The 144,179-nt window shown below is 41.1% G+C and overlaps 1 long non-coding RNA gene across 3 annotated transcripts; it reads right to left on the reverse strand.

Annotated features, from left to right (window-relative positions):
• Positions 1 to 9,061: 9,061 nt before the first annotated feature.
• Positions 9,062 to 115,147, reverse strand: LOC148150610 (uncharacterized). 3 transcript variants are annotated; one of them, XR_015751851.1, is made up of 5 exons: positions 115,041 to 115,147; positions 35,961 to 36,015; positions 34,351 to 34,466; positions 12,244 to 12,367; positions 9,062 to 11,288 (listed from the first exon to the last, which is right to left on the reverse strand). It is a non-coding gene; the product is annotated as an uncharacterized LOC148150610 (long non-coding RNA). The 3 variants fall into 3 exon arrangements; XR_015751849.1 differs by lacking the exon at positions 115,041 to 115,147 and adding an exon at positions 73,333 to 73,364; XR_015751850.1 differs by lacking the exon at positions 115,041 to 115,147 and adding an exon at positions 73,009 to 73,076.
• Between the last annotated feature and the right edge of the window lie 29,032 nt (positions 115,148 to 144,179).

Genomic DNA, 144,179 nt, shown 5'->3' on the forward strand with positions numbered 1-144,179 from the left:
TGCAATGATTGCCATGAACAGAATATATTATTTACTGCTGATGTCAAAAACTACAAGAGCTAAAAGGCTTGAAACAGCATGGAACTCCAATTTTATGACCTTTTAACATCATATCAAAGAGTCTGTGCCATTAGTCCTACACAAATAATGACTGCAGACTGTGGACTATATTTGTGCAAGGCGTATGAGATCTGTTGCTGTTGCAAATCAACATTTCATCTATAAGGTCTACAGAGTGGCAAAATCTAACATATCGGATTCATTATTAATATTTAAAAAGAAATGGGCCGGTTTGCATCTGGTAGGTGTTGAAAATCTGAGAAAATGACTTCCTGAACCAAACCTACTCCCAACATGCCCAGGAACAGTGAGTAACCAATCTGCTCCAAGTAGTTCTGAAGAAGGGCCACATGAGACTCAAAACTTTAATTCTGCTTCTCCCTCTACAGATGTTGTCAGACCTGCTCAGTTTCTCCAGCATGTTCTGTGTCTGTTTCAGATTTCCAGCATCAGCAGTAGTTTGCCTTTATTTGACAGCTACAAGGCGGTTGGTTAGAAGTTTAAATATATTAAATGCTATGAGATCTTGAGTCTCATTTGCGTTCAACTTTGTAACATTAACAGTTATGAACAAGTGCCCAGTAATACACTTAAGTGAAATGCTTGCCTGGCTGAACAGATGACATTGTTTGAGAAATGTGAAAAAAAAATTCGGATACTGGAAATCTTCAGGAGGTTTTGGACATCTATAGAAAGAAAAGCAGAGTTATTTTTTTTTATTTCAAAAATATACTTTATTCATAAAAATATTTTGATGATCTGTACAATTGGTCATACTATACATACGTAAGTATTCCACTTCTTTGCATACAGAGATCGAGTAATCATTCGTATATACACGTCTGTACGTTTACTATCCATATATTTAGCTGAGACGTCAGCAGAGCCCACTTACTGTGTGTGCCCCCTGTTCTTCTTTAGGCAGGCAGACATTACACGGTGGTCTTTCCCCACCGCGCCTTGGCGGCAGCTGCCCCAAGCTTCAGCGCGTCCCTCAATACGTAGTCCTGGACCTTAGAATGTGCCAGTCTGCAACACTCAGTCGGGGTCAATTCCTTCAGCTGGAAGATCAACAGGTTTTGGACCGCCCAGAGAGCGTCTTTCACCGAGCTGATGATCCTCCAGGCACAGATGATGTTCGTCTCGGTGTGCGTCCCGGGGAACAGATCGTAGAGCACGGAGTCCCGTGTCACGGCGCTGCTCGGGACGAACCTCGACAAACACCACTGCATTCCTCTCCAGACTTCCTCTGCTTAGGCACATTCCAGAAGGAGGTGTGTGACAGTCTCGTTCCCCCCCGCAGCCGCTTCGAGGGCAGCATGCGGTGCGGCTGAGAGTCCGGGCATGCATAAAGGATCTCACAGGCAGAGCCCTTCTCACCACCAGCCAAGCCATGTCTTGGTGCTTGTTGGAAAGTTCTGGTGATGAGGCATTCTGCCAAATGGCTTTGACAGTCTGCCCAGGGAACCGCTTGACAGGATCAGCCCTCTCCTTTTCCCTAAGGATCTCAAGGACAGTACGTGCTGACCACTTCCTGATGGACTTGTGGTCAAAGATGTTTTTCTTCATAAATTTCTCCACGAAGTACAGGTGATACGTAACGGTCCAACTACTCAGAGCGTTCCACGGCAGCGAGGCCAGGCCCATCCTTCGCAACACCGGGGACAGGAAGAACCTCAGTACGTAGTGACACTTGGTGTTTGTGTACCGGGGATCCACGCACAGCTTGATGCAGCCACACATAAAGGTGGCCATCAGGGTGAGGGTGGCATTGGGTGTGTTTTTTCCCCCATTGCCCAGAGCTTAGTACATCGAGTCCCTTCAGACCCAGGCCATCTTTGATCTCCATACAAAATGGAAGATGGCCTGAATGACTGCAACGGCACAGGTTCTGGGACTAGGCCAGATCTGTGCCACATATAACAACACTGACAGTGCCTCACACCTGATGACCATGATGGAGAGCGACCATAGCTTCCATCTGCCAGTTTCTGCCTCACTTTCTTGATATGCTCCCCCCCAAGACTTGGCGCATGCCCCAGCCCCCCCGAACCAAATACCCAGCACCTTCACGTGGTCAGTCCTGACAGTGAAGGGGATGAAGGATTGGTCAGCCCAGTTCCCGAAGAGCATGGCCTCGCTCTTGCCTCGGTTTACCTTGGCCCTCGAGGCCCGTTCGAACTGGTCACATATGCACAAGGGTCTGTGCCCGGACAGGGGATCCGAGCTGAAAATGGTGACATCATCCATGTATAGGGAGGCCTTAACTGTAGGTCCCCACTCCCAGGAATAGTCACCCCTCTCAGGCTCGCATCCTTCCTTTGGACTCGGCAAATGGCTGTATGCGTACACAAACAAGGCAGGAGGGAGAGGGCAGCCCTGCCTGTCTCCAGATCTGTCTGGGAAGCTATCTGATTCCCACCCATTGAATGAGACTGCACTGGCAATGTTGGTGTAGAGCAGTCTGATCTAATCGCAGATTCCCTCCCCAAAGCCCATTTTGGAGAGAACATCTCTCATATACGTATGTGATATCCTGTCAAAGGCTTTCTCCTGGTCCAGGCTGATCAGGCAGATGGGAAAAAGTGAGGACTGCAGCTGCTGGAGATCAGAGCTGAAAATGTGTTGCTGGAAAAGAGCAGCAGGTCAGGCAACATCCAAGGAGCAGGAGAATCGATGTTTCGGGCATGAGCCCTTCTTCGGGCTCATGCCCGAAACGTCGATTCTCCTGCTCCTTGGATGCTGCCTGATCTGCTGCGCTTTTCCAGCAACACATTTTCAGCTCTAATGAGACAGATGTCCAACCCTCTGTCCTGCACGTAGGCGATCGTATCCCTGAGGAGTGCGAGACTCTCAGTGATCTTCCTGCCCGGTACAGCACAGGTTTGGTCAGGGTGAATCACCGACCCCAGAGCAGACCTGACCCGGTTGGCGATGATCTTTGCCAAGGTTTTGTAGTCTGCATTTAAGAATGAGATTGGTCTCCAATTTCTAATTTCCTCCCTCTCCCCCTTCTGCTTGTAGATGAGGGTGATAATGCCTTTCCTCATGGATTCACTCATGGTACCTGCCAGAAGCATACTGACATACACCTCCAGCATGTCCTGGCCAATCAAGTCCCACAGAGCAGAATAGAACTGTCGGTAAGCTGTCACTTCCAGGAGTTTTATTCCTTTTGAAGGACTCAAGTGTCTTGGTCAGCTCGTCCAGGGATAGAAGCTGGTCCAACCTCTCCTGTGTTCTGTTGTCTAAGACCTCCGTGATTGGGAGGCCGCGTTGTCGGTTGGCTTCGAGTCATACAGACTGGCATAGAAGGATTTGGTGATCCTCATGACTTCAGCCTGAGATGATGTTACCGAGCCATCTTCTTCCTTCAGGCTGCTGAGCACGGAGCTCTCTTTGTGCACCTTCTGGAAGAAGAAACGTGAGAACATTTCGTCCTGCTCCATGTAGCAGACCCTGCACTTGAAGATTATCTTGGAGGCTCTGAGGCAAAGAGCGAGGCTTGCCGGCCTTTCACCTCCTGAATGGGAGTTGACACGTTGGGCCAAATGACCTGTCTCCACACTGTAGGGAATCTAATCTAATCTAAATTTTCCCCTCTTACCCTAAGCCTATGCCCTCTCGATCTAGACTCCCCCACTCCAGGGAAAAGTCCTTGATATTTGCATGTCCTGATAAAATCTTTAATACATGCCATGTCATTAATCATCTTCCTACAATGCATCAATGTTTTTGGAGCTCAACTCCTATTATTCACTTCTGCAGCTATATCTTTCCATTCCATCTGAGTATCGATCTTGAGGGCCAGCCATCCAACTGTGAATAAAAGGTGAACTGCTTCTCTTCACATCCTGGCCACAATGTTCAGTGAATTGTCAGAAATGGTAGCTTCACGCTCCTTCCAACTGTTCTTTAGTCTCTTAAAATATAAATTTAATACATAAAATGTGGTGCCTCATTTTCAATCCACAATGCATCTTCCCCTTTAAAGTGTAAGTTGCCTTCAGTAGCGTTATTCACCTGCAGTTCAAAGGCCCCTGCAAATATTTGCAGCTGACTGCATCGTGGTAGTCTGACTGCCTGTAGGAATAATTAAAACCAGCAGGCAGTGCCAATTTATGATGTTGCCTGCAACATAATAAACAATTGTTGTATCTCAGAAAACCAGGAAGTGAAGTTATACCTCCTGATTCTACATCCTAAGATAATAGCAGCAGTTTCTGGCTGTTCCCGTTTATTTAAGCAAATCCACGATGAATACCCTTATTTAAATGTAACTGTGTACAATTAACATGAATTAATTCCATAACATGATCCCTCTGCCTATTTTTTTGTGGGTAACTCAATTTAGCAGTTGCAACCACTCTCACCAGGTGTATCGAATGGATGATTCAAATCAGCCTCCTCCTTCGGTTCTACCACCACAGAAGCCAGAATTCAGCCACATTAATTCAATGTATGTGACAAAGAAGCAGTCGAGTGCACTGAGGGTGGAACAATCTATGTGACCAAAGAATACCGCTACATTATTCCTTAGGATTTGTGCTGTGGAACTAACTACATCTTTAGCTGAACAATCTAGTACAGCTGCATCACTGGCATTTACCCACGAAGGTGGAAAACTCAGGGCTATGTCCTGTCCATGCAAGAAAGGAGAAATTAAATCTGACCAAAAATAAACCAATTAGTCTACTCTTGATCATCAGGAAAGTGACGGATAATGTCACTGACCTTGCTATGAAGCAACATTTATTCACCGATAAACTGTTTAGCAATGCTTTGCTTGGACTCTAGACCTCATTGCCACCTAGTCTAAACTTAAGGAGAAGAGCTGAATTTCAGAACTGAGATTAGAGTGACTGCATTTGATGTGACATGCTGGTATTGAGGTTGGGGTTGAGGAATTGTCTACAGAAGAAGTCATAACTATGACAAATGAAGATGGATGTATTGCTAAAGGTGGATCATCTCAATGTACAAGGAGTATCTCACAGTTGTGTCTGATATCTCGATAGGTTAGGGGAGTGGGAAAAGATCTTACAAAAGGAGTATGATGTGGGAAAACATGAAATTGTCAATGTCAACAAAGAATACAAATAATGCATATTACCTAAATGGCAAGAGATTGTAGAACTCTAAGATTTAGAAGGATCTGAATGCCTTAGTGCATGATTCACTAAATGTTGGAATGCAGATATGGCAAATAATTAGGAAAGTTAATAGAATGTTATAATTTTTAAAAGGGGAATTGAACACAAGTGTAGGGTTATATAGGGCATTGATGAGACTACATCTGGAGTATTGAGTGAAGTATTGGTCTCCCTCTTAAAAGAAGGCTATAAATGCAGTGAAAGCAGTTGAGACTTGAACCAGGGATGGGCATGGTATATGAGGAAAGGATAGACAAGCTAGGGTTGTATCTGCTGGGGTTTAGGAGGAGAAGGGATAATTTAATTGAAACATACAAGGTGCTGAGGGGTCTTGATTGGGTGGACATGGAAAGAATGAATTGAACCTTACCAGAAACCAGAAAAGTATCAATTTTGGTGAGGTTCATGTTGAAGTTCTATCTGCAAGGCCTAGTGAGTTTTCTCATCCTATCCTCGCAAGCTCACCTCATTACTACAGACCGTGCCCCTATTGTGCCTCACTTGTTATCACCTCCCTCTCACCACAGGTGAAGCACTTGCCACTGTTGGGAATTCTGGGATTTTTGGCATTGGTGCCATATTTAAAAAGTTGCGCTGAATGGCACATGCCATTTGCCCCAGACATGGTAGATAAGAGAAAATTGCTGCCCAGCTTTGTGGAAAAGGAATCCTGGTGGACGATGTGTTGCAGAGGACAGCCATGTTAGCCTAGTCTGAGGTTGCCACCCAGGTCTGATCAATTTCCACTGTGGTCCAGAGAAAACCCCAGCAAATAGGAAAAAGAACAACAACCTTCTTCACTCTTCTGGGGTAAGTGTGATCCAGCTTCTCTCTGCTACCTCACACTCACCCTATCTCTGCTATTGCACCCACCTCACACAAAGGTGCTTGCTCTGCAACTCTCACTATCACACAAAACATCTTCCCTCACTCATTCTTACCAGCACAGCCTCCCCACATGACTAAACCTGCATTGCCTCTTAACTCACTCATTCGAGACACCTTAACATTTTCCACCATCTGCACCAGCACAAACTGTGCGACCCACTTTTACCTCACTCAATATCTCTGTCACTCCAGAAGATGACCCATATTAGGCAGGACAGTTAAGACATACACCTTCTACCAAGAGAGGATCCTGGAGCTTTTTAGCAAGGACTGTAACCTTCCCCGTGGAGATGCCAAAGCCTCCATGTGCCAGCAACTAAATAAGAAGCATTGTCCATTGTATTGTAATTGCTGTGTTACTTTCCCACTGCTGTTATTGTGAGTTCATTCTTTACATGCCTCAGCCTCCATCACTTGTTTGTGGCACTTTCTCTTTTTTCCTCAACATAGTCACAGCAGCCAAGAGGCTGGATTCACAAGACACCTCCTCGTCTGCCACTGTGGAAAAAAAACACGGATCACTCTAGCAGCTCAGGTACTCATACCTCAGTGGGGACGTTAGCTAGATTGTAAGCGGGAGCAACTTCTGGGGACATCAAAGCCACATCTCTACAGTCAGCCAAGGAAAAAAAGCCTCAGGTCATTGAGCAAGCAGGTGCTCAGCTCCAGGCAGGAGAGGACCCCCTAGTCTTGGCAATTTAGAACTTCACTCGAATGTACAAGCAGATTTGGGAGCAATAGGCTGCCTTTTGGGGAGACTGGGAAAACTCAAACAAAGGTTGGAGGACTGTACATTGAGAACATACTGCCTCTGGCATGTAACCTTCCTCCATGCAATGGTTAGTGACACCATGAAAAGCCAGGTCCAGGTCTCAGAACTTGCTGGATAGACACACGGACCTCCACTCCATTACTCTAGCTATTGGATCTCAGCACCTAGAGCAAGGTGACATGGGGGTTGAGGGACCGTGACGTCACTCCAGGTGCCCGTTCCTCACAAGGACACAGGGCAATACCAATACGCATCAGATGAAATGGAAGCCACATACAAGACTCCCAGTATTCTCCAAGATGGCCAGGCCTTTCACTGCCTGCTTCCCTCAGCTTTGTGAGAGTAAAGCCAAGGAGGGTGAGCTTGCCATGTCCTGCCCTAGTAGCCAAAAAACTCTCAATCACCGAACTGGAACTCTAAGGCCAATGGGTTCAAACACAGGACACATTCAGTGACCCAGGGACTGCACCGAGACTTACAGGGAGGAAAAGAAAGACAACATTCTGCGGGCATGTAGAAGGCATGACTGACACAAACTGTAAATAGATTCTCACATTTGTTTATACATGTTCACTTTCTATCATCAGCTGTGTGAGCAGATGTTTCACTTGCCGTAACCAAAAGACTGAAAGTATGGAGCCTCGTTGTCTTTATCACTACACAAGATTTTATGTCCTAGGGTGTGAAGTGAGCAGTTTCAACACCACATGTGCAAGATCTGAGAACTTGAAAGGTGCTTACTACTTTTACATCTAGGGTAAATCTATTCAGGCTGCAATGCATTGCTTGTGCATCACAATGGGACTGATTCTTGATGCTGCATGATGTGATCAAGAGTGCATAGGGCTAAGAGGTGGGACTTCACAGAGTGGGTTAATGCCAAAGGTGTTTAGTGCATAGTGTTTGCATGTGTCTTTCACTTGTGCTGTATTTGTGTCTCTGTAATGCTGTTGCACTTTGAAGGGAGGGGGCCTGCATTGTTTGAAGATGAAGCCCCCTCACTCACAAGTGAATCACTTACCGTTCCCACTATGGATGTGGTGGCAGCCATCTTCATCTCCATTGTGCACTCGTTATTTACCGCACAATGGTAGAAACCAGTGGTCTGTCCTCACACAGTAAATCTAAAGCTCACCCTCTCAACCTTGGTGAGGTCCTAAAAATAAATGTTCTCTTCTTGGTAGCAATCCAGATTAACACCATTGGCTCTGAACAATCCCACATTCCCATCTAACCCATCCATTTAACTCTTCATTTCCCCACTTCACCCCCAGACACACCACGCCCCCCTACGACCCATCCTCCCATCCTGGCACTTTCCCCTGCCACCGCAGGAACTGTAAATCCTGTGCCCACACCTCCTCCCTCACCTCTATCCAAGGCCCTAAAGGAGCCTTCCACATCCATCAAAGTTTTACCTGCACATCCACCAATATCATTTATTGTATCCGTTGCTCCCGATGCGGTCTCCTCTACATTGGGGAGACTGGGCGCCTCCTAGCAGAGCGCTTTAGGGAACATCTCCGAGACATCCACACCAATCAACCAAACCGCCCCGTGGCCCAACATTTCAACTCCCGCTCCCACTCTGCCGAGGGCATGGAGGTCCTGGGCCTCCTTCACCGCCGCTCCCTCACCACCAGACGCCTGAAGGAAGAACGCCTCATCTTCCACCTCGGAACACTTCAACCCCAGGGCATCAATGTGGACTTCAACAGCTTCCTCATTTCCCCCTCCCCTACCTCATCCTAGTTTCAAACTTCCAGCTCTGCACTGTCCCCTTGACTTGTCCGGACTTGTCTGACCTGCCTAGCTCCTTTTCCACCTATCCACTCCACCCTCTCCTCCCTGACCTATCACCTTCATCTCCTCCCCCACTCACCCATTGTACTCTATGCTACTCTCTCCCCACCCCCACCCTCCCCTAGCTTATCTCTCCACACTTCAGGCTCTCTGCCTTTATTCCTGATGAAGGGCTTTTGCCCAAAACGTCGATTTCGCTGCTCCTTGGATGCTGCCTGAATTGCTGTGCTCTTCCAGCACCACTAATCCAGAATCTGGTTTCCAGCATCTGCAATTATTGTTTTTACCACATGTATACCAATGAACTACGCCAGACATAGTCATTCACTGGCATCCTGTTTGTCAGAGAAATTGAACCCAATGGATCAGAGACCACAAACGAGGATTGCGGTGAAATTGACAAGCAGTTTAATTAAACAAAGTGACATCGCGGAAGAGAAATTGACCAGGCTGACACAGAACTGATTCTCTGCACAGATGGCCAGAATGTTCTTCCCAGAACAGAAGGTGCAGGCATGCTTTAAGGGGTACAACACAAAGGTGATAATTCTAAAGCAGTTACAGTACAATGGTGAAAATTGCAAAGAGATTAAAACAAGAACAAACTGAATGGAAGTTAATCAAGCATCTGGCAGCAGCAATTCATTTGTAATTGACAGAGAAGATTCCAGCCATCTTTGTGAGTGGGTGAGAATGTCTACTACAGATTTCTACATTGTATTTCCCGTCCACGCAAATATGTGTTAATGTCCCTTCTCCTGGCATTCTGGTGTGTCCATTGTGTTCCTCCTGCCAGTGAAGTCTTCCTAGGTCCATCGGTCTGCCTCTTTGTTTATGTGGTATCAGCTTCAATGGGAAATGAGCCTGCCCTTAGGGTGTTGGGACCGCAGTACTATTCTGGGCTGGGAGCTGATTGTGAAAGCTGTTTTAGGAAATGTATTCTCTGGGGTGGGAGTAGCTTGGCCATGTCTGATTTCTATGTTAGCCTGTTTGGCCAAGACTGGAGCAGTCTGGGTAGATTCTGTATGTGTTGGCAGGCTTGATTTCTGTGTTTTGCAGGCCAGCATCTGTGTTTCTTATGCTGTGGGTGGGCAGGGTGGCAGACCATTTTCCCACACTGTTGAAGCCAGAAATTGCTGATTGTCAATGACCCCGGTCTAAGTTTACCCTTTTCCTTCAATGCTCTATTGCTTCAGCCCCTCCTCATCCAGTGAGATGGCCCCTCTACATCCCAGCATGCTGCTTTCAAACCCCACAATAAGTTCCCAGTTCCCCTCCTGTAAAATTGGTCTCTGAAACCTCCCCCTCCAAACATCTTGACTTTTAGTGGATGTATCCTTAGAACGTATGTAGCTGAGAGAGTGACTTAGCATGATGACACCAACAAAATGACTACCCTCTTGACTGATTATTGTTGGCAATTGTGTGTGCACTAAAAGGCAAGTATTAGGAGTGTTTAAGCTGAGATTGAGGAAGCAAAGAGCAAAAATGCAAGGCAAGAGAACGATGCTGCTGATTCAATGTCGGCACAAAGTGAGAGAGTGCTATGAGAATGGGTGAGCAGCCCTGAGGTGTAGCCTGGTCTAGTCCACAAGCTGGGTACCTGTCCCTGTACGCAAAGAGTGCTGGTAGCAGTCTTCCAATACCAGAGCAATGTATAGCATTAATGCACAAAAATGTACTATCGGTTGATTGGATATGTGCCACAAGGGTGTGCTGAGGCTGGTACTTGTCAAATGTCAATGTCTGTGGAGAGGTGTGTGTGCAGTCACAGTCCATGGAGTGTGCCCTGAGATATTGGTATCTGGTGTCCAAGATGGAGGTCGAGAGGAGCAGGCTGCAAGCTAGAGTTGCCAGGTAATCTTTCATCTCTGGAATTGCCACTACCTAGTTTCTATCCAGTCAGCATGAGAATGAGAAACTGCACATTAATGAGGTTAGCTTTGATAATAATTGGATATTTATTCATGACAATGCATTTAAATAGGCCTCTCACCACTCACTAGTGAGGATTTTGCTTCACAGTTCAACTCTTGGTTAAAAAATAAGACCTTTTGCACTTGACATCAAGAAACTCCTTGCTGGTCATCTCATATGTTTTTCCCAAATTTCTCCTCATTGCCCACATCATTCGGGGGGGTGGGAAGATTCCACCCAATGTTTCCTCTTGTGGGAGAATCTAGAACTGGGGTTTAATGTACAAAATAAGGAGTTGCCCAAAATGTTTTCTCACGGCAGTTTGTGAATCTTTGGGACTTTCTTCTTCAAAAGGTGATGGACATAAAATCTTTGAAAGCATTAATGTCAGCAACAGATGGATTCCTAATAAACAAGGGGTGAAAGCTTATTGCAGGTAGTTGGGAACATGGAGTATCAGATCAATCATTATGTTATTGAGTGGCAGAGCAAGATCGAGGGGCAGAATGGCCTAATCCTATATGTTCATGCTAATGTTCACTTCCTCCACCAATAATGCACATTAGAGTAGCATGTACCATCTACAAGCTGCATTTCAGCAACTCGCCAAGCTTCCTTCATCAGTTCCTTCCTGTTCCTTTATTGTGGTAGCTCAAAATCATTCAGGTCTCCAAAGAACAGCATTGAAGTAGGACCTACACAAGAGGGAATGCAACAGTTTAAGAAGGCAGCATGCAAATCCTCCTCAAGGGCAAGTAGGGACGGATAACAATTACTGGCCTGAACAACAATGCAATATTCAGTGATTGAGCAAGTAAAATAGTCCACACTAAAATATTTAGCAATTGATTGAGTCTGTGTTTTGTGTCAGCTAAGTAAATAAGACAGGAAGAGGTCAGTATGAGCTAGGAGCTTTTGCCTAAGGAAGGTGACGTATTGAATATCATTCAAATTGAAATATTTAAAAACACAAACCTGTCCTTTGTTTTTTTTCTATTAAAGGGCACACCACATATTACACCGTGATTTATTCTCAATGTCAGTAAATGGACAGAAAATCATACAATGTCCTGTTACAACTGTGGGCTATAATTGCTTAGAGCTGTAAATTTTTGTTAGTTTCTGTATGTTATTGTAAGTTTCTATCAGCAATATGCTGAACATCTGCACATCTTGCATCATTTCTAGATTTAAAACTTTCTCCTTACAAACTGATGATTGGTAGAATAAGTGACATCTACATAAGTGGGCAATATTTAGGCCAGAAATTCAATTGACATTGAGAGAAGGCAAAAAGCCCAGCAGAGTTATGTATCAGGAAGCTAGAAATCAGGGAAATTTCTCTGGCTCTTCTGCTCCCATGTACTATCAATCAGTTTATATTCACATCAGAGGGATAATAGACCACTTTTATATTCTGAATTCAACAAGGCCATATGGTAATAGCATCAACCACTGAATTGGTTTTATTTTCAGTCAGAATGATTCGGATAAACTAGGGATATATAAGTAATTCTGATACCTCATCCTCTAAAGCTCTACTTCATCTAGTCAATTGTTTCAAAGGGCCAGAATTGATGCCTGTAACAAAATTATTTCATATTGATTTTGGTTCGCTGCTGCTAATAGAAAATGAAGTCAACTTCTTACCAGCACTGGAGCATCAGCTCACTGCATCGGAGTGAAAGGGCACAGAGCTGTTTTTACCCAAGCCTTGTTCTCTGGTGAGAGGACAGATTGGAGGAAGGTTTTCATGACAATCACTTCCATTTGCCTGTTGCAACACACACAATGACTTGGATTTTTAAAACATCTTTAATGTTTCAAAATGTCTCAAGTTGGGTCACATAGTTTATGACTTTTTTCTTTTCAGACATTGTCATTTTCCCCTTTAAATCTGCTCCCATCACCCTACTCCTGAAGGAACTAACCCCTGAACTCCGCATCTTTATAAATTATTACCTCCATCTTTAACGTACCTTTCCCTTCCAAAGCCACTGAATGTGATGCCAACCCCGAAACAATTTCCATATTTCCAAAAACGCCTACATAATGATTCCTTCAGTCAGGTTTCTGCACCATCCTGGGTGTCATCATTGTTCTTGCCAATGTCACAAATGATATCCTTCGGAAAACTTTACTTTCTGATACTTCTTGATCTGTCTTTAAATATTGACACAGTTGATCGTATCATCCTCCTCAAATGTCTCTCCACCATCATCTTGTTGGTTTGTATTGTATTCTGTTGGTGCCTTTTATGTTTCTGTAATCCACTGTTTCACTATCTCTCTCGGTTTCTCCACAGCCTCTAAGCTGGGATGTTTATGCAACATGCAGCACTGATTGAGCAGAAATTTCCTCCAAATTCACAGTACTCAATGACTATCAGAAGGCTGCAGTCCCTGGCCACTATCTCAGGCTAATTCTGACATTGAGGCTTCCATTTACACCTTATTACTAAGAGAGTTACATTCTACTTTTATAATACCATCTGTCACTAACTCTGTCTCAGCTCAACTACTTGCAAAACCACCATCTATGCATTTGTCACCTTGTAGACTTAATGATTCCAATGGACTCCCAGTTGACCTCCTACATCCTACCTCAACACAATTGAGATCATCCAATGCATATGCTTGTTCACCTTCCTAACCCTCAGGTAGACCGATGATCCGAATGTTTTTTCTCTTGCCCGTGTTCTCAAGATCATCCACTTGGTGGTGCAAATTACAGACCTGCATCTCTCGGGCTTGGATCCTATTCTTGGATGAACTGGCATCAGCTTCCACCACTGTGACCCTGTGCTCCACCTCATCCGTCCTCTTCTCCAGGTCTCTCAGCTGCTGCTGATTCTTCTGGAGCATGAGAGAGATTTGAGCCAGCTTCTCTTCAATCTGTTTCCCCAGCATCTCACGAGATTTCGCGAACTTGTTCACCAGGGCCTGGAAAGTAATCAACTCCGAGGATCCTGCAGGCTGAGCTGCAGACCCAGCCTCGGAAGATCGTCTTCCCTTTTTCGGCATCTCTGGACAGCAGAAAACACAGGTAAGTTGATTTTTAGAAGTTTCTTGGGATTCCACAATCTTTCCGGAGTCCCAAGATATCGCGATGGTCTGGATTGAAGGTTTGTCCCGCTTGTGCTGTGATGTGGAGCTCCGCAGTGCGATCTTCTTAGATCGCCGCCATCTTGGATCCCAACCAGTACTTTTTAAAATTTATTTGTGGGATATGGGCATTGCGGGCTGGCCAGCATTTATTGCCCATCCCTAGTTTAGTATTTTAGATTAGATTACTTACAGTGTGGAAACAGGCCCTTCGGCCCAACAAGTCCACACCGACCCTCCGAAGAGCAACCGACCCAGACCCATTTCCCCTACATTTACCCCTTCACCTAACACTACGGGCAATTTAGCATGGCCAATTCACCTAACCTGCACGTTTTTGGACTCTGGGAGAAAACCAGAGCACCCGGAGAAACCCTTGCCCTTGAGAAAGTGGTGGTGAGCTGCCTTCTTGAACTTTTGCAATCCACGTGCTGGGGGTTGACCCACAATGCCATTTGGGAGAGAATTCCAGGATTTTGACCCAGCAACAGTGAAGGAATGGCAATATATTTCCAAGTCAGGATGGTGAGTGGCTTGGAGGAGAACATGAAGGTGGTTATTTTCCCATGTACCTGCTTCCCTTGTCCTCCTAGATGGAGTGGTCATCAATTTGGAAGGTGCTGTCTGAGGACATTTAGTGAATTTCTGCGGTGCATCTTGTAGATAATACAAATTGCTGCTACTGAGCATGAGAGGTGCAGGGAGTGGATGCTTGTGAATACAGTGTTATTCATGCAGGCTGCTTTGTCCTGGATAGTGTCAAGCTTTGAGGAGAAAGTGAGGTCTGCAAATGCTGGAGATCAGAGCTGGAAATGTGTTGCTGGAAAAGCGCAGCAGGTCAGGCAGCATCCAGGGAACAGGGCATAAGCCCTTCTTCAGGAAGGGCTTATGCCCGAAACGTCGATTCTCCTGTTCCCTGGATGCTGCCTGACCTGCTGCGCTTTTCCAGCAACACATTTCCAGCTAGTGTCAAGCTTCTTGAGTTTTGTGGGAGCTGCCATCCAGGCAAGTGGGGAGTATTCTGTCGCACTCCTGACTTGTGCATTGTAGATGGTAGACAGGCTTTGGGAAGTCAGGAGGTGAGTTACTGGCCATAGTATTCCTAGCCTCTGACCTGCTCCTGTATCCATTGTGTTTATGTGGTGAGTTAAAAATTCTCAATCCAGTTTTCAATTTTCTCTATTTCTCACTTCTCATTATCTCTGTAATCTCTTCCATGCACACAATGCTCCTTGATTTCTGTACTTATCTTATTCTTGTCACTGGAGCCTCTCTGATGTTATTAGCTCAAATATTAGAGATTTTATCTTCAGCTACCTTGGCTCACAGCCTGGAAAGCATCTCTCCACCTCTCAAGCTGCCTTTTCACTTCAAGACATTCCTTAAAACCTATCTCATTCAGCAAACTTTTGGCTATTAATTTAATATCTCCTTAAGTGTCTCAATGTCAAATTATAATTCATAATAACCTGTGAAGTACCTTCAGAAATTTCATGACATGGATGGCTCAATTTAAATTAAACTAAATTAATACAAAATATCTTATCAAACCAATGTTGAAACCAAAAGGATGTATCAAGGCAGATAACTAATAATTTATCAAAAATATAGGTTATATGGAGTATCCTAAAGGAAAAGAGAGGCTTAGACAATTCAGGTTAAGGCAGAGTTTTCCACAGAAAAGACCCAACAGTTGAAGGCAGAGTGCTGATGGTGGAATGGTTAAGATGTGAATGGGCAAGAAGCCAGATTTTGGAAGATCTCAGAGACTTGTACAACTGGCTGTGTTTAGACAGCGAGGGAAGAGCTTTTCATGAAAGTTCTTTCATCCAAGAATGAACATTTTTAATCAAGGTATTGGAGGCAAAGTGGATCAGGGAGCACAGAGATGACAAATGCAAGGAACTGGGTTCCAATTAGGATCAGAATATTTTGGATGAGCTCAAGTTTACAGTAAGTGGAAATTAAAAGGATGCCAAGAATAACATTGGAACAGTTGAATCCAATGTAAAAGCATGGATCAGTTTATCAGCAACAGTAAATTCAGAACAAATATAGCAGTCCAGTATTGTGTTATAACTTTAAGGAGGTGTTGCTACGATCTTTTTATATCGCTAAATATGAAACGATGTAATGTATCACATGATAAGTGGCCTGCAGTAGCTTTCCAAGTAAGTGTTACCAATATCTTTGCAAGATTGTATACATGTCTCATGAATAAAGAACCCACACTTGAGTTTACCAATCCCATTGTGTTCAGCTGTAAGAAAAGAAAGCACAGCAATCAGTAGCAGAATCGTATTCTATTTCAGATCATGAGATTACTTGAGCTAAGTGACTTCATGACCTGGCATATTCTTCACATACTCATGCTATCATTGTTATGCCAAAGGACTAATGGTGGTTCAATGAGCAATATAAAAGAAATACCAGACATCCATAGAATAAGGTGAAGCTACAACACAGGACAATTATTATCTACATCAAATTAAATACAAATTCCACCTGTTATTGAGGTGGAAGCTGTTTTTATTCCGGCAAATATATTACATAGGAAAAATTAATTACCTCAACTTATAGGCAGTATAATGGCTGATGGTGGTTGCAAATGCTTCAGGCTTGCCTTTCTTTCACGGCTCCCCCAACAACTAATGATGTTCATGGAACCTCCTTCTCTCAAACAGTGTTTAACTATCCACTGACATTCATGATTGGATGCAACAGCACTGTAGAATTTTAGTCTAATTCTTTGGCTGTGGTGTTTCTTAGCCTATGGCATGCTGCACCTAACATTTAGCATGGATACACAGGATATGGCCAGGCCATGGGATTGCAGATTGTGCTGGAGTGCAATTCTGTTACTGTTATTGGTCCACAGCACCTCAGGGATGCCCAGTCTTGAGTTGCTGGATCTGTTTGAAATCTGTCCTGGTAAAAGTGCACCTTATAGAATGGAGATCAGACTAAAAAAAAATCATCTGTCCTATTGCAAGGCTTACAATGCTATGCAACAGACCCTGTGCTGCACTGTACATTTCCCCAGCAATTGCCAACACATCTTCACACACAAACCACTTCCATTTCCTCACAATTATTTGTGTCATTCATCAATTTCTCGAGCCAATTGGCATCCTTGAGTGTAATAATTCTTGGCTATCACATGCTTCAAATGATTGAACTGAAAACGAAAATAGTTTTGTCCTTGCTTGAAACAGAATATTGCTGTAAAGATTACATTTATCACCCATTCCGAAATGGCCTTGAATTTACAAATAGGCCATTCAGCCCCTCAAACCTCCTCTTCTAATCAATAAGATCTTGGATCATCTATTTGTATTATGAATTCCACATTTTTATCTACCACATTCTTATCTATAACCTTTTACTTGTTTGCCTGACATGAATCTATCCATGAGGAGAAAGTGAGGTCTGCAGATGCTGGAGATCAGAGATGGAAATGTGTTGCTGAAGAAGGGCTAATGCCCGAAACGTCGATTCTCCTGTTCCCTAGATGCTGCCTGACCTGCTGCGCTTTTCCAGCAACACATTTCCATCTCATGAATCTATCCATCCCCATTTATAAATATTCAATGACCCTACTCCCTCTGCCTTCAGTGACGGAGTGTACTGAAGTTGCACAACCCTCCAAGAAAAAAAAATCTCCTCATCACTGTCCTAATAGGATGTCTTTTAATTTTTAAACAGTGCACTCTAGTTCTGGGCTCATCCACACGAGCAGATGTCCTTTGCATTCTACATTGTCAAGCCCAGCCACAATCTTATATACTACAATCAAGTGCTTCATACGCATCTGACTTCCTGTGGAAAACAAGTTCAGCCTGTCCAACAGTTCCTCAGAAGGCAACCTGCACATTTCAGCTGTCAATCTAGTAATAGTCCTCTGACCCATCTCCAATGCATTTAAATCCTTCTTTAAATAAGGAAGGCAAAACTGCACTTCTCTTTGAGAAGTGATGGAGGTGATGGGCAAGTGATATTATCGCGAGATGAATAATCCAGAAACTCAGCTCACTAATGTTGTGGGGACCCAGATTTGAATGGCAGATGGTGGAATTGGAATTGCATTAAGAAATCTGGATTTACGAATTCACTGATGAGCATAAAATCATTTTTGATTGTTGGGAAAAGCCCGTGCCTGGAATCACACATTGGGCAGACCTGGTAAGGACATAAGATGTCCATCCTGAAAACACCTTGGTGAACCAGGTGAGTACAGCTAAACGCTCCCCTTTAACCACAGTGCATGTTATTATGTCTAAGAATGCTCACAAAATTGTTTTGAAGTGATTTCCGTTTGACAAACCATGCTGGCTCTTTCCAGTTATCTTGAGTGTTTGCAAATGTAGAGCTATCAGCTCCTCAAAGATCAATTCTAATACATGTCCCATGACAGACATCAATCTAACTGGATTACAGTTTCCAGCTTCCTTCCATGCTTGAGTAGTGAACATATCTTAGCTATTTTCCAGTCTGATGAAACCTTTCCAGAATTTAGCACATTCTGGAATATTAACATCATTGCATCTACTGCCTCATGAGCCCATATCTTCATCAATTTGCTCTGTACTGCTTGCCTAGGTAGTGAGGGAAAGTTTCACTCTCTCTTCCTCATCCTGATTTACAGCCAGGCTGGAATGTTATTTGCATTCACTATAGTAAATACAGAAGCAATATAATTTTTGTTTCATTTAACATTTCCTTTTTGTTTGCCATTATCACATTTTTACTTGCTAGAAGACCAACATTTCTCTTTACTTACCCCTTTCTTTTTAAATGCCTGGAGAAACTCTAGCTTCTATGTAGCTTAAGTTCCTACTCTTAGATGAGATGATATGAAAGAGAGGGCTGAATCTTTTAGTTGGTTTTGGTTAAATGTCAGTTTATTGAGTTTTTATGGAGGGTTTCTCAGAAAGAAGTCTAGTGAGATCTCTTGACGTATAGAATCATAGAGATGTACAGCATGGAAACAGACCCTTTGATCCAACCTGTCCATGCCAACCAGATATCCCAACTCAATCTAGTCCCACCTGCCAGCACCCAGCCCATATCCCTCCAAACCCTTCCTATACATATACCCATCCAAATGCCTCTTAAATGTTGCAATTGTACCAGCCTCCACCACATCCTCTGGCCGCTCATTCCATACACATACCACCCTTTGCGTGAAAAAGTTGCCCCTTCGGTCTCTTTTATATCTTTCCCCTCTCACTCTAAACCTATGCCCTCTAGTTCTGGACTCCCCGACCCCATGGAAAAGACTTTGTTTATTTATCCTTTCTATGCCCCTCATAATTTTGTAAATCACTATAAGGTCACCCTTCAGCCTCCAACGCTCCAGGGAAAACAGCCTCAGCCTGTTCAGCCTCTCCCCATAGCTCAAATCCTCCAACATCCTTGTAAATCTTTTCTGAACCCTTTCAAGTTTCACAACATCTTTCCGATAGGAAGGAGACCAGAATTGCACGCAATAATCTAACAGTGGCCTAACCAATGTCCTGTACAGCCAGAACATGACCTCCCAACTTCTGTACTCAATACTCTGACCAATAAAGGAAAGCATACCAAGCGCCTTCTTCACAATCCTATCTACTTGTGACTCCACTTTCAAAGAGCTATGAACCTGCACTCCAAGGTCTCTTTGTTCAGCAACACTCCCTAGGACCTTACCATTAAGTGTATAAGTCCTGCTAACATTTGCTTTCCCATTTGCATTTATCTGAATTAAACTCCATCTGTCACTTCTCAGCCCATTGGCCCATCTGGACCAGATCCTGTTGTAATCTGAGGTAACCCTCTTCGCTGTCCACTACACCTCCAATTTTGGTGTCATCTGCAAATGTATTAACTGTACCTCTTATGCTCCCATCCAAATCATTTATGTAAATGACAAAATCCTTGTGGCATTCCACTGGTCACAGGCCTCCAGTCTGAAAAACAACCCTCCACCACCACCCTCTGTCTTCTACCTTTGAGCCAGTTCTGTATCCAAATGGCTAGTTCTCCCTGTATTCCATGAGATCTAACCTTGCTAATCAGTCTCCCATGGGGATCCTTGTCGAATGCCTTACTGAAGTCCATATAGATCACATCTACTGCTCTGCCCTCATCAATCCTCTTTGTTACTTCTTCAAAAACTCAATCAAGTTTGTGAGACATGATTTCCCACGCACAAAGCCATGTTGACTATCCAGAATCAGTCCTTGCCTTTCCAAGTACATGTACATCCTGTCCCTCAGGATTCCCTCCAACAACTTGCCCATCACCGAGGTCAGGCTCACCGGTCTATAGTTCCCTGGCTTGTGTTTACTGCCCTTCTTAAACAATGGCACCACGTTAGCCAACCTCCAGTCTTCCGGCACCTCACCTGTGACTATTGATGATACAAATATCTCAGCAAGAGGCCCAGCAATCACTTTTCTAGCTTCCCACAGAGTTCCCAGGTACACCTGATTAGGTCCTGGCGATTTATCAATTTTTAACCATTTCAAGACATCCAGCACTTCCTCCTCTGTAATCTGGACATTTTGCAAGATGTCACCATTCTATTTCCCTACAGTTTATATCTTCCATATCCTTTTGCATCAGTAAACACTGATGCAAAATATTTGTTTAGTATCTCCCCCATTTTCTGTGGCTCCACAGAAAGGCAACCTTGCTGATCTTTGAGGAGCCATATTCTCTCCCTAGTTACCCTTTTGTCCTTAATATATTTGTAAAATCCCTTTGGATTCTCCTTAATTCTATTTGCCAAAGCTATCTCATGTCCCCATTTTGTCCTCCTGATTTCCCTCTTAAGTATACTCCTACTTTCTTTATACTCTTCTAAGGATTCACTCAATCTATCCTGTCTATACCTGACATATGCTTCCTTCTTTTTCTTAACCAAACACTCAATTTCTTTAGTCATCTAGTATTCCTTATACCTACCAGCCTTTCCTTTCGCCCTGACAGGAATATACTTTCTCTGGATCCTTGTTATCTCATTTCTGAAGGCTTCCCATTTTCCAGCCATCTCTTTACCTGCGAACATCTGCCTCCAATCAGCTTTCGAAAGTTCTTGCCTAATACCATCAAAATTGGCCTTTCTCCAATTTAGAACTTCAACTTTTAGATCTATCTTACCAAAAGTGCCTCACTGGCTACCTACCTGGCTCTATGGCATCCATCTTGCTCGATTCTAGCCCAATCTTACCATGTACCATTCATAGAACAACTCGCCATCCAGTAGATAGCCCATGAAAGACCAGACATCCATGCAATTTTAAAAAACCCCTGTGCACGTGGACAAGAATTGGCAATCCTATATTGCTCCTCACCAACAACACAATGGCACAGCAGCCATATGGCTGCTCATGGCACAAAGGTTGGCAGTGCCTCCTGTACACAACCCAGTCTCTCACCCTATTGGCTGCTTAACTACCAGGCAACATAGTTTAATTATCTTCAGCTACATTACATCTAAACACCTTCTCGAAGTCACTGCTACTCTGTCCACAGTGCCGATTATAGACTCATTTCTTGTCATTGTACTGTAGGGGTACATCACATATAGGCAAGCAATACGAAAATTTTGAATATGAGCTGTGGCTTACAGGTAGCAAAAGTGTTCAAATCAAACTGCTCCTGTTCCTCAGCATTCAGCACATTGCCATCTTGCCTATCAGGTATGTCAGCAAGGCAAGACATGGAGGTTGTAAGCAGGCAGCTAGCCACTAAGAAAACAAGAAAGCAGCCCTGAGATACAGCCTGGTCCAGTCCAAGAGCTGGGTACCTGTCACTGCATGCAAATTGACCTTGCAGCAACAATTCACTACTAATTACCAGCCTCCCTACAATGCAGGTCTGTGCTTCCTAAGTGTCCTAAGTATCCACTGCTAAGTGGTTCAGCAAGGTGGCAATTATCATGTGGCAATTCTCGTATGTCAATGACCATGGATATAGGGTACAGCTGCTTGGTGCATGTTGCAAGATTAGAAACATGGAGGCTCTTCACAGTTAGCAGCAAGCTGAAGTCACCAGGTATCTGCTCTGACTTCTATATCAAGAATTCTCAGCATCTAGTTTGCTCACGACCGTTCATGGCATAGGAACCTGCATATTAATGAGGTGAGATGTGCAGTTAATAAAGTAATTAACAAGCAATATTCTTCCTCTGTCAGCAACACACCACTTCCTAGTGAAAATCTGGCCTCAATGCTCAGCACTTGCTTTAAGGATGCTGCGAATTGCTCCCAACAAGGTAAGCATGGCCAGCCTTATCTCACAAGTCCTGCATGTTTCTCCCATAGCCCACATTGTTCAGGTTTCTATAGCATTCTGCCCAGGAGTAAACAGTTCTAACTCCCAGAGTTAAAATCATGACTTCAATCAACCGTCATAACCTATGTTCTACCATTGTAGCCACTACAATTCCCATTAACAAATATTTTTAAATGCATTATCCAAAGATACATAATTCTACCAAATACTAATTACCTAGGGCATTTTACGTACCATTGTTCAGTAATATTTAAACGATTTTAGCAAAGTGTTCAAATAATCAATTATAATTACTGTCATTGAATATATATTTTATTTGATAATAAAATTACCATTTGGAATCCACTTTGTAGCAAAGTGGATATGACAAGTTTATTTTATTAATGACTCTTGGGAATCTCTAAATACAATCACTGTGACATTTGAGTATCTAAAACACATAATTGCAGTTGCAAAAAGGCATATCTACAACATGTGTATTTTTGAAAGGCTGATAATCTCCATAAAAACTCTTGTCAACAACCCAGCAAAATGTCAGTTATAACCTACAGCATACTGGTTAGCTCAGAAAAAGGTAAAAGTCAGTTACAACAGTTGCTGGTTATAATCACAATAAAATTCACTCAACAAATGAATGTGTCATTGAATAAATACTTAGATTCTCATTATAATATTCAAGCAATATTTTTTGTTGGTCCTTCGTCAGCCACTCGCCATCCACCCAATTTATGGAAATGTAAAGCACAGGCTCAGCAAAGGAAAATCAAACTATCTCTGAAGCTGTTTATTCTGCTTTTACCAAGTTGCATGATGAAATACCAATACTTAGTCATATGATAGAATTCAGCAAGCATAACTGATGTGTCAAGTTAGCTATCAGTTCACATTCTCTGCATACTCATCAGAAAGGAGCGAGATTTGTTGTTAAAAATGTGAGTCTAATATGGTTATGATGCTTGAGGGTAAAATGAAGAGGGTCATTCTGAAGGATGTCTGACAATAGGCTGCGTAGTTTGATTATTAAAAATTAGAGAAGATCCATTTTGCTTTAACTTGGTAGAAAGACAAGGCTTACAATTGAAGACAAGGCAAAGGTAGCTGTGATGCTGCTGGCCAGACTGACTCTAATGCAATGAGGGGTACAACGGAGAAACAGTCACATAGATGGGTTAACTCCAGGAAAGGTAAGAGAGGTAGGCAGGTAGTGCAGGAGTCTTCTGTGGCTATCCCATTTCAAACAAGTATGCTGTTTTGGAAAATGTAGGGGGTGATGGATTCTCAGGGGAATGCAGCACGAACACTCAAGTTTCTGGAATTGAGACAGGCTCTAATTTAATGAGGGGTACGTTGGGTTCTAAGAGATTGATTGTGTTAGGGGACTCTCCAGACCAAGGCACAGACAGATGTTTCTGTGGCCAGCAGCGAAAAATCAGAATGGTGTATTGCCTCCCTGGTGCCAGGATCAAAAGAATGTCTCAGAGAGGGTGCAGAATATTCTCAAGGGGGAGAGGTTACCAGCAGGATGTCATTGTACACATTGGAACCAACGACATAGGAAGGGAAAAAGATGACATTCTGAAGGGAGATTACAGAGAGTTGGCAGGAATTTAAAAAGGAAGTTCTCAAGAGTAGTAATATCTAAATCATTCCCGGTGCTACGAGCTAGTGAGGGCAGAAGTAGGAGAATAGAACAGATGAATGTATGTCTGAGGAGCTGGTGTATGGGAGAAGGATTCACATTTTTGGATCATTGGAATCTCTTTTGGGGTAGAAGTGACCTGTACAAGAAGGATGTATTGCACCTGAAATGGAAGGGGCTAATATACTGGCAGGGAAATTTGCTAGAACTGCTGAGGAGGATTTAAACTAGTAAGATAGGGGGTGGGACCCAGGGAGAGAGTGAGGAAAGAGATCAATCTGAGACTGGTACAGTTGAGAAAAGAAGCAAGTCAAACAATCAGGGCAGGCAGGGACAAAGCAGAGAACAAGGTAGGACTGATAAATTAAACTGCATTTATTTCGATGCAAGGGGCCTAACAGGGAAGGCAGATGAACTCAGGGCATGGTTAGGTACAGGGGACTGGGATATCATAGCAATTACAGAAACATGACTCAGGGATGGACAGGACTGGCAGCTTAATGTTACAGGATACAAATGCTACAAGAAGGACAGAAAGGGAGACAAGAGAGGAGCGAAGTGTCATTTTTGATAAGGGATAGCATTACAGCTGTATTGAGGGTGGATATTCCCGGAAATACATCCAGGGAAGTTATTTAGGTGGAACTGAGAAATAAGAAAGAGATGATCACTTTTATTGGGATTGTATGATAGAATACCTAATAGTCAATGGGAAGTTGAGAAACAATTTTGTTAGGAGATCTCAGTTATCTGTAAGAATAATAGGGTGGTTATGGAAGGGGATTTTAATTTTCCAAACATGGACTGGGACTGCCATGGTGTTAAGGGTTTATATGGAGAGGAATTGGTTAAGTGTGTACAAGAAAATTTTCTGATTCAGTATGTGAATGTACCTACTAGAGAAGATGCAAAACTTGACCTATTCTTGAGAAATAAGGCAGGGCAGGTGACTGAGGTGTCAGTGGGGGAGCACTTTGGGGCCAGCGACCATAATTGTATTAGTTTTAAAATAGTGATGGAAAAGGATAGATCAGATCTAAAAGTTGGAGTGCTAAATTGGAGAAAGGCCAATGTTGATGGTATGAGGCAAGAACTTTCAAAAGCTGACTGGGGGCAGATGTTCACAGGTAAAGGGACGGCTGGAAAATAGGAAGTCTTCAGAAATGAGATAACGAGAGTCCAGAGAAAGTATATTCCTGTCAGGGTGAAAGAAAAGGCTGGAAGGAAATGTTGGATGACTAAGGAAATTAAAGGCTTGGTTAGGAAAAAGAAGGAAGCATATGTCAGGTATAGACAGGATAGATCGAATGAATCCTTAGAAGAGTATAAAGGAAGTAGGAGTATACGTAAGAGGGCAATCAGGAGGGCAAAAAGGGGACATGAGATAGCTTTGGCAAATAGAGTTACGGAGAATCCAAAGGGTTTTTACAAATACATTAAGGACAAAAGGGTAACTAGGGAGAGAATAAGGCCTCTCAAAAGTCAGCAAGGTGGCCTTTGTGTGGAGTCACAGGAGATTGGGGAGATAGTAAATGAGTACTTTGCATCAATGGTTACTGTGGAAAAGGACATGGAAAATAGAGACTGTAGGGAAATAGATGGTGACATCTTGAAAAATGTTCATATTACAGAGGAAGAAGTGCTGGATGTCTTGAAACACATAAAAGTGGATAAATCCCCAGTACCTGATCAGGTGTATCTTAGAACTCTGATGGAAGCTAGAGAAGTGATTGCTGGGCCTCTTGTTGAGATATTTGTATCATTGTTTGTCACAGGTGAGGTGCCGGAAGACTGGAAGTTGGCTAATGGCTAATGTGGTGTCACTGTTTAAGAAGGATGGTAAGGACAAGCCAGGGAACTGTAAACCAGTGAGCCTGACATCAGTGGTGGTCAAGGTGTTGGAGGGGATCCTGAGAGACAGGATGTACATGTATTTGGAAAGGCAAGGATTGATTAGGGATAGTCAGCATGGCCTTATTGGTGGGAAATCATGTCTCACTAACTTGACGGAGTCTTTTGAAGAAGTAACAGAGAGGATTGATGAGGGCAGAGCATTAGAGTGACCGATATATGGAATTCAGTAAGGCGTTCAACAAGGTTCCCCATGGGAGACTGGTTAGCAAGGTTAGATCTCATTGAATACAGAGAGAATTAGCCATTTGGATACAGAACTGGCTCAAAGTTGGAAGACAGAGGGTGGTGGTGGAGGGTTGTTTTTCAGAATGGAGGCCTGTGACCAGTGGAGTGCCACAAGGATCAGTGCTGGGTCCACTACTTTTCGTCATTTATATAAATGATTAGATGTGAGCATAAGCAGTATAGTTAGTAAGTTTACAGATGACACCAAAATTGGAGGTGTAGTGGACAACGAAGAAGGTTACCTCAGATTACAAGGGTTTTTGATCAGATGGGCCAATGGGCTGAGAAGTGGCAGATGGAGTTTCATTTAGATAAATGCAAAGTGCTGCATTTTGGGAAAGCAAATTTTTAGCAGGATTTATAGACTTAATGGTAAGGTCATGGGAGTGTTACTGAACAAAGAGACCTTGAAGTGCAGGTTCATAGCTCCTTGAAAGTGGAGTCGCAGGTAGATAGGATAGTGAAGAAGGCACTTAGTATACATTCCTTTATTAGTCAGAGTATTGAGGACAGCAATTGGGAGGTCATGTTGCAGCTATACAAGACATTGGTTAGGCTACTGTTGGAATATTACATGCAATTCTGGTCTCCTTCATATCGGAAGGTTGTTGTGAAACTTGAAGGGCTTCAGAAAAGATTTACAAGGATTTTGCCAGGGTTGGAGGATTTGAGTTATCGGGAGAGGTTGATTAGGCTGGGGCTGCTTTCCCTGGAGCGTCGGAGGCTGAGGGGTGAACTTATAGAGGTTTATAAAATCATGAGAGGATAAATAGACAAAGTCTTTTCCCTGGTGTCGGGGAGTCCAGAACTAGAGGGTATAGGTTTAGGGTGAGAGGGGAAAGATATAAAAGAGTCTTCAGGGGCAACTTTTTCACGCAGAGGGTGCTACATGTATGGAATGAGCTGCCAGAGGAAGTGGTGGAGGCTGGTACAATTGCAATATTTAAAAGGCATCTGGATGGGCATATGAATAGGAAGGGATTGGAGGGATATCGGCCGGGTGCTGGCAGGTGGAACTAGATTGGGTGGGGTTATGTGAGAAGGATTCACATTTTTGGATCATTGGAATCTCTTTTGGGGTAGAAGTGACCTGTACAAGAAGGACGGATTGCACGTGATTGGAAGAGGACTAATATACTGGCAGGGAGATTTGCTAAGAGCTGCTTGCGGGGGGGGACCCGACCCAGGGAGATAGTGACGAAAGAGATCAATCTGAGACTGGTACAGTTGAGAACAGAAGCGAGTCAAACAGTCAGGGCAGGCAGGGACACGGTAGGACTATTAAATTAAACTGCATTTATTTCAATGCAAGGGGCCTAACAGGGAAGGCAGATGAACTCAGGGCATGGTTAGGAACATGGGACTGGGATATCATAGCAATTACAGAAACATGGTTCAGGGATGGGCAGGACTGGCAGCTTAATGTTCCAGGATACAAATGCTACAGGAAGGATAGAAAGGGAAGCAAGAGAGGAGGGGAAGTGGCATTTTTGATAAGCGATAGTATTACAGCTATGCTGAGGGAGGATATTCCTGGAAATACATCCTGGGAAGTTATTTGGGTGGAACTGAGAAATAAGATAGGGATGATCACCTTATTGGGATTGTATTATAGACCCCCAAATAGTCAGAGGGAAATTGAGAAAAAAAAACTTGTAAGGAGATCTCAGTTATCTGTAAGAATAATAGGGTGGTTATTGTAGGGGATTTTAACTTTCCAAGCATAGACTGGGACTGCCATAGTGTTAAAGGTTTAGATGGAGAGGAATTTGTTAAGTGCGTACAAGACAATTTTCTGATTCAGTGTGTGGATGTACCTACTAGAGAAGGTGCAAAACCTGACCTACTTTTGGGAAATAAGGCAGGACAGGTGACTGAGGTATCAGTGGGGGAGCACTTTGGGGCCAGCGACCATAATTCTATTAGATTTAAAATAGTGATGGGAAAGGATAGACCAGATCTAAAAGTTGAAGTTCTAAATTGGAGAAAGGCCAATTTTGATGGTCATGGATAGGGTAAATAGGCAAAGTCTTTTCCCTGGGGTCGGGGAGTCCAGAACTAGAGAGTATAGGTTTAGAGTGAGAGGAGAAAGATATAAAAGAGACCTAAGGGGCAACGTTTTCACACAGAGAGTGGTATGGGTTTGGAATGAGCTGCCAGAGGAAGTGGTGGAGGCTGGTACAATTGCGACATTTAAGAGGCATTTGGATGGGTATATGAATAGAAAGGGTTTGGAGAAATATGGGCCGGGTGCTGGCAGGTGGGACTAGATTGGGTTGAGATATCTGGTTGGCATGGACGGGTTGGACCGAAGGGTCTGCTTCCATGCTGTACATCTCTATGACTCTATCACTCTATATCTGGTCAGAATGGACAAGTTTGACCGAAGGGTCTGTTTCCGTGCTGTACATCTCTATGACTTTAATTGGGCTCTCAATTTGTGTACAATGCCGATATGATGCTCATTTCCACAGTGAACAACTTTGAGGTGGTAATAGTATAGAGAAAGCTATTGTGATATCGGATTATAGGCTTTCCAAAATATCACCGACTTTCACAGATACGTGGGTTCATCCATTACAGAGCAGGAGTGAGTGAGAGAGAGAGAGAGAGAAATGGCATCGACAGGCCAAAACTCTCTATGATTCACTGCAACAGAACGTGTGATTAGATTAGATTACCGACAATGTGGAAACAAGCCCTTTGGCCCAGCAAGTCCACACTGACCCTACAAAGAGCAACCCATTCAAACCCATTCCCCTCTGACTAATGCACCTTACACTACAGGCAATTTCGCATGACGAATTCACTTAACCTACACATCTTTGGACTGTAGGAGGAAACCCGCACAGACAGAGGGAGAATGTGCAAACGCCACACAGACAGTTGCCCAAGGTGGGAATTGAACCCAGGTCCCTGGTGCTGCAAGGCAGCAGTGCTAACCACTGAGCCACCATGCCGCTATTAAGCATGTGCTCAGTTGAAAGGACCAAATTCCTGAGAATTTAAAAAGATGCTTGAAGATTTGTTAGCTTGTGCCAGAGGGAGAATGTCTAGTTATGGTCTTCCCCATAATGGGCGGTTCTAAGAATTAGAAATTACGGACTAAAAAGGAAAGGAAAATCAGAAGTAGATCTTCATGAGCTAAGAATTATTTTGGACTGATTCTGAGAGAATTGAATGTCTATTTAAAGGACTGTGTAAGGTACACCTGAAAATGGGGTTTTCAGTTACGTTAATTCTGTCCTGTCGAGGTTACCTACAGAAATATTGTTTAGTCGATAAAGCTTTTAGTCAGTTTGCTACAGTAAATGCCTGAATATGTGAACTCCAGTGTCATCAATTCAGTTGCTAACTATCAGTTAACTGTAACAGATTTTTAATAGTTATTGGTTTGTAACGAGGTTTGTAACACTGTCTTCATTTTAGCCATTAATATCTCTGTTAAGGTTTCTGAAGCAATGGCTGATGTAATATCAGGTTCATTTTGTCACCAGAGGGTGAACCTTTGAGAAATCATTCAAATGGCTGATCCTTGCGATAGGTTGGCAGAACATTGCAGGGAATTAATATTCAATATGTGTCTAGCTTCAGACTAAATATGAATATTGAATATGATCAATTCCTGAGATATATTATTTTGTTTTATATCATATAATTTAATTTTCCATATTTTGACTTTGCAGAATTTATATTGTTTCTCATACTTTAGAATTGAATTGCTCTTAAAGCTTATCTGGTGAATGATTGAATCATACAAAACAGAAGGCACAGTCTGTGTAAGGATGGCCACAGGAGGTTTTAACATTGATTGCAGGAATCCTTGAATGGGCAAGAGAAAAATCAATAATTATTCTAACTTCTAATCCTATGTGTTTGTGAGAACATTCACCTAAAGGACAAGATCGTGATCGAATTGTCTGCTAACATTCACTGCCAAGACCTATGTATGACAAATAATCACCAGAGTAAACAGAGATTGAGGAGTACTTTTGGAAGAGAAGGCTGACAGAAATTCTTTTGAGGAGTAAAGGAGGGAAAGAAAAATATATGTGCTTACTTTAATCTAAAAATTGATAACGTGAAATGAATTCAGTTTGACGAGTAAACCATTTATAATGTAAACATGAAAGACACAATATACCTTCGACAGCACTGTGAATCACTTGGATGCAACAAAGTTTGAAAATTCACCAGAATTTCTTTATAGGCATACTCTGGACTGCCCTGTTTTCTGTCATTCACTGTACACAGTCAATCCTGTGTTCCTGGGCACAGTTCCAAAGAACCCCGCTGGACTCACTTAACTGTGAATTTCTATATTATCGTGCAACTCAGTGGGTTACTTTCTATCACTTCTGTGTTGAAGGATGCAGTTTCTGCTGTATGGTGAATATCAGTTCTGAACCATACATCAAAGAACTCAGCACCAATTGACTCTCTAGTGTATCATTCTCAATGTTTGAGGCCTTCTTCTTAGTAGTAAATATTACAAAGGATGCCTTGGATTGTGCCATTTGTTCCACAAGGATGTTCCCATGAGTATTTACCAGGAACAACATAATATGTACTTTAAACATTTGTTGGATAGTGCAGAAAAAACAGACTTTGTTATTTTATTGCCTCAAGGTTAATTATAATGCATCAATGAAGACACATATTTATGAAATTTTTTAGTTCAATAGTAAAGCACTTCAAATTTATGATGGTAACCCAATTAATATTAATGCAAATGCCCAAATAATTGACCATACTAAACTTTAAGTGCTAAAGATGTAATCCTTCACACTTGCATATCATCTTCCTTGCTGATATGAATCATTACCATCTAACACCCTATTTTACCTTCGGCAGTAAGTGGGTGGTAAAATCAGCAGCAATTAGAAAATCACTGCCAGTGTTTAAACATTGGACAGACAGAGTTCAATACTGAGAAGCAAAAGATATTAAAATGGCAAACATATGTACAAAGAGGTTGACATTGAATTAAGGGAGCTGGAGAAAAAAGGTGTGTGCAGAGGTCCAGGAACTAACGTAAGGGTGAAAATGAGGAGTTTTAAGTGTAAGACAGAGCACAGCAACTCCCAAAAAGGAACGATAGAGAAATAGCAGCACAAGACAGTCACAACAGTGGTTAGCAACAGGAGTATTCCCACACACACAAAAAAACATTACTTCAAAGCAACTCACTGCCAAACAAAGATTTAAAGATGTTAACAGGGTAGCAAAGGTAAGAGGACTCAGCAACAGTTATAAAGTCAAATAGTCATAGAACGTGGAAACAGACCTTTGGTCCATCTAGTCCACAATAGGATACACTGTACAAAGCATTTTATCCACTTAGCATTATTTTCCCTCACTTAGTATCATTTACATCCCAAAATTTTCCTTGCCTCATTATAACTACTTCATTCTAAACCACAGGAAAAAAATGTTGCTTTTACATTGCTTACACTACTAATATTAGCCATGGTTCAGTTGATAGGACAGTTTTCTCTGAGCCCCTTTAATCTCCAACAACCAAACCACCAGACTTGCTGTCAGGTAACTTCAGGACTGGTCACATGACAACTTTTATTTTAAATTGAACACAGAGTGAAAAATGCAGCAATCTCTTAACTTCATTTTAATAACACCTTCCATTGATAGAAATCTCCTCACCCTAATGATGGGCTTACTGGTCATAATGTAACAATTTATAACATCTGATTCATCTGAACAACTAACGCACAGTAAAAGTGACATTCTCCAAACCCCACCACCCACACATACACTGTTACATTTCCCGTTAAATGGTTTATTGTGATTTCATTGGAATGATTAAAATATATTATCCCAAATATATGTAACAGTTTAAATTTATAGTCCCTTACCGATGATTGTTAAAATTTTTGTTTATTTGAGATCAATCCAGTTCATTTCCAGCTTGTTTTAATTCTCTGTTGTCTACATGAGTTCTCAGGTATCCTTACTCTCAAAAATGTAAGCTTTTGATTTTTTGTTCATACCTTTTTACCAACTTGCAAACAAGGAGCTTGAGTAGCAAATTCTGTTCCTTGAACCTGCTCTGTCATTGAATAAGATCATTCACGATCTGGTTGTAATGTAAAATTCAAATTCCTGACTAGCCCTGATTACCTTTCAACTCTTCACTCACCAAGAATCAATCCAGTTTACTTTAAAAATATTCACAAACTCTGCTTCTATAGCTCTTTCAAGAAGAGAGGTCCAAACTCTCATGCCCTTCTGTGAAAATATTTTACCTTATCTCTGTTTTAAATGAACAAACCTGGATCTTTCGACATTTGCCCCTTGTTCTAGATTCTCCCATAAATGGAAACATCAACCCAATTAACACCTCCCAGGATCTTTTACGTTTCAATCAGGTCACTCATATTCTTCTGAACTCCGGAGCTCAGTTCTACACCTCACAGGGATAGCCCATCAGAAATCAAGACCCACTATTCCCAGAATCAACACAAACATTGAGGATTTTATGGAACTATGCATAATTCCTTGATTCATTCATCTTTTAGTTTGAGGTTGACAGAAAGCATGAACCAGCTCGTGACTGACCAATTCAAATGGAGTAGTATCTGGCTGAGCCTTTTCTTCCTCAGGGTTTAGACTTTGAGCTAACAACTTCCGCAAGTCTATCCCTGACTTTTCTTTTAAATTAACCTTTGTTAACTGTCATGAAGTCATCACAGACATGTTATCTCTTTCAAAGTTAACTCAGCAATAGATAAAGCCATGTTAAATTTACAAATTAGAAGCAAAAATAGAACATTCAGCCCACAGTCTAAATTACTACTTTCTAAACTCGTGACTGATGTGAGTGTGGTTTCCACTACACTTTTCTGTCGATCCTCCTAAAGTTTAACTCCCTTCTCAGTCAAGAATCTATCCAACTGAGCCTTGAAAGCATTTAATAGGCATGGCCACTGTCCAGTAGCCACTACTCTGTAAGAGACTAATAATGCTCTTTGATCTTGTATATTTCAATAATATCACCTCATTCTTCTAAACTCCAAAGGACACTGGAAAGTTAGGTGGGTTACATCTGAGGAGGAACAGAACCAATATCCTCATGGGTAGGATTGATCATGCTGTTGAGTTTGAATTTAAAATAGGTTGACAGTGAGATGGCATCCTTACAAGTAGGTCAGAATGAAAAAAAACTCAGATGGCATTAGAATCTAAAACAGTAGTAAATGAATCTGGAGTCAGAGGAAATAGAGACTAAATAAGGAAGAAGTTAGTTTTAGAAGTTTGAATTGAATATATTTGATGGAAGAAGCCTAATTAATAATATAGATGAGGGTACACATGAGAGAATGATTTCATAGTTATGACCAAGACTTGGCTGAAAGATTGGCAGGATTGGCTGCTTATAATAAAACATTTAGACGAGATAGTGAAGGAGATGAAAGAGGGGGAAGAGGTCACAATATTGATTCAAGGAAACAATTATGGTCCTAAGATAAGATGATACCGAGGAAGAATCATCAAATGAGGTCTTATGAGTTGAAGTAAAAAACACAAAAGGGGCGAATACACTTTTGTGTGTGTACTATGTGTCCTCAAAGAGTCAGGAAGTGATAGAGAATCAAATCTGCATCAAGTTTCAGAGAAATGTAATAATAATAAGACAGGAGCAGTAGGAAATTTTAACTATCCAAATATTAACTGGGATAGTTTTAGTGTGCAAGGTAAGCAAGGACCAAAATTCTCAAACTGCCTCCAGGCAAACTTTATGAGGCAGTAGGTAGGAAGTTCCACAAGTTTTGAACTTAATGTTCAGAAATGAACCTGAGCAGGTGGAAAGTGTAACAGTCAGGGATTATTTTGGAGTTAGATTTAGGATGGTTATGGAAGAATGGACCGAGAATAAAACTTCTAAACTGGGGAAAGGCTAATTTCAAAATGACAATTTGGCTCAAGTGGAGTCGGAGGAGCTCCTTGCAGATTAAACTGTGTCAGAGCAGTGGGAGTATTCAAGGAAGAAATAACAGAGTATTGGGCAAAGAAAAGAAAAAGGGTGGACCAAGACTGGAGAACCCTGAATGACAAGGGTATTATAGTAAGGATTAAGTAAAAAAGACAACTTTAATAGCACTTTCCACAGTCCAGGTGTTTAAAAGGTCGCTTGTCAGTATGAACATGTTGATGATTCATCAGTACCCCAGAGTATGAATACATTGACAGTGTATCAGCTCCCCTGAACGTTTAAAGCAGTTCCCACAGTCCAGGAATTTAAAAGGTCGCTTGTCAATGTGAACACGTTGTTGATTCATCAGTACCCCAGAGATTTTAAAACACTTCACACGGTTTGTGAATTGAACAGGTTTCCAGGATCGGCCTTGTATAAAAGTTTAAAATGACAAAAGTTAAAGAAGGTTGTGGCAGATACTGGGGGATGAACATGGCAGAGTTCCTACAGGAGTATAAAAATTGCAGGGGAGTATCTTAAAAAGGAAAATAGGAAAGCAAAAAGAATGCATGAGAAAGCATTGGTAGGAAGAATAAAGAAAACCAAAAGGGATTTTTAAAACATATGATAAGCAAGTAAATAACGAGGGAAAAAGTACTCACAATAGAAGTAGTCTGTGAGTAAACCCAGCTGACATGGGCATGGTCCTCAATGAATAGTTTGCGTTGGTGTTCACAATTTGAAAGGATGACATGGGTACAGCCATCAGATTAGAAGTCTGCGAAATATTAGAAGAAATCACCATAAGTTGTGGATGGTACAAAAATGGACAAATGTCCAGGCTTTGATAGATATTTTCTATTCAAAGATTATTTCTGAACTATTTCCTGTTCAAAGATGATATTACACACACTTGTGGAGCTAGTGGGACTTGAATAGAGGCCTCCTAGCCCAGAGGTACAGACACTATCATCATTTGTGTAAAGATTTGTAGCTTAGGTGCTAGTTGTCGTGGTTGTGGGTATGTTCACCGAGCTGGGAAGTTAGTTTGCAGACATTTCATCCCCTGTCTAGGAGACATCTTCAGTGCTTTGGAGCCTCCTGTGAAGCGCTTCTGTACGGTGTCTTCTGGAATTTATTTGGTTCCGTTCCTGCTGTTTCCAGTTGCCAGTTCCAGTGGTTCGTTGCAGTGGCCGGCATATTGGGAGCCGGTTTATGTGCTTGTGGATGGAGCCTGTGGATGAGTGCCATGCTTCTATGAATTCTCTGGCTGTCCTCTGTTTAGCTTGTCCTATGAATGTTGTGTTGTCCCAGTCAAATTTGTGGTCTTTGTCGTCTGTGTGTGTGGCTACGAGGGATAGCTGGTCGTGGCGTTTAGTGGCTAGTTGGTGTTTGTGGATGTGGATTGCTAATTGTTTGCCTTTTTGCCCTATATAGTGTTGTGTGCAGTCTATGTGTGGAATCCTGTAAATTAGGTTAGTCTTGTACATGCTGGGTACCGGGTCTTTAGTTTTGGTGAGTTGTTGACTGAACATGCCTGTCGGTTTATGGGCTGGCATGAATTCCAGTGGGCAGAGACGGCTGGTTGTCAGTTCTGAGATGTTTTTTATACAAGGTAGCACGGCCATTGAGTTAGATCATGGCATGGCCTTGTCACGTTGTTTGAATGTCATCCACCTGCGGATGATGTTGCGGGGACACCCGTTCTCGGTGAAGACTCAGTAGAGGTGTTCTTCTTCTTCCCTTCTGCACGCAACACAATATCGGGCAAACAGACAGACAACCAGCAATCCACATCCTCCAACACCGACTAGCCACTAAACGCCATGACCAGCTATCCCTAGTAGCCATACACACAGATGACAAAGACCACAAATTCGACTGGGACAACACAATGATCACAGGGCAAGGTAAACTGAGGACAGCCAGAGAATTTCCAGAAGCATGGCACTCATCCACAGACTCCATCAACAAGCACATAGACCTGGACCCAATATATCGGCCATTACAACGAACAACCAGAACCGGCAACTGGAAGCTGCAGGAACGGAACCAAATAAATTCCAGAAGACACCGTACAGCAGCGCTTCACAGGAGGCTCCAAAGCACTGAAGATGTCTCCAAGACAGGGGACAAAATGTCTGCAAACTAACTTCCCAGCTCGGCGAATACAGCCACGACCACCATTATACCGTAAGAGCCCGCATATACTGCACCTGGTATTCTCAGGCAGTCTCCTATCTGAGTACTAACCAGGCCAAAGTCTGCTTACCTTTTGAGATCAGAAGAGATTGGACATTTTCAGACTGGAATGGCTGTAGGTATTTCTAGAAAAGAACAAACAAAAATAAATAAGATGCATCTCAGGCTGTTGAAGTGGGCCGATATCAAGGACTCTGGCAGCAGCTTTCAAATCCTCTAAGGCCACTGATGAAGTGCCAGAGGACTGGAAAACTGCTAAAGTTGACCCAGGATTTAAAAAAGTAAGGAAAGGCTAGACCAAGAAATTAGAGATCAGTCAATCTACCTTCAGTGTTGGGGAAATTTTTAGAAAGTATTCTGAGGGTCCGAGGATATCTGCACTTGGGAAAAAATTGATTAATCATGAACAATCAGCACAGATTTGTTAAAGGATACAAACACGGAGAATACTGGAGAAATTCAGCAGGTCTGGCAGTATCTGTGGAGAGAAAACCTACTGGGTTCCTCCAGCATTCTCTGTGTTTGTTTCAGAATTCCTGGGTCTGCAGTACTTTGCTTTTACATGTTGAAGGTAAGTTGTGTTTAACACATTTGATCAATGTTTTTAAGGTATAAATCAGGAGTGTTGATGATGATAATGAATTTGATATTATCTCCAGGCTTTCGGTAAGGTCCAATGTGGCAGACTAGTCATGCAATCATAGAGTCATAAAGATGTACAGAATGGAAACAGACCCTTCGGTCCAATCTGTCTATGCTGACCAGATATCCTAACCCAAGCTAATCCCACCTGCCAGCACCCGGCCCATATCCCTCCAAACCCTTCCTATTCATATACCCATCCAAATGCCTCTTAAATGTTGGAATTGTACCAGCCTCCACCACTTCCTCTGGCAGCTCATACCATACACGTACCACCCTTTGCATGAAAACGTTGCCCCTGACTTCTCTTTTATATCTTTCCCCTCTCACCCTATGCCTATGCCTTCTAGTTCTGGACTCCCCGACACCAGGGAAAAGACTTTGTCTATTTACCCTATCCATGCCCCTCATAATGTTGTAAACCTCTATAAGGTCACCCCTCATCCTCCGACACTCAAGGGAAAACAGCTCCAGCCTGTTCAGCCTCTCCCCATAGCTCCAATCCTCCAACCATGGCAATACCTTTGTAAACTTTTTCTGAATCCTATCAAGTTTCACAACATCTTTCCGATAGGAAGGAGACCAGAATTGCACGCAATATGCCAACAGTGGCCTAACCAATGTCCTGTACAGCCGCAACATGACCTGCCAACTCCTGTACTCAATACTCTGACCAATAAAGGAAAGCATACCAAACACCTTCTTCATTATCCTATCTACCTGCGACTCCGCTTTCAAGGAGCTATGAACCTGCATTCCAAGATCTCTTTGTTCAGCAACACTCCCTAGGACCTTATCATTAAGTGTATAAGTCCTGCTAAAATTTGCTTTCCCAAAATGCAGCACCTCGCATTTATCTGAATTAAACTCCATCTGCCACTTCTCAGCTCATTGGCCCATCTGGACAAGATCCTGTTGTAATCTGAGATAACCCTCTTTGCTGTCCATTACAACTCCAACTTTGGTGTAATCTGAAAATTTACTAACTGTGCCTCTTATGCTTGCATCCAATGAATTTATATAAATGACAAAAAGTAGAGGACCCAGCACTGATCCTTGTGGCACTCCACTGGTCACAGGCCTCCATTCTGAAAAACAACCCTCCATCACCACGCTCTGCCTTCTACCTTTGAACCAGTTCTGTATCCAAATGGCTAGTTCTCCCTGTATTCCATGAGATCAAACCTTGCTAATCAGTCTCCCATGGGGAACCTTGTCGAACGCCTTACTGAAGTCCATATGGATCACATCTACCGCTCTGCCCTCATCAATCTTCTTTGTTACTTCTTCAAAAAACTCAATCAAGTTTGTGAGACATGATTTCCCATGCACAAAGCCATGTTGACTATCTCGAATCAGTCCTTGCCTTTCCAAATGTATGTACATCCTGTCCCTCAGAATTCCCACCAACAACTTGTCCACCACTGATGTCAGGCTCACTGGTCTATAGTTCCCTGGCTTGTCCTTACTACCCTTCTTATCAGTGGCACCACGTTAGCCAACCTCCAGTCTTCCGGCACCTCACCTGTGACTATCGATGATACAAATATCTCAGCAAAAGACCCAGCAATCACTTGTCTAGCTTCCATCAGAGTTCTAGCATACACCTGATCAGGTCCTGGGGATTTATCCACTTTTATGTGTTTCAAGACATCCAGCACTTCCTCCTCTGTAATATGGATATTTTGCAAGATGTCACCATCTATTTCCCTACAGTCTATATCTTCCATATCCTTTTCCACAGTAAGTATTGATGCAAATACTCATTTAGTATCTCCCCGGTTTCTGTGGCTCCACACAAAGGCCTCCTTGCTGATCTTTGAGAGGCCCTATTCTCTCCCTAGTTACCCTTTTGTCCTTAATTTATTTGTAAAAACCCTTTGGATTCTCCTTAATTCTATTTGCCATGCTATCTCATGTCCCCGTTTTGCCCTCCTGATTTCCCTCTTAAGTATACTTTTACTTTCTTTATACTCTTCTAAGGATTCACTCAATCTATCCTATCTATATCTGACATATGCTTCCTTCTTTTTCTTAACCAAACCCTCAATTTCTTTAGTCATCTAGCATTCCCTATACCTACCAGCCTTCCCTTTCACCCTAACAGGAATATACTTTCTCTGGATTCTCGTTATCTCATTTCTGAAGTCTTCCCAATTTTCAGCCGTCCCTTTACCTGTGAACATCAGCCCCCAGTCAGCTTCCAAAAGTTCTTGCCTAATACCATCAAAATTGGTCTTTCTCCAATTTAGAACTTCAACTTTTAGGTCTGGTCTATCCTTTCCCATCACTATTTTAAATCTCAAAGAATTATGGTCGCTGGCCCCAAAATGCTCCCGCACTGACACCTCAGTCACCTGCTCTGCCTTATTTCCCAAGAGTAGGTCAAGTTTTGCACCTTCTCTAGTAGGTACATCCACATACTGAATCAGAAAATTTTCTTGCACACACTTAACAAATTCCTCTCCATCTAAACCCTTAACACTATGGCAGTCCCAGTCTATGTTTGGAAAGTTAAAATCCCCTACCATAATCACCCTATTTTTCTTACAGATAGCTGAGATCTCCTTACAAGTTTGTTTCTCAATTTCCCTCTGACTATTAGGGGGTCTATAATACAATCCCAGTAAGGTTATCATTCCTTTCTTATTTCTCAGTTTCACCCAAATAACTTCCCTGGATGTATTTCCGGGAATATCCTCCCTAGGCAAGAAAATAAGGGCCCATGGAATCCAAAGCAAAGAGGCAAGTTGTTCCAAAACTGGATGAGAACCAAGGAGCAAAACCTTACAGTAGACGGATGTTTCTATAACTGGATGCCTGTTTCACGCACAATTCTACAGGGGTCAGTGCTGGGGCACTAGCTGTTTGTGGTGTATATTAATGATTTTGAATACACACAGAGGGTGTGACGAAGGAGTTCATGGGCAACATGAATATTGGTAAGGGAGGAAATAGTGAGGGGGGATAGCCATAAACTCCAGGAGGACACAATGGTCTGCTCAGCTGGAGAATGCAGTAGCCAAAGGAATTCAACTGGAATAGTTTAAGGTCATGAACTTGCAGGGATTAGCAAGGCGCAGGATTGCACAATGAGTATAGGATACTGGAAAGTACTGAAAGTCAGAGAGACCTTGGTGTGTTTACCCATAGATTTTTGACAGTAGCAGGTCAGGTAGAAAAAGTAGTTAAGAAGACATAAAAGATACTTGCTTTGATTAGGCAAAGCAAAGAACTGTATCAAACTGTATAAAATGCTGGTTGAGTCACAACTGGAGTACTGTGTGTAATTCTGGTGACCACAGTATAGGAACAGTATGATTTATTATGGACCAGACCACACCCCCTAAAAATATATTAAAAGACAGCCTAGGTATTAACTTTTTCGTATTTTAAAGGTTAAGTGTAAGGCACTGCATTCCAGATGCAAAACACACTTTATTTGTACACCACAGATGAAATACAGACAAAATTAAAAAAAATTGGCTTCACTGTAACTCTCTCATAATGCTAAACAAAATAATATATTTATTAACTTCTGCTAGTTAATTTTTCCAATAGTGCAACATTTCATACACCCATCCTTGGCAAAGGCAAATTATGTCACATGCAGGAAGAGAACCCCAGCCTTTAGTTGTAACACAGAGAGAAACAAGAGCTTCTACATTCAGCTTCAAGACCCCAGCGACTGCAGTAAGCTAATACGAAACATTCTGGTTCTATAGGAGTTGGGCCTCATCCATTCAGTTTGTTTCTGTTGTTCCAACTTAAAAAAAAACACCCATGCCTTCACAAGCTGCTTACTTTATTGGCTTTGAGAAAACTGTATTTCACCTCTGTCACAATCTTTCTTCATAAATAAAACCAGGACAAAATACACCTCTTAAAGCCATAGTATCGCCACTCCTCTCCCATTAAAAAAAAGAAGAATCAATATACAAAGTTGGTTTCAGTTTTAAAAACCTATACACTATGAGTACACTATAATGTATATACATTACATCGACTCTAATCATGCAAATATTCACTACTAAAGTCTATTTCAGTTGTTTCCTGCCTCCACCTTCCTTCATTAAAGTCACGACAAAACATCGGCAATTATGTTCTCTTGTCCTGCCACTTATATCATTATTCAAATTGAATGCCTGCACTAATAAATTCCGGATAAACAATCCTTAGCTTTTTCCAAAAACTTTAAGGGGTTATGATCAGTATTTACCATTGTCTCAGACACATTACTGGCAATATAAATGCTGAAATGTTGAGATGTTCCAATGCCAACACCAAACTCAACGTCTCCAACTCAATTATGGAATATTTCTGTTGATGGTTATTCAATTTTCTAGAAAAATACCTAATAGGTCGTTCTATCTTCTTGTCATCTTATTGTAAGCATACAACACTGACACCCATATCACTTGCTTCATTAGACATTTTGAATGTCTTTGCCTAATTAGGTGTGGCTAACGCTGGGGCAGTGGTTGACACAGCCTTCAGGCTGTCAAATGCTTCCGACATTCCTCCATTCACTGAAATCTTTTGCACTTCTTCAACAAGTCAGTCCGTTGAGTAACCACACTACAAAGATTTGGTACAAACCTCATAAAAACCATTCAGTTCCAGGGATCACAGTACTTCCCTCTTCATCGATGCTATGGGAAATGTCCCAATAACCTTTGTTATCACATCTCGTGGGGCCATCTGTCCATGTCCAATGAAGCTCAGGAAAATGACTTGAGCATTTGTGAACTCACTCTTTGCCAGGTTAATCACCAAGCTCATCTCCTGCAGTTGATCAAACAATTCCTAGATTTGCTCCAAATCTTCCTTCCATGTGTGACTAAAAATCACCAAATCGTTGGCATGAACCACACTATAGGGTAATCCTGAAATGACTTTATTGGTTAGTCTTTGAAATGTGGTTGGCACAATTTTTGTACCAAACGGCATGACTTTAAACTGGTATGGTAAAAACAATGATTGCAAATGCTGGAAACCAGATTCTGGATTAGAGTGGTGCTGGAAAAGCACAGCAGTTTAGGCAGCATCCGAGGAGCAGTAAAATCGACGTTTCGGGCAAAAGCACTTCATCAGGAATAGAGGCAGAGAGCCTTAAGGGTGGAGGGATAAATGAGGAGGGTGGGGGTGGAGAGAAAGTAGCATAGAGTACAATAGGTGAGTGGGGGTGGAGATGAAGGTGATAGGTCAGGAAGGAGGGTGGGGGAAGGTAGCAAAGAGTACAATAGGTGAATGGGGGTGGGATGAAGGTGATAGGTCAGAGAGGAGGTTGGAGTGGATAGGTGGAAAGGAAGATAGGCAGGTAGGACAGGTCATGGGGACAGTGCTGAGCTGGAAGTTTGGAACTGGGGTGAGGTGGGAGAAGAGGAAATGAGGAAACTATTGAATTCCACATTGATGCCCTGAAGTGTTCCGAGGCGGCAGATGAGGCGTTCTTCCTCCAGGCATCTGGTGGTGAAGGAGCGGCGATGAAGGAGGCCCACGACCTCCATGTCCTCAGCCGAGTGGAGGGGGAGCTGAAATGTTGGGCCATAGGGCAGTGTGGTTGATTGGTGTGGGTGTCCCAGAAATGTTCCCTAAAGCGCTCTGCTAGGAGGCGTCCAGTCTCCCCAGTGTAGAGGCCTTGGATGGAGGTGAGGGAGGAGGTGTAAGCGCAGGTTTTGCAATTCATGCGGGGGCAGGGGAAGGTGCCAGGGCGGGAGGGTGGGTTGTTGGGGGGCGTGGACCAGACCAGGTAGTCACGGAGGGAACGGTATTTGCGGAAGGCGGAAAGGGGTGGGGGAGGGAAATATATCCCTGGTGGTGGGGTTTGTTTGTAGGTGGCGGAAATGTCGGTGGATGATTTGGTTTATGCGAAGGCTGGTAGGGTGGAAGGTGAGCACCGGGGGGTTCTGTCTTTGTTACGGTTGGAGGGGTGGGGGTCTGAGGGCGGAGGTGCGGGATGTGGACGAGATGTGTTGGAGGGCATCTTTAACCATGTGGGGAGGGAAATTGCAGTCTCTAAAGAAGGAGGCCATCTGGTGTGTTCTGTGGTGGAACTGGTCCTCCTGGGAGCAGATACGGCGGAGGCGGAGGAATTGGGAATATGGGATGGCATTTTTGTAGTAGGTTGGGTGGGAAGAGGTGTTATCCAGGTAGCTGTGGGAGTCAGTGGGTTTGTAAAAAATGTCGGTGTCAAGTCGGTCGTCATTAATGGAGATGGAGAGGTCCAGGAAGGAGAGGGAGGTGTCAGAGATGGTCGGGGTGGAATGTGTTGGTGAAGTTAATGAATTGCTCAACCTCCTCGCGGGAGCACAAGGTGGCGCCATTGCAGTCATCAATGTAGCAGAGGAAGAGGTGGGGAGTGGTGCCGGTGTAATTACGGAAGATGGACTGTTCTACGTAGCCAACAAAGAGACAGGCATAGCTGGGGCCCATACGTGTGCCCATGGCTACCCCTTTGGCCTGGAGGAAGTGGGAAGATTTGAAGGAGAAATTGTTTTAGGTGAGGACCAGTTCAGCCAAACGAATGAGAGTGTCGGTGGAAGGGTATTGTTGGGGACGTCGGGATAGGAAGAAACGGAGGGCTTGAAGGCCCTGGTCATGGTGGATGGAGGTGTAGAGAGACTGGATATTCATGGTGAAGATGAGGCATTGGGAGCCAGGGAAACTGAAGTCTTGGAGGAGGTAGAGGGCATGGGTGGTGTCTTAAATGTATGTGGGGAATTCCTGGACTAGGGGGGATAGGACAGTGTCGAGGTAGGTAGAGATGAGTTCAGTGGGGCAGGAGGATGCTGAGACAATGGGTCGGGCAGGGTGGTCAGGCTTGTGGATCTTGGAAAGGAGGTAGAACCGGGCAAAGCGGTGTTCCCGGGCTATGAGGTTGGAAGCTGTGGGTGGGAGATCTTCTGAGGTGATGAGGTTCTGTATGGTCTGGGAGATGATGGTTTGGTGATGGGGGGTATGGGGTCATGGTCTAGGGGGCGGTAGGAGGACGTGTCCTCGAATTGGCATCTGGCTTCAGTGGTGTAGAGGTCAGTGCGCCAGACTACCACTGCGCCCCCTTTATCCGCTGTCTTGACGGTGAGGTCGGGATTGGAGCAGAGGGATTGGAGGGCTGCGCATTGTGAGGGTGAGAGGTTGGAGTGGGGGAGCGGGGTAGACAGGTTGAGGCGGTTAATGTCCTGGTGGCAGTTGGAAATGAAGAGGTCGAGGGCAGGTAATAGGCCAGCGCGGGGTGTCCAGGTGGATGCAGTGTGTTGGAGGTGGGTGAAGGGGTCCTCGGAAGATGGGTGGGAGTCCTGATTGTAAAAGTAAGCTCGGAGGCGGAGGCGGCGGAAGAAGTGTTCGACTTCACGGTATGTATTAAATTCATTGATGCGTGGACAGAGGGGGATGAAGGTGAGTCTTTTGCTGAGGATTGATCGTTCGTCCTCAGTGAGGGGGCGGTCTGGGGGGCATTGTGAAAACTCAGCAGGGCTGGGAGCTGGGATCTGGTGTGGTTGTGGAGCTGGGAGTGGGGGTGGAGCCTGTAATTGGAGTGGTTGTGGTGGTGGGGGGAATGGGGGCATTCAGTGTCACAATAGCCGAAATTCCTTTCATTCTTTTGGATAAGGTACTTAGTCGTCCAAATTTGAAATGTAGGTCACTCCTCCTAACTTCTCAATATAGGTTCCAAATGTGGAATAGGATATGAATCAGATTTTGTAGCAGCATTGACTTTGCAGTAGTCCACACATAATCGTTGGGTACCATTTAGTTTTGGCACAATTACTATGAATGAGCTCCATTTACTGCATTCACTTCAATTTTATTGCCTTTCAGAGTACGTTCAATCTCTGTTTGAACCTGTGCCAACATTAGCGGGTTAGGTCTTTAAGGATATGAGTGACATAGATAGACTGAATAGTATGGCGCTTTCTCCACTGGTACAAGGGTCAATAACCAAGAGTCATTGACTTAAGGTAACAGACAGAGGGCTCAGAGAATAGTTAAGGAGAATACTTTTCCCTCAGAGGATGATGGGATTCTGGAACTTGAATCTTTTTTTTATTCATTCATGGTGCAGCATCATTGAGGGCATTACTGGCTTGCCCTGCATTTATTTCCCTTCCCTAATATCCCAGAGGGCAATTAAGAGTCATCCACATTGCTGTGAATCTGAAGAAACATGTCTGCCAGACCAGGTAAGGACAGTAGTTTTCTTTCATAAAGGACATTAGTGAACCAAATAGATTTTTACAACAGCCAATAATGGCTCCTTGGTCATCTTTAGACCCTTAATTCCAGATTTTTACTGAATTCAAATTCCACTATCTGCCATGGCGGGATTTGAACCCATGTCCACACAGAACATTACCTGGGTCTCTGTGATAATACCACTCAACTAGAACAAGTGGTCAAGTCAGAAGTTCTCATTAAATCTAAGTAATATTTAGATGTTCATTTGCATTACCATGGTCTCCATGGCTATGGGCCAAAAACTGGAAAATGGACTCAGGGTAATCAAATATTTGTTGACTATTGCAGGCACAGCCAACCAAATGGTCTTAATTCTGTGCTGTGATCATCTATGAATTTATGATGATACAGGTCCAACCTTTTCTAAGAAGACAATATCTTTACTTGGGAATCATATGATGAAACTTCTCTGAACTGTTTCTACTGCAATTATATATTAAATAATGTTCTTAAATAAAAAGAAAAAAAACCATACCCTGAACTCTAGGTATGAGGGTGGGAATCAGAGCTACATATCTGAAAGGGCAGTAGTTGTAGATGGGGCAGTGACAAGATGCTGTGAATTTATCGGGAAGGTTTCTTACATGATGAAACAAAGGATTTGGTTAAAGTGTGTCTGTTTTAACGCAAGGAGTGTCAGAAATAAGAGTGATGAACTTAGAGCATGACTCAGTACTTGGGGCTGTGTTGTTGTGGCCATAACGGAGATGTGGGTTTCACAGGGGCAGGAATGATTGCTAGATGTTCCAGAAACGAAGATTGTTGAGCAAGGTTTGCCTACTGAGTCAGTATGGGTGGAAGTTAGGAACAGCAAGGGAGCAGCCACCTCACTGGGGGTTTTCTACAGACCCCCTAATACCAGTAGCGAGATTGAAGAACTGATAAGCGGCAGATTTTGAAAAAGTGCAGAAGTAGCAGGGTTGTTGTTATGGGTGACTTCAACTTTCCAATATTGACTGAAGCCTCCTTAGTGCAGATGGTTTGGATGGAGCCGTTTCTGTTAGGTGTGTTCTGGAGGGTTTCCTTACTCAGTATGTAGACAGGCCGACGAGGGGAGAGGCCATTTTGGATTTGGTGCTCGGCAATGAGGCAGGACAGGTGTCAGATCTCGTGCTGGGAGAACACTTTAGTGACAGTGACCACAACTGCCTCACATTTACCATAGCCTTGGAGAGGGAAAGGAGCAGTCACCAAGGGAAAATATTTAATTGGGGAAAAGAAAATTATGACGCTATCAGACAGGAGTTGGGAAGTACAGACTGGGAGCAGTTGTTCCTCAGAAAGGGCACAGCAGACATGTGGAGACTGTTTAAGGAGCAGTTGTGGCGAGTGATGCATGAATTTGTTTCTCTGAGACAAGTAAGAAGGGGTAAGATTAAGGAGCCTTGGATGACAAGAACAGAGGAGCTTCTTGTCAAAAGGAAGAAGGCAGCTTATGCAAGGTGGAGGAAGCAAGGATCTCGCACAGCTTTAGAGGATTACAGGCTTGCTAGAAAGGAGCTCAGAAATAGACTGAGGAGAACCAGGAGGGAGCAAGAGAAAGGCTTGGCAGGAAGGATTAGGGAGAACCCAAAGGCATTTTACTCATATATGAAGAATAAGAGAATGATCAGGGAGAAGTTAGGGCCGATCAGGGATAGCATAGGGAACTTGTGTGTGGAGTCTTGAACAGATCAAGATTGATGAAATTGATTGTTGGAAATTTTGGTGAACATTAAGATTGATAAGTCCCCAGGGCCAGACCAGATGTATCCTAGGTTGCTCCAGGAAGTGAGAAAGGAGGTTGCTAAGCCGCTGGCGAAGATCTTTGCTTCCTCACTCTCCACAGGAGTCATATCAGAGAATTGGAAGGGAGTGAATGTTGTTTCTCTTTCTCTTTTCAAAAAAGGTTATAGGGAAATTCCTGGCAATTACAGACCAGTCAGTTTTCTGTCTGTGGTCAGCAAGGTTTTGGAAAGGATTCTGAGGGATAGGATTTATGACTATTTGGAAAACCATAGCGTGATTAAAAGCAGTCAGCATGGCTTTGTGAGGGGCAGGTCGTGCCTAACTAATCTTCTTCAAGGAGCTGACAAGACAGGTCAATGAAGGTTGAGCAGCAGATGTGGTGTATTTGGACTTCAGCAAAGCATTTGAGAAGGTTTCCCATGGTAGGCTCATTCATAAAGTCAGGAAGTATGGGATACAGGGAGATTTGGCTGTCTGGATTCAGAATTGGTTGGCTGACAGAAAGCAGAGAGTGTTTGTAGATGGAAAGTATTCTGCTTGGAGGTTGGTGTTGAGTGGTGTCCTGCAGGGCTCTGTTCTTGGGCCTCTGCTCTTTGTAGTTTTTATAAATGATTTGGATGAGGAGATTGAGAGGTGGGAGTAAATTTGCAGATGACACAAAGGTTGGAGGTGCCATTGATAGTACTGAGAGCTATTGCAGGCTGCAGCGTGACATTGACGGGCTGCAGAGCTGGGCTGAGAAATAGCGAATGGAGTTCAACTCGGATAAATGTGAAGTGATGCATTTTGAAAGTTTGAACTTGAATGCTGAGTATAGGATTAAGGACGGGATTCTTGGCAGTTTGGAGGAACAGAGGGATCCCTCTGTACATAGTACATAGATCCCTCAAAGTTATCGCCCAAGTGGATAGGGTTGTTAAGAAAGCATATGGTGTTTTGGCTTTCATTAACGGGGTTCGAGTTTAAGAGCTGCGGGGTTTTACTACAGATCTACAAGTCCCTGGTGAGACCACACTTGGAATATTGTGTCCAGTTCTGGTCACCCTACTATAGGAAAGATATAGAGGCTTTGGAGTGGGTGCAACGAAGGTTTACAAGGATGCTGCCTGGACTGGAGGGCTTGTCTTATGAAGAGAGGTTGACTAAGCTTGGACTTTTCTCTCTGGAGAGAAGGAGGAAGAGAAGTGACCTTGTCGAGGTATACAAGGTAATGAGAGGCATGGATAGAGTCAATCGACAGAGACTTTCCCCAGGGCAGGATTGATTGGGACGAGGGGGGGGTCATAGTTTTAAGACATTAGGAGAGAAGGTATAGAGGAGATGTCAGAGGTAGATTCTTTACGAAGAGAGTTGTAAATGCATGGAATGCGTTGCCAGCGGTGGTGGTGGAAGCAGAGTCATTGGGGACATCGATGCACCTCCTGGACATGCACATGGACAGCAGTGAATTGAGGGGTGCGTAGCTAAGGCTATTTTACTTTACATTAGGATTAATCCTCAGCAAAACATCATAGGCCAAAGGGTCTGTTCTGTGCTGTACTTTTCTATGTTCTATGTTTCATCACCCGTAGCACGACCTCCCTACTAGTATATTTCATTCTTCTTAGACAAATTCCGAGAAAATGAACTCACATTTTTGGTGCTCTAAAAGGCAAAGGTGCCCAGAATGGCTTCCATATTCGGTTATAAGATTAGATTACATTACAGTGTGGAAACAGGCCCTTCGGCCCAACAAGTCCACACCGACCCGCCGAAACGCAACCCACCCATACCCCTACATTTACCCCTTACCTAACACTACGGGCAATTTAGTATGGCCAATTCACCTGACCTGCACATCTTTGGACTGTGGGAGGAAACCGGAGCACCCAGAGGAAACCCACGCAGACACGGGGAGAATGTGCAAACTCCACACAGTCAGTCGCCTGAGTCAGGAATTGAACCCGGGTCTCTGGCGCTGCGAGGCAGCAGTGCTAACCACTGGGCCACCGTGCCGCCCTAATCTCTTGGGATTTTCAATTCCTGCTCTTCTTTCAGCCTATCATAGGTTTCATTATTGTTGTGCTATAATACTGCTCTGCATGAAACTTGTGAAGCTGTTACATTTCCAACACTTTCAACGGTAATTTGCAACTTTATTGTGAGCCCAGTTGGTGCAAATAATCAAAATTAAAATAGCTGTATTGGTGTGCAAGGACTTCGGCAAACCAGCAGTAAATATGCAATAGGTCATCAACCAGCACTTTCTGATATGCACATGTGGAGCATTCAACTAGTTTATAAAATATTCAGTTATCTCAGTTTGGCAGGGCTTGAAGATAACATTGAGTTTGGTCATGAGCAATGTTAGGCATGCAAGGTGTGCCCAAAGTCAGAAATCAGGTCAATCTTCCTCTCACCCCTCCCAGGCAACACTGCTTCCCCATTATTTATTAACTATATTCAAATTCCACATAATTTGTATCAAAAAAGGTTCATTTTAAACATTAATAATATGCAAAGAGCACAGATTCGTGTTAAATCCAATTTAACTGATAAGCTGTGGTCAGTGTATACATTGTGTTTTTCCATGACCAGCCCACACACTTCAGATCTTATTCCCACCTTTATTGCCTGCTTAATGTTCCAAAAATGTTTGGAATAGCACAAATCTTTAATGCAATTTTTATAGCTGCTTTGAAGGATAATCAAATCTTTGGTTTCATATGAAATAATTTTAAGTGGCCAATAATTTTCTATGACTTTGTCAGCCTTCAATAGTTTCTGACCTAGGAGAAAGTGAGGACTGCAGATGCTGGAGATCAGAGTCAAAAAGTGTGGTGCTGAAAAAGCACAACTAGTCAGGCAGTATCCGAGGAGCAGGAGAGTCGACGTTTTGAGCAAAAGCTCTTCATTTCCAATTCTTCCTTTTTTGGCGAGGCCCCACATGCCAAGTTGATTAAGAGTTTAAGCTGCAGTCACCAACAAGAGGTAAGGTTTTGAAAACTGGAACCAAGAGTAGCAGGTTTGTTTCTCCCGGGTCCATAATCCAGGGAAATGAAGGGTCACTTTAAGGTACGCAAGAGCTGTTTAAATTGGCACTAGCTTTGGTCTGGGAATACCACTCGTATTAACTAACTCATCCTCTACCCCTTCCCTCTCATGGGATTTATCACTGCTAATGAGTCAGTTCAAAATTGTCTTCTCCAATCAGCAGAAGCTCATTGTGGAGTTATAATCAGGAAGACTGCTTATTCCAATTATTATGGCAAAGCATATGGACCGATTTCTCATAACATTTGGGACTCGGCCTTCAAGAAAAAAAGGATATACTCTCTGTGCCAATATGGCACCCAAAAACGACTGAAATAAATTTCAGTTGCTGTAGCAATGTGTCTTTCTGTGGTCATTGCCATGATAGTATAATTGAAGAAAATTGATAGAATACTGAAAGGGTCAATAAAAATAATCCTACATTTCAAATTAATGAAAAAATTTCAAGGAAAAGACATTAGGGGAGAAACTTATTAAGATAGTGGAGCAACAGCATTACACAGAATTACATTGATTCCTCAAGGGCAGGCAATACTGCAGGTTGTTACCTGCACAACCCATATACCATCCTTCGTTAACAGAATGTTACTGCAAGAAGCAGTGCTCTGTGAACACATTTTAAAGTAACACAAACAATTAATTAGCTAGAAATATTTTGGATCAAACTAGCCTGGAAGAACCAAAAGGTACAATTCTATGTTACGTAAGACACAAGCTAACTTCAACTTAAAGAATAGTGTCTTCATGCTTGGAGTGCCACCTAGTGCAGTAAACTTTGACTCCTGCAAAACATTGAAAGAAAACATTAATCAATTACTTACATAGTAATAAATAAACAGGATAGGTCTGTGTCAGAAATGAATTTGAGATATAATCAGTCCAGGTCCTGAAACTGAATCTGGATGATGTGCTGAGCTTGGTGTATTGAATTCCCATTGTTATTCCTGTGGAAGGTGTCACAACAGACAATCTTTGACTTAGAATATCTGAGAATTGATGCATTGCCAATTCACAGGAACAGATTGACTATGATTCACCACATGAGGCAGTATAATAGTCAGTCCTAACATCATTCCTCTGGATCAGAGTCATCTGTGAAGCATGGCAGGCTTCCAAAGGGATTCCCCTCAGCTAGCAGGAGAAGGACTGTCCAAATAGTGTTACCAGAGATGCTAGCACAGCACCAGAAGAGTTCATTAGATTTTAAAGAAATTAAGTGCCTCAAAAATGAAAAGCAACCTCTCACTGGTCTGTTCAGCCAAGATGGGGCCTTTAGCAGTATAAATGTAGCTGCAGAATGTGACATAAGGAGACCTCTTCCCTTCTCTTTGTTTAGTATAGTGCGTAGTTTGGGAGTGTGATGGAAAGAATTTATAAATGGGACATTGAAACAAAAAGGAAGGAATCATCATCAAGAAACTCAAATTTTGATCAAAAAATGCAAGCTAAGATTACTTTGTAATCTCCAATCTGAACTGTCCTCATTTTATCTAATGAGAACAGTATGTGAAGAATTTGAGTCAAACACCAGTAGTGACACCAATATCACAATCAGGGTTACAGTTTTCAGGACTCCATTATAATTTATTCACTCTGCTCTGATGACTGCCACAAGCCCATTGGAAATAGCAGCCTTTCTGTACTTCTTGGGCAGGCAGGCTTGACAGCTAATTAGCTTGCCCCTACTCGTTGTGACAAGTCAAATGTTATTGCTAATTAGTGCCTGCAAGGTCTAGCTCCATCAGTGATGGAGCAGGCACTTTGGAACTGGGAAATTGAGATTTCTACATGTAATTCTTTAGCAAATACTTCTATGTGCCCATTTTATGGCTCACATTGACACTTTAATGACCTTTATATTTTAACACCATAGGTTTCTATCCCTGTCCACTCAATAGAAAACTTTACCTCCCAAGAATACAGACATTCTGCATTGACCTTCATCTCAACTTATTGGCTCATCCTTTTAATTTAACTAAGTCCTGCATTCTTACATAGACTACTTCAAAATTTCAAAACACAACTTCAATGTTCCTGAAACATTTCAATGAAACTGCAAAAGTATAAATTAGGAGCAGAAGTACACTATTTGGCCCATCAAGACCGTTCAGCCATCAAATAAGATCATGCTGGATCTGTTTATATTTTTAACTGAACATTCACATCCATTAAATTTCTAACTGCATATTTTTTACCAATAAGAAAGACATGCAGTTATCTGACATTCTTTACATTCACTAGATATCTCAATTTGTTTTCCTGCTATGGAGGTATTTTTACGCTATTGTCATTGTTATAATGTAAGAAATATGGCAATCGGCATGCACACAGCAAATACCCTTGAACAGCAATGTGATAATGAAGAGAGAAACTGTTTTTGTGATGTGGACTGAGGGATAAATATACACCAGGACACTGGGAATAACTCCCCTCCTCCTTTTCAGAATAATGCACTGGAAGCTTTTATAACTACCCGAGCAGTTCCATAGCTCTTTGGTTTTACACTAGATCTGAAAATGATACTTCTGATATGATGGATATAGTCCTAGCCTCTTTTACGGAAGTCTTAGATAATTCTGGTCTGAAAGACGTATCTACCACTTCCCAAAAGAGAAAAAGCCTGTTGAGAAGTTTTACTACATCCGATATAGCCCCTTTAATAAGTTTCAGGCAGATTATGAATCCTGAATATTATTGGAGTACAGGTGTAATAAGTTGTCATTAAGGAACCTCACCAGCATATTGTTCACCCCTCCTCAATTAAAGAGGGTGTAGGGTTGGGTTCAAGAGTTAAGAGTGAGACAGCATGAGTTCAAACCCATATCATCAAAGAGGCATGCTGCTGAAACATTTCATGTTGAATTCGCCAGGAAAGTTGCAAGAACACCAAGATGCAAAACAAACAACCATTTATACTGTTTGAATGAAAGGGTGTATTGGAATCTAAGTAGTTGAGGTATTACCATGAAGAATGTACTAGCTTATTTCCAAGCTTTTGATCAATTGAAAATACAACAACCAGATATGTTTTCTGTGTTTTAAGGGGAGAGATTTACATGAATATATGTAGCTTCTAACAAGAGCAAGTGAGCAGCATATAGGGATTCTTCACTAAATGTTGTCCAGTTTGGAATTTGCAGTAAAATGCAGCCAATTAAATGTGAACCCTGATCACGGTTAATACAAATGGACAGACTGCCTCACTCAATTTTTTTTTTCCGGACTCCTGCTAATTCTAAATTATTGCCACATTTTAAATACATATGTTATAAACTATAGATCATACATTGGATTGAAATATTTTCAAACACTTTCTTTATCCTGTATTCATCTTCAACTTGCAATCCAAATAAAATATTTCTCTGAATTTTAATTTTACTTCTTCTGACCATTGCCTGTGTGCTTCATTCAATTCTTATTGTTTTAAATTCAGTTTCTCTAGGGAGTATCTGTCAATGATTTGATAATTTAAAATGTTATCAGACTCTACTAACCACTTTCATGTTGTGCTGTTGCCAAGTAACGAAGCATATCTGAGGTCTATGCACCCATGCAAAATAATCAGACAATTCTGTATGTTTACTTTCTTTATTTGTAACAAATTACATCAATACATTTATATCAGTTACCCAAAATCATGCCACACATGCTAATCAATAAGAGCTACTTCTAAACCTTTAGGTGATCTTTTGAAAACAATTAGGCCGTTGTCTGTCTCTGAAATTTATTGCTTGACTCCTATTATATGTCATTTTTGTAAACATTCGTGGGCAACATCGCTAGTGTCTCCAAGAGAGTTTACAGTTCTTAACCGCACTTTGGTCTTTCTCACTGAAGAGTGCATGGATATTATATTCCATTTAATTGCACTGCTATGTTTTTCCCATCATTACCTTTTGGTCTAAATGGTGCATCCCACTATTTACCATTCTGCCTCATTATGAGATCAGTAGAACTTTGCTGTTGAATAAATATTCTTATAATATTTTTTAAATGACCCAAACATTCCCTCCTTGTCTCAGTTATTAAAACATTTCTCACTTGTCCGTTTTATTGGCCTTTTAATCCTCCCAAATTACGATTCCAGACATTTTATCACTTCCAAATTGTCTCAAATTCAAGCAGCACTGCTGCTGGAATTGACAAATGTGGTCAAAGGGAGAAAGTGAGGACCACAGATGCTGGAGATCAGAGCCGAGAATGTGGTGCTGGAAAAGCGCAGCAGGTCAGGCAGCATCCAAGGAGCAGGAGACGAAGGCTAATGCTCAAAACGTCGATTCTCCTGCTCCTCGGATGCTGCCTGACCTGCTGTGCTTTTCCAGCACCACACTCTCGACAAATGTGGTCAAAGTTCAATTTTGTTTAGCGACAACCTCTACCCATAGGTATTTTATTTTTAAAAACAGGTCGGTCTGCTATGACACGAGTTTTGTTAACGTGACATTGCTGTAACATGATTGACAAATTAGGACACTCTTTCTAAATCACAAAATTTTTAAATGTGTGTTGGTTGTTATATGGCTACATCGCCAACACTTTAAGCACTGTTTCTAAAGCACAATTTGTCTATTAGGCAGGGTTGCATAAGAACACAGCCATTGTGTTATCAAACTACTTGTATTCAGGAACCAAATACTCATTTTCACCAATTTATTTTAATGAAAATTTAGTTGCACCCTGCCCTTCAACTTCAATTCTATTGCTGAAAGCAGCAACTCAAGAAAAATGTATCTTCTCAATTCCATCTTAGAAACAATGATGCCCAGCCTTTGTATGTTTATGTGGTCTTTTAAAATCAGAAACAAAGTGCTTGCAGCCACTTTCATGGTAGCTTCCAGTTGTTCTCTCCTTGAGCACTTAACCTTTGCTAACATATGTCCTAAACATGTTAAAAATAAGGCTTTGACGTCTGTAGATATGTTCTTAAATTCTTAACACTGCTGTTATACCATTAATATTCCTTTAGATCTGGAAACCACTGTTAATTTTTAAAATAAAAAGCAAATGATTTATGCACATCTGCTCAAGAGCAAAGAGGTACAATTTGTATAATCATATCTGTCAATTTATAAATAAATTTTAGCATTCTTTAATATATTGTATATATGCATATATACAATATATTAAATATACAAATACAATATACATTTAGCAATACAAAATGCTTGTGTGATGAACTGAAGTTGATGAAGTGGTGAACAGCTCTGCTTCTTTGTAAGTGGGCGGAGCAAAGTGGACTCAATTGTGTCAATTGACATTTATTTTTGAAAAAAGATCCAATTTTAAAAAGAAATAGGGCCAAATTTTATGCTCCCTCTCCCATCCAGTGAGTTTGCAGTGGTCTTTTTGAACAAGTTGGGGAAGTTGTGTTCTGCCTCCAGGGGTTGTGATTTCTTCATTGTTGAATACATTTAACGTCAGGGGTGGAATTTTAGTCTCCTGTGGAATCTTGGGATATAGGGAGCATGCAGGAAAGTGAATGTGAAGCCTGTGATCAGCCACAGTTATAATCAATGATGAAGCAGGCTTGAAATGTCACATGATCTAGTCCTGCAGCTATTTCTGGCATTTCTCTGAATGAGGAGACTTGTGGATAGCCTTCCTGACAGTATTTCAATTGAAGCTCTTCAGTGAGAAATTAATAACCAGGTGAGGGCATCAGCCACTTCCATTTGTACTTAATCAGCAGCAAACTGGCTCCTGTACAGGGAGACATATCAGCAAACACTGTTAGGGATGGGGGAGTGGTAAAGAGGCCAGGCATTGGAAAGGAAAGCCCTTTCCCCCACTCCCACTCCCTGCCACCCAATGTTCTCTTGAAGCTTCAAGCCCACACAGCTGCTGGGAGGTTCCACACACACCAACATATGGTGTGTATGGAACATATTAACTTCTGCTTCCAGAAGCTGCTGCAGTGCATGGACCTGAAAAAGTGTAGATACAACTGTACTATCTGCTGTAGTATCACTGCTCTGAGCAGGAAGGCCCTTTGCTTAGACAGAGTGATGGTGTGATCAAACCTCACTGATTCCCATGTCCACTAGGCTACAGTTCTACGTGGGATAGCCCACAGATAACCCTTCCCACCCCTCCACCAATTGAGGCCTTTAAGAACCATCAATGGGATTAACCCAGCCCCAACTGAACCTGTCCCCATATGGTGTGCTTAGTGGGTGATACTGTGCAGATTATTTATTGTCACAGCGAGTGGTGGTGGGGAGTGGGGGGTGGGTTTGGGTGGGGGTGATGAGGACACAATCAAAACTAATCAGGGCTCGTTGAAGGACTAGACATAAGCAGGGGATCTGGATGAGAGATTTCCCAATCTTTCTCCTGCCCATCCTGCCCACGTGTCCTGTGATGCCACCCTTACATTGCTTACCTGTGATCTGGTTCTCCACATTCCTGGGTCTCTGGGGCATATTCTTTGGGTTGCAGCCGTGGCAGTGGAGCTGCTGAGCGTAAGAACTGCAGTCCTCCTACTGACTGGCAGCTCTCACTCGGCAGCACTCTCACCCTCAGTCTCGATTCCCGAAAAGGCCTGCCAAAGGCCTTGCCCCTGATTGATGTGTGTGATTTTGTGGGCCTTGCCATGATGATGTAGCATAGATCTCCCACTAGCTCTCCAGCCAGTGGGTGAGGCCCCCAGTACCATAGCATGTTTGGATAAATGTTTCTGACTTTGACTGTTGAAAGAAATAGCTCCAATGTTTGGACTGTGGCCCCTCAACCTTGCGTCCTCAACCAGCAGAAATAGTTTATCTCTACCTATCCTACCTTGAATCAAAGCACCCCCTTAACCAACTAAATTTCAGGGAATACAAACTGAGTTTGTCTAATCTCTCCTAATTTAACCCTTGGGTTTCACATACATTCTGGTAAAACTTACTCCTACTCCAATCAAGGACAAAAATCGTACCTCAGGTGTCATACATGAATTGTTTATAGGACTTCAATGTAATTTTAATCGAGCTTTGTATTGCAGAAGTGTGACTTCACCTGCCCTGTACTGTATTCCTGGCCTCTGGATATCAAGGTCATTATTCCACAAGCCTTTTCGATTGTTTTCGGTATCTGTTTATTCCATGTTAACAATCTACCTACCGATAGCCCACATCCCTTTGTACTCTCACTGTTTCTGTGTTTTTACCATTTGGAATGTATCCTGTTCTATCCCTTTACTTCCAAAGTGAATGGCCTTACATTTACAAAATTGTAATGGCCACATTTAAGTCATTTGTTTAATCTATGGTGCAAAAATGTAAAACATTTGAATGTCTGAGGCCCCTTGATAAAATTCTGTTCTGGTGTCAAATACAGTCACAGATATATCTTGGCATTTCATCTGCTATAGTTATTTAAGGTTCTATTTGTCTGAAGAGATTGCCAAGAAAGGTATTTATATTGGTCCTTTGAATGTAAATGTATTTTTTTAAGTTTCACAAATTGTTGCAAAGTGTTATAACTCTTTCTTATTCATTGATTTTCTTAAAAGCTTTTGACAAGATATCTCACCGGGTGGGTGGGTGAGTCATTCGGCTGCGAAGAGGGACTGAACCACAGCAACAATTCCATTAATTATAGTTGTCCTCACTATTACATTACATATCCTCATCTGAATCAAGTATAAAAACACTAGGTGCTTCACCATCCTGGTCACACACATCATGGAGTTGCTGAGAACATAGCAATATTTCTTAACCCATCAATCCCCATTCATTAGTATTTAACTTTTTGTTTTCTCTTGGAATGAAGGCGTCACTATGGCCTCTCTTTAGTTGCCCTTGAGCAGGTGGTGGTGAGCTGCGTATTTGAAACGCTGCAGTCCATGTGCTGTAGGTGGATCCACAGTGCTCTTAGGGAGGAAATCCAGGATTTTGAACCAATAACACTGAAGGAAGGGGTCTATGTTTGCAAGTCATGATGGTGTGAGGCTTAGAGAGGAATTTGCAGGTGATGTATTCCTATATATCTGCTCCTTATCCTTCTAAATTGAAGTAGTGATGGTTTTGGAAGGTGCTGTCTAAGAATCTTTGATGAATTCCAAGCTTCTGACCTGCTCTTGGAGCCACTGTGTTTATATGGTGAGTACGATTGAGCTTCTAGTCAATGGTAACCCCCATGATTCAGTGATGGTTTCACATTTGAGTGTGAAGGGGCAGTGATTACATTGTCTTCTACTGGGATGATCATTGCCTGGCATTTGTGCATGGTGAATTTTATTAGCCACTTTACAGCCAAAGCATGGATATTGCCAGGTATTGCCAGGAACTGCTTCAATATCTGAGGAATCACAAGTGGTGCTGAATGTTTTCTAATCATCAGGAAACGATAGAGGGATGGTCATTGTTAAGTAACTGAAGATGGTTGGGCCAAGGACTCAACCCTGAAAAACTCCTGCAGAAATGTTCTGGAGCTGAGATGAATGCCCTCCAACAATCACAACCACCTTCCTGGGTATCAGGTATGACTTCAACCAATGGTGAGGTTTCCTCCATTGATTCCAGTCAGACACAATCAAATGTGGCCTTGGGTGATTTTATAGAGGTTTGTAAAGGAAAGAGAGGCATAGATAAGGTAAATAGCAAGGGTCTTTCGCCAGGGGTGAGGGAGTTCAAAACTAACAGGCATATTTTTGAGGTGAGAGGCAAAATATTTAAAAAGGAGTAACGAGAAGTAACATTTTTACACAGAGAGTGGTTTGTATGTGGAATGAATTGTCAGAGGAAGTGGTGGAGGCAGGTACAGTTACAACATTTAAAAGACATTTGGATAAGTACATGAATAAGAAAGTTAAAAATCACACAACACCAGATTATAGTCCAACAGGTTTATTTGGAAGCACGAGCTTTTGGAGTGCTCCACAACCACCTGATGAAGGAGCAGCGCTCCAAAAGCTAGTGCTTCCAAATAAATCTGTTGGACTATAATCTGGTGTTGTGTGATTTTTCACTTTGTATACCCAGTCCAATACCAGCACTTCTAAATCATGAATAAGAAAGGTTTAGAGGGACATGTGCCAAATGCAGTCAAATGAGAATAGTTTAGCTTGGGAATGTGGTCAGCGTGGACTAGCTGGAATGAATGGTCTGTTTCTATGTTTTATGATTCAATGATTCAAACATTACGAAATAAGGTGGTTGTGGAGGTTAAGATCATGCTCACAGAATTTATAGCCAAAGGAGTCCAGTGTCATGGAGATGTGATACAGTAAACAATCTTAGATTAAAACTTTCATCTTTTAAAATGGGATATGCTTGTTTCTGTTCTTTGACATATAAATCCCAGAACTCCTTTTAAATTGCATTCTCGAGATAGCTCAGGTTTTTAAACAATAGATGTGAAGTCTGTCTGTGTTCCAATGATTTGGAGTTGCCGGTGTAGCTTACAACCATGTACTACACAATCACCTGATGAAGGAGCAGCGCTCCTAAAGCTAGTGCTCCCAATTAAACCTGTTGGACTATAACCTGGTGTTGTGTGATTTTTAACTGTGTCCCAATGCTATATCAGACTGACAAACCCTCTGAACCCTCTGTAAAAGTTTTACATCTATGGATACAAACAGACACACACACACACTTAACCAAGCTTACACATACACATATATGCACACACTCTATCATGTGCACTCACACCCACATGCACACATTCACATGCACACTCAATCTGTCACTCCTACTTGCGCACACATATAAGTTTATACGGTGAATTTGTTTTTGCAGAATTACATTTTATTCTACTCAAAAACTGCATGAATTCATGTAAAACTCTGTAGAACAATACAGAAGGTTTGTCAGTCTGATATAGCATTGCGACACAGACAGACTTCACACCTATTGTTTAAAAACCTGAGCTATCTTGAGAGTGTAATTTAAAAGAAGTTTTGGGATTTACGTATCAAAGAAAAGAAACCAGTATATCCCATTATAAAAGATTAAAGTTTGAATCGAAGATTGTTTATTGTATCAAATCTCCAAGACAGTAGACTCCTTTGGCTATAAATTCTGTGAGCATGATCTTAACCTCCATAACCACGGCGCTCCAAAAGCTAGTGCTTCCAAATAAACCTGTTAGACTATAACCCAGTGTTGTGTGATTTTTAACTTTGTCCATCCCAGTCCAACACTAACACCTTCCAAGTCATAGTAAATAAGGTTAAGTCTTGTGGGATAGAAAAGTGAATTTTAAATCAAATGAGAAACTTGTTGCATTCTTGGAAACATGAGGTACTTAATGATAGTGGTTTGGCGTGGAGTCATAGAGATGTACAGCATGGAAACAGACCCTTCAGTCCAACCCGTTCATGCCGACCAGATATCCCAACCCAATCTAGTCCCACCTGCCAGCACCCGGCCCATATCCTTCCAAACCCTTCCTATTCATATACCCATCCAAATGCCTCTTAAATGTTGCAATTGTACCAGCCTCCACCACTTCCTCTGGCAGCTCATTCCATACATGTACCACCCTCTGCAAGGAAAAATTGCCCTTAGGTCTCTTTTATATTTTTCCCCTCTCACCCTAAACCTATGCCCTCTAGTTCGGGACTCACCCACCCCAGGGAAAAGACTTTGTCTATTTATCCTATGCATGCCCCTCATAATGTTGTAAACCTCTATAAGGTCACCCCTCAGCCTCCAACGCTCCAGGGAAAACAGCCCTAGCCTGTTCAGCCTCTCCCCATAGCTCAAATCCTCCAACCCTTACAAAATCCTTATAAATCTTTTCTGAACCCTTTCATGTTTCACAACATCTTTCCGATAGGAAGGAGACCAGAATTGCACGCAATATTCCAATAGTGGCCTAACCAATGTCCTGTCCAGCCGCAACATGACCTCCCGACTCCTGTACTCAATACTCTTACCAATAAAAGAAAGCATACCATAAGCCACCTTCACTATCCTACCTACCTGCAACTTCACTTTCAAGGAGCTATGAACCTGCACTCCAAGGTCTCTTTGTTCAGCAACACTCCCTAGGACCTTACCATTAAGTGTATAAGGAGAAAGTGAGGTCTGCAGATGGTGGAGATCAGAGCTGAAAATGTGTTGCTGGAAAAGCACAGCAGGTCAGGCAGCATCCAGGGAACAGGAGAATCGACGTTTCGGGCATAAGCCCTTCTTCAGGATTCCTGAAGAAGGGCTTATGCCCGAAACGTCGATTCTCCTGTTCCCTGGATGCTGCCTGACCTGCTGCGCTTTTCCAGCAACACATTTTCAGCATTAAGTGCATAAGTCATGCTAAGATTTGCTTTCCCAAAATGCAGCACCTCGTATTTATCTGAATTAAACTCCATCTGCCACTGCTCGGCCCATTGGCCCATCTGATCAAGATCCTGTTGTAATCTGAGGTAACCTTCTTCACTGTCCACTGCACCTCCAATTTTGGTGTCATCTGCAAACTTATTAACTATAGCTCTTATGCTCGCATCCAAATCATTTATATAAATGACAAAAAGTAGAGGACCCAGCACTGAACCTTGTGGCATCTACTGGTCACAGGACTCCATTCTGAAAAAACAACCCTCCACCACCACCCTCTGTCTTCTACCTTTGAGCCAGTTCTGTATCCAAATGGCTAGTTCTCCCTTTATTCCATGAGCTCTAACCTTGCTAATCAGTGTCCCATGGGGAACCTTGTCGAACACCTTACTGAAGTCCATATAGATCACATCTACTGCTCTGCCCTCATCAATCCGCTTTGTTACTTCTTCAAAAAACTCAATCAAGTTTGAGAGACATGATTTCCCACGCACAAAACTATATTGACTATCCCTAAGCAATCCTTACCTTTCCAAATACAGGTATATCCTGTCCCTCAGGATTCCCTCCAACAACTTGCCCACCATCGCTGTCAGGTTCACTGGTCTATAGTTCCCTGGCTTGTCCTTACCACCCTTCTTAAACAGTGGCACCACGTTAGCCAACCTCTAGTCTTCCGGCACCTCACCTGTGACTATCGATGATACAAATATCTCAGCAAGAGGCCCAGCAATCACTTCCCTTGCTTCCCACAAAGTTCTAGCATACACCTGATCAGGTCCTGGGGATTTATTCACCTTAATGCGTTTCAAGACATCCAGCACTTCCTCCTCTGTAATATGGGCATTTTGCAAGGTGTCACCATCTATTTCGCTACTTTCTATATCTTCCATATCCTTATCCACAGTAAATACTGATGCAAAATACTTGTTTAGTATCTCCCCCACTTTCTGCAGATTCACACAAAGGCCGCCTTGCTGATCTTTGAGGGGCCCTATTCTCTCCCTAGTTATCCTTTTGTCCTTAATGTATTTGTAAAACACCCTTTGGATTCTCCTTAACTCTATTTGTCAAAGTTATCTCATGTCCCCGTTTTGCCCTCCTGATTTCCCTCTTAAATATACTCCTACTTTCTTTATACTCTTCTAAGGATTCACTCGATCTATCCTGTCTATACCTGACCTATGCTTCCTTCTTTTTCTTAACCAAACCCTCAATTTCTTTAGTCATCCAGCATTCCCTATACCTACCAGCCTTTCCTTTCACCCTGACAGGAATATACTTTCTCTGGACTCTCGTTATCTCATTTCTAAAGGCTTCCTATTTTCCAGCCGTTCCTTTACCTGTGAACATCTGCCCCCAATCAGCTTTCAAAAGTTCTTGCCTAATTCCGTCAAAATTGGCCTTTCTCCAATTTAGAACTCCAACTTTTAGATCTGGTCTATCCTTCTCCATCATTATTTTAAATCTAATAGAATTACGGTCGCTGGCCCCAAAGTGTTCCCCACTGACACCTCAGTCACCTGCCCTGCCTTATTTCCCCAGAGTAGGTCAAGTTTTGCATCTTCTCCAGTAGGTATATCCACATACTGAATCAGAAAATTTTCTTGTACACCTTTAACAAATTCCTCTCCAACTAAACCTTTAACACTATAGCAATCCCAATCTATGTTTGGAAAGTTGAAATCCCCTCCCATAACCACCCTATTATTCTTACAGATAACTGAGATCTCGTTATAAGTTTGTTTCTCAATTTCCCTCTGACTATTTGGGGGTCTATAATACAATCCCAATAAGGTGATCATCCCTTTTTTATTTCTCAGTTCCACTCAAATAAAATTCCTGGATGTATTTCCAGGAATATCCTCCCTCAGCACAGCTGTAATGCTAACCCTTATCAAAAATGCCACTCCTCCTCCTCCTCTTCTCTTGCCTCCCTTTCTATCCTTCCTGTAGCATTTGTATCCTGCAACATTAAGGTGCCAGTCCTGCCCATCCTTGAGCCATGTTTTTGTAATTGCTATGATATCCCAGTCCCATGTACTTAACCATACCCTGAATTCATCTGCCTTCCCTGTTAGGCCCCTTGCATTGAAATAAATGCAGTATAATTTATTAGTCCTACCTTGTCCCTGCCTGCCCTGACTGTTTGACTCACTTCCGTTCTCAACTGTACCAGTCTCAGATTGATCTCTTTCCTCACTATCTCCCTGGGTCCCATCCCCCCACCTTACTAATTTAAATCCTTGTAAGCAGTTCTAGCAAATCTCCCTGCCAATATATTAGTCCCCTTCCAATTTAGATGCAAACCGTCCTTCTTGTACAGGTCACTTCTACCCCAAAAGAATTCTAATGATCCAGAAATGTAAATCCTCCTCCCATACACCAGCTCCTCAGTCATGCATTCATCTGCTCTATCCTCCTATTCCTGCCCTCATTAGCTCTAGCACCGGGAGTAATCCAGATATTACTACTCTCGAGGATCTCCTTTTTAAATTCCTGCCTAACTCTTTATATCCTCCCTTCAGAATCTCAACCTTTTCCCTACCTATGTCATTGGTTCCAATGTGGACAATGATCTCTTGCTGGCCCCTCTCCCCCTTGAGAACATTCTGCACCCTCTCTGAGAAATCCTTGATCCTAGCACCAGGGAAGCAACACACTGTTCTGATTTTTCCTGCTGGCCACAGAAATGTCTGCACCTTGGACTGGAGAATTCCCTAAAACAGATGATCTCTTGGAACCCGACATACGCCTCGTTGCCTCAGAGCCAGTCTCAATACCAGAAACTTGGCTGTTTGTGCTACGCTCCCCTGAGAATCCATCACCCCCAACATTTTCCAAAACAACATACTTATTTGAAATGGGTATAGCCACAGAAATCTCCTGCACTAGCTGCCTACCTCTCTTACCTTTCCTGGAGTTAACCCATCTATGTGACTGTATCTGAGACTTTCCCCCTTCTTATAATGGCCATTCATCACATACAGTTGCTGTTGCAAATTCTTCATTGCTTCTAACTGTCACTCTAACCGATCCATTCGATGTGATAAGATTCACAGACCCCTCAACAGCATTTATTGCAGATATAATCCGCAGTAACCATTAAACTCTCTTTAAACTCCTACATCTGACAAGAAGCGCATATCACTCTACTAAAGGCCATTTTTGCTCCTTCACAATCTACTGACCCAGAAAATAACACCATCTTATTCCTCTGCAAAACACTGCCCCAGGTTAAATTAATAGTTATGCCTTATATTTTACGTTTAATCAAGAGACATATCTCAAGAAACATATAATCAAGAAAGAACCCACTCTTCTCACAACTGCAGATGTTCTGTAGATCCCACTTAGAAACAATATACTTATCTACTTCTGTGCTGTGAACTTCGCCCAAACAGTTCTTCCAAGATCAGTTAAGAATTTCACTGTTTGTCAATTTTCCCAGATGCACTCTAATGTCCAGCGATACATGAATTCAAATAGCAAAGGCAGTAACTGTGCACGTTCACTGCTGTGTCAGTTTCTTTCTCTCTCTCTCCTGCACTGTTCTCAGCATGTGCTTCCTTTGTCTGCTCTTCTCCCTTTTAAAACTGCTGTTGTTTTGACTTTTTTTTCCCAAAGTTCCAAAACAATGCAACAGCATATAAAACAGTAATTACTGCTCCTGGAATTCGAAGAAATCACCTCCAACATCTAAAATGCCTTAATAAAGGAGCAGCTGTTACAGCCAGAAATTTTTCCCATCCTCCATCTTGGATTTCCCAGAATCCTGCTGAAATCCATTTTAGGGATATTGTTCTTCACTATGTTTAACAACCTGGCTGAAGGTGTCAGGGAACTGTCCACAAGTTGATGCACAATGATCCAAGAAATGCAAATATATAAGATTGTTTGGTGAAAAACAGTATTTTCTAGACACTTTTGGATATGTAGAGGAATAGTTTGTATCAAGGGAATGTATTAAGGTGTGAACCTAAATAATATTTTGATTGCTTCTTCAAAGAGTTGATCATTTGGTCTTTTCAGTCCTTCCCTTTAAGTTACCATTACAGGTCTACACCAGTCTATTCTGGTCAAATATCCTGCCACCCAAACGGTAATGTGCCCAGAAGGAATGATTAATATTGATATATCTGGTATTCCATCCACAAAAAATGGATCGGGCCTACCACTAACGTCATTACTCTTGCATCCTATGCCACCTTCCCCTGCCCATCGAATGAACACCAGTTATAGAAAATGAAATCCACATCTACAGGAGAGTCTGGGGAAAAAAAAAGCTGGTTTGGATGATTACATGAACCAAATAAATAATCTGATGATCATATTGCCAATTACCCAGTTACATGACCTCTATAATACTGGGAAATAGGAGAAACTGGATAATTGATTAACATTATCTTACTTTTAATAAAGGATTAATTACATGTCAGGACTAAAACATAAATTTGCTATTTTGATTCATTTTAAATTCAGAAAAAAAGTCAATGATAGAAATAAAAGAAAGATTTCCAGGAAATTAAACAACACACAGAGAAATTGGCAGTGCAATAAGTTTTCACTTGTCTTTGCTTATGGTCAAAATTTATGGTAACAAGGGAGCTTTGTTGTTAACTTTGCAGAAGCAGCAGTATGAGTTATTATGTATTAACCACGAATAGTTTTCTGGAAGCAAACAGATAAAATAAATCAACTACACTTGGAAAAAAAGTGTACTTCCATTAGTATTTCAACATTATTATTCTGGCAGAGGCAATCCACATCACCATCTTCTGATGCTCTGGATGGTTTTATGGTACCCAATGGATCCATATATGTACCTTTTCAATGCTTAATCAAATTGTCCTTGAGAGCCAACAGTGACTAATATAAAACATCTGTTATTGAGGTTTGTAATGATAATCAAAATTATTAATTTGAAGGCAAATGTTGCACAAATAACATGACAAGAATATTATTATTTCTCTATTAAAGGCAATTTATGAGATTGATTTGATATATGAAAAAAATATTAGTTATCTGTACTTCATAGAAATTGACTTTACTTTCTGAATTGATTGCACATATTGGAATGCTGCATCAAAAATGTGTAATATAGTACTTCTTTGTAATTTGTATTTAGTACACGACTGTAAACTTTGAAATAAAACTATAGTCAGATTGAGAAATGAAGAACATGTCTTGAGAAGCTTGATTTTATAAACTGCTGTACAGATGGTAGAACAGTGCAACTTGATGCTAGTCCTTGCTGACACTGCTGACACAAAAAATTGTTTAGAGATAGTAAGAAAACAGTATGCACTGACTCTGATTTTCCCGGTTTCCCTAAATGAATTTACATTTATTCTGTACAGCTTCTCCCCAAACAGATAAGATCAAGAACTCATCCTGTGCAAAATATCCAAGAATACTCAGATCGTATTACAGATTGATGTAGGCCACCGAAATCAGGTTGAGCCAGTTTCAAATTAGCAAAAAGAAATTAAGGCTTGCATTCACATAGTGTCTTTCAGAACCACATGATGCCCCAGAGCATTTTACAATCAAAGAGTGTTTTAATGTGCTCTGTTAAGTGTAGTCACTGTTACAATATAGGAGATAACAGCCTATTTGCAAATAGCAAACTTCCACTATAGCCAGCAATATGATAATGAAAATTTGTCTTTGCAATTTTAATTGAGATATAAATATTCGTTGCAAAGTCAGGAATAACTCTCCTGCTTTTCTTCAAAGGTTTGCCATGGGATTCTTTACCTGAGAAGGCAGATATGCCACAAGTTGACACTTCACCCAAACAGCTCATAAACTCAGACTGAAAGGCTTAAAAAAAGGCAGAAAAGGAGGCCATTTGGCCTGTCATGTTCACACCAGTCAACAAAGATCTACAGCACTAATCATATTTTCTAGTTGTTGGCCAATAGCCCTGAAAGCTGTTGGTAATGAAAGTGAATATCTAAATACTACTTAGATATTACAAGAGTTTCTGAATCAGCCACTCTTCCTGGCATTTAGTTCCAGACTTCCAATATCATCTGGGTGAAAAACTTTCTTCTCAACTTTTCTCTTAGCCTTCAACCTCTTATCTTAAATCTATTTCCTCAGTTATTAGCACTTCTATTAATGATAAAAGTGTCTTCCTATCAACCATATTTACGCCCCCAGGGACCCAAGACTGAGCCATGCAGAATTTCACTGAAAGTATACTTCCAGTTACAGAAACATTGCTTTACCACTTCTTGCTTCTCAGACAGTTTGGATCCAATGTGTTACTTTGTCCTGGATCCTATGGGCTCCTACTTTCTTGATAAATCTGTTATGAGGGGCCTTATCAAAAGCCTTGAGAAAGTCCATGTAGACTATAATACAATCCTGGTTACCTCCTGAAAAGATTCAATCATTTTTTTCTCTCTGAATGCAGATATATTCTGCCCCTCAGAATGCCTTCGAGAAACTTCCCCACTACCAAAGTTAGACTGACTGACCTCTCAGCCTTTTGTTTGTCGTGGGTCAATGTTAACCATTTTCCAGTCCTCTGGCACATTATTAGCAGCTTTAGGGTCCTTAATTCCTGTACTTTGCCTCCTTTATCAGCCATGGATACATCTCATCCAGACCTGCACATTTATCCATTTTTAAGGCTGATAAACCCACTAGCACCTCCCCACTCTCCATGTTAATTTCTTCTAATATTTCACAGTCCTCTATGCTGAAATCTATATTTGTGTCATCCTTAAACACTGTGAAGACCAGTTACAGACTATACCCATGTCTTCCAGGTCCATACACAGATTGTCTCTATGGTCCCTAATAGACTCTACTCTTTCCCTGATTATTATCTTGTTTTTTATATTTGGCTTACCTTTATTCCATCCAATGCTTTCTCATGAGCTCGCTCAGCTTTCCTAATTTTCTTCTTTATGTTTTCTCCTCATATGTTCTTCTCCTCTAAGGACTCTGCTGTATTGAACTCTTAATATCTGCCAAAATCATCTTTTTCCTCAATTTTAACATTAATGTCCCATGATAACCAGGTTCTCTTCTCTTGGTCCCACACTTTTTTCCTCATGGGAACACATTTGCCTTGTAGCGTTGCTATTTCCTACTTGAATGCTTTGGCATAGCTTTATCAGTAATTACCTGCTTGCAGTCCACTTGGATCAAATTGTATCTTATTTCAGTAAAACTAGCCTTTCCCCAGTTTGGAACATTTATTCCCAGCTCACGTTTATCCATTTTCATAACAATCTTAAATCTAGCTAATACAGGTCATTCTGCTTTAACGCACATTTCATCAGTACAAATTGGTTATAACATGATTGACAAATTATGGAAGTTGTTTGGATAACGCAAACTTTCTGCTAAACGGGTATAGTGATTTTCTATCATCAATCTTCTACAGCGCAATTTCCTGTAGCGGTTTTCCATAGCACGATTTTCTACAGAAGGGAACACAACTATCACACTATAACAGAACGGCCTGAATCTCCAAATACTCCTCTACACACACACACACACACCATCCACCTGTCTGAGCTCATTTCCAAATATGAAATCCAAAACTGCCCCTCCTTTCGTTGGCCTTTCTACACACTGGCTTAAAACTTTCTCCTGGATGGAATTTAAGAATTTTGCTGCCTCTCTACCTTTCACACGAAAACCATCCCATTTAATATTTGTGCTTAAAATTTTCTCTAATTACTGCTCTATTATTCTCATGCTTCTCCAAAATTTGATGACATATTTGATTCTCTATCTCTCCCTGACTGTGCAGCAACATTAGGTACATATCCAAAAGTGTGTTTGCCCTTTATTATGTTTTTTACTTCCAGCCATATGGCCTAATGTCATCATCCTGCCAAGATATCATCCCTCCTCAATGCTATATTTGATTACTTGATCTATACTCCAACCCCTGCTACACTGCTCTGCTTCTATTCCACTGTCGATGCCACACTCTCTCAGTGCTGGGCAAAAGCTTTTTATGCTCAAATTCTGACAAGGGTGTGGTGCTTAGAATTGTACTCAGTACTCCAGAAAACAGTGCTGTAAAATATTCATTGTTTCAGTTGTTTGTAACTTTATATACTGCACTTGATGTGAAAAGTCTGGCTCAGAAATAACAAAATAAAACAACATTTGCGTTGAATTACCACGTGTTGGAGTTATCATGCATCAGAGCGCACACACATATAAAACAAAAGACAGGGAACCCATCACCCTGAAGCAGAAGTAATGAGTTTTACTTCATGATTCTTCTCATTTCTGAGTGTAATTCAATCTGATTGAGATTAATTTTACTTTTGATGCTTGGTGTATATTTGTATGTATTATCTTCAAAGCAAACGATTGTTGCAGTAAAGGTATTTACAGAAAACAACTTTTTCGAAGACTGAGGCTTGTAAATTGTTACAATCCCAGCTGATTGTGATATTGAGCAAGTCAGATTCCAGAGTCAAACCTGGCTTGATAGGTCATAAGTTTTTGTTTTGCAGTTTGATTGGAATGATGCTCAGTCAATGAACCTATTCAGTTGAGATTACCAGTGTGCTTTTAAGAGTACATGTTTATTACAAGCAAAGAAAACAGTTATGTATATGACAATTTGAAAGTTAACAACTAAGTGAACTGTAGGCACAGATTCAAATGAAAAATTATAGTAAACATTACGAAGACATGGCTGCAGGATGTTCAGGAATGAGGAAAGTGTGTCCAGCAGGCTAAGATAAAAGGTAGGGAGGAGGGACTTGGGGGAGGGGTGTTGGAAATGCGATAGGTGGAAGGAGGTCAAGGTGAGGATGATAGGCCAGAGTGGGGTGGGGGCGGAGAGGTCAGGAAGAAGATTGCAGGTTAGGAAGGCGGTGCTAAGTTCGAGGGATTTGACTGAGACAAGGTGGGGGGAGGGGAAATGAGGAAACTGGAGAAATCTGAGTTCATCCCTCCAACCCTGGTTGGAGGGTTCCTAGGCAGAAGATGAGGCACTCTTCCTCCAGCGGTCGTGTTGCTATGGTCTGGCGATGGAGGAGTCCAAGGACCTGCATGTCCTTGGTGGAGTGGGAGGGGGAGTTGAAGTGTTGAGCCATGGGGCGGTTGGGTTGGTTGGTCCGGGTGTCCCAGAGGTGTTCTCTGAAACGTTCTGCAAGTAGGCGGCCTGTCTCCCTAATATAGAGGAGGCCACATCGGGTGCAGCGGATGCAATAAATGATGTGTGTGGAGGTGCAGGTGAATTTGTGGCGGATATGGAAGTATCCCTAGGGGCGGGACTCAAGGGCGGAGGAGCGGCAAGTGGAGGAGATGCGGTAGAGGGCATCGTCGACCACGTCTGGGGGGAAATTGCGGTCTTTGAAGAAGGAGGCCATCTGGGTTGTACAGTATTGGAACTGGTCCTCCTGGGAGCAGATGCGGCGGAGACGAAGGAATTGGGAATATGGGATGGCATTTTTACAGGGGGCAGGGTGGGAGGAGGTGTAGTCTAGGTAGCTGTGGGAGTCGGTCGGTTTATAGTAAATGTCTGTGTTGATTCGGTCGCCCGAGATAGAAATGGAAAGGTCTAGGAAGGGGAGGGAGGAGACTGAGACGGTCCAGGTGAATTTGAGGTCAGGGTGGAAGGTGTTGGTAAAGTGGATGAACTGTTCAACCTCCTCGTGGGAGCACGAGGCAGCACCGATACAGTCATCGATGTAGGGGAGGAAAAGGTGAGATGGTGCCAGTGTAGCTGCGGAAGATGGACTGTTCCACATATCCTACGAAGAGGCAGGCATAGCTGGGGCCCAAGCAGGTGCCCATGGCTACCCCTTTGGTTTGGAGGAAGTGGGAGGATTGGAAAGAGAAGTTGTTCAGGGTGAGGATCAGTTCAGTCAGTCGAAGGAGGGTGTCAGTGGAAGGGTACTGGTTGGTACGGCGGGAAAGGAAGAAGCGGAGGGCTTTGAGTCCTTCGTGATGGGGGATGGAGGTGTACAGGGACTGGATGTCCATGATGAAGATAAGGCATTGGGGACCGGGGAAGTGAAAATCACGGAGGAGGTGGAGGGCATGGATGGTATCCCGAACATAGGTGGGGAGTTCTTGGACTAAGGGGGACAGGACCGTGTCGAGGTATGCAGAGATGAGTTCGGTGGGGCAGGAGCAGGCTGAGACAATGGGTCGGCTGGGGCAGTCAGGTTTGTGGATTTTGGACAGGAGGTAGAAGCGGGCGGTGCGGGGTTGTGGGACTATGAGGTTGGAGGCGGTGGATGGGAGATCCCCTGAGGTGATGAGGTTATGGATGGTCTGGGAGATGATGGTTTAGTGGTGGGAGGTGGGGTCATGGTCAAGGGGGCAGTAGGAGGAGGTGTCCGCGAGCTGGCGTTTAGCCTCAGTGGTGTAAAGGTTGGTGCGCCAAACTACTACCGTGCCTCCCTTGTCTGCCAGTTTGATAGTGAGGTTGGGGTTGGAACGGAGGGAGTGGAGGGCTGCACGTTCCGAGGGTGAGAGGTTGGAGTGGGTGAGAGGGGTGGAGAAGTTGAGGCAGTTAATGTTGCGGCGACAGTTGGCTATGAAGAGATTGAGGACGGGTAAGAGGCCAGCACGGGGTGTCCAGGTGGATGGGACAGGAAAGAAAAAGGTAAACTATTTCACTGGTTGAAATTGTAAAACCAGGAGGCATAGTTTAAGCATTAGGGCCAGGTCATTCAGGAGATACATAAGGAAACACGTCTACACTCAGAGTGTAGTGGAATTTTGGAACTCTCGTCCTCAAATGATGGCTGATGCTAACTAAATTGTCAAGTTTAAACCTGCAATTGGGAATTTCTTTATTAAGCCAGAGTATCAAGGAATATGGGCCCAGGGCAGGCATATAGAGTTAGGCCACAGATCAGCCATGATCTTATTGAATTGAGGGGCTGGATGGTTTATTCCTGTTCCTATGTGTTATGTTCTTGAAAGATTTTGTTTTAAACTGCAAAAAAAAATTAGTCCTTTATCCCAGCAACCTCCTTCACAGACACTCATCAGTATTGCCTCAACTGATTCAACTTAATTAGTTACTCAGCTGCTGAGGTTTCAAGCATTTCCTTTTGTGACTTCCTGCAAATCCATGTGATCCTTTTCATTACTGTCTCTTCTTGAGATTCACAGACACCAGCCAATTCACTTATATTTCCTAACTTAGCTTTAAGAAAAGTTCAGTCTACTTGATCTACCAAACAGGTGAAGACTTCTTTCTAGCTCTAATAGTCTGGAAACTGCCACAAATTAAGTTACCCTTCTGCTGATTAAAAATCATTTTCATCTCCATTGAAACCTGTCTTTTTAAAAAATTCATTGAGGGGTGAGCTTCACTGGCTGGGCCAGCATTTATTGACTTAAAGGTAAGGCTGAGCCACCTTGTGAACTGCTCCAGCCTACTTGGTGTAGATGGACCCACAATGCCAATAGGGAGGGAATTACAGCATTTTAACTCAACAACAGTGAAGAAATAGTGACATATTTCAAGTCAGAATGGCAATTGGTTTGGAGAGGAACTTGCAGGTGATAATGTTCCATGTATCTGCTGTCCTTGTTCTTCCAGATAGCAGTGGCTGTGAGTTTAGAAGGATATTTTTGGTGAGTTTCTGCAGTACAACTTGTATTGCTGCTTCTGAAGTGAAGGGAGTGAATGCTTGTGAATGTTGTACCAATCAAGCAGACTGCTTTGTCCTGGATGGTGTTAAGTTTCCTGTGTATTATTGGAGATGCACACATCTAGGCAAGTGGGACGTATTCTATCACAAACTTAGCTTGCATCTTGTATTTGGTGGATGCATTATGGACAGGCAGGAGGTGAATTTCTTTCTACAGGATTCCTCACCAGCTCTTGTAGCCACAGTATTTATATGGCTTGTCTAAATTTCTGGTCATTAGTAATCCTGGGATGTTGATAGTGGGATATTCAACAATTTCAATACTATTGAACATGAAGAGGTGATGGTTAGATTCTCTCTTGTTACAGATGGTCATTGCCTGGTGCAATTGTGAGCTCTGACTGCCTGTTCTTCTGTCGGTCATAAAACTCAATTCAGTAACCACGCTTCAGCCAATTAGCTCCCAGGCGAGCGATTTAACTCTAAGTCCAAGGATTTCTTGTTTGAAAATGGTTATTTTGAACTCATTGTTCAAAAATGACTTTCTGGCCTCTTCCAAAACAAAATCAAGTCACTTTCACAGAACAAAAAACTGAAACCAACTTACCTCTACTTTAGATTGCAAATCCCCAAATGCTAATGATATAATGTAAACCTCTGTCATAGAAAAAAGATACAAAGAACACCAGGAATAGGTTACATAGCACGGAAGAAGAAACAAAAAAAAAACAGAAGCAGCCTAGCAGGAAAAGAAAGGAATTATGTAAGGGAAGCAAAAAGACAAGATTAGGAGAAAGAGGATTATCAAAAACACAGCAATACGTGAAACATGGATGGAAAGGAATGATAACAGAATTCTCATAAACTGGAATTCGAAAGGAGAGGATCTGTGGCAGAAAAGAGAGTAGCAGAAGCAGAATTAAAGCTGTACCTTTTAGATTTCTGCACCAAGCCGGAGATTTTACACGCTTGGCTTTTAATCCTTCAAAAACAGGATATAGCCTTGCAAATTTAAAAGTGCAAATTGCAATTTCTATGCTGAACTTTACAAAAACATCTCTGCCTGATGAACAGCAAGCTCATAGGTCATACCAATTAGTAATGGGGTAGATCCGGTGTTCTTCTAGAGTGCTCTTTAGTTCTTGCTTTGCAGCTTGAATTTGCACTGCACATCAAAATTAACTTGAGGCATTATAGGACAGTAAGTTAATGTAGTCACCTTTGTACACTTTTGCTATTTTGGCACAATTTACTCCTTCTTCAAGGTATTTTAAATCAATGTCAGGACACAAATCTTATGTTAATGCATATTCTAAAAATTCTTAATTGCCTGTTAAGCAATAGTTAATATTGAAGATGCAAACTTGCTATTAATATAGTTCATCTCCATTTCATGATCATTTCCTCAGATAAAATTCTAAATCCGGTGGTGAGATGAAGCAATAAAGTTTTGCATTTTGCTATGAAAATTGAAAACTGACTATTCTTCAGTCAGTGACAGAAAATGGCAATTTAAGATTTTGTAAAAATACAACTGGTTCACTGAAATCCCTATATGACACTCTTGGTCTACTACACATCATATGGTTGGCTCTTAATTTCTCAGGACAACTAAGGCTGAATAATAAGTACAGTCTTGCCAATATTGTTCACATCCAGATATCACATTTTTAACAACCCCTTCCTGAGAACCACTGTCCTGTCCCACCACTAAGCTATCAACAGTCAGAGAATCCAGTCCATGAGCCACGGGATATCTATTAATAAAGGCTGCAGCTTAAGTCTCATGCCAGTTGCATGGCACTCCCTGAAGTGAAAGCTTCCATTCATGACATGCACTTCACTGGTAATGTCTCAGCAGAAAGTGTGTGTTTTTTTAAAATCAACAGAAAGGATTATTGCTTATGCATTTAATATTCAGCTGTTCTGCAATGATGGCAATGTTTGTGCATGAGGCAGAAATGTAATACCTGCAGTGCCTACATGTTATAGAATACCACCATTAAAGAAGGCAATTACATGCTGGCTGAAGAGCAGCTACAGCAAGGAGCTCCTAAGGCAACAAGGAGCATCATAAATCCCCTGCAACACTTAGCAATATCATCCAAGGTCAACACATTATCCCATTTGCAAGTTGAAGGATAAAAAAGCGCAACATGTTTTTTTATCCTTCATGTTCAAATAATCCATGTTATTGTTTGTTTACTTTCACGAATGGAAGAATGCCAATATGTCCATTTTTGTTTTCTGTCAAGTTATTGAACTGGATCTGGAGTGGGTTGAGGTGGAAACTGATGTGGGAAGCCATTCTGTCAGCTCCCCATAGCTCACCACCACTCTTCGAATTTTCTGCCAGAGCAAAAATGAGTGGTTACCACATTTTCCCATGGGTACGCTTATTCAAATTACATGACAGAAAAGCAACAGACAGTTTAATTCCAGCTATGACGTAATGGTAGCATTTTAATCTCTCATTTAGAAGATGATAAGCACAAAATCTGGGCACAAGACTAACAAAATACTGTATTGTTGGAGGTGCTAGCTTTTGGGTGTGAAATTAAGGAACTCCATGCCTTAGGTGGATATATAAACACCAAGGCGTTTGCCAAAGATGAGCAAAGGAGCTGTCCCTAGTGACCTAACAAATATTTATCCCTCACAACAGGCAGATTGTATGATCACTACTAAATTGTTGTTTCTGGCAGCTAGCTCTGCACAAATCAGTTACTATGTTTCTTGCCTTCCAGCAGTGACTATGCTTTGAAACACTTCATTGCTGTCAAGTGCCTTCAGAAATCCTGTATTGGTGATAGGTGCTGCATGAATTGTCATGATCAGGCTGAAGTGGAACACTTGTTAATTCATGTCCCTTTTTTTAAAAAATGCTCGTGATCAGAAAATTCAAAGAACAGGGACAGTGTCCTTTTTTGGTTTAACCTCCTGACCATGTGGTCAAGCAATTTTACAGCAGCAGACCTCCAGAGATATAATTTGAAATGAATTGTTTATTTTTAAAAGCATTAAATGACCTATGAAACACTAAATGCCACTTGAACACTCACACAAAGATTGTATATGGGTCTAACTGAGTGCCACAAACACCACTGTGATTATTTCATAAGGACTGGAGTGAAGAGTAACAAAGGATTTTGAAAGAGTTAGAAAAAAAGACCAGGTCATCTTATAAGTCTCTGTAATACTGTATACTACATCCTTATACACCATATCTTACAATATGCAAGATCTGCATGGAAATGCAATAAACCATACTTTGTTTACAAGAGACATTCAAGTTAGATTGGAAGGTGCGCATCCTCATCTACATTTGATCACATGGGCCCTTTAAGAATTTATACTGAGAAGATACTGGCATGGTACAACATGGTGATCAGCCATTGGTGATCTGAATCAAATAAAATCTGAAGATGGATCTGTGTACTCATCATGAACAACACTGTGAAGATTATCAATGAAAATCTGATGAATCAGGAGAAGAAAACCTTGAGGCAACAGTCAATATGGAGGAGTACTTCAAAGGATGACAGAAAACAGTTTGTACCTAATAAGAGATGCACCTGATACAGAAGGCATCTGCAGTTCCAAAGCAAAGGTACAGGCTTTCACTGTAAATTAGGTCACTTTCAGAAAATGTGTTCAAACAGCCACCGAGCCACAGAAGATCAAAAGACTGAAATATAACCGTCATAAAGTGCTAAATGTGTAGAACAACCTCAGTAGAAGATAAACCCAATTTTTTTCTAAGGGAAATAGGTGAGTTAGATCTCACATTTTAGAAATCTAAGAAGCATATCAATAGCTTTGTTGCCACAGTAGCCATCCTTCCAAAGCATCTTGACTATTGAACAGGTCTGCACCTGAGAGTTCCTCAATAAAAATTAATTATAGCTGTTGGCTCGGCACCTTGTACCTACCTGCAGTATTAGTTATACACTAATGGACATTATCAAAATGAAAATCTTTCTGCAGGCCTGGCCTGCAGAATATGCAGGCCTGGCCTGCTAGTGACTTAATGGTGACGTAATTGCAGTCAATGATATCCTGAATCATTTGCAAGCCTGCCAATGCCGTAAAACTTCTAGCTCTTTGAGACTGGTTCATTTAATCCAACTTATTAACTGAACACAAAGATATGCTGTAGGTTGGCTGACTCCACATAGGTCACCATAAGCAACTTCAAAGAAGCATTTGCAAAAAATTTCAAGGCTACAGCCATCTTCAGAACCACTGGCATTGGCTGTTCCCTCACACAGTTCAAAGCTCCTTTCCCATCCAGCTGTTCACAAAGACATGTTCCTATGGATATGGAGAGCCTGAGTTTCCAACAGCAGTGTGCCTCAGACACTTGAAAGGGTAATTCAGATCCTGTAATTACATAATGCTTCCTGGACCATTTTTGAGGGTCCACTATCCTGCTCTCTGCTGCCCCATCACCTTCTGTATTTGAGGCAACATTCAGCGTTTCCTTTGGGGATGCACATTCAATGCTGGCCTAAAGTCAGGTGGCTCAGGCACCAAGCTTCAGTCCTTCTTCCTCTCCTTGTTCTCCTTCTCTTTATCCTTCTTTTCTCACCGGGATTTATATCTCAGAGGCTCCATTATCCTCAATCTCCTACAAACACACAGAATTATTTGCAGATGAAACAGCATTTAGACAAACGTGTCTGCAATTTCAGTCTTCAATCCTCACAAAAATGTACACAAATGAAAAACATCTACTCAGAACTATTTAAACCTATGAACAGGCAAAACTGCTGAGATTTATCATGGAGCCCAGATGCTGCATTTAAAAACAGAGCTGTCAACATAATGATTAAAAAATTGAGTTCCTCGCCAGGCAGTCTCCAGATTTCCTTGTTGCACATTAGATGTTTATTTGAGTCTTTTGGGCTGTTAATGAGTTTACGAGTTCATTAATTGGCACTTTGAATATTGTTGGCGAGTTTCTGTCTTATAGGGCTGCTCACCAATCATGTTTCAGCATCCTAGCATGTTGATATTGGGAAGACAATCCAACGTCATTGCACTGGCCATTTTGCCAGTGTGGGGAGCAAAGGTCCAGTGCTGGGTAATATTCTGCTCAGTGAAGCAGTTCCTTTATGTAAGTATAGAATCCACACAACGATGTCACCTGATGTCACCTGTAAATATCTTCAAATAAATATTTTGAACAGCTTTTCCACCAGTGTTCATTCTTTAAAATTACAGATACATAATTCTCAGCATGAATAAATATAGTCCTGTAGATTTGTAGACACCACATTAAAAGCAATTCCTGGAGGTGAGATCTTTACAATTTTTAATGTATTTTCTTAAGAGGATTTGGTTGAAATCTTATCTCAGCAACATGGCCTATGGCGAGATGTGGGCAAAAAGGAGTGACAAGTGTGATGAGGTCGATCTTGACTTTTTGATCAACTTGTTCCATCGCTAATGCTTTTCGTAAGTGATATGGTGAGATCCTTGCTAGGCAGCAACGAGATGTCAAATGATGGGGATTATTACTTTTAAATTCCTTGTTAATGCCACAACCCATCTCATTTATAATATCTGGCAATTATCATTGTAATGCTGCAACATTACATAGACTGGACTAAGCTGCATCTCCGTATTCTTCACTTGCTCTCATAGCAACCTCCTACTCTGAGCCTGTCTTGACACTCACAGGATCCATGCTTTGCCTTGCCTTGCATGTTTGCACTTTGTCCCCTCAGTGAGACATACAAGGCTTATATTATTGTTGTCCTGCCTTATGTTTAGAGCAGACACAAATAACTCAAGCTTTTCCTGGTTGTCAGCAGGCCTCAGTCACAACTTAGAGGGATAGCATTTGCTCAGAGGTTTCTGGCACAGTATTTTAAGGGCAACCTCTAATTCTAGAGCAGGCTCTGCTCTGGGGAGTCAGAGTAGGATTGAAGAGACAGAAAACAGGCAGAACACCACCCACCTTGACTCTTCCTGCCTTGTTAAAGGCTGGTTTCCTTATGGAATGAAAGAGAAGCCGGTATTACTGGAGATGGAAGTGGGTGGCACAGCTTTTACTGTTGATGCAGTTGAGGAGGTGTCCCAAGCAAGTGAGTAGGCAGCTCAGAGGGTATGCAGCATAAGTAGTGTTGGGATTTGGGGTGAGGGAAAATCTTGCAAGCAATATAGAGAAGAGTAGAACATGAAATTTGGTGTTAGACCGTCACAGGGGCAGAGATCGAGTGAGTGGGGATGTCAAAAAGAAGATGTTGACATATCTGCGAACAAAGTGAAGAAGGACATTGATGTCCTTTACATAATGTTGGGTATTGGCCAAAAGGTTGAGACTGTTTTACCCAGGTGATAACCATGGACTAGGCTGGGGTGTTCTGATGTTACAGCCTTTGCCACTGGTACTGGGGGAGGTGGATATCCCCTGATAGTACCATTCCATTCAGCAGGACCTCCAGGACGCTAGCTACAAAGTGGAGTGCCAATCTCCCCCATCGGTATGTTCGGGGCAAATGTCAGCAACTATGCAGAGCAACTTTGGATAGACTGTGCTTGTCCAACCAAGAAAATATAGGTCTCATCCCTGGAGTTCAACTGGCCTGGTATAATCTAGCCCGACATCAGAGATGGGGGTGCCAATGATCTGTTAGGGTGTTTTGCTTCCCATAGCCGGATGGAACAACCCAACCAGAGTTTATGACAAATGACAATGATATGGGCAAACAGATCCAAGTCAGCAGGGAACTACTTGGATACCCAGATGCCCAAAACTACCAAGATTACCAAGGCTCTGATTATGAGACACCGGACTCAAAATGTTAACTCTGCTATCTCTGACCTGCTGAATTGCCTGACCTACTGAATTTCTCCAGCAATTTCTGTTTCTGTTTCAGATCTCCTGCATCTGCAGTTCTTTATTTTATTTTATGATTACAGCAGAATTCTCATCACTTAGAACAATCTGCTTTTTGTACAGTATCATAAATGTACTATCTCACGCTACAATCCATTTATTTTTGATATACTAGTGTACGATGTCCTTTATCATTTACTACTTTTATTTCGGGTAATTAGAAGAGGTATGAATGATTCTTGACTCGTGACCTGAGATCCTATTTCATATTTCACTCCCACCCTATTCAAATCAGTGATCAAATCAGTGTTGCCTATGTGCCCACAAATGCCAATTGTATTACTACTCTGGAGTCTGTGAGTATTTGGATTGCTTCTTCTGTTAGTTGCCCAAAATCAGGAAAAATATCAAAATATTGGAGGCAAGTTGAATGCATCACTCTCTTCCTTTGTTCCTACAGAATTGTAAGCACAGTTCTTTACCATTCTGACCTTTCTAAATTACCTCTGTATGGTCATGCTCAGTGTGTTTTCAAGTACATCAAAGTCAAACTTCACCCTGTCTTGCGCTGCAGACTTTAAAACATTATCATTATTAAATGGAGCATTCCTCAGAGATGCTATAATTGTGCTCACTGCCTGCCTGCCCGATGTACCCATTGCAAATGTCGTTGACATTACAAGCTGCTCCACGGCATCACATAGGAGACAAATCAAGCTGCGTGACACTCCTGGGGATTTAGAATCTACCAGCCTTTCCATACTAGTTCACATCATTCTCATAATGAAGTGAGTGACATGTTCACTCTATTCTAATACAGGTTGCATTCAGTTAGAATCACTAAACTACTCAGCAAATTTGTGACAACGCTGTGCTTCCACATGTCGACAGCTATCATTTCTTCAACATCACTCTATTGCTCCTCAGCTGCGCTCAGTGGCTTATCCATGAAGTTCACACTTAGACCCATAAATACACGTGCATATATGTGTTTCAAATGCTGTGAGTAACATGGATCATGTGGGTACACGTGATAGCTCACATTTCTGGCTTCCTCCTCCTCGGTGTATAGTGCTTATGTGATAAATAAATTGATGGCACAGAACAGAGAAAATTCAGGAAGAATTTCAGGTGCTTAACTAAACGTACAGTTCCAGAATATGCCTTAATCTGGATTATCAAAGTTTAACAGAAATAGAGCCTTGAACCTCATTGTAACAATAGGTGTGGTATGTCAGCACTTGCCATACCTCTGGTGGTAACTCCCCTGATTGTAGCATCTAATTTTGGCTTAATCTTAGTGCTTCGACAAGTCCTGGGTGAACTGTTTGAGTCTCCACTTAATTTTGATGCACACAATGTTGTGGCGTGTACCTGCAAACACAGCCAGCAGGCAGGATGGCCTGACCAATGTCAGAATTGTCCTCAAGGTTATCACATGCAATTGTCATGCATATTCTCTCACTGCTTCTGCATGGGAAGATCAATGTTATGTTTGGTGCAGAATCTCACTCAGTCAGACCGTATTTCAGAATTTCCACGGTAACCAGATTTATCTACAGATTGCTAACTGGACATAAAACTTGTATTGAGTTTCAGCACCTCATCAATAGAGAGGCTTGATCTTCTTAAAAAGCCATTGAAAACACAATGGTTAAGAATAACAAAAAAGACTGAGTTAGCAGCAAGTTTTAAGTTATTATGTTAGTTCTGCTGATACTAGGCTCTTAATTCTCTTTCATTTTATTCCTAATGTGTAGCAACTATGGATATTCTTTTCCCAATGGGCAAGAAAATGAACCAAAGAAAGAATCACTTGGATTCATATTATTTACATTTGCGAATAACCCTATGAGTTCAGGATTCAGCATAACAAAACCTTGCTTGATTTTTCAAATGGGCCTATCTGATTTATACCCATACTTGTGTCCTGCAATAAAATTAGGACTCAGAGCTTTAGAACACAGAAGACAGCCATTTGGCCATCACATAATGGCAGGTGTCCGAAAGAGTTACTGTTTTCGTCCCAATCCCATGTCCTTTCTCCGTATGCTTTCAACTTGTACTATTAAAAGTTTTAATAATTCTGTTCTGATATTAATTAAACAGGACTTCCGTTATCATTAAATCCCAACTTTCCCCTTAGTTCTTCGTGATTATTGAGCTCCTCTACTAATCTATTGAGCAGTGGAAATAGATTTCCCTATTTACATCTCAAATCATGAGGCAATTTGGAACGTTTCCATTGGATTGTTTCTTAAATTTCTTTCTTGCTAAGAACACAGTCCCAGTTTCTGTAATCCCTTCTTATAACTAAAGCTTTCCATCCTTGATATCATTTAATGAAGCTAAATCCTCTGATCTCCAGAAGAAAGCCTCTCAATCTAAAGATTAAAGCATTTAGGACATTTCAAATGGGTTTTAATCTCCATGAAATGCTACAGTGTTGAAAAAACAAACAAATCAAATAGCCAAATAATGAAAAAACAAACAAATGTTTTAGGAGTAGCACCATATTTGTTTGCTCAGTTTCAACTCTGGTACCTCATTAACAAACCACTAGCTGACTAACCAAAATGATCACAGAATCAGCTAAAAATCATTTGATGCTGTTCCTGGACAGTATCAGGAATTTTGCCGAGCACAAATGTAGGAGACTGGAGGATTGAAGGAGCTCAGCAGACAAATTACATTTGGCTGGAGAATTATGGGAGTGGATAGGATGGATATGGAGAGCAAGCATTTCATGCAAATGGCCAAGAATTATTTTCTGATGGCATCACTGGCACTGTTACAGAATCATGGATCAAACAGAAACAGACCCTTCAGTTCACCTGCCACTCAGAATCTAAAAATGCCAGATTCAAATGGTGAGAAAGCAATCTCTGATGCCATCCACCTCATTGAGAAGTATCAGTGTGAATAGGAACCAGAAGACATACCACACATGTTTTCATTAAGGGCAAGCACCTGAACAAAATGTTTGTACCTCATACCTTATTCACCACATGTTGGCCTGACCATTTGGCAATGTACCCTGACAAATCTAATTGCATGAACCACCCTGAGGGCAGAAATTTTTGTTAGGTAGAAATGTTGTTGCCTTAAATGGGCCAGGAAGAAAGGTTGAATGGAAAAAAAGTTGCACATTGGAGAGATACAGAGATAACTGTTCTGTGTTAAAAGTAAGCTTCAATAATGTGATTGGTCACAAAACTTCAATTCTGTTTCTCTCTACAGAGATGCTGTTAGACATATTGAATGTTTTCAGGATTTACTTCAGATTTCCAAAATTTGTCATATTTTGTTCTTGGATTTTTGCTTAAACATAAGTTCAGTTAGTTAAACCCTTCTGTTGTCAGAGCCAATCCTGGTGCAGCCAGTTCCTTTGTTGCATCATTTGCCTTGTCTGTTTCTTCTGCTTCTTGCTGCTTCCTGCACTGCAGAAAGGTTACACAGAACAGAGGAATCTACAGGAACCTTCGAGACTATGACTGGGCAGTACTACAGTGCTTACCATGATTTATCCAAAATTGCCATGTCAGAACATTGATGTAGTTGTCCATGAAGGCCACAGAAGAATTACGCACCACATTGTACCACTCCTCAAGCTTTAGCTTAGAATCACATAATGGGCGGCACGGTGGCACAGTCGTGGGCGGCACGGTGGCACAGTGGTTAGCACTGCTGCCTCGCAGCGCCAGAGACCCGGGTTCAATTCCCGCCTCAGGCGACTGACTGTGTGGAGTTTGCACGTTCTCCTCGTGTCTGCGTGGGTTTCCTCCGGGTGCTCCGGTTTCCTCCCACAGTCCAAAGATGTGCAGGTTAGGTGAATTGGCCATACTAAATTGCCCGTAGTGTTAGGTAAGGGGTAAATGTAGGGGTATGGGTGGGTTTCGCTTTGGCGGGTCGGTGTGGACTTGTTGGGCCGAAGGGCCTGTTTCCACACTGTAATCTAATCTAATGGTGTCACAAGCCACAGTTTAAAGTATCAAGCAACAACTGTCACTGTGTTATGTGTTATCTAAAATCCAAATTTGTAATATCATTAGCAAATCTTTCAAAGAACAGAACACCTGTTATGGCAAAGGCAATATATTTTGCAAAGAGAACATGTTTGTCAATGGAAATGCCAAAAGGGCAAATTTTCTGAGAGGACAAATGATCCAGTTTATAGCAGTAAAACAGTCAGAGTGCCTTTCATTGAAGTATGAAAACTGAAAACCCACTGGAAAAGTGGTGTTGTTAAATGAGAATTCTGAATTTGTACTACTGTCCACAGGAAAAGAGAATTCAACCAGCTATAATTGACTCAGAGGAAACTCTCAAGCTAATAGCTGATATAGTAAGTGACTTCAGTTGCAGACTAACATTTAGACAACCTGTGAATATATTTTTTCTGAACTTGGTTAGGCTCAGATGTATGGAGGCATATGTACTGAGGGCATAATTTTTCAACAATGGTAGTTGAATATTTTTGCACATATTAAACCTTTTCACCTTAGCATTTTTTTGAAGATGCAGGTATGATGTTTTCCTTCATTAGAGTGAATAGAACTGGGGGAACCATTTAAAATAAGGGGCATGTCACTTAGGTGAGATGATATGGAGGATTAGTCTTTGAGTATGTTAACGGCAGAAATTGGTAGATTTCTGGTTATTGTTCATAGATTTATGGTTATGGGCGTAGGATAAACGCATTGAAGTGTTTGATGAACCATGATCATATTGAATAATGGGATAGGCTCAATAAGTTGAATGGTCTACATCTGTTCCTATATTCGTATGTTCTTGCTCCTAGTATGGGCAAAGGAACATTCTGACAGGATAATGAGCACATTGACTACAGCACCAAGGTGCAGAGCACCATTCAAGCCTCAGGAGAAAAGAAAAATATTGTAGTAATAGGGGATAGGACAGTTATAGGAATAGATACTGCTCTCTGCAGCAAAAATGAACAGTCCTTAAGGTAACGTTCTGGGCCTTAGAAGAACTTGGTGGGAAAAGGTGGAGGAATCCTGTCCACATAATTGCCAAGAACATAGATAGGAGTAGGAAAGAGGTTCTGATGAGGGGTAACAAGCAGTTTGTGGTAAAATTAGAAAGCAGAACCAGAGGTAAAAATCTTCGGATTACTACCATGTATAAATAGTGTAAGTGAGATTAGAAAAGTAAAATTGTGGTTCAGAAATTGATGTCAGACAAATGAGTCCCAATTCATGGGGCCCTAACGCCTGTAATGGGGAAAGAGCAGACTGTTCCACTGGGACAAAGTTCATTTGAATCATGGGACCAGTGCCCTGGCAAATTGTATAATCAGTGTTGTAGATAAGACTTTAAACTAATTACTTTAGAGGAGAGTGCAATTAAAGGGAAACGTTAAAAATTAAAAATAAACAAGGTGCAGGTTAGCGAAGTGGTGAGTGATAATCAAACTGTCATAGAAGTAGAAAATATACACAGAAGATTGTAGCAGAAATTGGAACCAGAATAAGTATTAATGGTAAAAAGTCAAAGCTGTTGAATGCACGTTGCATTTATAACAATGTAGATATGTTGACAACACAAATAGAATAAAGCTTGACAGCTTTTATGGAGACTTGGTTACAGGGTGACCCATGATTGTGAACTCAATATTCAAAGGCACCTGACATTTCAGAAGTATAAGCAATAAAGAAAAGGAGGTGGGACTTTGGTATGCCTGCCTTTACTGGTCTATGCATTGAGTACAAGAGTTGGAAGGTCATGTTGCAACTGTACAGGGCATTGGTTAGGCCACTTTTGGAATACTGCATTCAATTCTCCAGTCCTGTCAACATCCTTGTAAATCTTTCCTGAACTCTTTCAAGTTTCACAACATGCTTCCCATAGCAGGGAGACCAGAGGGTTTGAGCAATGAGGAGAGGGTGAATAGGCTGGGGCTTTTTTCCCTGGACCATCAGAGGCTGAAGGGTGATATTATAGAGGTTTATAAAATCATAATGGGCATGGATAGGGTGAATAGAGAAGGTCTTTTCTCTGAGGTGGGTGAATTCAAAACTAGAGGGCATTGGTTTAGGGTGAGAGTAGAAAGATTGAAATGGGACCGAAAGGGCATCATTTTCATGCAGAAGGTAGTGCATGTACGGAATGAGCTGCCAGAGAAAGTGGTGGAGACTGGTACAATTAAAACAGCATCTGGATGGACATATGAATAGGAAGGGTTCAGAGGGATTTGTCCAAATGAGACTAGATTTATTTAGGCTATCTGGTCAACATGGACAGACGGGTCTTTTTCTATGCTGCACAGCTCTCAGTCACCATAGCCTTATTAGACTAAAGGGTTATTCTCTCATGAGAGAAAGAGACAACTGGTAATAACTTAACCCAAAGAGAGATTAAGAAGGAGAACCCTTCATGGTAACATCAGCCAGTGTGGGGTTTGAACTTATGCTGTCAGCATCATATTGCTTTGCAAACCTGCCATCCAGGCCAACAGAGCTAAACCAAAGGCCAATAAAGGAAGGTATCGGTGCTGTGATGAACAGTGGTATAGGTGCTGTTGGTCATGATATGGAATTCGTTTGGGTGGAAATGAGGAGGAGCAAGGGAAGGAAATCATGCTTGAGAGTGATCTATGGGCTTCTGAAGAGTTGCCTCACTAAAGTACAAAGTTCAAATCAGGAAATAATTGAGGCATGTATGAAGAGCAGTAGAATTGTTGTGGGTGATTTTGATCTGTATACAGACTGGGCAAATCAGATGGCCAAGGGCAATGTAGGTGTTGGGAGAGATGTCAAAGAGGAGGTTCCAGTTTTGTCTTTAGACGTACCAGCGACCTATATTCAGAGCTCTTTTATCAAACACGTCAGAGAGGCCGGAGGCTGCTCCATCTCTGGCTTTCTTGTGCGGCCTATTTTCCCTCTTAATTATGGCTCAGTTCAGAGGATAGATCAGTGACACTCTGGCTTTCCCAGCTGAATGCAGTATTTTTCTACATTTCACGTTACAATAGTCACATGCTACATCAATGTTATTGTTCCAGCCCCCTACTCAATGCATCCAATCCTATAAAACTGCTGATCAATGATGGAAAGCCCTATAGAGACTCCAGGTTCCCCATGATCTCATGATGTTTACCAAACATTGCTATCGTCAGGCTTTAGGATCTTACAATGTACCCCATTAATTTACATTCCAATGTTAACAGTTACCCTTTCTCAGACATTCGCCAGACTTGCTTATTTCTAAGGAATGTTTGAATTTTGTTATTCATTGTATTCATTGCTATCCTTATCAAATTCTGTTACTCATATTGATTTGGAGATGCCGGTGTTGGACTGGGGTGTACAAAGTTAAAAATCACACAACACCAGGTTATACTCCAACAGGTTTAATTGGAAGCTCTAGCTTTCAGAGTGCTGCTCCTTCATCAGGTGGTTGAGGAATCAGCTGATGAAGGAGCAGCACTCCGAAAGCTAGTGCTTCCAAATAAACCTGTTGGACTTTAACCTGGTGTTGTGTGATTTTTAACTCATCTTATATTGCCTACTATCCTACTCACAAGTGATATAAAATATGTTAATTTGTATTAATTACTATAAAATTTATAATATCAGTTCTAATATATTGTTAGCTACATATAAAGTTACATGCTAACATCTAATGTTAGAATTCTTTAGCCAATGAATTGTGAGCAGCTTCTGCCCACCTGACATTGGAAAGTAAACACTACCCTCCATCTTGCAGCTGCTACTATAGCTCATTCTAGTCACATGCTATCTTCTAAGATGATGTTTACTAACCTGACTCTAAATATTTCTACACTAACTCATTTACTTAATAAGACACATCTAATCCATTAATAAGACTGAAACACAATCACTTTCACAGCTCAATGAATGTTTCTGAACCCCTAGGGTTTTACAATATGCAATCTCATTCTCCTTTTAGCTTATCATTTGTCTCTGTTATTGTGGGAGCATGCTTTTTTATATTTTTGCTAAACTATAAAGTTCAAGCTGCCTGTTCCCAGACATCTTTATCAGACTGTCTCTTACAAACTAGGAGAAAGTGAGGACTGCAGATCAGAGTTGAGAGTGTGGTGCTGGAAAAGCACGCAAGTCAGGCAGTATTCGAGAAGTAGGAGAATCACTGTTTTGGGCATAAGCCCTTCATCAGAATTCCTGATGAAGGGCTTATGACCAAAATGTCAATTCTCCTGCTTCTTGGATGCTGCCTGACCTGCTGTGCTTTTCCAGCACCATACTCTCGACTCTGTCTCTGACGACCATCTGCATCCATGGTTTGAATAGAATTCCCTCTATATTAATTTGTACAATTCTTGTTCTGCCTAGACCCTGTTACCTTGGATTTATCTTCTCAAAGCCATCATTGTCCTAACATATGACCTTGCCTTAATTCTGAATCCAGCAAGCTAATTCTGTTACTGCAGCTAAAGATATTCTCCACCATATTTATGCCAACTAAAACTCCTTGGGCAGTCATCTTGTGTGACCACTGGCCAAGGGCTGCCCCAGTAGTGACAATTAAACTTTTACATTGCATGAGAGATTCTTTGATGCATGGTACATTGTAGAACCTACCAAGCAACAGGTTATTTTGGATTAAGTAATGTATAATAAAAATGATGTGATCGTTAAGGATCCTCGAGGGATGATGATAAAAACATGTTTGTGTTTCAAATGCAGACTGAGGAAGAGCAACTCAGATCTCAAATCAGAGACCTCAATTTAAATAACGGTAATTACAGAGGTATGAAGAAAGACAAAAAAAAAAGAACTGCAGATACTGGAAACCTGAAACAAAAACAGAAATTGCTGGAGCTCAGCAGGTTTGGCAGCATCTGTGAAGAAAAAACAAAGTTAACATTTCGAGTCCAGTGATCCTTCTCCAGGTGCTGCCAGACCTGCTGAGCTCGAGCAACTCCCATCTTTGGAAAAGAGAGAGCTGTCTAAAACTGGCTGGGAAAATAGATCAAGGTGAAAATCATTGGATGAGCAGTGACAGACATTTAAGCAAGTATTTCCTAGCGCTCCGCAAAATTTTATCCTGGTCAAAAAGTAGGACTTTGAGAAGGATGAGCCATCCATGGTTAACAAAGGCAACTGTCCACTAAAGCATGCAAAACTGTGAAAACTAATGATAGGCCAGAGAATAAGGAATTTCTTTAGGAATCGGCAGCAGATGACTAAAAAGCTAACATGGATGGAGAAAATAGTCAAAGAAAGTAAATTGGCAAGAGATTTAAAAACAAACCACAGCTTCTACTGATGTATAAAAAAAAACATCTTAAAAGTTTATGTGGGACCAGTGGACAATGCCTATGGGCACAGGGAAATCACAAGTAAGTTAAACCAATATTTTGCATTGATTTTCACAGTGGAGGACATGACAAACACCCGAATGATAACAGATGAGCAAGGTGCTAATAGGAGGAAAGATAGAGTCATAGAGTCATACAGCATAGAAACAAATCCTTCAGTCCAACTCGCCTGCACCAACCAGACATCCCAATCTGACCTAGTCCCAATTTCAGCATTTGACCATATCCATCTAAACCCTTCCAATTCATGTACCCATCCAGATGCCTTTTGGGTGATATAATTGTACCCGCCTCTACCACTTTCTCTGGCAGTTCATTCCGCACATGCAACACCTTCTATATGAAATTGTTACCCCTTAGGTCATAGAGTCATAGAGATGTACAGCATGGAAACAGACCCTTTGGTCCAATCCGTCCATGCCAACCAGATCTCCCAACCCAATCTAGTCCCACCTGCCAGCACCCAGCCCATATCCCTCCAAACCCTTCCTATTCATATACCCATTCAAATGCCTCCTAAATGTTGCAATTGTGTCAGCCTCCCCCACATTCTCTGGCAGCTCATTCCATACCCGTACCACCCTCTGTGTGAAAAAGTTGTCCCTTAGGTCTCTTTTATATCTTTTCCCTTTCACCTTAAACACCCAATTTTGGACTTCCCCACCCTCAGAAAAAGACCTTGGCTATTCACCCTATCCATGCTCCTCATGATTTTATAAACCTCTGTAAGGTCATGTCTCAGCCTTCAATGGTCCAGGGTAAAAAAACCCAGCCTATTCAGCCTCTCTCTCTATAACTCAAACCCTCCGGTCTTGGTAACAACCTTGTAAATATTTTCAGCACCCTATCAGGTTTAACAACATTCTTCCTATAGAAGGGTGACCAGAATTGTATGTAGCATTCTAAAAGTGGCCTTACCAGTGTCCTGTGCAACTGCAATATGATGCCCCAACTTCTATATGTACTTTGAGAATCAATGAATTTAGGAGGATGTCTTTCCAGTACTTACAAAGCCATTGGCCATGATTCGATACAGTGCCATTAATGACTCCAAATTCTTGTTTGTGAACTGAAACTGGACTAGTCGAGAATTATGGAAAAAATGTCCGAGTCTCATCAATAATTGTTATGGATCATGTGACAGTGTCTAGCATAAGAGTCAAAATACAGAAGAACCTCCGTTGTCCGAACATCAATTGTCCCAATTTCAGATTATCTGAACAAGCTTTCAAGGTCCCGAAGTTTGAGATCAGAAACCAGACTCTGTCACTACCTGCAGAAACTCTCTTTCTAAGACAGACTGCCCACCAGTGAACTCAGCAACTTTTCTCCCGCTCCACCTCTGTCATTTGATTTCTTTCTCTCTCTCTTTCTTTCTTCCTTTCTTTTTATCTCTCTTTCTTTCTTCTACATTCAACAGGAATGGTAACAGGAATATAAGATCGTTTGTTGACATGTACTTATTTACACAACCAAAATACTTGATTTATAAATTACCCAATACCGCGGCTGCTAAGAAATTATGCTTGATCTGAAAACAATGTACTGTACTAAGATTTATTGCAAAGATAATCATATATTTTCCATTGCAGCAAATGTTATTTTGCAGTAACATTTTTACCAAGTGGTTTTCATTTTGTAATGTGTTAAAATGCAGATAAATTCTACAGTGTAAATACCTTCTAGCAAGAAAGGATGTTACAGACAGATTGTAGCTCCGCACATTTCAAATTAGTTCTGCAAGTGAAATATTTTCACTTTTTGTTTCTGCAGCATCCATTTTCTATCATCATTGACCAGTATTCCCAGATACAGTTGTTTGTGTTCAAAATGGGAAGCCGATTTCCAACAATGCAGGACAAATTCAATTTAACATCTTGATAATTCTTATAAAAAATGTAATTGAAATTCTTTCAGAAAGTTTACTGTAGCATACCTTATACTCGTAGTACCTCAAACTATGTCTTGGTAAAGGAATGGGACTGCACTTGCAAATATTCAGAGTTGTCTGGGAAGCTCGAATTCACTTTAATCTTTCTTTAAAATACTTCCATTTAATTCATGGAACAATTCAATCTATTTTAACCATTTTGAAAATTATCTGCCATCGCAAATGTCCTTGTTTTGATTTGATCAAGTTGACTGGTGTAACACACGGGTTAACGCTTCTGGCTGAGATTTTGTGTCACGGGGCTCCATTTACACTTGAGAATGCTTCCTTCGTTTACGAATAGATCGGTTGTCCGAACAATCAATTATCCAAACAAAATACTCCCTGCCTGCCTCGTTTGGATAATCGAGGTTGTTCTGTATTTGGCAAACTAATGGGACTAAAGGCACACAAGTTCCCAGGACCCTACAACCTGCATCCAGTGTTTTAAAGGAAATAGCTGTAAAGATAATGAAGGCACTCCTCAAAATATTCCAGAATTGACTGGATACTGGAAAGGGAATCAGAAGTTTGGAAAATTGGCAATGATCAAGAGATACAGAAAGTAGTAAACTATAGGACAGTTAGCTTAGAATCCATCATTGGGAAAATATCTGAAGTCCATTATTAAGGAAGAAATAGCATGACATTTAGAAAATGTTAATGCAATGAAATACAGTCAACATAATTTTCTGAAAAGGAAATGCTGTACATCGCTTTGATTCAATGATTCATGTTTGACAAATTTGGTAATTAGTGGAGCGCTATAAAAATCAGTCCTAGGGACTTAATTATTTACTAATTATATTAAAAATTTGGAGGAGGGAGCAGTGTGCAATGCATCCAAATTTGTTGATAAGACAAAAATAGGTGGTAGGGCAGGTTGTGATGAGGACATAAGAAATCTGCAAGGGTGAACAGATTGTTTGAGGGAATGGGCTAAATAAGGCAGCTTAATGTAAGAAAGTGTAAGATAGGAAGAATCATATGGCAGATTATTATTTAAATGAAGACAAACTCTAAAAAAAGTGCAGCACAGAAGGATTTGCCTGTTCTTGTGCATGAAGTACAAAATGTTAACACACAGGTGCAGCAAGGAACTAAGAAGGCAGATGGAAATTTCGACCTTAGTGTTAGGGGAGTGGAGTTTCAAAATAGGGTAGTCTTGTTACAACTGTACAGAGTAATGGGAAAGGGGTACTTGGAGTACTGTGTACTAAGTTTCTATATATATATTAGCATTGGAAGCAATTTAAAAGAGACTCTCGAGACTAATTCATAGAATCATAAAGTCATAGAGATGTACAGCATGGAAACAGACCCTTCGGTCCAACCCATCCATGCAGACCAGATATCCCAACCCAATCTAGTTCCACCTGCCCATATCCCTCCAAACCCTTCCTATTCATATACCCATCCAAATGCCTCTTAAATGTTGCAATTGTACCAGCCTCCACCACATCCTCTGGCAGCTCATTCCATACATGTACCACCCTCTGCGTGAAAAAATTGCCCCTTAAGTCTATTTTATATCTTTCCCCCAACCCTAAACCTATGGCCTCTAGTTCTGGACTCCCCGACACCAGGGAAAAGACTTTGTCTATTTACCCTATCCATGCCCCTCAAAATGTTGTAAACCTCTATAAGGTCACCCCTCAGCCTCCGATGCTCCAGGGAAAACAGCCCCAGCCTGTTCAGCCTTTCTCTGTAGCTCAGATCTTCCAACCCTGGCAACATCCTTGTAAACCTTTTCTGAACCCTTTCAAGTTTCACAACATCTTTCCAACAGGAAGGAGACCAGAATTGCACGCAATATTCCAACAGTGGCCTAACCAATGTCCTGTACAGCCAGAACATGACCTCCCAACTTCTGTACTCAACAATCTGACCAATAAAGGAAAGCATACCAAACGCCTTCTTCACTATCCTATCTACCTGCGAATCCACTTTCAAGGAGCTATGAACCTGCACTCCAAGGTCTCTTTGTTCAGCAACACTCCCTAGGACCTTACTATTAAGTGTACAAGTCCTGCTAAGATTTGCTTTCCTAAAATGCAGCACCTCTGAATTAAACTCCATCTGCCTATTCTCAGCCCATTGGCCCATCTGGTCCAGATCCTGTTGTAATCTGAGGTAACCCTCTTCGCTGTCCACTGCACCTCCAATTTTGGTGTCATCTGCAAACTTACTAACTGTGCCTCTTATGCTCGCATCCAAATCATTTAAATAAATGACAAAAAGTAGAGGACCCAGCACCGATCCTTGTGGCACTCCACTGGTCACAGGCCTTCAGTCTGAAAAACAATCCTCCGCCACCACCCTCTGCCTTCTACCTTTGAGCCAGTTCTGTATCCAAATGGCTAGTTCTCCCTTTATTCCATGAGATCTAACCTTGCTAATCAGTCTCCCATGGGGAACCTTGTCGAACGCCTTACTGAAGTCCATATAGATCACATCTACTGCTCTGCCCTCATCAATCTTCTTTGTTACTTCATCAAAAAACTCAATCAAGTTTGTGAGACATGATTTCCCATGCACAAAGCCATGTTGACTATCCCTAATCAGTCCTTTCCTTTCCAAATACATGTACATCCTGTCCCTCTGGATTCCCTCCAACAACTTGCCCACCACCGAGGTCAGGTTCACCGGTCTATAGTTCCCTGGCTTGTCTTTACCGCTATTCTTAAACAGTGGCACCACGTTAGCCAACCTCCAGTCTTCTGGCACCTCACCTGTGACTATCAATGATACAAGTATCTCAGCAAGAGGCCCAGCAATCACTTCTCTAGCTTCCCACAGAGTTCCCGGGTACACCTGATCAGGTCCTGGGGATTTATCCACTTTTAACCGTTTCAAGACATCCAGCACTTCCTCCTCTGTAATCTGGACATTTTGTAAGATGTCACTGTAAATTTCCCTACAGTCTATATCTTCCATATCCTTTTCCACAGTAAATACTGATGCAAAATATTCATTTAGTATCTCCCCCATTTTCTGTGGCTCCACACAAAGGCAACCTTGCTGATCTTTGAGGAGCCCTATTCTCTCCCTAGTTACCCTTTTGTCCTTAATATATTTGTAAAAACCCTTTGGAATCTCCTTAATTCTATTTGCCAAAGCTATCTCATGTCCCCGTTTTACCCTCCTGATTTCCCTCTTAAGTATACTCCTACTTTCTTTATACTCTTCTAAGGATTCACTCGATCTATTCTGTCTATACCTGATATATGCTTCCTTCTTTTTCGAAACCAAACCCTCAATTTCTTTAGTCATCCAGCATTCCCTATACCTACCAGCCTCCCCTTTCACCCTGACAGGAATATACTTTCTCTGGATTCTTGTTATCTCATTTCTGAAGGCTTCCCATTTTCCAGCCGTCCCTTTACATGCGAACATCTGCCTCCAATCTGCTTTCGAAAGTTCTTGCCTAATTCTGTCAAAATTGGCCTTTCTCCAATTTAGAACTTCAACTTTTAGATCTGGTCGATCCTTTTCCATCACTATTTTAAAATGAATAGAATTATGGTCACTGGCCCCAAAGTGCTCCCCCAACGATACCTCAGTCACCTGCCTTGCCTTATTTCCCAAGAGTTGGTCAAGTTTTGCACCTTCTCTAGTAGGTACATCCACATACTGAATCAGAAAAGTTTCTTGTACACACTTAACAAATTCCTCTCCATCTAAACCTTTAACACTATGGCAGTCCCAGTCGATGTTTGGAAAGTTAAAATCCCCTACCATAACTACCCTATTATTCTTACAGATAGCTGAAATCTCTTTACAAGTTTATTTCTCAATTTCCCTCTGACTACTCGGGGGTCTATAATACAATCCCAATAAGGTGATCATCCCTGTCTTATTTCTCAGTTCCACCCAAATAACTTCCCTGTATTTCTGGGAATATCCTCCCTCAGCATAGCTGTAATGCTAACCCTTATCAAAAATGCCACTCCACCTCTTCCTCTCTTGCCTCCCTTTCTATCCTTCCTGTAGCATTTGTATCCTGGAACATTCAGCTGCCAGCCCTGCCCATCCCTGAGCCATATTTCCATAATTGCTATGATATCCCAGTCCCATGTTCCTAACCATGCCCTGAGGTCATCTGCCTTCCCTGTTAGGCCCCTTGCATTGAAATAAATGCAGTTTGATTTATTAGTCCTACTGTGTCCCTGCCTGCCCTGACTGTTTGACTCATTTCTGTTCTCAGCTGTACTTCTCTCAGATCGATCTCTTTGCTTACTATCTCTCTGGGTCCCAGCTACTGCCACCCCCCCCCCCCCCCGCCACCTTACTAGTTTAAATCCTCCCAAGCAGTTCTAGCAAATTTCCCTGCCAGTATATTAGTCCCCTTCCAATTTAGGTGCAATCCGTCCTTCTTGTACAGGTCACTTCTACCCCAAAAGAGATTCCAATGATCCAAAAATGTGAATCCTTCTCCCATACACCAGCTCCTCAGCCATGCATTCATCTGCTCTATCCTCCTATTCTTGCCCTCACTAGCTCGTAGCACTGGGAGTAATCCAGATATTATTACCCTTGAGGACCTCCTTTTTAAATTTCTGCCTAACTCTCTGTAATCTCCCTTCAGAGTCTCAACCTTTTCCCCTCCAATGTCGTTGGTTCTAATGTGGACAATGACCTCCTGCTGGCCCCTCTCCCCCGTGAGAACATTCTGCACCCTCTCTGAGACATCCTTGATCCTGGCACCAGGGAAACAACACTCCATTCTGCTTTTTCTCTGCTGGCCACAAAAACGTCTGTCTGTACCTCTGACTACAGAATCCCCTAACACAATTGATCTCTTGGAAGCCGACGTACCCCTCATTGCATTAGAGCCAGTCTCAATACCAGAAACTTGGCTGTTCATGCTACGTTCCCCTGAGAATCCATCAGCCCCTACATTTTCCAAAACAGCATACCTGTTTGAAATGGGTACATCCACAAGAGACTCCTGCCCTAGGTGCCGACCTCTCTCACCCTTCCTGGAGTTAACCCATCTGTGTGACTATATCTGAGACTTTCCCCCCTTCCTATAACTGCCATCCATCACATACTGTTGCTGATGCAAATTCCTCATCGCTTCTATCTGTCTCTATAAACCGATCCACTTGATCTGATAAGATTCGCATCCAACAGCATTTATGGCAGATATAATCGCAGTACCCTTAAACTCTCTTTAAACCCCCACATCTGACAAGAAGTACATATTACTGCAAAGGCCATTTTTGCTCCTTCACAATCTACAGACCCAGAAAATAACATCGTCTTATTCCTCTACAAACACTGCCCCAGGTTAAATTAATAGCTATGGCTTATATTTTAAGTTTAATTGAGACTTATCTCCAAAAACAAGAAAGAATCCACTCTACTCAGTACTGCAGCCTTTATCTTGGACAGACTTAAAACAACAATTGACTTATCTGACTCTGTGCTCTGAACTTCGGCCAACAGTTCCTCCAATTCCTAGAATAAAATGGTTCACTTATCAAGAACAGCAAAATAGGTTTGGCCTTTAGTCATTGGAATTTAGAAGAATGAATGGTAGCCTTACTGAAACACAAAGGATTCTGAGGGTGTTAAAAGGGTAAATGGTGAGAAGATGTTTCCAATAGTGGGAGAATCTCAACCTAGGAGACGTTGTTATAGAATAAGGTGACATTCATTTAAAACTGTTGTGTAAGGAATTTTTTTCTTCCAGAAGGTACAGAATGTCTGAAATTCTTTACCCCCAGACATTTACAGAGGTTGAATTATCGAAAATTTCTAAAGAGGTTCAGAGGAGCGAGGAGAAATGGGTTTTTGAATTACTGGGGAGTTGATGGATACAAATGTGCTGGCACAAAAGAGAAATTGAGGCTTTGGCAGATCAGCCATGATCTTGTTAAATGACAGGGTGGTCATGAGAGGCCCAGTGATCCACTCCTGCTCCTATTTCTAATGTTCTTATGTTCTTGCATCTGCTGATTTTCACTCAACAATGTCCTGTAAACAGCTTTATGAAAATATTAGCTGAGGGAAAATTATTAGCCAGTATACTGAGGAACAGTTCTCTGTTTTTGTTCAAATTGACTCAATTGGATGTGATGATTTTGGCCTTCTAAAAGGGCCTGATGTTATGTCATACTTGAGAGGCAGCAGCTTTAACAGTGCTGCACTCCCACAATAATGGAATGTGAGCTTAGGTTCAGTGTTCAAATATCTGGATTGGATATTGAACCCAAGTGTCAATATAAAGGAGAAAAATAATTTGTTAAATATTTCCATTACAATCTGAATTAATAAATTGATATGATTGAACAACAGAAACAAATGTAATTCCATGTTGCATATAAATAAGTACTTCAAAGATACTTAACTCTGAGGATTGGTAAGACTGTCACAACATTGACAGTGATAAATGCACATGATTACAGAATTAAAATGTAGCAAACCATTTCTATTTAAAGATTTGAGAAATCCACTTTGCTCTTCTAGTGCCACCAGCACACACTGCCAACCTCATTAGCATGCTTGAACAAACATTAATATACATAATGTTTCAATGAGGCTATAGATTTAAATAATTAAACCAGTTAAGGATTGGGTATTGTAACTTTCTGTTGGCTGTAGGTTAAACTGCTGCATGTTGAAAAATTGCTGCACTCCTCCTTGGGGAATATGTGAAGACATAACCTATAAAAGGCTTTAACAGGCCTCGTCAGAAAATCACCTCTTAATTATAAATGTTCCCAATGGTTCAGGACGAAACATCTGACAATACAAGTCCAGTGATCTTTCTAGTGATGTCTTAGATGATGCACATTACTTACAATTTAAGTGCCTTGAAATAATACTTTGGAGAGGTTTCCATATAATATTTCCAAAGCAAGACTATACAACAGCCAGCTAAATAGCGTTAAACATCACTGATGTTACTGAAACATTATTGACAACAACATATTGAATGTAGTATTCACCTGTTATTTGTTGCATGATTTAGCATTATACTTTACATCAAGCACAAATAAAGCATAAATATTGCAGGTGGAATGTTTCTATTTTCAGGTAAGGTGTTATTGGCAATGAGATTTTTGGCACCTGCTACACCATGGCTTGCAGAGACATCGCGAACCCAATTTTACACTTTACATCTCATTAATTTTGCAACTGGACTCTTCAGTAGCCTACCCCATGGCATTGTGCAGCAGGAGAGTTGGAAGCATTCACCACTGCTGGGACCTTGTCGTATTCATGCTGCTGGTGCCAGGTTTAAAGCTCAGCTGCACACCAATTCAGATACTGCGAGCCAGAAGCTCTCCCTCACACTGGTGTTCCACCATTTTCACTGAGAACTTGGACCAGAAAGCAACTTCACACACCCCAGTTTGCGGACAGGGTTTTAGAGCTACAGCTGGATGGAGCAGTTCGAATAAGGGACATGTTTTATCCTTTTCCTTTTATCCTGCAGGCAACACCAAAGGAGACAACACAACTCTCAGCTGACACGGCCTATACCCAGGCAGCAGGCCAGTTCAGTACCATATCCTGGTTTAAAAAGAACACCCAGCAGTGCAGGATAAAGGTCAATGATATATTGCTTTCTGCAGGGGTTAATGACATCATCCATCTCTGCTACCTCATACTCATAGGACCACCTTCACTCTAACTCTGCCAATGCACATACATCTAACCAAAGCTCATGGATTATAACTCTCATTAGTACATGTATTGTGTCCATTAACCTCCTAAATGACTAACCCTCACTGCCCTCTACACTTACAATATTCACTGGGATCATCTTAATACCTCTCATGTACTTGTATTACTATTAACTGCACTTCCATTCACTTACACCATTCTCAACTCCTCCCTTTGTCTTATTGCAGGACAAACTGGCCCATCTCTTGGACAGATGTCTCCACAGCACCCCAATGATTCCCAGGTTGCTTGCATCTGACCTGCAAAACAGACCATGATTGAATCTCAGGATTGTGAGAACATTGATCCCTGGTCCCCAATAGGACAAAGTGTCTGATTGACCATGGCAACATGCCTGGACTGGAATCAACTGACTGTGACAGCACCTCACTGAATGATTGTAGTTCTCTATTACCTTACTAAGGATTGTTCCCCTTGACTTTCACACGTGATCTGGAAATGTGTTGCTGGAAAAGCGCAGCAGGTCAGGCAGCATCCAGGGAACAGGAGAATCGACGTTTCGGGCATAAGCCCTTCTTCAGGAATCATTCCTGAAGAAGGGCTTATGCCCGAAACGTCGATTCTCCTGTTCCCTGGATGCTGCCTGACCTGCTGCGCTTTTCCAGCAACACATTTCCAGCTCTGATCTCCAGCATCTGCAGACCTCACTTTCTCCTTTCACACGTGATCATTTGTTTGAAAAGATATAAAAGTTGTTTGCCTCATAAACTGCTGGCACATGCTGCAGGTGTGATGTTGACATTATATGATGCCACTCAGCAACATGTTCACCTCTTTGACTGTTCAGTACTCCCCACCATGACAGGCATCCTGCACCTCCCTTAAAACTAAGAAAGTAAAGCAAAGTATGCAGAGGCTGGCACCCTCCAAACAAGCACTAAGTGTGTGTGATCACTCAGAAAACAAGCTAAGAGCTATGAGATGCATCCTGTGTAGGTCCACGAGAGTCATGTGCGTGCCTGATTACAAAGCAACTTGGCAGAAGCAGGGAAGTCAAAGGTGTCCGAGAGTTCCCAAGTGTGAAAGGGCTAAGGTGGAGTGAGGGTCAGTCGAAGAGCAGCAATGATGAGCTATTTTGATTCCAATATTTATAATACTGAATGGTCTATATCTATGATTCTTTCATTTATCTATATTGCTTCAGTGTTTTCCATTTTCCAGGTCCTAACTGCTCTGTCTCACTATGGAAATTCAATGCCTTACACCTCCACCTCCAACAGCAAATTCCCAAAGCTATCTGATCCTCTGTGAAATTAATGTCAAACCAGTTTCCATGCACTACCATTCTCCTCAACCTGAACAATTTCTCTCTCTGAACAATTTCTCCTTTAACCTTTCCCCTTTCCCCAAAGAAAAGATGTTTCTGTGATTATTCCCATTAGTCTGGCCGTGTTTGCCTTATTTTGGGATACGTAGAATATTCATTGTTGCAGGCTTAGTAAGGCCACTTCCCCCAGCTCCTATTCCATTATATTGATAGATGTGTCAGTGCTGCATGTCAGGCAGCATCCAAGGAGCATGAGAGTCGATGTTTCGGGCAAAAGCCCTTCATCAGGAACGGCTGATTCCTAATAAAGGGCTTTCACCCAAAAAGTCAACTCTCCTGCTCCTCGGATGCTGCCTGACCTGCTGTGCTTTTCCAGCACCACACTCTCGACTCTAATCTCCAGCATTTGCATTTCTCATTTTCACTTAAATGTGTCAGTGCTCCCTGCTCATTTCAAGTTGCATTATCCTCTCACCTTCACTTGGCCCAACTTTGACTTTTCCTTTCCCTTCCTCAACTTCTCAAACTCAATTTCTGGTGATCAACAATGATTCACAACAAACCCACAGACATATGCGGCTATCTTCTCTACACTTCCTCACATCCAGTCTCCCTAAAGGACTCAATTCCATTCTCCCAGTTTCTCTATCTCCTTAGCATCATTCTGATTATGCAAATTTGCATGAGATGTCTTCCATTTTCCTCAACCGAATATTCCTCTCCACTTTCACTGACAGAACCCACAATTCTCTCCAATTTATTTCTCACACAACTGTTCTCCACTCTTCCTTTCCAGAACCACAACAGGGTGTCCTTTACCCTCTATCTTCAAATGATCATCCTCTTCCATTTTTGCCACCTGCACTTTGATGCTACAGCCAAACACATCTTCCCTTCCCATCATCTGTCTGAAAAGACTGATCACTTTGTTACACACTGGTCCACTCCTCAGTCATCTTAATGGATCTCTACCTTCTCTAAAAGGCAAGTAAGGAAAATTCTGCCAACCATGGCTCACTAAGGAGTCAAAAATAGTATCAAACTGAAATAAAAGATATATAAATGTGCAAAGATAGGTGGTAGATGAGACAATTGGAATGGAATATCAAAATTATCAAATAACTAATAAAAGATTATTAAAGAGGGAAAATTAGAGGATGAGAGAAAGTTAGCTGAAAATATAAAACAGATAGGAAAAGTTTCTTCAGATATGAATTAAACAGATATTTTGTAGTGGTGTTAACTAGAGAAGATGCAAGTAACATCCCAGAAAAAGCTGTAAGTTAGCAATTGAAAGGGAGCGAAGAACTTTGGGCCAGCACAATAGCCCAGTGGTTAATTCTGTTGCCTCACAGTGCCAGGACCTGGGTGCAATTCCAGCCTTGGTTGACTGTCTGTGTGGAGTTTGCACATTCTCCCTGTGTCTATGTGGGTTTCCTCCCATAGCCAAAAGATGTGCAGATTAGGTGGGTGGCCATGCTAAATTGCCCATAGTGACCAGGGATGTGCAGGATGGGTAAATTAGCCATAGGATATGCAAGGTTACAGAGATAGGGTAGAGGGCTGGGTCTAGGATAGGATTCTCTACAAAGGATAGGTGTGGACCCAATGTGCCAACTTCCACACTATAGGGATTCTAACAAATTTACAATTACCAGAAACAAAGTACTGTGTAAATGTTGGAACTGCGAGTTGATAAATCCCTAGGTCTTGATTTCATCCTAGGATCTTAAAAGAAGTAGCTAGTGAGATAGTTAATGCATTGGTTTTAATTTTCCAAACGTCATTAGATTTGGAGATGGTTCCTTTAGAATCAAAAATAGCTAACATAATTCCTTTATTCAAAATGGGAGGGAGGCAGAAAGCAGGAAGCTTCAAGCCAATTAGCTTTACATCTGTCAAGTGGGACAATGTTAGAAATGATTATTGAAGACATTATAACAGGGTCACTTAGATACATTCAAGTAATCAGGTACAGCTGTATGGTTTTATCAAAGGGAAAGCGTGTTTAACTAACTTATTGGAGATTTTTGAAGAAGTAACTTGTGCTATGAGTATTGCACTTAGATTTCCAGAAGACATTTGACCATGTCGCACATCAAAGGTGTTGTAGAAAATAAACGTTGTTGGCAGTGGCATATAGAGTCATGGGGTCATGGAGGTCAGCAGAACAGGAAAAGGCCTTCAGCCCACAATGTCTGTGCTGGTCAAAAACAACCACCTAACTAATAGAATCCTATTTTCCAACACTTGGCTTGTAGCCTGATATGTATTGGCACCACAGGTTTATATCTAAATAGCTGTTAAATGTTATGAGGGTTTACAGTCAGTAATTTCCATATTCATATCAGAGTATGGGTGAAAAAAGCTTTTCCTCACATCATCTCTTTACCAATTCCTCCTACACATTGATCCTACCACCAAGGGCAAAGGTCTCTTCCTCTCTATGCACATCTTCATTTTAGATTAGATTGCCTACAGTATAGAAACAGGCCCTTCAGCCGAACAAGTCCACACCGACCTTCCAAAGAGTAACCCACCCAGACCCATTCCACTACCCTATAATTATCCCTGACTAATACACCTAACACCATGGGCAATTTAGCACAGACAATTCACCTGACTTGCACATCTTTGGATTGTGGGAAGAAACCCATGCAGACACAGGGAGAATGTGCAAACTCCAAACTGACAATCGCCCAAGCTGGGAATTGAACTCAGGTCCCTGGTGGTATGATGCACCAGTGAGCCACCGTGCCACCCATTTTATACAGCTCAATCGTATCGTCCCTCAGTCTCCAATGCTCCAAGGAAAACCAATCTATTCGATCTCTCTTCAGGACTAAAACTCTCCAACTTTCTGGTAAATCTCGTCTGCATTCTCTCTACATCCCTCCTAAAATGTGGATTCCAAACTGCACACAATACTCTTGCTGTGGCTTAATCAACATTTTATACAGTTCCAGCATGACTTCCTTGCTCTTAAACTCTATATTTTGGCTAATAAAGACAAGCATACCAAATGCCTTCTTAACCACTTTATCTACTTGTCCTGTTACCTGAAGGTACTGGTGAATTATGCACATCAAAGTCTCTCTGATCCTCAGCGCTTCCCAGGTCTTATATTCAAGGGATAAATGGAATCCGCTTTGCCTTCATTGTCCTGCCCAAGTTCATCACCTCAGACTTATTCAGGTTGAATGTAATTATTCAGACTTATTCAGGTTGAATGTAATTTGCTACTGATCAACCTATCTGACCAGCCTTTCTATATCCTCATGTAATCTAAGATTATCCTCTTCACTATTTGCCAACACACTAATTTTCATATCATCAACAAATATATTTATTATTCCTTCTACATTCAAGTCTAAATTGTTTATATATACCAGAAACAGCAAGGAACCCAACTCTCTGCCCCTGTGGAACCACAGCAGACACAGATTTCAAGCCATTCTGCTAATTCTGGATCCAGTTAGTAAAATCTCCTTGGATCCTTTTGCCTCTTACCTTCTCTGTCAGAATCCCCTGCAGGACCTTATTGAAAGCCTTTCTGAAATCCAAGTACACTAAGTCAGATGCATTGTCCTCATCAAAACACTGGGCCACCACTTTGAAGCATTCAATTAAGTTGGTCACACATGACCTTCTCTTAACAAAACAGTTGACTATACTTGATTAATCCCTACCCCTCCAGGTACAGATTAAATTTGTCCTTCAGAATTGTTTCCAATAGATTCCCCATAACTGAGGCTCGACTGACTGGCCTACAGATTCCCTTACCGCTTTCTTGAATAATGATTCTATGTTGGCTGCCTTCTAGTCCTCTGGCATGAATAGAAAATTGGCTGGCTAACAAGAAACAGAGAGTAGGAATAAGTGGGTCTTTTTCAGACTGGCAGAATGTCATGAGTGGTTTGCCACAGAGGTTGGTGCTGGGGCCTCGACTCTTCACAATTTATGCAACTGACTTGGAAGATGGAATCAAAGGTACGGTAGCTAAATTTGTTGATGACACAAAGATAGGTGAGAAAGTGAGTTATGAAAAGGACATAAGGAGCCTACACAGGGATTTGGATAGATTAAGTTAGTGGGCAAACATCTGACAAATGGAATTAATGTGAGAAGGTGTGAAATTGTCAATTTTGGCTGGAATAATAAAAATGTAGCGTATTATCTAAATTGTCAGAAGTTGCCAAGCTCTGAATTACAGAAAGATGTGGGCATCAAGACAATAGAATTTTTTGTTTCATTATAAGTGGAATTTAATGCAAGAGGGAGGGTTTTTTCAGTTAGACAGGACATTGGTGAGACCACATTTATGTACTGTGTATAGTATTGATCATCATACGTACAGATGGATGTTAATATGCTGGAAGCAGTTCAGAGAATGTTTACTAGACTAATACCTGGAATGAGTCAATTGCCTTATGAGGAAAGGCTATACAGATTGAGTTTAGAAAACTCAGAGATGACTTAACAGAAACATAAAAGATCCTGAGAGGATTTGACTGGTTGGATGTGGAACGAATGTTTCATCTTATGGGAGAATGTAGAACTAGGAGTCATAATTTTAAAAAAAGAAATCACCAATTTAAGACAGAGATAAGGGAAAAGAAATTCTCAGAGATTTGAGTCTTTGGAATTCCAGTCCCTAAAAGATAGTAGATGCAGAATCTATAAATATTTTTAAGGCAGTATAGGTAGATTCTTGATTACTGTGATGAAAATTTATCAGGGGTACACAGATTTGGGGTTAAAATCAGATCAGCCACCATCTTATTGAACAGTGGAGCAGGCTTGAAGGGCTGATGGTTCTACTCTTGGTCCATAAAAACAGGTGATGAAATCGTTGTCCTTTTATCCCTTCCTCTCAATACCCACTGCCCCAACCAGTCCTTCTAAGTGTAACAGCAATTAACTTATGTTTTCAGTTTAATACACTGTTCACTGCTCATAATGTGGTCTCCTTTGGAGAGATCAGCAATATACTGAGTGATCCCTTTGCAGACGATGTATTTCAATATGCAAGCTTGACAAGGTTCCTAACACTTGTCCTTTTAGTTCTTCACCTTCTTTCAACTTATCTGTCCATGACCAAATACAGTCCTCCAACGAAGTTCACCACAGGCTTAAGGAACAGCACCTTATTGCATTCCACTGCATTCTGGATTCTATAGTCAGTTCAACAACTTCAGATCATTGTCTTTGCTTCAAACTAACAGCACAGAGGGGCTACCTTAAACACAGATACTGCAGCAGTTCAAGAAGGCAGTTCAGCACCACCTTCTCGATAGGCAGGTAGGGATGGGCAATAAGTGGTCACCTAACCAGCAATGCCTACACCCACTGAAAGAATTAAAAAAAAAATTACTTCCTTTTCCAAGCTTGATTCCTTCTTTTCCCTTCATGTCATACAGATGGCTGCTATACAGCCATTCTTGCCTTATCCGAACACAACTGCATGGGTGGGGAGGATGATGGCTCAGTGGTTAGAATGGCTGCCTCACAGCACCAGGGACCCAGGTTTGATCAGCAACTGTCTGTGTGGAGTTTGCATGCTCTCCCCATGTCTGTGTGGGTTTCCTCCGGGTGCTCCAGTTTCCTCCCACAGTCCAAAGATGTGCAGGTCAGGTGAATTAGCCATGCTAAATTGCCCATAGTGTTAGGTGCATTAGTCAGAGGGAAATGGCTCTGGGTGAGTTACTCTTCAGAGGGTTGGCGTGGACTTGTTGGGCCAAAATGTTTGTTTCCACACTTAATCTAATAAATTACACATGATACTTCCTTTGGCTATTCAGTTATTAACATTTTTATTAGTTAAATTTTCCTATTCTCTACCTTATCACAAATCATCCTTTACATGCTTTCATCCTCTCCCCTGTTCTACTGCCTTCAACAGAATTACAATCTATTTTTCTTTAGTTATGATGAAAGATTATCTGTTTCTCTCCACAGATGCTACCTGACCTCTTGAGTCTTTCCAACAGATTTTTTCATTTTATATTTCAGATTTACAGCACTGACTGAACTTCACTTTTGTATTGGACTTTTAAACTCTAATGCTTCTTTTCAAATCTCCCTTTGGTTTTACCATTTCAAACCCACACCTCCCCAGTCTCTATAATATCCTCTAATTTTTTAAATCCTCTGTGATATCTGCATTTCTATTGACATTCCCAATTTTTCCTGGTTTCACATTGGTGACTGCATTTTCAGTTGCCTAGGCATAAGCACTGTCATTTTCTCCTTAAATATTTCCACCTCTAAACTTTTCATTTCTTCTTTAAGATCCTCCCTGCAACCTACATCATTAACCAAACCTTGTGATTATTTCTCCCAGTATTAATTGATAACTGCTCTTTTAAAGCATAGAGATACATTTAAATGTATTAAAGATGTAACATAATTGCACATTGCTTTTGTTATAGCACTGTTATGTTATTTTTCTTAACGTGATTTATTAAATATTTAGCATCCTAAAAATGCAGGCGATTAAGACATTGAATATCAGATATCTGATTATCAGATATTATTATCACAAAGTATGAAAGTAGGTTCAATCTGTTGATCTCTTGATCTGTACTGAGCATATTTGTCACCAGAACCTCATTGTATGCCTCCAGCTGTTTTCTGAAAATCAGCACTGGAGTGAATTGGAAGGACAGTGCCTCCTATTTGTTAGCCAAGGCAAGCGTACAGTTCAACACTATATAAATAGACAAGCAAAAGCAGGAAATGTTAGCATTCACATGAAAGTAAAATAATTGCCTGTTATTGCTCAAATATCAAGTTTCTTAAAATACAATCAAAAGGTTTTTTTTATAAGACTGAAACAGGCCATTGAGCCCAACTGGTTAATGCAGACATCAACTCCACCTACCTTAAAATATATTTTTTGTATTCATTGTTCACTGCTAACGTATTATCTAGGCATTTCTTAAATGCATCCATGCTGTTTGCTTCAACTAATCAGTCTGACAGTGATTTCACCTTCTGGCTGAGTAGAGAATGTTGCAAAAATATGTGGTGGGCTTGAAATTTACCCTGCAGTTAATTCAGATTGTATCTATCAATACACAAGATCAAGGTCAGGGCACCCAACGAGAATGGGGTAGCAACTTACTGCATATAAGGACAGCACCGTGGGCACCTGGTGTCCCACACAGGTTGGAAATGTTGCCATCTAGATTGTGACAATCAGTGGTCTGACTGAAATGCTGACATGCACAAAGTCTATAATCCAACCTGTGCGTCAAAACAATTTTTTCAAAGCTAATTTGAGGAGCAAAGAATGATCTGTAAGATTGCTCGGGAAATTGACATGGATGAAGGGCAGATGTGGAAAGGTCAATGTTTTGCAATAAGGGACTTTTAAGTCACCTGAAAAATACATTGTATCCTTGCTGAGATCCTTTTTAAAGTAAGTTTTCCTTCTGATTCCAGGTCCTACAAGATGTGCAAACATTAGTTTGCCTGTCAATCCCTTGTCCAAAGATGGGGCAGGTTAGGTGGATTGGCCAAGCTAAATTGTTCTGTAGTGTCCAGGGATGAACAGGTTTAGGTGGATTAGCCATTGAAAACATGAGGTTAAGGGGATAGGATGGGGGATGAGACTGGCCAGCCAGCTTGGAGTCAGTCCACAACTGTGGAGATTCTAATCCCCTGATTAAATTGGTCAGCCAAGGCTTTCCTAATTGGCCTAGCTTAACAACCCAATCATAGTCATCAAGGTCCAGCTGGTCCCATCAGTTTCAGACTCAATGGGCTGAATAGCCTCTTTCCTAATGTCGAGATTCTATGATTCTATTGCTACTATGAATCTCACATATTGTAGGAAGGGTGCTTTGAATAGCATCACATGTCTATAAGCTTTGCCATTCCTGCAACAGAGAAGTGACTGTTCAATCACTTGCTTATGGAATCAGTTTGTTTCTTCATGTTGAATATCCTTTCATTTCATTTACTGTTCCGTTTTCTGAGGCATTCAAATATTGATGTTAAAGATGATAAAACAGAAATAAATATTTATCTCCAAGTGCAGACACTCAACTGTGTATATGTGTGTCTCTTCAAAGTCAACTTACTGGCCAGAACCTGAATTTGACCCCTGGACAAGGACAACACTGCAATGGCAGCTCTGCATAATTATTCTATGAACTACAACACAAACGTTAAGTTTGTCAGTGTAAACTTACACTTTCCTGTGTCTGAAATGTAGCCACAATGAAAACACTTCTGTCAAGATCTCAGCACCAGCACCAAGTTATTTGAGAGATATCATTTTTAAATTATTGTTTGTTTTGTTATTGTCATTTAATTTTAGGAGCAGATTCGTTGAGGCTCTTTAACTGACCTGCATATATACACAGCCAGGTAAAGCAGATGTCAAATGATTACATTGATTTAGGTTATTTACCAAATACCAAATGTTACCAGGTCTACATATATGAATTTTATGACCTCCTGCCCCTCAGCTGGCTGGAGCTACTCTGCAATAATAAGAGAAACTATTTTCCTTGATTTTACTTAGTATGTCACATTTCCAATGCCGAACTAATACTCCTGTTCTGATGCAACTGACTAGGGTTATGCCTTCATTAGGGAAGAAGCTCAGAAGCCCAAGATAATGCTCTAGGATCAGGGGTTCAAATGGCAGCTAGGAAAAATAAATGTAGAATCTAAATTTTAAAAACATCCTCATGATCATTTTTTGAAACTGTACTTACCAGAATAAACTAGTTATGGTTTGGGATTCCAAATGCTGCACTCTGTTTTGGTGCTGAAAAGACAGCATAGGAAGCTAGTCTTGGTCATGGCAATCATGATAATAATGATCATTTAAAATCTCAATTGTTTCATTAATATCCTTTAAAGAAATCTACTGTCCTTATCTGACCTGGCCTAAATATGACTTCATTGATGTTGTTGATTCTAAGCTGTTCCTCCAAGTGGCCCAGTGAACCATTCAGCTCAAGGGCAATTTGGGATGGGTAAAGCTTTACCAACAATTCACACACTCAATGAAGTAATAAAAACTAATTGACATATTTATTTCTTCGCTAATTCCATTCAATTGCTGACAGGATACAGAGTCCTGTTAAAATACACTTATAAACTTGCTATTAACTACACCCCAGTAAATTACAGTTAGCTACTATAATAACTGAAGTTAAATGGTTAAGATGATTAACCAGGAGGTTGAAGCTAAATATTCACTCATGGATGATGCACTGCTGACCTTATTCACAAGGTTAATTAATGTATTGAGAAGTATATTCAATGTTTGCATTCACATGGTAATGTAATCAGAAAGCAATTCACTGCTTTATTACATCCACTGCAGTACTGACACTTAGGCCAGCTGTAAAAACATCAAGATATATCTGAAACATGAACAGAAGAAAATTGGACCTAGTAAAAGACTCTTAACCTACAGAACTATCGGAAACTGCATAATAAACAGGATAAAAATAAATCAGAATATACAAATATATATATGAAATGCATTTGATTCAAAAATAATTATTTCTACATGTTCCTAAACTAGCCTGTATTAGAAAGAGACCTCAAAGAGTAGATTATCATTAATAATACAATCTTGCAAATGCTTAGTGCACTGTATCAGACTTCTCTTTCAGCTATTTATAAAAAAGGGGATTTAATTTTGTATACAGCATTAATCCAGCCTTGATTAAAACAGTCCTTGAATTGATACTTACTGTGCCTCCCACATGCTAAATGAAACTGCTCTCCCTCATTTATACCTCTCTTTCTCTCTTTCATTGCCCACCATTTCCACTATCTTTCGCTCTCCTGTCTTTTCTCAGTGCTGCAACAAATGGAAGTTAGACCTGCAACTTGGTGTCAATCATTGGAGAAACCTGCCACTGTGTACTATAACAGAATAATGTTATAGGGAAAGGCTGGGGGGTAGTGGTGAGAGTGGGTCTGGGTGGGATGCTTTTCATAGGGTTAGTGTGAACTTGATGGGTGGAATGGCCTGCTTCCATACTGTGGAGATTCTATGATTCCATAATTCTACATTGCGAATGATTTGCTGTTGCTATCAGGAAGGTAATAATTTAACTTATTACAGCTCAGGATAGAGGCTTTGATTTCCTAATTAAATCTCAGTTTACTTTCATACCCACTTCATTTTTGTTGTCATTTCCAACAGCTGCAGATACTGTTTATTTGAATCCTGGAAAATGACACAGCATGATGCAAGGTACCTCATTTTCCTTTTTATTACATGCTGTTGTTACGCATATTATTTCTGAGACCTTTTGAAGTTTTAAAATATTATTTTCTGGAACAAAACACTAGACCTAGTGTTTGTGTCTATTTTGATATGAAGCTGTACGAGGTAATATTCCTGCCTCTACGTAAGAAGTTCCAGGTTCAAATCTCAATCCATGATTTGTTGGCCTCAGAAAGAGCATTTATTATAGCTTGATAATCAACCTACTAATCCTTCCAACATTCCCAAGTAAGCAGAAAGCATGGGAGCGTTCCCTGGTTAATCCTGCTTGATACAGAATGAGACCTCTCAATCCACCATCACTTGACTCTCTCCGAAGCAAAAGAGATGTTTAACAATCTATTGGATTACACTGGATAATGGAAGATGAGCAGATTTGAAACTGACATATTTCCCTGCACAGTAGCAATGTGCTTCCAAAAGATAAATTCCCCATAACTTACTACTTGAAGAAAAAAATTGTCTGACTACTGTAGGGACCTCAGTCCGAGCAGTCATCACATCCATTCATCAGTACTCCTAGTTCCAACTTGTGCCCAGCACATTGAAGTAATTTAAATAATTGAAGTAATCTTAAAAATTACCACAATCACTCATCGTCAAAGTTACATTCACCTTTGATCTTCAACAGCCTTCATCATTCAGGCAGCCAACAGGAACATCACTAACTTTAGCCAGGCCATGTTGCTTGTTGTATCAAACAACTTGATCTCCTTCCTCATTAACAGCCAATGACTGCATGAGAGCATGGCAACTTTACAGAACTGCAGGATTTCCATTGATCCAAGGAGTCAGATTGCACCCACATGACACTGGAATGGGAATATAGGAACAGAATTAAGTTATTCAGCTCTTCAAGCCCACTCTACCAGATATAACTTATATACTTGCCTTTTGTCCATAGTCATTAATACCTTTACTGAACAAAAAGATGATCTCTATCTCAGATTTAAAATTAATAACTAATCTAGCATCAACTGCCATTTGTGGTAGAGTGCCAAACGTCTATCACTCTTTGTGTATAGAAGTGCTTCCTAACGTCTCTTTTGAATGGTCATAGACTAATTTGTAGACTATGTCCCTGTTCTGGATTCTCCAACCAGTAGAAATATCTACCCTGCCTTTTCTACACATGCTGCCTTGCTCAGTGTTAATACTTCTATTTAACAGGAGAAGGTTCTTGAGGTGCCACTCAACTCTGAGCAGTAGCATTGCAAGAAATCCCACAGTCTGAACTGTGGTAAATATTCTAAACCCCAAATTAGTGGTGGTCCCACCTTTTGATGGTGCCCATCCTTGTTGATTGTAAAAATCACCAGCTGAAACTTTGTAATTGATCCTGAGTGGTTAAGTCCTAGGTTTCATTTTCCTGTGGAAAATCTGTTCAACCTTCAACTGTTGTGGGGTAGAACAAGGAAAATATGGACAAATACCAGACCTGTGAAAAAGTTCAAATTGTGACTGCTATCACCAAATCGGACCATCTACCGTACACTGAACTCCTGGGATCACAATATTTAGAGTGAGTCAATTTAAACTGTTGAATCGATGTTAACCCAAACATCAAAAAAGTAACTGTTTCCCAAGCAGTACAAAATATATACACTTCCCTACCATGTCTCAAAAATCTTAATTTCAAATACGCCTATCAACCAACTATTCTTTGATAGAGAAAGCTAAGTCTCAAGTTTCTCTGTGGAGATTGAACTGTCCTCCTCCTAGGACACTTTATAAATGACACTGGCATTTTGAAACCAATTCCTGAACAACCTTAGTAATTAAATTAATCCAAACCTTTATCCTTTGAACATAGGGCTAATGTGAATCCAAAATACATTTTATCTAATTAATTATATAACATTGCTGAATTCAAATGACGCTACAACAGATAGTGGAATTTAAATTCAATAAAAATCGAGATTAAGAATGTAATGATGACAATGAAACCATTGTCGATTGTCAAAAAAAAACTCATCTGGATCACTAATGTCCTTTAGGGAAGGAAATTGCCTTCCTTACCCAGTCTGGCCTACATGTGACTCCATATCCACAGCAATAATTTTGATTCTTAACTGCCTCTGTGCAATTGGGGATGGGCAATAAATGTTGGCCTAGCCATTGAAACCTCAACCTGTGAATAAATAAAAAAAATTCCAAGGGCATAAAAGAACACCATGACCAGCACATAAGTCAAATGAAGTTTAAAATATTCTTAAGTAAACCTGTTGAGACATGTTGTGACACACTTCTGTAGGTAGGTGAGATCTTTTGGCCCAGAGATGGGTGTACTACCACTGCACCACAAGAAGCCTCAAGTTAATACTGCTTAAGTTCATCCTGGTTTTTATCTGGGTGTTGCAATATCTTGTGATCATTTGAAATGATTCCTCCAGTTATTATTCGAAAGTCTGTGTCTCAGGAGGAAAGGGAACAAACATTTTGAAAGTCCACCTTATTGCAAGAGTTAACAACAGATTCTCAGGGTGGACCTTGTGCAAGTGACTTCCTCTTTGCTGCTACATGAGTCACCTGGCCTTGTTGCCTTCCTGATATGTGTGAACATAGGTGAGGTAATATGGACAAGAGAGGAAACAGTCATCTGAGTTGAGTGATTCATCGTACTGACATTGGGTTAAGGTTCTAGCTTGCTGCTGATCAGTGCAAGGGCTGATCAAATGACACCAATTAGATCTTGGAAGCTTATATAAACTGATAACAGTTTAGAGTTTCAAGGCTTGCTGTCTCAGCATTTATTATCAAGACATAGACTTACGATGGGACATTCATACTAATAAGGGAAACAATTGCAAACTTAATAGAAGCTGTCACATTCTGCAAGGAACCCAGCAATGAAGTAAGCACTTCCCCGATGTTGACAGCCAGGAATGATGCAGACTTCAGTATGACTGCACTTTTAACTAATGTGCACGCAGTAAGAATCTTTTTTCTGAGCAACACCCATGAGATCTGGGTCCATAGACTGTTCAGTCAAAGGCTGACACCATCAGAACTTCAACTCAAGATTGACGGTTCCAGCTCCTACTTCACCTCAGACAATCTCTTTCTCGTCCAAAGTAAATGTTCCCTCACTGATGACTGGAAAAGACAATATGTCCAAAAGCAGAAACATTAAGCTGTTGATTTTCTTTTGTATCAGCTGAGACTGACTGAATCACGTGCAAGCATTAGTTGCAGTGGCTTTTACATCTGCCAAATGATCATCTTGTTCAATTTCCTCTCTTAATCTAAACAATACACACCATGGTATTGAACTTTCTGTATATGTAAACATCCAACTTCTAAGACTATATTTTTAGTCAACAATTAAGAGGTTAACTGTTACACGAGGAACATTTTACAGGAGTTGAAGTTCACTGTCTCCCACTGTCTCATGATTGCAGGTTTGCTAGATCGGGGATTGTTTCCACCAACAGTACCCACTCCCACACCAAATATAATATTAAAGAAGCTAAAAGTATTTTTACTTTGGAATTACATGGCTACCTTCAATCATGTGCTATTTCTATGAATCTGTCACTGAGTAGGTTTGTACCGAGGTAGGGTTTGACTTCAGCAGCAAACATGTGCTAAGTTCAAAGAGTGTGAATTTTGGCTGGAAATTGAGAATTGCCTAAGATTCAAATATATTTTTAAAATATCTTTATTAGCCAAAGGTTGGGGTTAACATTTGCACCAAATTAACCGTTACTTGAGCATATACTGTTTACAATGTCACAATTGTGTTGTTGAAATTAGCTTCATTACAATTTCTAGCAGCACCTATCTGGAATATTTGGATGGGCTTCAAGAGTGATATAAGATTGGTTTGGGAATAGATATCAAAGATTGATAGGCTGAGTCTCTTTGTCTTGAAAATAGAAGGCTGAAGGATGACCAAACAGAAGTTTTTAAAATTATGAAAGATTTTTATAGATAGAATACACAATGATTCTTCATCTGTACACCATTTTTATCATGGGTAGAATACATACTTTTGAGTGCAGCTCCTTATTTTTCTGCATTCATCAGAGGTATTGAAATAACTGCTGAAGGCTGGTATCTCTTCGCCAAGTCACCCTTTACTGCCATGTGCACAGCATATGACAATGGAACAGCTAGCTCAAAGTCAGCTCCTAGAGTGACCAGAATTCCTGACACTCCAGTTTATTTGTTTTGAAAAAGATGTTTGACATTCCAGTTCTTTTTATCTTTTTATCTTTTTTCTTTTTTTCTTTTTTTTTCCCAGCACCCATGCTGTGTGTGTGTGCAGGTGTGAGACACAGTGGAAGACACAAGATGCACGAATCTTTATTCAGTTTCCACCACCAGGGAGAAAGGAAACACCCGAATGGCCAACGACAAGCAGTGCCCTTCACATCAAAGGGCAATGCTGTGTGATCAAACAGTGAAGGGGAAGGCAGGGATTAAATCAAAATAGAATCAAAGGGGGGAAATAATGCACTCCACTCCCTGTGGCACCCACCTCTCCCTGAACAGCTCACTCCTGTTTATATGTGTCAGCCAGGACTCCCTGATTGGACCAGGTTAACAGCCTCAGTCAGGAAACTCATATTCTATGATGTCTACCTGACTGACCTCATTCCAATCATTACAGGCATAATGTACTTTGTCATTCTTTTCCTGTTTGCCATCTCAGCAGTTCTCATTGCCATAAATATGTACTCAAAATTTCATTTGAGTCACTATACTTGAAACACACATTTATTTTTATTCTGTTTATATATTTTAATTGAAATGAGATTTTAATTCTTTCCTAAATTTTCACAAAAACAGTGTAGTTTAGTTCTCTTTTATTTTTGTATGGGACATGAATATCATTGGCAAGGGTAGCATTAATTGTCCATCCATAATTGCTCTTGAATTGAGTGGCTTGCTGGGCCATTTTTGGCAGCAATTAATAGTCAAACACATCATTGTGAATCTAGAGTCATATGTAAGCAAGACTAGGCCTGGGTTTTTATAACAGTTGATGATTGCTTCATCATTATGAGACAAGCTTTCAATTCCAGCTCCAATTGAATTAAAACTCCACTAATTTTTTTGGCGGGATTTGAATCTATGTCCCCTTCAGACTAGCTCATCCAGGGATTTTACACACAGCACAGTGATTCATGATAAACAACTAACACTTCTTTCTCTGCTGCTCTGAAAGGTGTCTCAGTTTTTTCAATCCTGAAACAAAATGATTACTTACCCCTTTTCCCCTCAGTGTACATCCTTACCTAAATCAGGAGTTGTGCTCCAGGTCCGTAACCAATATAAAAATTAAATAATCCTGAAAACTCACATTCCTGATGAAGAACTTATGCTCAAAAGGTTGACTCTCCTGCTCCTTGGATGCTGCCTGACTGGCTGTGCTTTTCCAGCACCACAGTTTTTGACTCTGATCTCCAGCATCTGCAGACCTCACTTGATCCTGAAAAAAAAATCAATGCATGTTATCATAGCAAGGAGGTTCCTCCCATTAACATTGCAATAGTCCAACAGCCTAAAAGAATTTGGAGCCAATATGTTCTTGTTGAGATATGAAATCCAAAATTATATGGACTAGTATTATAGTCCCATTCATAATCAGATCATCAGCTTCATTGTTAACCTAAAAAAAATTAATGTTATCATGCTATTATATTGAGGCATTTTAAAATTTCTCAAATATCATACATGCAGATATACATAAACTTATGATTTTGGTGCCAGGTTTGTGCCGAATAAAAAAGAGAAGATTGAAATGTGTCAGCTGTCTGGGGAAGCCCAGACTAATGATTCTGAACTTAATTCCACCATTTCAGTTTGAGAGATTGCATTTAGTGATAGAAATTCAGACAATTGGTTTCTGGTTTTTAAATAGGTATTCAAGATACTGTTTGATTGTCATTGAAGCCCAACTGGTTCATAGATATTCTTTGAGGAAGTACTTTGATAGCAGCACTTAGAATCTTGAAGGGTTATGGACAGAGTGTATGGCAAAAACCTGTCCCCAGTGGTAGAGGTATCAAAAATCAGAAGGCATTGTTTTAAAGTAACCGGCAAAAAGACAACGGTGACCTGAGTGATGGGGATTTCACAGCTGGTGGAGGGTGATTCAATCACAGCATTCAAAAAGGAATTGGATCATTATCTGGAAAGGAACCTTTGTAGGGCTTTTGGAGGGAGTGGTACTTGGGTGAGTTGCCTTGCAGAGAGCTAGCACAGACATAATGGAATGAAAGGTTTCCTTCTGTACTAAAAATGATCTCTAATTCCTTAAATCCTGCTGTTTTTATACCTCTGGTCTATATATGACTCCAGCCTAACAATAAAATAATTGACCACCAACTATTTGCGGAAATTACCTTTCTTAGAAAGTCCCCTACCCCCTGCTAAGAAAAACAGATTAAATTCTAAATTAAGGGAAAAGCAGCATCATGCAATGCTGCTAAAGTACAGGACCAGAGTAACTTTCCTACTGCAGTCTATTGAATTGAAATAATGCTGCCAAATTTTACCTGGATTTGTTTTACAGGGCAGGAAAATATATTGTACAGTTCTTCTCCCAATTATAATCAGATGCTGAAATGCTGAACAGGTCACCAGCTTCACCATTAAACTGAAAATTCTGAATGTTTTTCATGCAGTTTTATTGTGGCATTTTGAAACTTCACAAATAATACATTGGCTTTCAGCTGTTTTCATACATATGTGTATACTCATTCTTACACCTGAGATAGTGCAAATTTCCATTGATGCTAATTAATAAGTGAGCTAGATGAGCCAGTTTTGGTATTTGTTTTGCAATGTATTCTAGGATCCTTGCTTATATCGACTTCTGTGATTTACGGTTGGTTAATGACTGTAGTAAGATCATGTCTACACTCAGATAAGTGAAGATTAACAAGCCTTATTGAACAGAACTACATACGAGGATAATAAAAGAGGGTAGCTTATTGGAAGTTTACAGACCTGTGCTCTAGTTCCAAGTTCTCAGATGTTTCTACAACACAGTTTCTTTCCCACATGATTGTAGTTATTCTTAGAGGAAAGGTTGTGATTAATCTTTCATACTGTAACTATCCTCAAATGTACTCACTACACCCCTTTCAAGGAGTAACATTCCATTTTAATGTTTCCTTTAACACTCAACTTCCACTCCCTACCACCCTCAAATTTACTTCATGCATAGTATTCATCTGCAGCAGCATTCCCAGCCCTTTCGAAGGGTTATGTGGCCTTGGAAGTCAATCTCCATGGTGGAGTGGGATGACAGCTCCTCATGATGCCTGGTTCCTGAGCAGCAGAGTAGTGAAGGCCACTCTAAGGAATTTCCCAGGGCTCAAATGACCACAACGTCTTGAAAAAGAAGATTGTGTAGACTATTCAGGAAGTAGTGGAGTGGAGATTTCTGCACAACTTCAGAAGGAGGATCTTTTCTTCCCAAAACTAAAGCCTTACAATCAACTATTGCATCATTGTGAGGCTGAAGTGCTGCTGAAAATGACATCTCAGGAACTTCTTCAGAGAGTAGGACTTCACCTTCATCAACAACAGAATAGGCATCTAGATCAGGATCTCTAGTGCAACGTGGCCTGATCTAGAGATTTACTGGAATCATGGATCTCAATATCAGGCATTTCCTGGACAAAGCGTCATCGATGAGAGCAAGACTGACTAGTGAGGGTAATTCGACAGACAGTGGCCCTGTAATTTGATTATTCTGTTTTACTGTTAACAGATGGGCTTGTAGTTCTGAAATCTCTTGTCAGTAATTAGATTTCCTCAACTCTACTATAAACTCTCTGGTTTAACTCTACTATATTCAAGTTCCATTTGATGCTCAGCTTCACATTGCTTAGTAAGTAGAGTTGAATGTATATCTGATTGGCTGATGGGTTTTAACTGCAGAGATAAACCAATGTTTTTGCAGATTAATAATCTTGGAAGGTTTAAAATTGGCCTGATCTAAGTTGGCGTTCAGTATCAGCTTTTCGTTGGCACTGGCAATTGTTGGCCTTGGTTGGTTCAGTGGAATAAGCAGATAAATTCATCTCATCCTTTACATTTTCAACAAAAGGCTGTGACTCCTCAATCAAGTCAGAGAGAGTTTGACATCATTAGAACTATAGAAGAAGAATGCAACAAGACCCATGACCTCTTCATCCAATAGGATAGCTGTCTCCATAGTAATATCATTTTCTTTCCCCTTTATCCTAGAAGAGTAATATAAAGTCTGGAGATACACCTTAGTTGGTCACTATCACCACTAGTGCATTCTTCTTCTTACTCCTGTGGTTTTAGGAATGCTGCATCTTCCATTACATCTGGTTTACTGAGTAACAAATCAACTTCAGTCTCTGCTGCAGCTTATGGAAAAAGAAGATTCAAAGTGACGCAGCTCTGTCTAATAAAGATCAATGCTGATTGAGAATGAGTGAGACAAAAAAAAACTGCTGATTCTACAATCCAAAGTAGACAAGAAGGAGGCTGAAAGAACACAGCAAGTCCGGTATGCCGTGTTCTTCCAGCCTCCTGCCTGTCTAGGTCTGATTGAGAATGACATGCAGAGTATCACTAATTGGTCTCCCACTGCAGCAAGGAACGGCTTGCTCCTTGCTTCTTGCTCGCATTGTGATTACTCCTATATCTTGAGGTTTGATGGTTGGAGAAATTGAAGTTTCAACCACGAATTTGTGTCTAACAGAAAAGGTAAGCTTGCCTCTTTTATCCAAGTTTAAATTAGTTTTCTTTCAATTTACCATTAATATTAAATGAACTGGTGAATATCTGGTGAACCCCACAAAACCTTGTCTTGTATCTTGCACCTAAATAATATCTACTTCTTGGACAGTTGCAGACTTAAGTGGCATAACTTTAAACTTTCATTAAGTGGGTGGAAATCCTCCATTGTTGTTTTGACAAACTGCCCAAAATGGTCTTTTTTTTTAGTGCCCTTCACATCAAAGGGCGATGCTGTTTATTATTTTTCATTTTTTTTAACCCCCACACTACCACCTAACTGCGGTAGTGCTTATTTTTTCCCCAGCACCCATGGTGTGTGTGTGCAGTTGTGAGACGCAGTGAGAGACACAAAGTGCCCAAAATGGTCTATTCTGTAGCACTGTCATTGGTGGCTGGGCAGGGAATGGCCCATCATAATATGAGAACAAAATACAATGGCTGGACTTTCTTCCCATTGTGACTGTTGTCACACTGACACACTATAAGCCTTCTGACTAACAAACTAGAGAGAATCAAAGTCAGTGCTCTGGTCCCTGGAAAATATTTTGTCCCCTCCGATCTGATCTGCTTGCAAAGTTCTGACTACTGGCGAGCTGCATGGTCTTTGCTAATGTAACATCTTCTTTAGAGTGTAAAAATTCCGATAGACTTCATCCCAAATCCTCTCTCAATGATGCAGTCCCATATGGACCCATCTTTCAAAGATCCATATTATCATGATGATACCAAATACAGGCTATGAATCTTTAAAATCTCTTCTACCTATAAACCTTGGAGTTTGAGGTTGAGAGGCAATCAGTTAAAAATGATCTGGGACAATAAAATGGCCACCAAAATCACCTGACATGAAACTAGCCAAATTCACAGCACCATACCAAAGAACATCTCTGGGTCTCCGATATCCAGTAAGATGGTGATAGAGTAGGGTGTCTGAGCCTGGGGCCTATCCACTCCATTCATTTCTTTTCTAATATTTCTCCTTCTCATATTCTCTTTTCTCTTTCATTTTATTTTACTTACCTCTTGGTGAAGAGTTCGGTCGCAGCAACAACCGAGTAGGCCTAGCAGCATATATAAGCCCAGCAGTGTGGACTCATGTAGATCTCGCATACAGACTCATGTAGGTCCAGCAGCACATACTCCTGTAGGCCCAACAGTGTGGACTCATGTAGGCCCAGCAGCACGGACTTGTGTAGACCCAGCAGCACATAATCATGTAGGCCCAGAAGCATGCATTCGTGTAAGCCCAGCAGCATGTACTCATGTAGGCCCAGTAGCACAGACTCATGTAAGCCTATCAACACGGACTCATATAGGCCCAGCAGCACGGACTCATGTAGGTCGAGCAGCACGGACTTCTGTAGGCCCAGCAGCACAGGCTCTCTAGGCCCAGCAGCATGAACTTGTGTAGGCCTAGCAGCACGTACTGATGTGGGTCTAGCAGCACGCACTTCTGTAGGCCCAGCAGCATGGACTTCTGCAGGCCCAGCAGCATGGACTCATATAGGCCCAACAGCACGGACGTGTGTAGGCCCAGCATTGTGGACTCGTGCAGGTCTAGCAGCTCAAACTCATGGCTGCTGCTACAGAGATGAGTTTTGGTTCCCGGTGGAGTCGGCATCCGGTGCAGATTCATGGAGGCAGCAATGGAGATGAGTTTGGGCCCAGTATGAGACCCAGTAACATCAGCAGCAGCTGCAATGGCGAGATGGCCCCGAAGCAGACTCTGTGGTGACAGTGTTGAGGTTGAGCCATTGCAGTACCCAGCGGCATCAGTGGCATCTGCATTGGTGAGGTCCAGCAAAGACTCATAGTGGTGAGGATGTCAGTGAAGATGAAATGGTGCTGAAGAGTGGCTACTTTCATTACAGCAGTGGCAGAAGACTTGTGTCTGGCCACCAAGCCTGTGGACCATCACTGAGTACTTAACAAGAAGGAATGTAAAGTTGGACACTTTCTTTATTTCTTTATTTTTCAGCCATTATATTCTATGTTTTGTTTATTTTTCTGCATTTTAAGATGGCGTGCCAGAGAATGGCAACATTATGCAAGATCTTTCACTGTAATTTGTAACAAAATACATGGTGACAATAGATAAGTCATATCAAGGTCTGATGGTTGGGACTGTCTATCAGAACTGTAAAAGATTAGCCAAGGGATAATTATCTGTAGATCAAAATTCATCATTTGGAACACATAGCTCACAATGCAATCTTCAAAGGTTTCTGGGGACAATACGTCTTGACTCTGGCTATTGCTGAAACAAAGACTTATGTCCAAAATGCTATGCAAAGAGGAGGATTGAAGGACCCCATGGAGTATATGGTTTATACTAATGGACAACAGAGGAGCTCTGAAAAAGGACGTTTGAAACACTTCATAAAAATGGATTGTCCACATTATGGCCTAACAGTTGGAATTCCTTCCATTGAAACTATTAACTGATTCATGCTCTCATTAAAAATGCAAAATACTATACATTGATTTAATCGTTATTACAGAAAGATTCTGTCAAATAGTCTCATGGAAACATACACTGGGACTAGTACTTCCAGGGAGATTCCAAGAGCAAGTTGACATAATTGAAGAGATACGGCTGGTTCCATTTTTTCTCTGTCTGTAGAAGCTAGAACCCAGGTCCCACAGAAGCAGTCACAGAAAAAAGTAATTAAGCAGCCAATAATTTTCAACAATTTAAACCTTCATGAAGTGTTAATGTATCCAAGAAAACAGTTAACTAACATCGGACAGTGGATCAATTGCCTCATTTTAAAATCTTACATCTGAAAGACAACAAAAAAACCTAGGGACCTCCATATGCTCTCGAGGGTCTGGTAAAAGCAAGGCCTTTTCCATTGTCATAGGTAAGTGCATTGTGGGTCATGGCAAGCAAACCTTTCTCTTTTTCAGTAGAGTGTGGGTTTCGTCTGCAGTTTTCCCTCTCTGTAAGACCCTCAACCTATCGTCATATTTTGCTCACTGTGGTTAACTGAGCATTTGCAGCTTGCCATGTTGCTAGCTGTATGCTTTCTCCCCACTTTGTCAGCATTGTATGGGCTTTCCCTTTCTGATGTCCAGTGCCAAGGTAGACCTTGAAATCCATCCCCCACTGCTCCTGTTACTGCTATATTTCTCTTCAAGTATTTTCCCCACTTCTGTGTTCAAATTGTTGGGCTGGCCTCAATGAAGATCTGAAGCACAGTGATGCCTCTGGTCTTAGTGGAACGTTACAGTCCCAGGCTCCAGTTTTATGTGATCTGATGTCAAAATGACATAGTTCCTTTTACACATGATGAGTACAGGCAGTTCTCCTATAACGCAGTAGTTGCAACACCGTGTTATAGAAAGTTACACGACATAAGGAATGGGGCCTATGGGAAAAACAGGGTTAGGGATGAACCACCAAAAATATCACAAAAAGTCAAAACACAAATAGCACTTAACCTAAACAATAGCACAGTCTAAGTAAATCTTTGAATCATATATTTTAATGAAATCATACAGTAAATTTAACACTTTAACACTAAAATCACTGACTATGGCACGGTACCCTTCACAAAGCTTTCCACCAGAAAGTGCACAAGCCAACTGACCACGTGATGCCGATGCAGAAGTCCAATCCTCCTCAAGATTCTCCCCCCGTTTGAGATGAAGTTCCTTCTGAATGTCAACTACAATTCCCAGTTTCAAGGCTTGCAGAGCTGATTGCATTCCTGTTTTAGCTGAATACATTGAATTTGCATTTTGCAGACAGCAGATCCTGCGGCTGGGTTTTGCTGTTCAGGTAGTGCCGGGGATGGAATCGCATATCAGTGAACAGAAGGTCGCTTTCCAAAAATAGGTCCGCGATTCACAAATCATGTCACAACCAAATCGCATTTAATAATCATGCATTATAGGAGAACTATTTGTAGCTATTCTCAGATTAAATTTTAGTTCATCTTTTACTCCTTGTCATTGTTCCTCGTAAGAGTGTTGCATTGACAAACAAACTCCATAAAGGAGGACACAAACTCACCTGGAAAACTCGTCATTGGTGCATCAGGTTTAGCATTCAGTGCATACATTTCCAAACAATCATGCATTAAAGTTTGCTATCTTATTCTGTGCATATGTCAATTATTGCCTGTTAGAATTTTATTCCTTATTTTTGGTCTTTCATCTCATTATCATATATGGTTGCAACTTCTTGCTACCAGCCATGGCTGCCAACAAACAGTAAAGCTTCATTGCTCACTGTTCGAATGGAAGTGGAGCAAGTTTTATAAGACATAGGAGCAGAAATTAGGCCATTTAATTCCATCTGGTCTGCTCCGCCATTCAATCATGGCTTATAAGTTTCTCAACCCAAATTTCCTGCTTTCTCCCCATAACCCTTGATTCCCCTTGATACTTAAGAACCTATCTATCTCACTCTTAAATATGCTCAAAGACCTGGCTTCCACAGCCTTCTGTGGCAATGAATTCCATTTATTTTTATGAACCCCATTGTTGCTAGAAATGTCATATTAGAGAGCAGTTCGCTGCTTTGCAACAGGCCCTGAGACATAATTGCTTTGTCTTACAACTTTGTAATCTATTACTTGAGCTTAACAGCTTTGTTTTAGAATTATTCAGCAAATAAATATTGTGTGGCATTGTAAGGCAAAGTCAGAATCAGCTCACCTTGAATTTATTTAACTTTAATGCTGTCCAAGGATTGAATCATTTGTGTGATTTACTGTTCTTTTGCCTGAATAGATCCAATAATCATTGCAAAATTTCTTTCTGGCAACTCATGCATAGTTTGCTTTAGTTTGTGCTCAAGTTTTGGGTTTCTTTCTTGCCTTAGTTACACCTACTCTTGGTTACTTTAGCCCAGTCGTTAAAAGTCTCCTACACTGTATCTTTGTAAACTGGAGGTATTCTATAAACAGTCTCCTGTTACCTATGGTTACTATAAGTCAGCAACATTGGCCCCCACATAAGCAATATCTTGGTTTTAACGTTCTCATAATTATTTTAAATACCCCCCCCCCTCCCCGTCTCTTTCTATTTATATAATCACCTCCAGGCATACAAGCCTTCAAGACATCTGCACTTTGATAACGTATTATTTTTGTGCATTCGCAGTAGTAATTGTTCCACCATTGAGGGGGGCCTGTCTTCAATTGTCTTGGCACCAAGACCTAGATCCTCTGCATCACTCTGCCTCTTTATCTCACTTTCTTCCTTTTAAGACACTTTAAAATACACCTTTTGGTCCAAGCTTTTGGTCATTTGTCATAATATTTTCTTTTGTGGCTCAGTATCATGTTTTGTCTTTTAATGTTCCTATGAAGTGGTTTGTGACATTTTATTGTATTAAAGGTGCAATACTAACATCAATTGCTTTTGTTGTTCACGCATTTGGAATGTTTCCCTAGCAAAGACATGTCAACTTTTTCTGTTTTTTTTCTGAAGGAATGCAAAAGCCCACTTGCAGAGCAAATTCAAAGACAGCAGCATGATTTAATTTGTGTTTCACAGTTTGTGCTTGCAATGTACTCTTCTACTTTCCCCTTGTTCGTTACAACAAAGACATCTGTACTGTTATCTAAACATTTACCAGTGGTTCAGTTGTCATGCAATCCGAGTTTTTTGCTAGCTAAGTATCCGCTCACAACAGAAACCAAAATATAGGAACAAGTGTAGACCATTCAGCCCCTTGTGTCTGCTGTCCTATTCAATGTGATCACTGCTGACCTTCTGCCTCAATTCCACTTTCCTGCCCATCTGCCTATTTCTCATATCACTTCATTCTCCTAAAGACCGAAAATCTATCGATCTCAGCCTTAAATAAATTCAATTATGGAGCATCTGAGAATTCTAGAGATATGCAGCCAGTCACATCACACATCTCAGGATGTTACTTCTGAATTCTATTTTAATAGATCAGAAATAGCAAAAGAAAATAATTGCATCTGGACAGAGAAAAAAAAAACAAAGTTGACATTTCCAGTCTATGACCTTTCCATCAGAGGAGCAGTTCAGAAAGGTCACTGACAGAACAGAATTTGTTTTTGACACCTCCAACTAAAATGAAATGATAATTAAGTCAAAAAATGTGGGGTGTACATGCAAATCACATTTTTAAAATTGAGGACCACTCAACAAGAAAAGTTAATTTATGTAACAAAATACAACAACCTCAAAAGATTTTAGGAATATTCCTTTTTCCCTTTAAGCAGCTTGTCCCGAAAAGCTTGCTACCCAGATACTTACACACTCAGGCTAAATGAAAAATGCTTAGAATAGGATACCTCACCCTCCTTCTGAGGATCCCAGCATCACAGATCTCAATCTTCAGCCAATTTGATTCATTCCATATGATATTAAGAAACGGTTGAAGGCACTGAATATTGGAAGGACTGTATGCCCTGACAATATTCCAGCAATAATATGGAAGATGTGTGCTCCGGAACATGCCACATTCCTAGCCAAGCTATTCCAGTACAGACACAACACTGGCATCTACCCGACAAAATGGAGTATTGCCCAGGTATGTCTGGTACACAAAAAGCTGGATAAATCCAACCCAGCCAATTAATGACCCTTCAGTCCACTCTCAATCAGCAGTAAAGTGATGGAAGGTATCATCAACAGTGCTATCGAGCTGCACATGCTTAGAAATATCCTGATCACTAAAGCCCAGGTTCAGAAGTGGAGATGTAGCTGCTCAGATACTGAAGTAGTCCATGTCCAAATTCAGCAAAAAACATTCAGGCTTGGGCAGACAAGTGGTAAATAACATTTGTACCTACAAGGGGCCCCATTATCCATTGAATTCGGTGGTAATATCAATGCTGAATGATCCACATTCAACTTGCTGGGGGTTACAATTGACTAGGAATTGAATGGACCAGCCGTATCAATACTGTGGCTATGACAGTGGCTTGGAATGAGTAACCCTCTTGCTGACTCCCCAAAGCCTCTCCACCATGTAAAGGCACAAGTCAGGGGTGTGGTTGAATACTCCCCACTTGCCTGGATAAGTGCAACTTCAACAGTACTCAAGAAACATGACAGTATTCAGGACAAACCATCCTGCTTGATTGGCACCACATCAACCAATATCCACTCCAACATTCAGTAGCAGCAGCAAGCACCATCTACAAGACATACTGCATACAGTCACCAAAGATCCTTAGACAGCACCTTTCAAATGCATGACTGCCACCATTTACAAGGACAATAGTAATAGATACACAAGAACATCACCACCTGCATGTTTACCTACAATCTGCTTACCATTCTGACTTGAAAATAAGTTCCTTAAGAGTAACTGGGTGAAAACCCTGGAATTCTCTCCCTAATGGAATAATGGACCTACTCACAGCAAATGGATTGTAGCAGTTCAAGAAGGCAGCTCAGCATCATCTTCTCATGGAGAACTAATGCTAGGCGACCAATGCTGACCCAACCAGGAATGCCCACTCCACATGAATTTTTTAAAATGAAGAAACTTTATATAGGTTTGTAGATATAATGTTGCACATAGATATCCGAAAGAGGCATAAATCAAATATGAGAATGAGATGAAGCATAGAAATAGTGTGACAACTAAAAACAAAGACTTTCACAGAACAAGGGAGAGAGAGAGTTAGACTGAGAGAGAGAAACATAGAGTTGGATATTAATTCAGAGGCACAGGGGAAGGAGAGTGTTCTTTTCAGGTCAGGAAAGCTTCTCAGGGATAATGAAAGATGGGCAAATAATGTGGATGTAACACATCACAAAAACAAATTAAAAAAGAAAAACTCTTTTTCAGGATCTGATTTGGCATTTATCACCTTCTTTAGGCAGTCAGATTGAAAGACTAGCTCCTTGTCAATCAGGTAGGACTTAACATCACAGCCAGGGAGCACAGAAGGGGAAGAAGTGGACCCTGGGGTAATGGCTGATGGAATATCAGAAGCTGGAGCAGGGAGTGACATTACAGGCTCATGGAAAGCTAAGAGGCTGGAAAGCTCACAGCTCACGGTGGAAAGATGTCTCTTGGAAGAGATTGAGAGGATTGGGGGGAATTAACATGAGAAGTGTTGGGAAGGTTTCCAGTTGCGAGGTTGTGACAGATGGAGCAGATAAACTGGATCTTGCAGCTCAGGGGAACAACACTTACCAACATAAACTATGTTTCCCCTTAGTTCGCAGCGTCCCGAAGCACAGATGAATTTGAAATAAGAGTCAAATGTAAGGCACGCAACTCATCCGAATATTTAAATGGTCAATCCATTTCGTGGGTTGGTTTCCTGCCCCATTCCAGAAGAGTGGATTAGAGACAGTTGGAAGTTGGAATTAAATTTTTAATAATATAGCATATTTCCTGGCCCATACTTGCCTGTTTACAGGAGTTAAAAAATTCATCCCCCATCCCCTATAGATCTGGATATAACATGAATCAAAAACATAAAGTGAATGATTGTTCAAAGACTTTAGTATTGATCAGTCAATGATTAACCTTACCTCTGATGTTCTTCAATCCAGAATAAACACATCGATGTTAACAACTTGCTCTTTGGAACATATTAGTGAAAAAAAAAGCATGTGCGTGTTGGAGTAGGATGTGAAGTTTAATATTGGAGGTTTAACTAGTAGAGTTGTATATTGGAAGTTCATAATTGTTTAGCTTTGGATGGAATGCTATTTGTTTGTAATGAATAAATAATTCTTGTTAAGAACAAATTCCTGTTCCATGCTTTCAGTTAACTTATGTCTAATCAATATACAAATTGGGGAATTTTAAAAATTGTTAACTTTCGTGCTGACTCCGGGAGTAAAGAGCTTGATTTTGAGCATGCCACACCAGTGAGGACTAACATTTTACTTCAGTTTAATTTCTCTCAACTGCTGCCTTGGGATTTGAACACATGTTCCCAGAACATTTCCAGACCAGCCACATTACCAATACACTACTGAACTAAAAGGCAGATACTAACATTTAAATTAAGTTAGGATGAAAAATACTTCTATAAATGTAAATAAGATCATTGCAGATCTGTTTGCTTCCGAAAGGTTTCTTTTACAGATATGAGGAAGTTGAAACTTGCAGTCAGATTCAGCAGCTATGATGGCTTTTGTTGTTAAACACTTGGCTTTAGCAGGACAGCAGAAGTTAGAAACAGAGAGACAGAAAGTTTCTTGCTCCTCTCTAGTTCTGTGATTACAGTATTTTCAGATTGTCTGGATTCTTTTAGCAGAAAAGCAGTTGATTTCAGAAGGCTGACAACCCTTTCTGATACCTTTCAGCATTCTTCCTGATGGTTCTGAAAAGAAATGGCTTCTGTAACATGTCTTTATTACAACCGAAGCATGCTGACTGCAGGGTTAAGTTCAAATGTGCCATTATTCCACCAGGCAAAGATGTTAATTACATCGAAGTCATTTTTGACTCTTGTTCTCCCAGAGGCTTTGAATTCTCATACCTTTAGAAGAACCATTGTGTTGTCCAAGGGTTGATTAAATTGTAAATGCCTCCCTTTGTGGGCGATAACACAGTTAAATAGGATTTAAACCAACCCAGTGGAGCACATAGATATCTGCTGAAACTTCGATTTTGAGAGGACTTTTAAACTGTAGCTTAGAGGGTTACTTTTTAAAGTTATAGATGTTAAAGAAGAAATGGCCTTTGAATAGCTTATTTTTAAGAAAAGAAATCTGCAATAGCAGAACTGTACAATCATGAGAGAGAGATTTCAGTTGTTTTGAAGCAAAGCCTGCTTTCCATTATGTGGCTCAAAAAGTCCTATGTTCCTTGTTACTGCTTCACATTCCAGTTTCTGCTACCATGTAAAGTTGGCTGTAACCTTGTCCTCGCACTTAGCTGGATCGTATTGACCAAGCCAAATTCATTCATCTCCTGAGTCTTGCCACTGTGCACTGTGCACTAGCCGCTGGACAAAGGAATGCAAAGTGCTGGAGGGGACGGCAGGATTGCAGAGAGGTAGGGGTGTACTTGAATATTTCTGAATGGGCATCGGGGTTTTATGTTGTGCGCCCATCTATTTATAACTGAGAGCACCTTGCAAACCTGTGACCAGTGATAGCTGGAAGAACAGAGCAGCAAGCACAGGGTATACCATCAACTGCCAATCCCTCCAGAACTGGAATTTATTGAAGCCATCAATTAAGTATTGGCCAATAAAAACCAGGAATACTGTAACCTAAATTTAAGTCAATACAAGAACTCTGGAATGGAAGTAAGTAAGAATGTATACGACAGAAAGGTGATAACGGCTTCAAGCTATCTTTATAAAACCAGTCTCATTTTTAATGTCTGAAATAAAGCTATCATCCATTCACTGGGAAGACAGATTGTCAAAAGTGAGATTAACGGGAGCCTGGGATTTGCGTGACTGCTGTTTTTTCACTATCCTGATTATAGGCTGTGAGAATGAATTGCAAAACGAGAACAAATTTCACTTTAACTCAATCAATTTTTAAAATATGAAAATGGAAAGGTGCATGAATTATTTAATCCATTTACTTTTGCGTAAAGATTAAATAACCTGCTGCACCCTTCCATCTCAGGTTCCGGTGCCCCAGACAATTTCCTTGCAACTCATCAACTGCTGCTATGCGCTGGGGCATTTTCTAATTATTTCTCCAAGAAATTATGGTGTGACTTCGTCACTCGAGAATCAGGGGCTCATAGCGGCCTAACTTATGTAAATCATTGCCAGCACCTTCCCTGCGTGCGTGTGTGTGCTCGGGACGTGCCCTGAGAGTTCAAGACAAGAGCTATCAGAGCTCCTGACCAGATGAAACAACATCATTTTCGGGCCCTGTGCACGTTCATCTTTTCTCAGGCAGTCAGTTCCTGGTTCGCTCCCACGCGTTGAAAAGTAGTCAATTGGTAATTCATAATTTGTCATTTTTTACGAAGATTGAAATGATATTTCTTCCATTAAAATACACTGTGAATGGCTCTCCGCTTATTACAGAGACAGTTTGAAAGCAAATGTAAGAGAAAATATGTAATTTGTGGCTGAAGATGCTGAATAACAGAGTATAACAGCAATTTTAAAATTTAATAGGTAAATGGAAAATCATGACAGTAGCTCTTGTGATGACAGGTGAGCCCAAAGAAAAATATAATGGCTGTTAATTATCCTACTAGGAACAATTTCAAGAAATTTTAGCTGCGATTTGGCGAGGAAGGAGTGATTGTCGTTCTTCCTCCATTTCATACCCAGCACTCTAAAGTGCATTTTTAAAAAATATAGATTATGGGAATGATTTAAAATGAAACTACATCATGTACGAGCAGGCACAGCCTGCTCTCTTTAATGTCTCGATATAAAGTCTGAGGGCTGAACATTATGCAAAAACAGCAAGTCGGTCCACAGGCAGGAAAATTGAGGCTGGGGCTTTGTGACACAACTCTCCCTCACTGGCTCTTACATGCGTGAGGTTGCAGCTTCTGCCTGATTTGAGGTAATATCCGCCTCTCAGAACAGGCCCCCAAACTCAATGTCGAAAGGAGGTTTCCAGCAGCACTATGTCTGAACTGCCCAGAGCCCAATCCCATATCTCTGACCTTCACACTGCAACTGCCAGGCAAAAGCCATTTCGAATAGTGCAGTATTTCCCAAACTTTTTTCCCAGTGTGACCCCATACCCAGGCTTTAAAATTGCCCTTAGTAAGAATGGAAATGGGGGACAGAGGGGTGGAAATTGGGAGAGCAGAGGTCTGACAGAGCAGGGGCACAATGTTATAACAAGGCTTGGAATTCCCCAGAGTCTCAGCATTTCAACTCACGACACCAACTGGAATCCAATCCCCAGTTCAGGAAGTCCTGGTTTAGACTATGGAAATAGATACATAAATGCCACTTCGGGGAAGGCAGTGATATTGTGGTAATGTTCTGGGCCAGTCATCCAGTGGCCAAGTCTAATGCTCTGAGGACATTGGGTTCACGTTCCATTACGTCTGCTGATGAAATTTAAATTCAATTAATAAATCTGGAAGTGAGAGCTCATGTCACAGCCATCATAAAAAACCCATCTGGTTCACTAATGCCCATCTGGGAAGGAAATCTGCTATTCTTTTCAGTCTGGCCTACATGTGACTCCAGACACACAGCAAGGTGGTTGACTCTTTACTGCCCACTGATATCGTTTAGCAAACTCCTCAGTTCAAGGTCAATGACAGATGGGCAACAAATGCTGGCCTGACCACTGATGCCCACATTTCGGGAAATAATTTTTTTAAATTAAAAATGTCCTTAGTTGTATTAAACTATGATTTTCATTGGGTTCAAAAGTTTTTATCGTAAAGTCAATATGGATTCCAGATCTTTGGTGCCGTGAAGAAGCAGGAATGCTTTCAGTCACAGGCAGTCCAAATTTCCATTAGAATCTCGCCAGCAACTCCCGGCAAAACTCCAGCGAAAGAACTGCACCTTCCATCAGCCTCAGACCCTCCCTCCAACACCTCATTATATTTCTCTATTATTCCAATACGACTTAGGAACTGTATGTTAATTAAAATGTATACCGAAAGATCTGGAGTACCATCGCTTATCAATGCACGACAGCCTGTGCATTCAACTGACAAGGTATTAGTCCAAAGTGCATTGTGTGATTTGAGTAATGCATTCAATGAAGATCCTGAATCCAAGTTTAAAAGTGTGATTATCTGATACTTCTGGGAACCAAAGAAAACATTCACAAATGTTTCCTTCCCAGTACACCATAGATTCATAGTCATGTCTGAGCAGGATCTCTGAAGGAGTAATTCATCAATTCTAAGCTCTTTTTCACATTGCCCATTAGCCAAGCTTGGGCATCTACTTTTCTCCTTTCAATGTGACTGGGTCAGAATCATGGATTACTCTGCTTAACGCAACTGCAGAAACACTGCCTTTATCATAAGTATTATAGAAGATCAAGGAAACAGACCAATCAGCACCTTCTCTCAGTAGCTAGAGAAGGCCAATATATTTAAAAATTATTTTGTGAAAGCAGTTGAAAATTGATAACAACTGAATTTATTATATTTTTATGTTCTTTCCAGAAACTTTGTCAGTTGAATTTGGAATTTAGTTGCTACTTTTTCATGTCCCATTCCTTTCAGTGCCAGGAAAATAGAAAGTCACTATTCTTTAATTTTTTTGCAAATAAATAGCAAAGCAAAAACCTATACTTGCTACTTTTATTGCTTAATCTATAATTCAGTACATACTGCTGAATGTAACTTATTTCCCTTTATGAAAAATTATTCAGTAAGCATGCTAATTATTCTTGCAATTCTCTGACAAGGCTTTCAGTATTCACTAGTAAGCTGTATATGAAAAATGTGCAGAGCTATTTTTTATGTTAATGTCTTTACCAATCCCCATGAAGAAAAGATATGCGATTAGCCATGGCTTCAGGAGGGTCAGATACTGTAGATACTGAAGGCCTCAGATACCGTAACGTTTATGCCATATTTTGCACCTGAAAATATGGGCAAGAGCAGCTTGGCTGACTGTGGACAGATTTTTTCTTATCCAAGTGTTTGGACAAAAAAGAGTGGGGGATCTCACAGAGCCAAAAAGCTGCAGCTGAAAGGGTCAGCAGAGATGAGAAGGGTAGACGTCCTCAGTGTGCTATTGAGCAGAATGCAGTATAGATGATTCAGGTCAAGAAGATGCATCCTGTGGTAAAAACAATGACTGCAGATGCTGGAAACCAGATTCTGGATCAGTGGTGCTGGAAGAGCACAGCAATTCAGGCAGCATCCGACGAGCAGCAAAATCGACGTTTCGGGCAAAAGCTCCTGATGAAGGGCTTTTGCCCGAAACGTCGATTTTGCTGCTCGTCAGATGCTGCCTGAATTGCTGTGCTCTTCCAGCACCACTGATCCAGAAGATGCATCCTGTGACAAACTAAAGATTCTGGAAGATATAGTCTGGTGAAGCCAGGAGGAGGAATTACCAGAAAGGTCTTTAAAGACATCTTTACTGCTCATAGTCAGTTTGGAAATTCTCTAAAAGCTGAGGGAAACACCTTTTGACAGCTGCATTACTTATGATTAAGTAAAGCAGGATCAGGCAGGGGTCAAATTGAGTGGAGGCTGTGAGTAAAACTGCAAGTTTGGTTCAAAGTGGGAATTTGGTGGAAAGGAGTCAGCTGTGCTTTCACTAAGATTTACTGCAGAATTAAACTCTACTGATGGGGAGATGTGAGGGAAAGAATAAAATATGCAGATTGAGAGCTGATCTGCAGTGAGATCAGCAGCAGAGCAGTGTGACATACCACAATGTGACCAAGTGCAGAAAAAGCAGTAGGATGCGTGAATATTTCCATCCCTTAAAGTAAATTTAAAGTTTCCAATTTATACTTAGATCGCGAGTCTTTTTTCTCCCTTCCTTATAAATAGTGTTTAAGAATAAAATTTATGCTGGAGTTATGTGTAAAAAACAGAGTATCTAGAGTGATTAATAAATGATTTGTGACAAACATGACGGGGTGACAGGGTAGGTGATGTGTTGCTGTTGAGGCATGTAGTTGCCACTGGACAGTAATGTGATGCAGAGTGAACAGATCTGGAGGAAGTGTTTGCAGCTCAAGGAACTCTGGATTGGAGTTGAAGACCTGGAATCTGAGCTGCAGACATTGCGCCAATCAGGAAAGAGGAAGGCTACCTGCTGCAGGAGGTGGTCACAGCCTTCAGACTAGGTATTTCAAATTTGGTTTGTGATCAGGGACAGGATGGAATGATTGCAGGTGAGACAGGGATAGGGAACCGAGGGGTTTTTGTCTGAGGAGCCTTGGCTGAGTGTGCAGACTGCAGGAAGGATGAGCGAACTGACCACAGCACCGTATACAGGGAGTCATTCAAATTGGGGAGGAACTAGGAACACAGTAGTGGGAAGTGACAGTATAATTAGGGAGATAATTACTGTTCTCTGCAGTTGTGAGTGGGAGTCTTGAAGGCTCATCCAGTCCCAGGATTAAGGACATTTCCTTCGAGCAGCAACATTTTATCAAGTGTGGCATCAAGGAACCCTAACAAAACTAAGTCAATGGGAAACAGAAGGAAAACTCTCCACAAGTTGGAGTCATATCAGGCACAAATGATTGTTGTGGTTGTTGGAGGTCAGTCATCTCAGCTCCAGGACATCTCTTCAGAAGTACTTCAGGGTAGTGTCCTAAGCTCAATTGTCTTCAGCTTCTTCATCAATGAGGCAAGACAAAGAGCTGTGGATGTACTGTGGAAATCTGAAACAAAAACAGGAATTGCTGGAGAAGCTCAGCACATCTTGCAGCATCTGTGGAGAGAAATGTTTCGAGTCCACTGACTTTTCTTTAGAACTAGCAGTTCGAGAGTATCTTCCAGACCCATGATGGCTTCCATCTGGAAGGACAAAGGCAGCAAATAGATAGGAACACCACCTGCAAGTTCCCATCCAAACCACTCACCATCCTGACTTGGAAATATATCGCCATTACCTTCACTGTCACTGGGTCAAAATCCTGGAATTCCCTCCCTAACGCCATTGTGGTGTATGGCAATTGGATGCATTAGTTCAAGAAGGCAGTTCACCACCATCTTTTCAAGGGCAACTAGGGAGGGCCAATAAATGCTGGCCCAGCCAGCAATACTCACTCTTCATGAATAAAAGTATAACACAACTATCACTAGAGAAAAGGTACTAGGGAATCTAATGGAGTCAGAAACAGTAAGTGCTCGGGAACTGATGGAATGCATTCTAAGGTATTAAAGGCACTAGCTATATAGATGGTCAATGCCCTGGTAGCAATTTTCCAAAAATGATTTCATTCTGGAAAAGTTCCGGGGGTTGAAAATGGCCGATACAACACCCACGTTCAAAAAAGGAAGGAGCCAAAGAAAAATAAGTAACTATAGGCCACTTAGCTTAACATCTGCTGTGGAGAAAACGTTGGAGTCTATTGTAATGGATGATTTAGCAGAGTGTTTAGAAATATATATCAATCAGTATCAGCACAACTTCATGAAGGGAAAACCATGCTGGACAAATATACTACAATTCTTTGAAGGGATAACAAGCAGGTTAAATAAAAATAAAAGAACCTGTGGATATAACGTATGTTAATTTCCAAATGGTGTTTGATAAGATACCATGTAATAGGTTACTTAATAAGAGCCCATGGTATTAAGGGTAGTATATTTGCATAAGTATAGCATTGTCCAACCAATAGAACACAGACAGTTCGGATAGCTTGGCAATTTCAGGATGGTAACTTGTAACTAGTGGAGTACCACAGGGATCAATGCTGGGGCCATCATTATTTACAATGTATATTACTGACTTGGAGGAGGAAAATGAATGTATTATCACTAAGTTTGCAGATGACACAAAAATAGGTGTGAGGGCAAGTGATGAGGATGATACAAATAATCAGCAGAGGGATATAGAATGGCTAAGTGACTGGTTAAACCCTTGACAGATATAATGTGGGAAAATGTGATGTTACGTTCTTTGGCACAAGAAATACAGGGGATGAATATTATTTAAATGAAAAAAAAATTCAGAAAGCAACAGCACAGAGGAATTTGAGTGTCCTTGTGCATAACTCACAAAAAGCCAACATACAAGTTCAGTAGGTAATACGGAAGGCAAATGGAACGTTAGCCTTTCTTTCAATTGGATCATAAAAAATAGAGAGATTTTGCTGAATGCAACAACCTCTTTAGACCACACCTAGAATTTTGTGAACAGTTTTGGTAAACAGTGACAGGATCAGCTAGAGTCAGCATGGATTTCTGAACAGGAAATCACGCTTGACAAGTCAGTCTACTGGAACGTTTTGAGGATGTAACTGGTAGAGTTGATAAGAGGGAGTCAGCGGATATTGTTTATTTAGACTTTCAGGAAGCTTTCAATGAGGTCCCAAATAAGAGATTAGCATGCAAAGTTAAAGTGTGTGGGCTTGGGGTAGCGCACAGACATGGATAGAGAACAGGCTGGCATATAGGAAGCAAAGACTGGGAATGAACGGATCTTTGTCTGAGTGGCAGGTAGTGACTAGTGGGAGACCACAGGGACCTGAGTTATTTACAAGATGTATTAATGACGTAGCTAAGAGAACTAATTGTAATATCTGAGTTTGCAGATGATACAAAGCTGGATGAAAGGGTAAACTGTAAACTTGTAACTTGGAGATTCCTGAAACAGGTACTGAGTAGAACTGAAACTGTCAGTTGTGAGAACCATAAGCAAACATTTATACAGAAGAACTTTTCTGAATTTGCAAACATGGTCACTGCACCAACATTGCACAAAGTTTCCTTCACTTGGAATATTTTAAATTTTCTGTGCGCCACATATGCATCACAAATTGGCGTATGATGGGATATCAGGACAAACCTTTGCAATGACACACATGTCGGAAGATCCTTAATGATCAAACATAATTTGTATGATACAATTTAGTACTTGCCCTCGGTGATATGATTCCAAATTTTGCAGGCATAGGCTAAGTCCGGTAGTTAATCTAGTGCTGTACTTCAGCTGAAGGTGTGTATGAGGTACCTGACAAATGTCTGCCAAATATATAAGTCTTCACTATTAATAGCTGAGTTCTGAATTGGACTGCATGCTTTCTATCAGTGCAAGAATCAAAAGAAGCTGAAAAGAGGGTACAGATGGCTTTGTTGACAGCCTGAAAGGCAATGCCATCATATCACAGAATCATGCAACAGAGAAAAAAATTATACATATCATGATTTTGACAAGTATTTGAAAGAACAACCCAATTCATTTCACTCCCCTGCTCTCACTTCATAGCCCTATGTTTTTAATCCATTCAGGTAATACATTCCGGATCACAAAATAAACTCAGGTTCCTGTAGCTAGTTTTTCTAATTAACTTAATTCTGTTAAATTATCCACAAGTAGAAATGGTTCCTCTTTATTTAGATTCAAAGTATTTAGATTCAAAGTATTTAGAGTACAACAGCAATTTACTTCCCATCATTTGCACTATATGATTATACTCCTAGAAAAGTCATATGTTCACAGCATATGGTGTGCAGAGGAGGAACTGAAATATAAGATGAGGCATATTGATGGAAACTCTACCATAATTGTAAGAATATTTCTAAATAAATGTATTTTTCTTCTCTCACTCAGATGGAGCAAATCATGCAATGATGCACTGCTGTTGATATTTGTGCCTTCAGCCATTTCATCCCTCGATCCTACACTCACAAATTTCTTCCCACAGCATCTTTGTTTCTTCACATTTCCTTCTTCCTGAAAGAACATCTTAAAACATATCTCCAGCCAATTTTTGTCATCCTCCTTAATGTCTCCTTCATTGGCTCTGTGTCAAAATGTGTCCAATCATCCATCTGTAAATATCCAGGGGTTTTAGAAAGTAGATGCAATTTATGGTTGCTGGTGGGCATGATAGACTTTATGCATTAATATTGTGCAGATACTGGATGTGAATTTCTCAACACTAGCCTCAATATATAGCCCTGGTAACCATTCCTCCCTAATTAATTCCAGATACAAATAATTAGATTAATTAGTCATCTTGGTGCAGTGTGTAGATTGTTTATTAATGCAAATTGACTGCAATTTGTATTTTTGGAACATTTGATAAACTTCAAAAAAAAATTGCATAAAACACTTGGGGTGAAGTCTTGTCCAAGTGAAGATGGCAAGGAAAGTGGCAGGAAGGGAAAATAACTGGGCACGTTGACCTTGAGGAGACATTCGCCAACTTTATGACACCACAGCAATTAAGGGATAGGCAAGAAGGTGCACTGGGGACTTTGTTGACTCACCAGCGATTAAGGTCCTTAAGTTAACAACCACTTAATGGCTACAGCTGAATTGGAAGTAATGACGGAAATGCACAGTGAAATATTTCCTTCTCTTAATTGATATAGGCATTGTGGAGGATGTTGGGTAAATAAGGCGAGAGCAGCAATGATGAGATTGTTGACATGAGAGCAAAAAGTACAAACAAGTATTATTATTTTATTAAACAAATTACAAAAACAGTTTACAACAAACAGTTATATTTACAGCTGCATACAAGAGACAGCAATTTTACAAGGGAGAGTAGCAGCAAAGCCAGGCCGCAAACCCTACCATTCAACCAGTTTACAGGGACATGAGGACAAACCTCAAATCCCAGTTTCACAAAGATATAAAGAGACAACAGCAATGACAGTTGTACATTAGACAGTACTGTTACATACAAAAGTGCAAACAATACAGACCCAGCAAGCCCCCAACCCTCCCACCTTCCGACCACTCTAAGGCAGCCCGCCCCTACCCACCTTCCGGTTTACAAACAAGTATTAAATGGCAAGAGGCTGATTTGCAGCAATTTGCATGAATTAGTGTCTCATTATGACTTAATCTCACTTCATTTAGATGGAGTTTCCAATTCTCCCACTTGCTGGATAGAAACTACATGCCAACAACTTTCAATATTAAAGATGGAGCAGGTATCCAGTGACTTCAGCTTGCCACATGCACCTCCTGTTCTCCACCTCAGACAGCAATTACCAACATTTTGAGTGTAGTCCAAGGGCAGCAACCACATACAACTCCCATCCATGAGACTGCCATCAGAATGAACCAGCTTCTCCACATCATTATGACACATCTCCGACCCACTTACAATACAGTGCTGCTCCTACCGTTGGAACGCTGCTACCAGTACACTTGGCGCTGGGACTGGTACCCATCTCATGATTGGGTGTCATCACTTCTTGCTTGCTTAGTGCTCACTCCTACTAAGATTCTTACAGCATCTCTACCTGGCCTTGTGTTGCCTTTTTGCATTTGCCTCCTCTGCCAGAGCTTAAAGGCTTTCAGTTTGTCCGACTTGATTTGCCTTTTAACCCAGTAACAAGGACAGCTTGCCATGCTTGTCAGCCTCATCAATCTCAACTGGCACACTGTGCCAGCAGCATTTACAGCAAGCACATAAAATATGCTTCAACCAAATGGCCACGTTTCAAAGTTTAAGGGGACAAGTTCTCAGTTAAGTCAAGGGAAACAGCCCTCAATCAGAGGTGCCAGCACAATAAGTTAAGGGCAGCATACTTTCTGTTCTGGGCCTTGGACACAGTTGGTCATTCTCCTGAGGAGGTAAGGATCAAGGGAGCCAGTCACAGTTAGTGGTCGGCATGGACGAGATGGACTGAATGATCTATTTCTGTACTGAATGATTCCATGACTAACACAAGATAGCCCTTCAATGAGTTTTGAGAAGATTTGTAGCTCAGATTAAGGTTCTGGAGGCTCACTGAAGATGTTACCTAGTATGATGACGAAATGTCTGAAAATGAACCTTCCAGCTCAGTGAGCAAACCCACATCCATAGTCCTTCTTGACACTCACCAAAATTGACACTGAAGCAGATTTCTAGTTAAATTCAGCTTGCAGTCTTTATGAAACCACATAAGTTTGTGCAAAGTTCCAACAATAGCATAGAATTTTGAAAGTTTCAGCCTATATACATTTCATTATCAATGTAAGGAATATGTTGATTAGGGATAGTTAACACGGTTTTGTGAAGGATAGATTGTGCCTCACAAACCTTATTAAGTTCTTTGAGAAGGTCTCCAAACAGGTGGATGAGGATAAAGCGGTTTATGTGGTGTATATGGATTTCAGTAAGGTGTATGATAAGGTTCCCCATGGTAGGCTATTGCACAAAATACGGAGGCATGGGATTGAGGGTGATTTAGTGGGTTGGATCAGAAATTGGCTAACTGAAAGAAGATAGAGAGTGGCAGTTTATGGAAACTGTTTTTCCTGGAGTTCAGTTACTAGTGCTGTACCGCAAGGATCTATTTTGGGGCCACTGCTGTTTGTTATTTTTACAAATTACATGGATGAGAGCGTAGAAGGATTGGTTAGTAAGTTTGCGAATGACAATAAAGTCGGTGAAGTTGTGGATAGTGCCAAAGGATGTTGTAGGTTACAGAGAAACATAGATAAGCTGCAGAGCTGGGCAGAGAGGTGGCAAATGGCGTTTAATGCAGAAAAGTGTGAGGTGATTCACTTTGGAAGAAGCATCAGGAATAAAGAATACTGGGCTAATGGTAAGATTATTGGTAGTATAGATGAGCAGATAGATCTCAGTGTCCATGTACATAGATCCCTGAAAGTTGCCACCCAGGTTGACAGAGTTGTTAAGAAGGCATATGGTGTGTTAGCTTTTATTGATAGAGGGATTGAGTTTAGGAGCCATGAGGTCATGTCACAGCATTATGCACTTGGAGTATTGTGTAGGTCATTGCACTATAGGAAGGATGTGGAAGCTTTGGAAAGGGTTCAGAAGAGATTTACTAGGTTGTTGCCTGGTATGGAGGGAAGGTTTTATGAGGAACATCTGAGGGACTTGAGGTTGTTTTCGTTAGAGAGAAGAAGGTTGAGAGGTGACTTAATTGAAACAAACAAGATAATCAGAGGGTTAGATAGGGTGGATAGTGAGAGTCTTTTTCTTCAGATGGTGATGGCTAGCACAAGGGGGCATAGTTTTAAATTGAGGAGTGATAGATATAGGACACATGTCAGAGGTTGGTTCTTTACTTAGAGAGTAGTAGGGGCATGGAACGGACTGCCTGCAACAGTATTAGACTTGCCAACTTTCAGAGCATTTAAATAGTCATTAGATAAACATATTAGAGGTTAGATTCCCTACAGTGTGGAAACAGGCCCTTCAGCCCAACCAGTCCACACCGACCCTCCGAAGAGTAACCCACCCAGACCCATTTCCCTCTGACTAATGCACCTAACACTATGGCAATTTAGCATGGCCAATTCACCTGACCAACACATCTTTGGACTGTGGGAGGAAACTGGAGCAAACCCATGCAGGGAGAATGTGCAAACTTCACACAGACAGTCACCGGAGGCTGGAATCAAACCTGGGACCCAAGTGCTGTGAGGCAACAGTGCTAACCACTGAGCCACCGTGCCACCATATGGATGAAAATGGAATAGTGTAGTTTAGATGGGCTTCAGATTGGTTCCACAGGTTGGCGCAACATCAAGGGCCAAAGGGCCTGTACTGTTCTATGTTCTATGTAAGGCATGTTATGATTCAGACAGGGCAATGAACTGATCTGTGGCAGATTTCAGATTAATGATATTTAGGTATATAAACCCAATAACTATTAAGTAGTTGCATAAGTACGTCATGTCACAGAATAACAGATTATGGTCATGCTTCAGGCTGGGATTTCCTGCTCATTACTGGGATTTAATCTCAATTGTGCTATCCAAAATACACAACAAATGTCCTAGTCTAAAACAGTGAAGACTGAACTATTATTTAATTTGCATGTCTAATGAACGCTCCCCAGCAATAGACTCAGACCTGAATTGATGACAGACATGATAACAGATCAGCTACTCGCTCAATCACTTTACAGCTGTGCACAAAAAGAAGTGAGACAAAAGAAAGGCATGTTTTAACTATTAAGTGTTTGTGAAGCAAACTGAAACATATCACATTAACTTAATTTCTACATACTGTAATGCAGTAAACATTTGAAGGGACTTCAGCGCTTTATGTATGCGTGACTAATTATAAAAAAGTGTAGTGCTTCAGAAGCTGATGCCTCAGGAGTTTTTTAATTATATTTTTGGAAAGATGGAAATAGAAAGCATTGGCCTCAAGGGAGATAAATAGGACAATATGTAATTAAATGCACCAGAATTTATTCCCCAAGATCTGATTTGGATAAGGTGTTTTGAATGTAGAGGTTATGGTGTTTAGCCAAAGCTTTCAACAGGAAACACTGATGTCAATCAAGTAAATGACAAACTTTGCAGGTTTATGAGCCTTGCATTGTCAATTGCAAAGTTAGTTCTCAGCAAAAAAACTAGTACTTCATATTAAGCACATTACCAAATATGAAACCAGAGCTAAAGTCTGGCAGGTGAGTGGAAGAGACGGGCATGATGAGATGCAAGAAGATCAGAGATGAGACAAGGAAATAAAAAAAAGCAAGTGAGAGCAATTTCTTCTGCATATTATGCCTTTGAAATTGAGTTTCTTTTGAAGTGCTTTTCAACGTGAGGAATATAGGGCTGAGGATGGAAGCAATATTGCGGGCACTTAGATGTCAGTATTAAGTACTCCCAGATCAGTTATAGCTCAGTCAGATCCAAAGCAAAGCTTACTGTGCCCAAGTAATCTACACAGAATCTTAAAACGGACTCTATATTAAACTCTTCCATTACCTACTAAAGCCATTATAATGCTTTTTCAGAGGTAAAATTGGAAATTTAGTACAAGTGTAGGAGAAAGCTGATTCCTATTATACACTGCAAGTACTAATTTCACTTAAAACTGATAACTGGCAGAGAGAAGTCTGTCTTAACTGAATCACAACTTCAGGGACCTAGGTTGTGTGGCTAATCCACTGTGCTAAACTCACATTCAGCTAATTGTATTTTTGTATTTGGATGCCCTAGGTTTATTTTTAATTACATTCCTTTTCAAATCAGCACTCCTTAGCCAAAATAAGCAACTAATGATGCAATACATTCCACTTCAAGTTCATTATTCAGTAGTATTTTAATTTTCACAGGTGTCATCAAAATGATCAATTTTTTATCTGTTATTTTTGTGATCTTTTGTTTGCTTGAATATACTGTTATGGATTTTTAGTATTTTTAAGCTTGAATGAATAAATAATCTATTTGCCTTTTGTTAATTATGGCTTATCCCTATCCATTCGTCTCACTGATTTCCTTTACAAAGAAAGATGAGGTTGAGGAAGAACTCCACATTTAATGGAAATATCTTTACCTCCACACTCCCCATTTATTATAGAGAGACAAAATGTAGCACTAAAACGGTGCACAAATATTTCATTTGATGTTCTGGGTCAGTTGTTACATTGATCTCTTCACTGAACCTAATTTAAAAATTGATAAATTGCCACTTTGCTTCCTGGAAAACATTCATCAAAATGTTATATTTCATATTTTGCCACAAGAGGGAGCATAGACAATTTCAGGAAAAGGGTGACATCACAGGTGCTTTGGATAAACCTAGTTAAAGATTAGGGAGTATGAAATTCCACACATTAAATAAATTAAGAAGTGATTTATGGAGGTGTAATTCACTACGTAATTCATTTTGATCGTGATAACAAGTCGAACCCACTGAACCTTGAAGATATACAGCTTATTGGTATATTGTTGGCACTACTTAGTACACTTCTTAGTAGTTGTAAACAGTACCTTCAACCGACATTTTTGAAATCTGTACTTTCCTCTTACATTTTGAAATGTATTTCCTTTCCCAGAGGGGTAACCTGCTGTGAATGGCTGTCTGTAATATTCTGCTACATGCAAATGGAAATGCTCTGCTGATGCCGCAGGAGATGAGATGCCTGCCATGGTATGTGTCTGCGAAAGAACTGAACTCCTTCTGGCTGACTGAGGTTCATGTTTTGTTCATAAAATTTCTAAGCAGATTTAGCTATTGCTTAATCAACAGTACAATATGACTTTGACAAGGCTGCTTTTGTACAATCCGTGCTGATAAAAGAGGAGACATTTTCAAACAAATGCTGGTTAGACATTCATTTATTGTATCAGCAACTATATTCATAAATGATTAAAATTAAAGTATATCCCTCATATTATTTAATCTGGAAAGTAAGTAATTTCATAGCATTTACTCTTTTTAGCAATGGCCAATTTTGATGTGCATTTCTGTTCATGTTCCACATATTTTTAGCAGTTATTTACAATGAAACTACATTAAATATGTTGTGTCTGTATTTTACACTCCAAACATTTTGGTTTCTACTGAAATCAATATTAGTACATCCTTCCCGTTCCATAATTAATGATGCTGTTTTCACAACAACAAGGGAGAGCATAGATAATTTCGGGAAAAGGGTGACATCACAGGAGCTTTGGATAAAATTAGGTGAAGATTAAAAAGTATGAAATTCCACATGTTAAATTTGTATTTTAGACCTGCAAGCATACAGTTTGATTTCCAATGGATGTCGTCCATGCCTCATTCAGAGCAGTCTCAGCTCACACTCTCAGAAGGTTGAGGATCTGTGGAGAAAAAGTAGAGCTAATGCATTGAGTCCAGTGACCCTTCTTCAGAACGTGATCACTGGGCTCAAAACATTAAGTATCTAGTCATGTGAAGCCTTATTTTATGCAAATAGGGCCCTATGCTTTCTACATTTTTGTGGTTTTTATATACAACATTTTTTTACTGTTTGCAAATATTGCAACTGTTGCATGCCAGAGTGCGTTTTGCAAGCATGAAGTCAGTCAATATGTCCAAAGAAAAGTAAATTTGCTGTTCTATCCTAAAATTCAGTGTAAATACAAATACTTTGACTGTATCACACGTCTGTTTTAAGTCACTGGATCATGTTATGTCCTACAGTGTTTGTCAAAATTGGTTGTCAATTACAAATAAAATAATTTTCGAATAGAAATCCCAATGCTGTCATTGAAGTTAGAAAATTAGCAGCACAGAAAATACTGTTAGTCAGCATTTTCAGACAAATGACCACATTTTGAAAGTTGGATGGACATGTTTGAAACATTAATGTAAGAACAAAAAACTTTGAAGTCGATGGGACAATGATATGTACATGGATTCCATTGTACTTTTCAATGCAATCAAATGCAAAGGAAAACATTTCCAGATTAATCTGTTATCATTAATATATCAAAACTATGCAAAAACTACATTCATA

This window comes from Chiloscyllium plagiosum, unplaced genomic scaffold (assembly GCF_037043375.1).
Source record: "Chiloscyllium plagiosum isolate Xiang-an unplaced genomic scaffold, Cpla_swu_hap1 HiC_scaffold_3, whole genome shotgun sequence".
Classification (NCBI taxonomy): domain Eukaryota; kingdom Metazoa; phylum Chordata; class Chondrichthyes; order Orectolobiformes; family Hemiscylliidae; genus Chiloscyllium; species Chiloscyllium plagiosum.